This window comes from Actinia tenebrosa, unplaced genomic scaffold (assembly GCF_029948245.1).
Source record: "Actinia tenebrosa isolate PJP-AT-01 unplaced genomic scaffold, QUT_ActTen_1.0 PGA_scaffold17__23_contigs__length_9995812, whole genome shotgun sequence".
NCBI lineage: Eukaryota > Metazoa > Cnidaria > Anthozoa > Actiniaria > Actiniidae > Actinia > Actinia tenebrosa.
The window spans coordinates 1,900,778-2,044,956 of NW_028292577.1; the positions used below are offsets into that span (position 1 = coordinate 1,900,778).

Sequence of the window (144,179 nt, forward strand, 5' to 3'; positions counted from 1 at the left end):
TCTCCATGCGTCGATGGTGAAAACCATCGTAATTTATCACTCTATTTACAATAATCTATGACCTCTAATTCTCCTTGAACCGAACTAATGAATCAATACTGATTGCATTGGCTATCCTATTTTGCATCAACAGCCAAGCACAGCTTTTGTTGTATCATCATTTCTTGCTATCTCACTGGATATTGGACCGCGGTCAGAGATTACATACAGATGCTTTAATTTGTTGTTTGAAAACTTATTTAAGAAGAATTTTGTATATCCTTGAGTATATGTATATTAGTTGTTCAATTCAAGATCTTTCAAAATCAGTTAACTCTCCAGGCTTAGATACCATGTAGACCTTGCTCACCAATATGAGTCCCTGTAGCTCAGTTGGTTAGAGCGTCTGAGTGCAAACAGAGAGTTTTAATCCAGTCCGAAAAAAACTGATTCGCTTGACGAACAAAATTCTCATCTTTAATTATTTAATTCTCATGGCTGATGTCTGACTCGTCCCCAAGTATCTCTCAAGTATTTTTCAGCGCACCGCGATTAGTATGAGATTTAAAGTTTCTAATCATGATGAGAGAGACGACCGGATGTTGGCAACAAGGTATGTTCCCATGCACAGCAAACCGGGAACCCTGTGGCGTATACACAGACGGACGGACGCTGTATTGCTAAAAGTCTATTGCCGGGATTCATGTCCAGTGAAAGGACTGGGGAGACCGGACAACTGTTGACCAGGTTGCATAAAATGATCACTTTTATTGAATGTAGTTGTAGATTACCATTGAGTTCCACAAATTTTGACACGATTTTGACCGGATGAACTGAAAAATCACGGGTAAATGGAGATTAGCAGGGCATCGTTCTCACGATTGTGCAGTTTCACCCAGTCCTCCCACGATATGAATCTCGACAATGGTTACGTGGCAAGAGGCTCAAATGGATTTTTTAAAAATGCAGAAAGTTGACAAATTGGTTTAAATGGTTGACACAACAGATTTATTGCTTGCAAGGATCTGCAAATCTGGTTTCCACGGTTTCGATAGTACGTTAGTTCTAGTTCTTTAAATTAAAAATTAATAAATTATATTTTGTGCAGTGTGGTTTTCTATACAAGAACACGGTTTCGGGCTCTTCATTAGTTCAAGTTTCATGGCATGCAAATCTTCTCAAGCACTCAGTACTGTTGATAAAGTAAAGTCACTTGGTTTGAAATAACCAAACGTTAGCAGTGGGTCATTTCGCTGTATCTCTACGAATTTCGAGAGCTAAATCTTGATTCTGTGATCTACCTTCGCTCACCTGATAGATATCAGTTATCTGACGTCTGTGACATGCAGAGCAAATAAAACAACTTGAAACAATTGCCGAAAAGTTTTTACGATAAATATCATTGAAAATGAGATAAACAAAAAAGTTGTACGCAAAACTTAAGCTTAATATATAAAATGTAGCAAAGTTAATATCAAACCTAACGGAGAGAGATAGGGAATTGAGTTGTCCTGAAACCTCTAGAAAATAATAAATATCAAAAAACAAGCGACTAAAAAACAAAAAGCTTACTACAGTAATAGACATCATTAAAACATTTTTGTTTTGTACTCTCTCTCACTTTCCTGAAGAAGTCTGTTGCTGCTGTCCTAGAAGTGTTTGCTTGCGAAGCCTATAAAAATAAAGTGAGTAAAGGATTATAATAATTGGGATGGTTAAACCGTTTGCTAGCACTGTTACAGAGATGGAATGGATTAGATGTCCGCTGGGTATGCCATCCTGAGACCAGTCAAGTTCACAGGAATACGAATCATTGTATTTTTTAAGGCGGGAAATTCGTAAATATGGTGAGGTTACAAGACCTGAAAAGATCCAGATCCCTGGGATTATGTACTTAAGTCTTGACCTGCTAAAGCCGCCCTTGAATGGATGAGCCACAGCGTAATACCGATCAAGAGCGATGAAAATACAGCTATAGATCGAGATCAAAAATGAGATCTCTCCTAGAAAATGCACAAGTTTGCAAATTGCAACTCCAAAGTCACCGCCAATCAACCACTTCCGGTTAAAATTCAAAGCAACAACGATTGTTGGGACTGACACTAATGGAAAAATTAGGTCACTGACCGCCATGTTTGCTATCAAGATGTTTGTATTGGTTCTTAATCGTTTGCCTTCGTAGATTGCCCATAGGATGAGAGTGTTACCAGTCAGAGACACCATTAATAGAAGAACCAAAGCAGAATTTTTCAGTGACAAAGAAATATTTTCAGGCAGAGAAGAAAACGTAGTAGTTGTCGCTGTTGAAGCAGAAATGGTGTAATTTGTTGACATTTTGTTCACTGCTTTGATTTTACGTTTAGATAACCCTAGTAACGCCCTTTTCGTCTTTGCTGCTAAGTTTTGTAATTATTCTTCTCCTTCTTTCAATCAGAGCTCCTTCCGATTCTTCCTCCGCTCCTTTAACGTTTTTGTGCTCTTCTCGTTCACCTTCTTTTCATTCCTTGTTTCTTCTTCTTTGTTTTCGGTCCTCTCCTCTTTTTTACCTTTATTCTTTTCCTGTTACGTTTTCAAAAGTTTGAAAAGAACTAGGATTTTAATATTCTTCTCTTTTTCCCCTTGGAATTCCTATTTTAAATGTAATTCGACTCTCCGTTCTTAATGCTCCTACTCTTAATAAAAGCACAACGTAACCCAATGTCTGGCGTGCTATTCGATATGCTCAGTTTTCGGGTTACGAGAAAGAAGCTGGCCTCGAATGGATGTCAAACTGTTCAACCTGCTGTGCACAGTACTTGGAAAATGTTTGTCTCATACACCGGCGTGTTAATGAAATGCTTTAAAAGGACCTAAGTGGATCCTGTCTTTTTTATACAAATAAAACGTGATTGCGTGGTATTGATTATAATGACATTAAATTACCAACCGATATAAGAAACTCCAAGTTCCTCAGCTAGTTTTAAATATAGTTATCGTAAATTTATAGCCTCTAGTTTATATAATAATCCTTTTGTATTAGATACCTAGTATTAGATTTACCCCTATGTATTCTTTTTTCCAGTTTTATTATTTTAGATTTATTATTATTTAGATGAAATATTTAACAATTATTCGCCAAATGCGAAGTGATTATCGGGGAATATTTACGACGCGAGTCGTTGAGCGGCGAGGTAAATATTCCCCAATAATCACTAAGCTTGAGGCAAATAATCGTTTTAGTATTAATACACAGGTGATTCTTTCAAAAAAAAGAAGAAAAAAAAGAAGATAAAAGGCATTTTATTCCGGTAACAGCAACAAAGCGGCTGTCTGCCATTTTGGATTTTCGCTCGAGGTGATTATCGTGTGATAGTGTGAGTTTCTATAATCACCTGCGTATTTTTATTAAATTTTGTTATTTATATTAATTATCTAATTTAGCTTGTATACTTAGTAATTAGTTTTTATAATTAGAAGGCCAATTGAAAATTATCTACGATAAATTGTATACCTTCGTTAAATAAAGTTATTATTATTATTATTAATATTATTATTTTTTATTTTATTAAATTATTATTATCATTATTATCATCATCATCATCATCATCATCATCATTATTATTATTATTATTATTATTATAAAGTCACATTTACTACCAGGGTTTTCAGCATATTTTGATAGATCCTGGAAGTTTTTAAAAATACAGAGTCTTAACCCCAATCTGGCAGAAAATACAAACTCAGATGTAAAGATCATGGACGGAAGCTAAAACACGACACGTCTGCGCGCAGTTGCCATGGTCACAGAATATCCCACAAGATCACGCGACATTCCTTCGAGTATCATTTACTTTTTCACTGTTAAAATTTATTAAGTTCATTGAAAAGTAAATTGTCTTGGATGAAGCTCGTTTAAATAGGGGCTTATTTTTCGCAGCCCAAAACAAAGTTTTTAAATTATTTTGGCCAATGAAAGTTAATATATTCACAAAGACTATTTTTATGGTGGTGCGCCAACCAGGCTGCAGTGAACATTTCCGGTCGTTAATACCCCAGGCATTTTTTGGACTCGAACATTAAGCATAATTTACGACTGCGCCGGGTACATCAAAGCAGTCCAACCATAGAGTGATTTGAAAGAAAGACGAAAATGACAGTGCTCTGAAAAGGGAAAATTAATGTTATGCCCAAATGGATTGGATCTATGAAACTTGTGGCTAGACACAGAGGGCTTGGGACCATGAGTCTTTTTCAGTTGAATGCAAGATGGCCAGTGAGACTGTTGAAGTTCAATCAAGCTTTCAATTGAAGGAATATTATAGAATAAATAATGTAAATCTCGCTATAAATCAACCCCTAAGTGCTTTTTTATTGCACACAGCACTCGCGCGTGTTTTCCATATGTCTTTATGAAAGTCTCTGTGAATGAAAAAAGTCTTTAAACCCTCCCTTATAAAGGTAGCAGAAGTCCCAGTGAAATTTGGCCGATAATAATTTTTTGTTAATTTGCTCAGTGTTTGTATAATTCAATTTTATATATTTCAATTTTGCATGGAACAATGGCTCCGTGCATTGTTTATATTGCAGCTGTGCATCTTAACTTTACCGTCAGGTAGCTGAGCAAACTTATAGCTTAAGGCCATGGCTAAACGAGAAACAAGTTTCCAGAAACATGTTTCCCGCGCGCTTGTTCCCCTATGATTTCAAGTTTAGCCACATGCGAAACATTGCTACGTGCAACAAATTTTGCTTCCAAGACGCAAAAATGTTTCTGCTGTGCGACAGAAACATTTCATGCTTCCAAGACGCATGGAAACAATGCTTCCCAATGTTCCCTCGTTTAGCCACGAAAGTCAACATTCTAAAAGTTCTTTACTTAGCAACGCTAGCTCTATCTTGAAAGTGTGCATACGCTAACCGATATTGAGCAAACATGTTTCCCGATGTTTCCTTACAGTTTTACCACCCTTGGAAACATTTTAAGAAAACATGTTTCTTCGTTTAGCCAGGGCCTAAGTTATGACTTCTGAACACAGCGGTACTTATTGAAGTGAAAACTTGATTGTTACTTAACTGATTTGCGTGAGACGTGCCGCGCAGCTGGATCCTCACACCATTTGTGGTTAAGTTAATCGATTCGCTTGAATAAGAAGGAGAAATATCATTTCCCTCAAACTTCCGCATATTTCGCATTTTCGTTTATTACACCATGCACGTTTTCAATATGCAATAAAAAGGGTGGTTCAGCATTATCCTCTTCGTGTTACATGACCTCAAAATATTACAAATTACGGAAGTCGAATAAAAACTGATAAGGCCATTCCTTGCGAAATGTACATGTTTTAGGCAAGCACAAGCTCAAAAGGTAATTTTAATTAAACTAGCTAGCATTTAATCATGTTTAAGAAATTTTGTACAAAATGCCTGTAGCCTTTTTGTTCAAATATGTAACTACTTGTGCTGTTGAGAGTCGTCCTGAAATCGAACCAGCTATTTTTCAGTGTAATCACGGAAGGCTAGTTTTCGATTAGCAAAAAATTTTCCGCTCCGGTAGTAAGCATGATGTGCCGTATTCTGTTGACCCCCCTCCCCGAGTGGTGAAATTTTGGAAGGTTTCCAGATTTTGGCCGTGAAAGTTGGGCGAGCAGCCGTCATCACGGATTTCCTGGCTTTCGTTGGAGCAACTTTTTAAAGTTTAAGGGAGGACTGCTAGTTCGTAGCTACAGCTAGATCCAATTGAATCACACAGATTTATTGGTAAACTATTCCTTCGTGCTCTTGTGAAGCAAATTCCTCCTCGGATTCGTATTTACTGAGGAAAACGGTTCAAAGTGGACACCATGCAGTGACAGGGAATTCGGCTTGGCAGCTTCCTACCTTGTCATTATTTCTTAGTGTTGGAATTTTTTCTTAAATACCATTCAAATAAGTCGACAAACTTTTATTCAGGTTTTTCCAAATAGAATACGGCATATTCTAAATCCCAAGACATTCTCTTATAAATGTAGTGAGCTTGGGCATTCTCGTTCCCAGATCCTCCTCGGTTGTCGTTCCTCCCCGTCAGAGGCTCTGGGAAACCCAGGAGTTTGGGTTGCCTGTGGACAAACTAGTCTTAAAATACGTCGCCCGCGCGCGTTTCTCCATGTTTTTTTTTTTTCGGTCAGAGAAATTTGCGACACTTTTGTAAATTTGCGACACTTTTGAAAGCCAATAATTTTGGTTTTTTTAATGCAGTCGTGTACAATTTTGCCACACTTACTAATCTTGAGATGATTTCTTAAATGACAAAAAAAGGTTTTCTAATAAGACTAAGATTCAAAACTCGCCCCAGTCTCTTGCTCGTTTCTAGAGCGGCCAATTCAGATACTCATGAAAGCTTTTAATTTAATAGGGCAGTATTCTTTGTTCGAACGATCGAAGGTTAGTAGGGTGCAACAGACACGCAACAGTTTTATAGTTCTTGCTTTATTACATAACCACTTTTTGTCTTCAACACGGCTGTAAGATTTACCTCCAAAATTGAATGCTTATCCTCGATGAGTTGTAAACGTTTTTTGCAATGTGTTTTCTTACAAGTTTCCTTTTTGCTTTTATGTAAAGAACGTGTAAGTCGCCTCACTGGTAAAAAAAAGTATCGAAAATAGATTTGTAATGCAGTATTAAGACTGTCCGCGCCAGTATGTACATATGGGGTCACCTTGTCTGCTGGGTCTCTTAGTAACAGTTGTCTTTACGTGTGATGCAAGATCCATTTACAAGACTTTTATTATTTGAAACATTTTATTACCTTTACTCCTTTCTTTCATTTCCCTTCATTTTCATTCTTTTCGATTCATAAACTTTGATTAGTAGAACAACAGTTTTTTAATGTGTCAATAGCCAACTTTTGATATTCTGGTTGAGTGGGTCAAACATAAATGATTTCGAGTCGAAGCTCTGGTTAACCATAATGCAATCGTAATTATTTTTTTCTTCGCATGTTTTTTATCTTACCACTGTCGTTCTACTCTAACCGTGAACACTCGAGTTTGTCAACCAATCAGATTACGAATCGAAAATAATTCGAAGTCTATAAAAGCAGAAATTATGGGAAGCATGGGTGGCGTAGCGGTTAGAGCGCTCACCTCTCACCATTGCGACCCGGGTTCGAGTTGTATGTGCCATGTGAGTAGAGTTGTTTGTTGGTTCTCTCCTGTGCTTCGAGGGTTTTCCGGGCTCTCCGGCTTTCTTCCCTCCGCAAAAATCAACTTCTAAATTCCAACTGGAATCCAGTGGAAGAAGAGCCACTCTGTGGAATCCACTGTTAATCCCATTATTACTGAGTATTTATTATTTATTATTATTCAAGGAGATAAAATGATGAAAGAGAAAGAAAAATAAAAGTATATTTACACAAATAGAAAATAAAATAAACTCGAGTGTTTACGATTAGGGTAGAACTATACAATAATGCTTAGTTTGATGAGCAAATATCATTCATCCTCACATCTTAAAAATAGTAGAGTTCTGAATTATTCAAGGAGATAAAATGATGAAAGAGAAAGAAAAATAAAAGTATATTTACACAAATAGAAAATAAAATAAACTCGAGTGTTTACGATTAGGGTAGACCTATACAGTAATGCTTAGTTTGATGAGCAAATATCATTCATCCTCACATTTTAAAAATAGTAGACTTCTGAGCTATGTTAATATCAATATACCGCCTTCCTTGGAAAAGATTGAATTGCTTCTTTAATGTTACATCATAAATTTTGAAGGTTCGGAGTCTACCTTTAGACAATTTCTTTTAGTGTCATATTAATTTCAGTTTGAAATGAGATAACGATCGGAAAAGAAATATCTTATGTAAATGAAAAAAATCCAGTTTCTTGAGGATCATATGCAGTGTCATATGTTTTCCACAGAAATTTAAATTTGTCTGCAGTGAGTTGTCAGCAAGTCACAAGATATCTTGTGGAATTATTTTGAATATTTACATTTTTCCCTTTTTCATTCACTATACTGAAACGCTAAAATATGAAAACCAATTCGTGAGTTTATGTTCAACCGAAAAACTGAAACCGAATTGACACTTTTTATTATTTACCGAATTAATTACTTTCAGAAAAATATCTCAAGCATTTATTAGAAATTGAATACGGATACAACAGAGTTTATTTAGGATCAATGTTAGCACTTAACGAATCAGGAGCCTCGGTTGTTAAGTAAAGTAATACGAGTTGGCACTCGTGTCAGTGCTTAAACAAACCGATTAGTATATCGGCTGTATTGATGGCATTAAAAAGTCACATTGCCAGGAGATCAGTGAGACTGAAAATTTCGAAATTGCTAATTTACTATTTTCGTTTGTTCGTTGAAGAAGATCAATTAAGGAAAGCAAGTAACAATTGAAGGCTCTTTTAACCTTCTTAAGTTTTTTTTTGTTTTTTTCAAAGCTTACGATTTGCTTGCTGGATACTTAAAAAAGGGTATTCCTTTTCTTTAAACTAAAATCCTGAATTCGTGAAAATATTGAAGATCTAATGCCCTGAAAATATGGCTTATTTGTCTAAAAGTGAAACGACCGAGAATTCCCTCACCAAGAACTCAAACAGGGGCCGAACATTTCATCATGGCAGAAGTGTTCTTGTTCTTGTTGATTTTTGGCAAGCTGCACCAACAGTTTTCATCGCCATCACCTGCCTTTATATTCTTCTCATCATCACTGGTATCGTCCTCAATACTCTGGTCTGTTATGTGATGATCAAGAGCAAGCGATACCTTAAGAACATCAGCTGTTTCTTTATCACTCACATGGCCGCTGTGGATTTGTTTTGTCGTGTGGTTCTCATTCCTGTTGTGGTTTACATGTCTCTCCCGACTAAAGCTGTACAGAGTCCCATCCCATGCAAGATCAGTACATTCGTGTCAAATTCATGTGCAGGGGCCATCTTTGGTAGCCTTGTCGTCATTGCTATCGACAGATATCGCAACATTGTTCATCCTCTTCGTAGTCTCAAAAAGGAAAAGCGGCCCTTATTTGTCGTTTCATTGGTCTGGTTCTATGCAATCGCGTCGTCAGTCATGTTCCTTCACACTGCTCAAAACGTAACGTTAGAGAAGCTACCAGAGGGAAGGAACATGAAATTAGTTGGAAACCCAACAAGTTGTAACATTTCTCCCGACGATTACATTGGCAGCATCTCCGTCACCATCTCTGCCATCATGACATTTTTCGTCCCTCTCACGATCCTCATCATCACTTACACAGCGATATTTGTCAGCCTGCGACGTCGATGCCAAAGACAATTAATTCATAATGCTGTGGCAAAGGCCAAAGGAAAGGCAGCTCGAATGCTTGTTCTTGTTGTGGTCGGGTTTGTTTTGTGTTTTGGCCCTTCAGTTGTGGTTCAACTGCTTCGATCGTACGAAGTCTTTGCAGGCGAGAACAACCAAAGACCTACTATGGTCATCGTAGTGTTAGTAACAGACACGCTTGAGTTTTGCAGCTCTTTATTCAACCCATTGATATATACCTTTTTCAGCGAAGACTTCCGAAAAGACTTGCTCAATATTTGCAATGCTGCTAAAATTCGAAGAAAGATGCATTTCTGTAATCGAAAAGTTTGTGATCCAAGGGCATCGCCACGAGCAACAGGTTCCACTCCTGTGACATCATGATATGTTCAACTCTGCTTCGGTTATCGATGGATGAGCTAGTCATGACAGAGTTCCAGGTGATTCCGTACTTTTTTTTGTTGCGTCCATCCAATTATTGTTTACTGAGAGAGAGAGAGAGGGAACAACTTGACGGACAAGACAAATGAAAGGACAACTTGTCATTTAGCCGAGGATATTAGGCTTAAAAATGTTTTGACTTAAATAGAAGTTGAAATGAGACCACGGATTTTTCTTCTTTAAGTCAGGATATTGTTTATCGTTTGTTATAGATTGAATGGGCACTTGGATGAAAACGCCCCAATTTTTCAAAGTCCGAATAATTGAAGTATTTGAGGATAATTTCACTCAATTATGATTATGTAAACCAGATTAGTGAAAAGTTTTGCCTGGGAGCCACTTGCAGTTGAGAAATTTTGGGTTAAAAGAGAAAATAACAATAGAGTTGAGTAAATGACGTCATTTACTCACAATTTATATGCTAAATAAAATTGATAATTTTTATCTGGGACATTTTACTGTGAAGAAAATATGTTGCTTGGCTACGATTGGGGCCCTATAGACACGTTTGATTAAGTTTAAAGTCATTTCCAATTTTTATCCATTCTCATCCAAGTGCCCCTTTAAGTTGGCTGCCTACTATAAAAAAATTAAGGCACTGCGCACGCTCCTACGATAGCTGACGATGTGCGAGTGCACTAAAAACTGCTCAAACCCGCGAATGACCTTTAAAACTGATTTTATTGAGGAACCGATACGCGTTTTAAACTTCAACAGGGCAAACCTCTCAAACTTTGCAAAGGAGTTTCCGAAAGGGGACATAATAAAGAAACGTCTGACAAAGTTTGAGAAAAATTGGTTTTACTCATACAAAAAGAGCTAAAAGAACTTTTTAATTGCGTTTTTTTCTTCAAAAGTTATCTATACGCTTATGTTTAATCGTGGATATCTCGAAAACGAGCTCGGGATACCCTTTTTTTCTTCCAGATTTGAAACAAGCATTAAATTTTGTTTAATTTTGTTTTTTTTGAAAGAAATCGTGATTCGAAACTTTTTCGTATATTTTTTTCTACAGCAGGCGTATTGTCAGCACACCATAATTTAGCCTGCGTCTCATCCGGAATTTTCTTCGCATTTACGAAGAAAATTCCGGATGTGACGCAGGATAACCATAATTGCTCTCGAAGAAGCTGCTGGAACCTGCTCGATAAGATTTAACTACAGGTGGTCGCATATTTAGCTGCTCTTGGGTTCTTGGTAATTAATCTCCAGGATACTTTAAACTTAATTAGGAAAAGCTTCAAATCTGTTAAGAAGAGTATCTTGAAAACCTTATAGGCGATAGAAGTCGCACACAAGATGGACGCTACGAAACTCAAATGCATTGAGCGTTGAAAAAGGTTAAAAAAAACAACAAAAAAACAAAAGCAAACAAACAAACAGACAAACAAACAAACATTTAAAAAAATAATAGAAAAGGACCAGAAAATTAAACTTTTTTGGAATACCAATATTTTCAAGCCAAGAATTCACTTATTTTCGTCGGATCGTTTTTCCTTCAATGTTTTATTTCTACTCAAAGATAACCTCACATGGTAAACGTCGGATCAAGGCCTTCACTTTCAGTGCTTTTTTAACTTAATTCTTTAGTAATTCTTTATTTTTGAAATTCTTGTCTGGCAGAATGCTGAGGACACGTGTTGGCAATCACTTTTCTGATTAGAAGTACATAAACGTTGGTGTCCCTCAGGGAACAAAACTTGGCCCCCTCTTATTCTTGATAATGGTAAATAATCTGAGGAATTCTTGGAATATGGTAAAGTACGTTGAAGATACTGTTACAATATTACCTTTTACGTAATTGTAATTAGATACTTAGGACATGTCATTAGTTCAATAAACAGCATAACTCTTCCCCCATGAACACGAACGCGTCTTGAAACAGAAACGACAGTATGGGAAGTACTGTCGAAGAACAATGATTATAATTTCCCTAATATCGTTGACAAGTCTGTTCGTTGCGCGTCTTCTAACAACTTGAAACTAAACGGCTTTAAGACTAAAGAATTGCGCGTATGTTTCTCTTCTCAACCTGTGACTCACGAAACCATTTCTATTGACGATGTGTCTGTTGACATCGTAAAGCATGCTAAAATTTTGGAGTCACTATATCTGACGACCTGACGATCAACTTGCATGTTGATCGATGACATCTGTAGGAAAGCGTCCAAAAAGCTTTACGCTCTGAGGTTGCTCCGTGAAGAGGAGTACTCTCCCCAGTGCCACCTTGGTGACAATTTATCTCACCTGTATTAGACCCACACTTGAATATGCATGTGGGGTGTGGCACAGGGCGTATTTACATGATCAGTCGGAGGCTATTCATAAAAGAGTCTTGCGTAGCATTTTTCCTCAACATAGCTATTCTGATGCCATGAACGCTGCTAAGATCTCCACTTTTGAAGCAAGACGTAATGTTCTCTGTTCTCGAATCTTCTGTAACATGAAAGACCCCAGCCACAACATCCAAAGTTTAGTACCACAGCGGACCATCGGCTACAGCCTACGTAGATCACGCACATTTTGGGTCACCACAGTGCCGTACCGAAAGATATCGGAGAAGTTTCATTCCTACTAGTTGTGTCATTTTTGATGTATAATCCGTAAAATCCATTTTTTACATTTAAATTTCCACCTTTATCTCTATCGTATGTTATATATATATATATATATATAGTTGAATAGCCAAACAACTAGTATATAAAGGGCATAAGAACGAAAGGATGATGTAACCAGTAAATTCAGACGAAGAGCATGGACCACGGGCTACATCAGTCTTTTGTAAGATAAAGAAATATAAAGGAACAAAAGTGAAAGGTGCAACCACCATGGGGAATAGAATAACAAGGAAGGTTGCAGCAATATATATAATATATAGGTACTTTTTCATCTTTATTTCCATCGTATTATAGTTTTAAATATATACATTATATTCGTTTTCTTTGTTTCAACCCATTGTTCAGTTTTAATTTCCGCTGCAAGAATGGTTATTATATAAAGATTATTATTAATAACTAGACATTTCGTTTTTAAGTTTTTAGATATAAAATTTGTGGCGACAAGTTTGCTCAATTTTCTCGACGTTTCGACGCCATAAGCAATCATTATCAAGAGTGATTTATTCCCTGACAATGTTATGTAGTGTTTAAAAAACGAGTAGGAGTGTTTTATCAGGTATAAAAGCACAAGGCGTAGCCGAGTACTTTTATACCTGATAAAACACGATCTACGAGTTTTTTGAACTGCTTAAAACACTCATGAACAATTTATAAGATTTTGGTTCAACTGGAGTCACCATACACGTCACGAACATGGATTTTTATACTTCGATAGAGATTTGACGTCACGGGCATGCGCAACTAGATTCAATAGAAGCTCCCACACGTTGGGTATTGCGTGCCAAGGCAAAGACAGGCACGTTAGTCAAAGATCATTAGGGTTGACTATGACCTTGATGAAGCTCTATATCTTCATCTAAACTTGGATATAAAGCATACTTCATCCCTGATGAAGTCATCCTCATAGTATTCGAGTGGTCTTTATATAAAGATCACTTGAATACTAATGAAGAGGACTTTATCGGGTATAAAGGTTCATTCACGTGACGTGTATGGTGGCTCCAATTGGACCATAAGCTCATGAATTATTAATGAGTGTTTTAAGAGTACTTGCAATTCAGTTCACCTCTTTACTCTTGAGACTAATAATGCCCGACGGCGTCGAAACGTCAAGAAAAGGAAAAAACAATCTTTTTGCTGATTTAACCTTATTGAATAATTATCATATAGTTGGTTCTTTTTTCTTCTCCTTTTTTATTTATTAATTTTTTTTCAGGTTGCTTATAGTTACGGTCCAACAACCCCGATATGTGCCATGTCGCGCTTAATGCCTTTTTAGCCTAACAACATATGACATTTTAATCTAAAACTACATCTGGATAATACTTTCTTTTACGTTATTAAATTTTACTTATCAAACAGCAAAGTTTGATTTCAAGGTGTATTTCCATATACAGACATTATAGGAAAATTATACTGGGTCAGGAAAATAATTCAAACGAAAACGTTTTCTGCTTTAAAATTGAGTTTAAATTTATGCGGGCCGCATAAACGAAGAAACCTTCCTTTCCATCTGTCCACTTGAAAGTTTTATTAAAGTGATCTGCATTCGTATCATGCTTCCTTAATTCGCTTACAGTTTTTATAGGTTTGATTGGAGAAATGCTGTATTAATTTAAACTGACAACTAACGAACAACTTGAAATTTAACTCACGACTGAGCAATAATCGAATTTTGACTGAAGGCTGAGGAATAAGTAAACTTTTAACAGACGACTGACATTTGGACCCCCATTCTTGGTTTGCAATCAATCCCAAGAGAGCACAATAACAAAAGGGATGTCCGCCATGTTGGAAGATATAACAAAAGAATTCATTTAAAAATCTTTTTTCAAATTCTTCCAACATGCCCGCTATGACGTCTATTGCAAACGAAGAATAGAGACCTTCTTGTATCGCGTTCTCCTCTTTATATCGTTGAAAATAAAGATAAAAATAAATCCCTAGCACAAAGCATGATGGAAAACTGATTACTTACGGTTTTTCAGCTCCTCTAAAAATCCCCGTCTGCAAGTTTTTTCCTTCCACATTTTCACCTATTGATTTCCTTGTTCTGATTTGTGTAGTACTCGCATCATGCTTTGTTCTAGAGAATCGTGTTCGTTCACATTGCCTATTGTCCAATGGCACCATTTACTCGCGCGAGTAAAGGGCTTTCCAATCTTGAAACCATTAGAAATAGGATTTTTGCGTAAGGAATGTTGATTTATACTCTTCGAAATATTTCTTCCGCTACCATTATAAGGAAGAAAAAATAGTATCACGAGAATTGTTCAAATCAAGTGAGACTTTTAAATCGTTTTACGTGACGATTGCTCAGAAGCTGGTTGTCATCACACTTGGTGCTGTTGGTCTGGAATTACCTGTGTCAGCAATCTTTTGACCGCGAAAAGGTGTACACTTTACATAAATCCCAAAACAACATTTGATCATGTCTTTCTTGAAGTCATCACTGTAAAACGAGTAAATTAGTGGGTTGCACAAGGAGCTAAAGAACTGAAGGATGTCTGCAATGACCAGAACGATGACAAGACTCTCGCTATTGGCATCTTCAAAAGCCTTAAATGAGCGGAGCGTTTGAACCACAACAGAAGGCCCAGATGTAATTACAAACCCGATTACCACAAGGATCAGCATTCGGGCCGCTTTTGCTTTGGACTTTGCGGCAACGTTATGGACCAAACCATTCTGACATCGACGTCTCAAGCTGACAAATATTGCTGTGTAAGTTATGATAAGGGTTACAAGAGGTATCACAAATATCATGACAGCAGAAATGGTGACAGAGAGACCGCCAATCAAACCAGGGATGATGTCGCATGAAGTCGGGTTACCAACTCGTTCGATGTCTTTAGCTTCTGGCAGGTCACTAAGTGGAACGTTGTGGACAGTGTGAAGAAACAGAACTGACGATGCGACAGCATAGATCCAAACCAACACCCCGAGAAAGAACGGCCGCTTTTTTCGCTTCAGGCTGCTAAGAGGATGAACAATGCTGAAATATCTGTCGATGGCAATAACGACAAGGCTACCAAATATTGCCCCTGCACAAGAATTTGACAAGAATGTACTGATCTTGCATGGGATGGGACTCTGTACAGCTTTAGTCGGGAGAGACATGTAAACCACAACAGGAATGAGAACCACACGACAGAACAAATCCACGGCGGCCATATGAGTAATAAAGAAACAGCTGATGTTCTTAAGGTATCGCTTGCTCTTGATCATCACATAACAGACCAGAGTATTGAGGATGATACCAGTGATGATGAGAAGAATATAAAGACAGACGACAGCGATGAACAATGCGGGAGCATTTTGCCATACATAGACTAGGGCAAGAACACTTCCTCCTTGATCGCCTGATTTTTGTATGTCATTAATCATATCGGCTGAGCTGGAGATACGAGACATTATGATCCCGATACACCGAGCGGGTGAAGTCTAAAACTGTAACGCAGATTGTATGTATTTATTTCGCTAATCATAGTGGAGGGAAATAGTAGTCATTCGATCGATGAAAAACATTCGTCCCGTTGAATTGAATTTAAAAGTCAAATGTTTTAAAAACAAGAGCCCTAAATGAGTGATTTTAATTTTAATTTACTCTCACTAAATGTGCGAGGCCTAAGGGAATAGAGAAAGAATAGAAAACTAATGAATTGGTTTACAAAGCACGGGGGTGACAAAGGAATGACATTTATACAAGAAACACACAGTTCTCCTGAAATAGAAAACGAATGGAGAAGGAGAACAAGAGGAAATCTAGTCAGTCTCACAGATCGTCCAAAAATAAAGGCACGACAATTCTTTTTGGAAACAAACTTACTCATTCAATCAAAGAACAAATTTTGGACGATGAAGGAAGATACGTTATAATGTACTATCAGAAATACAAGGACAAAATTTTTTGTTTATTAATTACTTAATTTATTAAAAGGAAGAGTTTAATCTATCTGAAAAAATGGTAGAAATATTATTAATTAGGATAGATTGTCCGTTGGATACATAAAATATTTGAGGAGGTGATTTTGATATAATCTTTGACACTGATCTGGAGAGTCAACAGGAGGAAACGCATACTCAAATTAAACTCGATATCAATTGTGGAAACTATTTTGCTAGAACAAGATCTTTGTGGCATTTGGAGACTGAGAAATCTTAGTATAAGATTCAGTCCAGTATGGGGTAACTTTGGAAAAGGTTTGTCTGACTCTCTGCAAATCCTACAGAACAGAGCGGCAAGAGTTGTCACCTTTTCAAATTACGACAAAAGATCCAGCGAGCTACTAAATTTCCCACTGTCAAATGTCCCCTCTTGAAATAGAGTTGTTTATTATTATTATTATTATTATTATTATTATTATTATTATTATTATCATTATTATGAGCTTAAGTGGGATAGACTAGATGTTCGAAGGCAGAAACAATCTGCCATATTAATGTTCAAAGCATTGAACAATAGCTCTCCACATTACTTAACAGATATGTTTAAGAATACAAGAAACATTCATTCCCATAATCTAAGAGGATCTTATCACGGCTTATTTGTACCCAGACAAAATGGTGAATCAGGGAAACGCAGTTTTAACTACAGAGGGGCTGTTCTTTGGAATAGCCTCCCTGATAATATAAAAAGTATGTCAACATATTAAGTAACTTCCGTAAGTCACTGGATGATTTTCTTCAATAAGTAGAATTCGTAATATACTCTGCCAGCGGAGGTACTCTCCCCCTTTACCAATTTTACTAAGGTGAGGTCGTGTTGTGCCGCAGCTGACAGAATATTGAATATTTTTGACTTTTCCAATTATTCATATCTTATAAGTTATACATATACATTTATATAATTTTATTTTTATTTCTAGTTATACAATTTATATTTATTATTCTATTGTAAGTTTAACACGGCTCTTAGGAAGAGCATTTTGTATGATAAGACATCCGTGTTTAAATAAAGATTATGTATGTATGTATGTATGAAGATTTACTTGGAGGGGAGTGGGACAGGGCAGGAACAGGAATTTAAATCAATATATTCACCGTAGATTATAGACTTCTTTTTCGTGTCGGATAAGAAGAATGTGATATTATTCCAGCCCCATCAACAGATCACTCTGCTTTCTCATTACATTTAAAGTGTATATGACACGAAAACATTTCATCGTTTAAAGTGTATAGTTTGTTAGTAATAATAAATATATCGTAATGAAAATCGTTTGAAAAGCTTATTTCTTGAGATATGTCAGAAAATTAAGCCTAATGTGTGACCTCATTTTGTTGACTGCACGTACTCTAAATTCAGTAGTAATGCACTAAATATAAATTGTAATTCGTATAAAATAACAGCAAAAGGCATATTCTATTCAGCTTCAGTTGAAAGCTTACGTAGTACTCTTCAAATGTTGGGAAACTGAAAACTGTACTACCTGAAATTAAGATTCTACATTCAAACATATTTCGTGTATTTACAACTACATCTGGAGACTTGCAAACGAAATGACGCCACGACTTGTACTGAATTTTCTTGAATTTCTAGAGAAATACGTTTTTGAAACAAATTTAACTGTAATATTCTTATTAATGCCAATAAAATACACATTTTTAACATTAAAATTTTTTCGTGTCATGTGCACTTTAAAATCTATCCAAGAACAACAGAGGGGAAAGTCGATTTGGAAGTTAAATGTTTCATTACTTTAAAAAAATCTAATTGAAAACTTTAAAAGATCTCTAGATAAGGAAGGTATATTTCGAACCTCCAGCTGAGATGGGAACTTATTAAATATGAAATGCGTAAATTTTCTATGTATAGTTTCAAAAAAATTAGCGCGAAGCAGGAGATCGGAATACGAAGAGTTAGACAAGTCAAATCAATAAGATAGAAAACATAGAAAGGGGGGAAGAATGTGAAGTCTTTGTTACAAAACATGATGGACTGAAGAATTAAAACGTTAGAAGAAAAGAGCAATTTCATAACTGACAGAAGGCATCATAATATGATCTAAAGCGACATGGTATGAGTATGGTGAAAAAAGTAATAAGTATTTTCTTACCTTAGAGAACCGAAATAAAGCGAAAACACATATGAAGAAACTAGTAGACAAAGATAATAACGTAATAATTAATAGAACCAAGAGAAATACTGAAAAAGGTCGAAAAGCATTTTAGTAGCTTCTTCAAAAAAAAAGTCACCCAAAATGGATGAAGACTGTATAATTTTTTTTATCAAGTTATAAAGTTCCTAAGGTCAGACGAGGATAAAGAAATCTGTAAAAGAAAAATACCAATTCAAGAATGTTATAGTGCTTTGAATCAAAGTTGTGGGGGCTTGTAAGACGCCCGGAAATAACGGAATTCCTAAAGAATTTTATGCGTGTATGTGGTCAGAAATAAAGCATGATCTAGTCAACTGTATAAACAAGAACGTTGAATTAACTCGATGCTATGTTACTTAGTTTTATCCATTATAAAACTTTTGCACTATAGCAAATAAAATTTGTTTTGCAAATTTAACAATGTCAGCAACTTTAGGCAGCTGCCTTATCATCCAATGAGATCCAAGAATTTTAATCTGCATTTTTTCGTCTATAAACGATTCACAAACCGATCCCGCATTCATTATTCTACCAGCTCCTTCCTAGTTACTGTTTCTACGTCCAAGTGGAAAGCTAAAATGTGATTTTTTGATATACAGCATGGAACAGACAACAATTGTTTCCCATCATGCTTTGTGCTAGAGATTCGTGCTCGTGCACATTGCCTATTGGCCAATGGGCTCATTTACTCGCGCGAGTAAAGGGCTTTCCAATCTTAAACCCTTGGAAATTGGATTTTTGCGCGTAAGGAATGTTGATTTAAATACGAAATATTTCTTCCGCTACCATTACTAAAAAAGAAAAAAAAACAGTATCACGAGAATCGATCAAATCAATGCCTATTGTCCAATGGGACCATTTACTGGCGCGAAAAAAAAAAAAGAACTTTCCAATCTTAAACCCTTGGAAATAGGATTTTTGCGTAAGGAATATTGATTTATACTCTACGAAATATTTCTTCCGCTACCATTATTAAGAAAGAAAAAATAGTATCACGAGAATTTCTCAAATCAGGATCAAATGAGAATTTCAAATCGTTTTACGTGACGATGGCTCAGAAGCTGGTTGTCATCACACTTGGTGCTGTTGGTCTGGAATTACCTGTGTCAGCAATCTTTTGACCGCGAAAAGGTGTACACTTTACATAAATCCCAAAACAACATTTGATCATGTCTTTCTTGAAGTCATCACTGTAAAACGAGTAAATTAGTGGGTTGCACAAGGAGCTAAAGAACTGAAGGATGTCTGCAATGACCAGAACGATGACAAGACTCTCGCTATTGGCATCTTCAAAAGCCTTAAATGAGCGGAGCGTTTGAACCACAACAGAAGGCCCAGATGTAATTACAAACCCGATTACCACAAGGATCAGCATTCGGGCCGCTTTTGCTTTGGACTTTGCGGCAACGTTATGGACCAAACCATTCTGACATCGACGTCTCAAGCTTACAAATATTGCTGTGTAAGTTATGATCAGGGTTACAAGAGGTATTACAAATATCATAACAGCAGAAATGGTGACAGAGAGACCGCCAATCAAACCAGGGATGATGTCGCATGAAGTCGGGTTACCAACTCGTTCGATGTCTTTAGCTTCTGGCAGGTCACTAAGTGGAACGTTGTGGACAGTGTGAAGAAACAGAACTGACGATGCGACAGCATAGATCCAAACCAACACCCCGAGAAAGAACGGCCGCTTTTTTCGCTTCAGGCTGCTAAGAGGATGAACAATGTTGAAATATCTGTCGATGGCAATAACGACAAGGCTACCAAATATGGCCCCTGCACAAGAATTTGACACGAATGTACTGATCTTGCATGGGATGGGACTCTGTACAGCTTTAGTCGGGAGAGACATGTAAACCACAACAGGAATGAGAACCACACGACAGAACAAATCCACGGCGGCCATATGAGTAATAAAGAAACAGCTGATGTTCTTAAGGTATCGCTTGCTCTTGATCATCACATAACAGACCAGAGTATTGAGGATGATACCAGTGATGATGAGAAGAAAATAAAGACAGACGACGGCGATGAACAATGCGGGAGCATTTTGCCATACATAGACTAGGGCAAGAACACTTCCTCCTTGATCGCCTAATTTTTGTGTGATGTTAATCATATCGGCTGAGCTGGAGATACGAGACATCATGATCCCGATGCTATTTTACTTATTTTATCCATTATTAAACGTTTACTCTATAGCAGAATTTGCTTTGCAATTTAACGATGTCATCAACTGTAGGCACCTGCCCTATCAACCAATGAGATCCAAAAATTTTAATCTGCATTATTTCGTCTATTGGGTGACAGTAATTTTTGCGTGAACTTTGATTCAGAAACCGATCGCGCATTCATCGTTCTACCGGCTCTTTCCTAGTTACCGTTTTTACGTCCGAGTGGAAAGCTAAAATTTCTCAAAAAAGGAATTAAAAAAAAAAAAAAAAAAAAAATCCTTTCAAAATATTTGATCTCTGCATGAATTAGTCCTTTCCTGACTTTGATCAGCCCAGAGATTGTTTCATGGTCCAAAAAGATGTGAAGGATGGGAATATTGCTAAATGATAATCAGATCAGTCATGATAACGAAAAATTAATCTACTTTCTGGGTAAATATTTACTTTAAATGAATGAATAATTAAATAAGGAAAAACGTTTTGATCGGGTTAATAAAGTTTGGGGTTTCCATCATAGGTTGTTCTTGTCCTTGTTGTTGTTCTTAGAATTTTGCACAAAACCGCCCTGCACTCTTCGTTGTATTTTTATTCCGTTTTTTCCTTTTCCTTAGCCACGTTTATCATTTTTTTTCGCTATCATTTTTTCGGTACATTCTAAATGCTTATAACTCTTCAGGGATTAATATATGACAACAGAACTTTCCGCAAATTAATAATTTAGACATGTTTCTATTTGTAATGAAGATATTAATAAAAATATAATATTAAGAATAAATTGATGAAATTGTAAAGAAGAAATTATCGAAATGAATTAGGCATGAGAAAAACCATTCGTGGCTCAGTGAACGCCAGAGAGTCTTTGAAAAAACATCTGGGTTAGATGGCCGAAAAGAGAGCATAGGAAAAACATGACAAGATAGGAATAAGTAAACAATAAGAAGAGGTTTTTAATTAAATTAAAGTCATGTTTGGGAAGCCGCAATGTCAACGTTAGATAGATAGAAAGAAACAGCGAAAGGATTTGCGATAATATTTCTAAGATTATTTTTAGCTATTTTTAAGTAACGATTGGGAGATGTTTGTCCCAATCTTGCTGAATATATTAAGTGACTGAGCGCTGTTAGTAATCGACTGATAGCCCCACTTTGGAGTATAGAAATCTCCGTTAATTTCGATTAACGGTTAAGTATTATTTTAGTACCTGTTAGGAAACTATGTAGTCTAGTGACTGTTAAGTTGCTAAACAAATTCATATAGTATGAATAATATAATTTTAGGATAGTTCAAATTCCTCCTTGGGAATTGGGAACTAGCTAATTATTATTATGCTTACTTTTAGCTAGCCAATAGGAATGATTGTAAGAGATCTCATTAGTTGTATACAGAATAGGGGTTCTACGCCGGGCGGATCAGGGCGGATCGCGGATCAGCCCTAGAGATGACGTCATCGCACTACTACTACTGACGTCAGAGCCTAAAGCGTGACGTCATAGGATTTAAGAACCAATCAGAAGCCATTCCGGTGAAGATAGCAACTCCGGAGCGATCTTCCAGACCCCCTCTTCGGGCATCTGGACAGGTCATCTCTAGGGCTGATCCGCGATCCGCACTGATCCACCCGGCGTAGAGCCCCTATTCTGTATACTACTCTCATTAATTTTACCAATACAATTTAAGTGCATGTAGCACAGAATTTAGTAGTTGGAATCAAAGTTAACGTTGGAGTTGGAGTTGGAGTCGAAGTTGAAGTTGGAGTTGGAGTTGCAGTTGCAGTTAGCTCAGTTGTACTCGCAATAAAAAGAACAGAAGACCCACAAAAAGCAACAAGAATCTATGTGTCCGATAGGGAAGTAGTACTTCCTCACCTCCCCTCGTGACAAAATCATGACAGAGAATAATAATTCTATTAACTCTATAATGGACAGCTCATGTAAACAGGAACCACCTGTTATCTAATTTGCTGCAGTATAATTGGAAGCTGAAATGATAATCGGAAGATCTCTCAAGCTTGGGTTTAATTTTACCCATTTCCATTTCAGACCACGTGTCAGCCAGAAATCATTGTAATTATATCAAAACAATAGCCGCAAGAACAATGTGTCAGATAAGCTAAATTATTTTCGAAGGTGACTCCATTATGATTCGAGTGAACTTAGCGAATTTTTCACTCCCTCGTCTCACGTTAAAAACATTCGGATATTTCTGAATATAGCACATGTAGTAGCTCAAACACTTAAGCTTTTAATGGTGAATTTGAAATATTGTTTTCGAGTCGCGTTTGCCGTTGCGGGCCGATTTTCTAACAGTGGTTTTTCATAGTACCTACCTCCTGTTCGCTCAAAAATCGATCGCATTTCTATGAAACTTCGTATTCTGAGATTCTTCGTAAATAGACTTGCGCATGCCATAATTTTGTCTGCCGAATTCGCAAAATCTATCGAGCCAAGTTGCATTAACATTCACGAAATAAAGACCATATGAAAAAGGGCGTGTCATTTGAGATACCTTAGTTCATCAGTTATAGAAGACAACAATGCTTTCATTAGAAAGAGTATATCGAAATTATTGATCTTCTAAAATTTCAGTGTAGTAACATTAAATGGTAAAAAGCTACAAGTGTTTGAAATTAGAAAGGTTTGTCAGTATGGAAACAACAACCAAGGGTCTATCAGCATCGCTATCATGTTTTCGGTACATTATAAATGCTTATAACTCTTCAGGGATTTAATATATGACAACAGACATTTCCGAAATTACTAATTTAGACATGGCTTTAATTGCAATGAAAAAATATTTTTGAAATCATCAATTGTTCGTGGTGCTCGTTCCCACTCTTACACTCGTTTTTCATATGGTCTATAGTAACTGTCAGTAACATTTGACGGAAGGAAAAGACACGTACACATCAAGTTTTTAAAAATTGCAGAATTTTTGGATGAGTATATGGCGAAGTGATTATCGGTAAATGAGTCGAGAGTCTAAATATTCACCATAATTACTGAGCCTGAGGGGAATAATTTCGCTTCGTTTCGTTTCGTTTTTCTTTCTTTTCTTTTCACTCCGATTTCTCAGTCTAATCTAATGGTGATTGTTGACCTTATCAGTGATTGCTGGTATAAAGCTACAGCTAGGGGTCTTGTCACCTCTCAATACTTTGGCTGTAAGGCAAGCAGCTGTTTTCTCGAAAGAATTTCGTCATTAAACATGAAATATTTCGTCAATTAAAGTTTTATGGACAACGTGTGAGCTGGCTATATATAGCCAATCGGCATAGGCGGCTACATTATTCGATTCGATTCGATTCGGTTAAGATTGTTTTGTAAAGAACTCCGAGAATGGAAAACTTTCAAAAGCATGAAGCGATAATTCTTCTTTTATCTCAACTTTATATAATTTGTTCTGCCGACTTGTCATTCCTTTTTTCAAAGAAAGGCGATTTTATGTACGGGAACTTTTTTGAACCACTCCACGGCTCAGTCTTGCAAAAGAACGAATCCCTTGTTTTGAGTGTCGAAGTGGCTAACGACAATGAATGTAAGAGTCAATGTGTAGTCAATCCACTGTGTTTATGTTTATGGAGTCGAGCCGAACGAGAAGGGTAAAGTTCAATGTGAATTGTTGAAGTGTGGAGCAACAGTCTTATCCAAAAGCTATATAGTGATTGACCATAGTTAGAAAGACTACAAAATTCTTTGTATAACAAAGATGTCCATCAAAATGTAATGATCCCTCGAAGTTTTGTAGTAAATTTCTTAGCGAATTATCCGAAGCTCGACCCGATAGTCTCGCTTTGATGCTACATTCATCACGATACCGCTGGTTTGTTGGGGTGGCGTGCTCATCTACGATAAGAGCTATTAGTTTTTTTTTCCATTCGAGACTCTCGGGAAAACAAAACTATTACCCACGCGAACAGACATGATAATGGTTAACTAATGAGAAATCTTTTGATGAATGGCGCCAACATGGCCGCGATGATGTAACGTGCAATCGAAGAATAGCCAGCTCGGCTAGGAGGCCTCGTTGGCTATGAGCTCATGTACGACTCAAGTTCGTGGAATAACTGTTAAGTAGAGCCCTTTATAATAGTGCTGCATGGTTATATAATATTTCGTATTTTCAAAGAGGCTTAAAAAGTGTTTCTCACCGTCAATGCTGCTGACGAAGGAACACAATCAATTGCTGTTGTCTCCGGGCTATACCGTGTACGGTTATAACCCCCCCCCCCCCCGATTATAGCCCCACAAGTCTAGTCAGAGGCATAGGGATCATAGGGATGTATTCCGACGAACCAAAGAAAAGACGAACATACTTACTTATCAGTATCTTGCGATACTCTTGTTATTATTTATTCTTTTACAACTTTTATACCAGCAACTGTTTACAAAAATATTACTACAACTTGACAAAAAACTTACAAAATATTCTTGTTTCTTCTTTAAATAGCTTTTATTTTTATTCTAAACTAGAGCAGTCAGTTGGCTTTAATTTTCGTAAAGTTTCCAAAGTTAATCTTTTACTTCTGTTAGTGTTTGCGAGAATGCAGATTCAATTTCTTTGAACAAATTCAAACATTCTCCAAAACTAAAGAAACTATCGATGACAAAATTAATGAATTATAATATTATTCCTAGTCTTCTCTCATGGAATAACTCGTTTGGCGACTACAATCATTTCCTCAAAATTTACGCCAAAAATATTTGTCTTTCGTATCAAAATATTTTGTTGCTGTTGTATTTCAAGTCTTCTGTTATTCTTTTTATTAAAAAAAATTCTTCTAAGCTGTGGGAATTTTAAAAGGTACGAAACGGATGAAACAAAGCTGTTGGGTACATTTGTCAGTGTTTTTAATTGCAATTCAGTAGCTTTGAATTCTTGTTGGCTGTAGACAAATGCTCTTCAACAGCATCTTTTAAAATTGGCAGCAGTGTTTCAGGTCGCACCCCATGTAGCACATCTCTTCAATTAAAATAAAGTAATGTGACTTCTTTATTCCGTAAGAAGACTGAACATCAGCCTTTTTCATTGTTAATCTTGTGTCTTTGAACATCCTCTTACAATCTATTCTAATGGCCTGATCCTTTTTCTACAAAAAACACCTAAGCATATCACGCCTGTTTTCCTATAAGATCTTTAAGGCCCTTTTTTTATCTTGGCCACTGTGTCTATCTTTATCCATTCAAACCACCATGTAAAGTGTTTAAAGCCAGATCTAGGGTAGATCTGATACAGCCATGTACCTCATCTTCAACCTAGCCAGGCATCCTCATTTTACTATGCATCACGTGATCTGATCACATGTTCTTTTTATTTCACACAAATGATTGATAGGCAGATATTTGTATGTCATCATTAGGATCCGGTTGGACGAATCCGTTTTCTAAATACATCATAGGTTGTTTTCGCGGCATAGCATGTTGGGGTCCCTGTGCTTGTTGGCTGCTATTGTAGCTGGGTAGCCTAGACCGGTTAGGTAGTGTTCTATATTGGATATCTGAAGCATCATAAGGATCATACGAGCTATGATACGAGGGTGCAGGGGACAAAGGCGAGGTCGGGGTACCCGAGGAAGTGCTGTGACTGTAGTGTGGGTCTCTTCGATTGTTCCTATCCCCTATCAGTAGATTTGGCGGCCTGTTTCGTCTTCTACCAACAGGCTCCTCACCATAACCCGCTCGGGGATATTTGGAGCTGCTTGGACTTTTACCGCGGAGTAATTTACGAGTGTCGCGGTAGTCGTTGCTTGAGGATGACCTTTCTGAGCCCTCTGAATCTGGTGCGTTTTCCCGAGGTCTCCTATACGCGTTTCGGAAACTTGGATATCTTGGTTGACTAAGTGAATTTGGAAGAGTCCCATATCCTACGAAACCATCCCGTATAGGATCTTTATAATTTTGGTGGTCCAGACGGTCCCGGCTGCTTCGTGGAACAGTCCTCAAATCATCTGTACTTCTATGATCTCGGTATCCTTCAATACGGCTCTTGCTACCGTCTAACGGTGGTTTAGTATCAAGTTCTTCACGGCTGCTGTATGGCGGCTGTCTCAACATCGCGCTCCTTGGACGAGTAAGCGACCTAGCCTTTTCAGCTTCGTATTCGGGTGACATAAATGACGTCACTGCTTCTGTTGGAAGATTGTCAATATCTTCGTCGTTATTGTCTTCGGGTTGACTTTCGTATGGAGGGGGAGGGGGAATAATCATATCTTTGTCTTCCAAAGAAGAAAATGACTTAAATCTTGGCCTTGGAGCATTGTCAACAATACTAACAAGTTGATCGTCGTCATATTGAGCTCGCGAACTTCCTGGATGATGTAGCGAGTTTCTCCATGACTGGTGACTTGGATCATTGGCGTAGTGATCCACGAACGAGATCTTGTCTTTCTCGTTGTAATTTTCATCTCCTGCGGATGGCTCGCTTCCTTCTTCACATGACAAACCTTCCTTGCTGCCAATACTGCTGACTTCAACCTCCTCGTCGTTCGGGTCACGGTACGAACTAGAATCACAACAAAATGTAAACGGTAAAAGTTTAGCTAACGAATTCTATCGAAGAATAAACTTAAAGTGCCTATCACCCTTCTGACAATATTCTCAGTATTGATTCTACATGGGGTAAGATGTTGAATAACCCGAAAAAATTACATAGTTTGAGTGCGGCTTCTTGAAGTTATGAAGGTTTTTTCATGTCATATGCTAATGCTGTGACGTATGGTTATTATCATAGTCAGAAGGATGATAGGCATTTTAAGTTACCCTGGGCTCCAGAGGTTCTTTTCCGCTTCCTGCGATTGTAACGAGCGAGCATCAATACGGCAAAAGCAAGAGTGAGAATAAATAACCTCAGGGCCTCAGGGGGGACTTCAGTGAAATTAAAAAAACAAAATCAGTGACAGGTCACGTTACTCACATGTGAAGTGCTGGTATGGAACCACTCCTAACATCGTTCATTTCCAGTGTGTTACGAGTCGTGCTGCTTCCTACATTACTCAGACGGTCAGCCTTGCGCTCTGTTGATCAATGACGAGAAATGTAGTCAACTAAACATGACCTTAAAGTTTCAGCCAAGAACACCACTAACTTAGCAGCACGTCGTCCTTGTTTGTGAAAGAGGACGCTTAAATACAAATCTGCTTGGTTACGAATGTCTTCCAATCCCAAATTACGTGTCATTCGCTGAATTGTTTGTTCACTAGTAACGACCAATACAACATAACGATGAGTTGTAGCTTATCACTAAATTCGTTAGCATGAAGCGATTAGGAACATCAATATAACCAATACAGGAAAAGACGTTTATTGCGTTCATTTTTAAAAAGCATGGAGGGGAAGCGTTTGATAAAATGCTTTGGGACCTACGATGTTGTTCAAATCTCTGCATGGGATCGAGGGGATCTTTAGATAATTACGTGGGTGGAGATTTCGAGGTTTGTTTACCAAATTGTTGCCATATGTAAAAGAGCAGTGACATCAAGTAGCACTGAATGATTTTTAACCACTAGCGCGGCCTCCTCTTTAGCTGAGAAATGTCCCTAACTGACCTCCAAAAAGGAGGAACAGTCCCCAATCCTGCCTTTTTACTGACCTTTTCGTCGTCGTATACAAATGAATATGATGCCGATGATCACAAGTAGAAGAATAACTCCAAGAACAGCAGTCACTGAGATAAACCAGGTTTTTTTGTGCATCGGTAAAGGACTTCGTATGATACCTTCACCTGCAAGGATATCAAGCATAAACAATATCAACAGTAAGTCGCGCTATTTTATAACTAGGACAGATAGTATGACTGTGAAAGGCATAAGATCTGTCCTTCATCTGTACCGTCTGTATCACATGACAATAGATCTAGAGGCTTTCAGACATCAAATGATGGCAGGACAGAAAAAATGGATTCTGGTCTTATCTAATTTACAAGGAAACTGTATTCTCTTCCTGTCATGGCTGCCATCATGCGATGTGGTGCAAAGCCTTTTATTGCAATGCAGCTAGTTGTAATTACCAGTCCCAATCTACCATATGAAGGTTGATGTTCTTCATGAATATGACTATGTCAATGCTAGACTCATGTGCAATGAAAAGAGAAGCTGAATAAGGCCTTTTCTTAAAAAAGAAATGACACTAAGAAAAATGGTGGTGTGGTAAATTTAATCTAAAATAAGAAAACATATGCCCAAACTGAAAAAGATCTCTAAATGCACACTGCCATTTTGTAAAACAGCGTCTGAAGAAGCATACGCGATTTGATTAGCTCTACATGAGGAGAGTTTAATTCTTGATGTCCGTACATATAGTATGACTTCATGACCTAAGAATGCAACACAACACTGATGGACCGCATCAGGATAAGGTGGGAACTGTATATGAACATTTTGCCAAGTATATTAAAGACACAGACTTTCTAAGGCTACTCACTTGTCGGGGATATATCCGAAGGTGGTGAAGGTGGTGACTTCCCTACTTCATTCCAGGCAATGATACGAAATTGATACGATGTCTTTGGCTTAAGGTTCCCAACGATACACGACACGAATGTCTTGTTCTTCTGCAGCTCTTCTGGTTTGATAGTCCACTTGGTTTTAAAATCCCCTTGGCCTATTTATTCAATCATAAAATGTTGAACTAAGTTTCCTTTTCTTTAAGAGAAGGGATCTGGGGGTTTTAGCAGGTCTTTTTGACAAAATCTCAGGTCGTTGGCATGGGATCAATCGATCGATAACTCATTTCTTCCATCTTCCTCCCTTGTTTTTACGAAGGTAGAACTTAATAGCCAGTGGCTAACACATCTGTGGCCCTCTTTCCGTGATCGAATTGGAATTTAGGAGTTGATTTTTGTGGAGGGAGGAAAACCGGAGAATCCGGAGAAAACCCTCGAAGCACAGGAGAGAAATACGACACCGAGCGCGCGGCGGGACTCGAAACCCGATCGCAATGGTGACAGGCGAGCGCTTTCACTGCTCCCCTTCTCTCGTACCAAGTGCTCCTTGGTTTTGTTCCTCCAAAAACAAAAAATCGCGCATGCGCAATGATAAGCTTGACCCCTGACGCTGTTTTTAGGTTCTCAGAAATTTGGCCACTTACCTGGTATTCTGTACTGAATCTCAAACTTGATGAAGGGCACGTTACCACTGTGACCATTTTGCCATGAGATCACTGCACTGTCACTCGATGCCCTGACGAAGGGCTTACCAGGGGTTCCTGGTAGGACTTTAAATAAGAGAAAAAAACATAGTTTTGGATCGATTTTTTTATAAGATGATCTGAGTATCTAAGACACGTACAAATCAATCGTATTTCCAGAAGATATTTCCAAAATGGTACCAATTGCAAATAGTGCCCTATATGTGCTAATGAGGGGAAAATTAAAGTATGGTGTCGCATAACTTATCCAAAACTTATTTGTGTGGCGCATTCTGGTCTTGCTTCGGTAAAAATGTATTTTATTTATCATACGTAGCTTGTGTGGTTTTCTTTGAACCTAAGCTAGACCAAAATGCATCCCGTTTACCGAACAGAGAAAAGACCTAATTTTACAGTCTCATAACTTACCAGCTGGCCCCTTGGTCCTCGCCACGAATGTCGAGTAAGGTCCAAAGTCGATGTGGTTTTGCAGTCTGATCTGGAATGTATATTCTGCAAGCATTGTTAGACCCGTAATAGTATAGGACCTCTTTTCAGAGCTCAGTTTTATGGTTGACGTGTCCGATTTAGCCGAGCTTGTGAAGTAAGTTATTTCGAATGAGATTATTCGACCGTTTGGCTCACAGGGATCGTGCCAGGATAGATCTACTCTGCTGTTGTAGACAGCATCCGGTTCAAAGCCAGTTATTGGTCCAGGGACTAATGAAAGAAGCACCACATTAGCAACGATAATTGGTCTGAGTGCAGCCAGTGAATGGTTTCGATAGGACGTAGACAGCGCACTCTGACTACCTTGCATTCTACTGATTCCCCATCCCATTTTCATTTTTACGAAACTGACAACCAATCGCTATCGATCATTTTTATAAAAACATTGCTTGCAACTCTTAAATCTAAGACGACCACTACTCACAGGCTAGAATAAGATACAACGAGCCTATTCTGAAGGTATTAAAAAAACTAAGAGAACTACGGGTGGCTTAGCAAGGAGAGTGCTCCCCTCTCACCATTGCGACCCGGGTTCGATTCCCGGACTCGGCGTTTGATGAGAGTAGAATTTCTGATTGGTTCTCTTCTGTGCTTCGAAGATTTTTCTTCGGTTTTCCCCCCTCCACAAAAATCAACATCTACATTCCCATTCAGTCATGGAACGAGGACCACAGACTTATTAGCCACTGGCTATTAAGAGCTACCTTGTAAAACAAGGACGGTTCTAAGCTTACCATCAGGAAGAGTTGTCGCAATAGTCACTTCACTTTTTGGGCTTTCACCCTTAGAGTTGTATGCTCGTACCCATATAGAATATGCTACAAACTTCCGCAGATTGGTAATAGTAGTTTCAGTCTTATCATGATCTACGTCTTTGTATTTTGGCAAATTGTTTGATTGACAGCTATCAATCGAACGGCGGCGGCGCCGGCTAGGAGTACGGCCCTCATAGTATACCTGGAATTTGGATAAAACAATGGTGAAGTCCAAGGTAAGGGTTTCATTTCTGTCACGACAACTAAAGAACTCAATTAGTGTTAGGAGTTACAAATCCACAGATAGAGTTGGCTAGACGTATATAGTGCAGTGTATCTAAGACCTCGTTGAAAACCAAGGATGAGAACAAACTTACTCAATTGTCCACTTTACACTTCCATGCGCCATCTTGAAAAGTAACCGTGCCTGTGCGTCGAAGCGAGAACTGTGGTGACCTTGCAATGATAGAGACACGTGAGTAATTGTCCAAGGTGTTAAAAAAGGTCTCTATCATTGCAAGCAGTCACCGAACTTCCTCGCTTTGATGCACAGACATGGTTACCTTTCAAGATGGCGCAGGGAAGTGCGAAGGGGACTTTTCCCATTTACTGAATTCCCATAATGAGAATCAGAGCCATAAGAACCCGGGAAATTAAAGTGAGAGGCAGGGGTGAGGTTGTAAATTATGGACCGACATATTTCTTACCTTGTATCCTTGTAGGTAACCATTCATTGTTGACATTGGAGGAGCTTTCCATTTAATATGAATCGAAGTCTTCGTAACAGTGCCATGGCTAACCTCAGATGGTCCTTTAGTTGGTGCTAAAAAAGAAGGTTTGTGTTATTTTTACTAATTAATATTCTGAAAAAGTCAGGATATTGTGCTATGGGCGTATACAGCATGTGCATGTTACGATAAGTCTTGTGTCCGTGTTTCTTTTATCCAGGTAAATTGATAACATAAGGTATGGTAAAAGAGTGTGTGCAACCATGTGACTCAAAATCCCTTGAGGTATGAACAACAATGAAACAGTCGCCATATTGGTTGATCTAACAAAAGAAGCTAATGAGGAATGCTTTGTTATTATCAACCTAGATGGCGGCAATGACGTAACTCGCATCTGTTCTATACCCCGTTTTTCGTTTCTTACCTAATTCTCCTGTAGTTCCAGGTAGTTCGGGTGTAAATACTCCAGTTCCTTTTTGATTGACAGCAGATATAACAATGTAATATGTAGTGAAGACTTTCAGGCCAGTAATGGTGTACTTGCGTACATCGGCTGCAAGTTTTGATACTGTTAAGAAGGACAGTGAACCGTCCTCTTTGTATTTGAGTGTAAAGCCCTGGAGTGTACCGCCCAGTTCTTCTGGGATAGGAGCCTATAACAATGAATATTCAGCATTAACGGACTAAATTTAATGGGTTCATGCAAATGTAAAAAAGCAACTGAATCGCTTTGAATCCTTACCGCCCATTCAACGAGGAGAGAATTTGAAGAGACTGCTTTGATTCGGACGTCTCGTGGAGCACCCGTTGGAGCTGTTAATAATAAGCAAATAAGCACACAAAAATGAGGAAGACATGTCAAAAAGGCCTGCAGTCTATCAGCGCCATTGCTTCCAGGGTCTTAAAATGCAAGGCTGCATTAAGGGTACTAAGCCTTTCCTTAGCCTTCAACAAGTACATCATAAATGCCTATTTTGTACCAATCCTAATTTTTACTGTTTTATTCCTGTTCTGTGCAACTAGCTACTGTAAAGGGTTCTTTTTTTCAATCCAGAGCAATACTGACACAACGTATGCCTATTTATCCGCTCACGAATCCGTGTCTACCTATATAAATAATTCTAAATTATATCACTCTCGCTATTTTCATCACTGTTGTTTTCTTTCACCTGTTGGGTTCGTTGTAACTTCTTCTGATGGTGAGCTATACTCACTGTCTGCCACATCATTGGTTGCCTTGATACGGAACCTGTAACGCGTCCCTGGCAACAAACCTTCTACTTTAAGTTTTCTTAGCTTGGCGTCCAGATCGGCGGAGTAGAACAACCAGCCCCCACTGTTTGCTTCAAACTGAAGCGTGAAATGCCTGTAAGGATTCTTGGGATGCTCGTTGATTCGCCATTCGATGGTGATTGCACGCTCAAAAATACACTCGGTAGGAATTGGAAATATGAATGGAGTGTCTGGAGCAACTATTAGAAGAATAAGAAGAAAAAAATAAATAAAAGATACTCAATATCCAACGTTTCAGTGACACCCATTTTATACGATGGCATATTGCCGTTCAATTAAAAATTGCTATTGTAATAAGATGGAAATATGGAAAACATCTTTTGTCCAGAAATAATAGACTACGACGATACGACTCGACGACACGGCGGCCATCTTGGATCGCAGGGCATTATGGGGTGCCAGGGGAAAAAATAATAAATTAATAAATAATTTTCAGCTGCCATAACACCATGCGATCCAAGATGGCCGCTGTATTGTCGAAGTAGTCAATTGTATATTTTCCCCTCTGAATCTGACAAAGCAACGTCTCGGTCGAGGCATGTCAAATCAATATTGCACCTTTTTTTACAGCCATACAAGTTGCTCTTTCATCGTATAGGACACGCACTAGAGGTACATATTAACTTTTAGCCTGAGTTCAACGAATTGACGTTTTGATAAAGAGTCATTGAACTTTAAAGGTAAGAACATCTGTTTATTTCAGATTATTGGACATACCTCTTTTGTCAGTCGTATAGACAACTTCTTGTGACGCAGGTCCCCATCCTTTTGTGGTTTTGGCCCAAACGAAGAATCGATAAAATGTTTCCGGTGTCAACACAGTGTACAGGAGTAACCGCCTCGATGGTGCCACATTGGAATCTTCACGTTCATATGAACTCGAACTGTCGTTACGTCGGTATGCAACCCGATACCCGGTAATGTTACCATGGGGATAAACCGGGGGGTCCCAGGCTATCTTTAGCCAATTTCTGTTGACCTCAGGAAAGCGGACTCGGGCAGGTGGATCGGGTGCTAAAACGAAAGAAAGTCGATATAATTTTAGCCTGTAAATGAACTACCTATGACACAAAGAAATATATTGGAAAGTCAAGTTTTATAGACAAAAACGTACTTTTAAAATAAAAGTAATGTAACAGCATTAATATTATACTAAAATATAGCAAGCTTAAAGTCATACACTTGTTGCATTTTAACACCAGTTTTGTAAAGTTTTAAAAGCGTATCGCAATAATATCAAAGATTATCATGGTCATCAGTTTTATCGAATCCTCAACCAGCTGGTCTCAGAAAAAAGTTAGCCACACAAAATCACAATAGAGAAAATTTACAAGACTAAGGTGTAACTTTTCCTTTAAAAATTGTAGATTTCCAGGTCACCAAATCATATGGAAAAAAGAAAAACGTTAATAAGTGTTTGATAACAGTGACACGATTAATGAGTTTTATATTTTTATTGTAATTGCGGGGAAGATTTTTCGCTGGTCAATTTTCGCAGGTTTCATGACACTTTAGGTTGCAGTGGTGTCATTTCTACGTCTCTATTTAGATCAGCTGGAAAGGACCACATGGACTACATGGCATGGACTACACAGGCGTGAAACACTTACTAGACTCCAGGGTCTTTGCTCTCACGACTCTGCTTCTAGGCCCAGGCCCATACCGTGTGTATGCAAGTATTTCAAACTCGTACACAACAAAGCTTTCCAGGCCTGAGATCTTGATGGAGTAAGTTTCGGAGCTTTTGATTTCAGTGATTTTCTCGATAGTTTTATCTGCCACTCTGTAGAAAATCTTTAGGTAAAGAGAATTTTAGTTAGATCTATAGAAAGTTTTAAAAATAAGAAAGACGTTGTCCAAAATACCTGTCAGAAAAGAGACTCATACCTGGTAACCAAGAATCTTTCCATTTCGTCCAACTTCAGGTACTGGTCCCCAACTCACTTCAATCTCCGTTGAGGTAATAACTTTGGTTCGTACATTTGACGGGGATACTGTTGGAGCTGGATTATTCAAGAGATATCAATCATTGTGACATTAGTTTATAACAGATCAAATATCACGTGCGTGTACAGCTAAGCGTCTCACTAAATACTGATCATGAAGGGCACAAATTCTAATAGCAGACAAATTTAAGAAAAGTAATCTGCATTAAGGCCTTATGGGACTTATGGCGCTAGGAAAACGGATGATGATGAATCTGCATTTAGATAATAAAAGGTATTTGCTATATGCAAAATATCGCGCTGGGTTTAGCTTCTAAACTTCGCAATCGACCTCAGCAGTTTGAGCTGCAATTCAGATTTGTGGCGGTAAAGGTGGTAAGGATGATGGCCGGTGATGGGATGGAGCGAGGGTGCGAGGAAGAAGGCAAATTTCTAAGAAATCGGGCATGACGACTGGTTCAGTACAACTTACTACCAGACTCGCATCAAGAGTTGGTTAATCCCTTTCCATCGTTTTATAGCATTTCAACGTTTAGCTAAACACTTATATATTTGCCAAAGTCCTGTGACAAAATAATTGAACATTTATAATTACTACTCACCTCCTTCAGCTGTTGTATAAAATATATCAGTAGTTTTATTACTTGTGCCTTTACCATTGAGGTTATACGACATGATTGAGATCTTGTACCTAGTGTATCTCAGTAGACCTCCTACGATGTATCTAGTCGAGTGCGAATTAGGGACCTGAATCTTTAGGATGTGTTGTGATGAACTTGATGGCTCGAAAGTGATGATATAGCCAATGAATGCACTGTTCCAGGAAACTCTTGGTGGGATCTGTTTCATACGTTTCATATGTTTAATAAGATTTCGAACTGTCGACCACAATCTCATCAATATTTTTTTCGATATTCATTTATAGAACTTTTAGTTTAACAGCTCTCTTACTCTTCAATAACATAGGGTCTTTTCAACGTACGTTGTTTTCCTCAATCTACTCACCTTCCAACTTATCTCTAATTCATCTGTACGGTCACGTTGATGAACCATCAACTCACTCGGAGGCAAAGATGGTGCTGCGAATATTATGAAAAGAAAAGGTTAATAATATGGATAATTTTTTTTATTTACTTAACTTTATCCATAACAATTATCTAAGTTCCTAAGCTATCATGGAAGGGGTAAGCACAACAGAGCTTGGCTCCAGATTAAGTGCACCCTAACAAAAAATTAAATTATAATAACAACAACAAAATACGAATAGTGATAAACTCTAAAAGAAAAAATCGAGTGAAGATTTACCAATTATACTTAGATGATAGTAGCTAATTTAAAGGCTAAGAGTATGGCAAGTAGTCCGATCTATTCATTAATTATATCTTAAGTAATTCTAAATTAAGTGACAGTTTAAGATAAAAATATCAGTAGTAGATCTAGGATTTCGTAATCATAATTATTAGTAGTTCATTGCAGAGGATGAGTTTACCCTGGCATAACGACAGCTTTATAATGGGAATAAATGGTAGATAGAGGACTATTGCATACGAGTATATCATGACGACAGCTTTATAATGGGAGTTAATGGTTCGTAGTTAGAGGTCTATTGTATACGAGTATATCACGTAAAACCTACCGGCTTCAAGTGTTGTCACACTCTGCGAGACATTACTTGGAGGACTAGGGCCAACTCTATTTACGGCAATCACTCGAAAGCGGTACTCCGTATGAGGTCTTAGATGTGGAACCACAAGAGGAAAAAGCTGATAGACTTTATGGGCGTCCTGGACGGTGAGTCCTGTATTCCACTTGGCTGTTATAGGTTCGTAAAAGGAATCGTTGTTGTATTCGATTTTGTACATCGTGATTGGCGCTCGACCAGAAAATCCTTGGGTCCATCTCAGGAGGACCTCCCAAGGTCGTGTTTCGACGACTTCAAGATTGGATGGGGGATCGGGACGAACTAAAAAAATAAACCAATCAATTGTGTGGTAAGTTCTGAAATTTATAGAAATGTTTATTAGAAAAGTACACGTGTAGGAAGGTAGGTATGTAGGTCGGTAGATAAGAAGGTAGGCAGGTGGGTGGGTGCGGGGTAGGTAGGTAGGTAGGTAGGTAGGTAGGTAGGTAGGTAGGTAGGTAGGTAGGTAGGTAGGTAGGTAGGTAGGTAGGTAGGTAGGGGTAGGAGGGTAAGCAACTTGCAACTTACTTGGTGAATCCACGGTTCTGACATTCAACCATCTAAAACTTCCCAGACCAGCTGCAGTTTCCGCGGCAACATTTACCGTATATAACGTTCTCGGGATTAATCCCGTAGACACATACGCCATGGTATCGTTTTTAATGCGCTCCTTTCTGAAAGTCAGTGATTTGGAGTCATTGCGCCAATACTGCACTTCGTACGCCACAAGTAAGCCATTCACTTGAGTAGGACGACCCCAGTTTACTCGAAATCCATCAGAATAGACTTCAGAGATGCTAAGAAATGACACGGCGTCAGGTACTGGGGGACAAAAAAAAAAAAAAAAAATAAAAAAATAAATATGTAATCAAGGGGAAAATTACTCCCACTTGACAAAGTAACGGCTGAGGAATAACTGAAACAATCCATGTATGTATGTACTGTTGAATGAACTGTGTTATGGCTGTTCGATAAAAATGATATTTCAATGAACTCACATCCTTGTTGCGTTTTTACCAACAGCTTAGTACTTTTAGGACTATTACCAGCACCATTCACAGCTATAACAACAATCTCGTAGTAAGTGTACTCTTTTAAGTTTGATAAAGTACCGCGCTGAACCGATTGGCTACTGTCATGATTGATTGTTTGTGTAGTGATCACTCTTGGAGTACTTGGTTCCCAGGCCTGGAGCTAGAGAATGAAAAGAATAAAATTAACACGCATTTCTTCAAAAAAGGTGGCGAAAAAAAAACACATGAGGGTTGAGACTAAACGATCATCGTATACGTGAAAAATGCAAGTTAAAGCTGAAATACGAGTGAGTGGATTCCAAAGAAACTCATACCTTATAATATTTTAGGTTTCCGTTCCATTGTTTCTGTGGCGGAGGATTCCATTGTAGTTCGACCGAGCTTGGGTTGATCCTAACGATCTTAAGATTCTGAACAGGAGCTCCAGGAGCTGTGTGGGTACAATAAAACTCAATCATTCTACCACAATAACAATAGCAGCAAATATAGTATAAAATAGGGCAAGTTCACTCTTTGAGTAACACTGACTACAGCGTTGCAGTACTGAATTGATAACCTTTGGTGTTCCTCAAGGATCAATACTTGACCCTCTTATTTCATTAAGTGCTTACCTCCTTCCCCAGTCATACGAAGAATGGGTCGACTGAAAGGACCAGATCCAGCACTATTATAGGCCTGTACTTTTATTTCATATTCAGTCCATCTCAGCAATCCAGTTATTGTGCCTTTGGCAGCAAGACCGTCGGTAATATCCACGATGGTAAAAGAGCTGCCTTGCACACCGGACTGTCGGTAGGCGATTCGATACCCTTGCAATTGGCCATTATGGGAGTCATCTGGTGGCGCCTATGAGCAAAAAAAAAAAAAAGAAAGAAACTTGCTTGCTGCCTGAGCAGTTTTAACCTGCTGATAAATGTCTTTGAGCCTTATTTGATTCAAATGGCATGGTGACAACTACTGACCAACATGTGCTGTCAGCCAGAAAGAACTCTAATGAAAACTTGAACATTCCAAGCGAAAAAGGAAATAATAACAAGTGAAGCCAAACAACATACCTTCCACTGAACAAGAATGGACTCAGTGCTTGCTGACGTAGCATATACATTATTTGGAGGTTGAGAAGGAGCTGAAAATGGCAGAAAACGTTTTTAAATAATTATTTTCAGAATTCAGCTTAATAGCTTAACATTTGCACTTGAAAAAAAAAAAGTATAGGATAAAATATATATACAGAACGAGAGGTGGTTAGGCACTGAGTGTGGTCACTTAACATTCGCACTTGAAAAAAAAAATATATAGGATAAAATATATATACAGAACGAGAGGTGGTCACTGCCAGGGTTTCTTTTTACGTCCTAAATGGTTCTTTTACGTCCCTTCGATATTGGTTAGTAATGATGAAGTGTGGAGAGACGGGACAGCCATTTAAAGTGGTCATCCGAGCCACTTGAAGGTCTAATCATTTGCAAAGGCAGCTCCTTCTCCTCAGTTATTTTGAGACCCTGAGTGTTGGTCCGGCCGAGGCTTGAATTACGACCTCCCGCACAACAGACCGACGCTCTTACCAACTGAGCTAACCGGATGGCGGTTGGACACTTGGACAAGCATCGGATACTTGCTCGCCATTCTTTGATAGCTCCGTGAAATGTTGCAATAAGTTTTTCCTAATGAGCTGGGGTGCACGTATAATAGGTCAATCGGCTAGCAAATGGTTTTGATCGAGTCGCAAACGCGTTTTAGTTGCCGAGTATATTACTGTAAGGATTTTTAATATCGTGGAGAATAACCGACTCTCGTTAAAACGTTATAAAAATTACTATCAAGGTACTTACGTGCAGAGTATGTAGTTACATAAGCAGTAGCATCACTGGGAAGACCAACCCCTACACTATTGACAGCTCGTACACGGAAGGTATATCGAGTGTTAGGAGACAGACCTGTCGTGATAAGATTAGAATTGATTAGATAAAGATGGGCGCAGTGATTGCAAATATCGGATGTATTGTGCACACTGTCTGATGCGCCAAACAAAACTCACAATGATTTTGGAATATTGCTTCATGTGAAAAGCCTGATAATATTGGCTCAAATCTATGAAATTATGGATCAAGGTGCCTATCAGCTATCTAACTGACTACTAACCTGTCACGACTGCAGTCACATACGAGGACGGATTTATGTTTTCCAAGGCAACCTTCCACACGTCACCCTCTTTCATATTTTCAACTTTATACGATATAATGGCACTGTTTCCGTCGTACCCAGGCGGTCGCCAGGAAAGTCGAACCGAGGTTGTCTGGATCTGGACCACGACAGGTCTTGTTGGACTCAATGGTGCTTCTGAGAAACAAAATTATCGTGGCTGAGTAAGAATTTGTTATAAACCTTTGTTTGCCTAAAGAGCAATATACTGCAGTTTTTTTCCGCAGGTGGATTGTATGCAAACGCTATGGTTAACCGTGAGTTGGGAACACTGCTCTTTTGCTCCAGTGCTCCTTAGTAGAAACCTAAACAGTCTCTGAAACGTAGCGTAGGCGCCAGCATATGGTCGATAAAAACCAAAGAATGGTGTCGCTTTTGATTCGGAGATCAAAGTACAAATAATTCTACAAAAAAAAAAAAAAAAAAAAAAAAAAGATAGACCAACCTTGGACAACCATTCTTCCACTTGTAGATGCATTGCCAAGAGGTGAAGTTACAACACATTTGTAGGTGCCAACGTCTGAGTCTTGCACACGAGAAATATAAAGCGACCCATTAGCCAAGATTTGGAATCTAGAGTCCATGATCGACGAACCATCTTTGGTCCACGAGAAGGACACGGCAACGCCTTGATCTTGCGTAACTTGGAACGCCAGAACCTTTGGCTGACCTTTTACAGCATAAATGGTACTGGGTAAAGGAATTGAGATGCTTGTTTTACCTGGAATAACAGGACAAGTAAATATTGTTTTCTTGATCATTAGCCGTTTTTTGCATGTCATTCAGTTTCTAACGGTCATTGGTAACAGAGACAACAATCGGGACGTCTTGGCGCTTTACACAGATAGAAGGTCAACCTTTGTAAGTATACGCTACTCATAGCGAATGCACTTAAAATCCCGTGAATATTGAAAAAAAAGATGGACTCCATTTAATTTCTGCATTGATTTCTGCATTACATTGCTGCAAATGATTTGCTAGTAAACGAGGTCAAACGTCAGTTACAAGTAATAAATCTATGTTTAAAGAATTCAGCGGCGACGCATCGAATAAACGTACGCTCACACGCACACAAGAATGTTAACGAAAACGACATGACTCTCTGAGGATATATTATTATTATTATTTTAATATTTTTTAAACAAATAAATATATTTTTTATCCGTTAGTACTCAGACAGTGTTTGGTCTTTTAGCCCACAAACTACCGAACTCATGATCAACCCTAGCTGGTTGACGGTACTTACTTAATATTGTCAGAACAGCACTAGCATTCTTGGAGCCTTCAGATGTTGATGCAACACAAGTGTATTTTCCTGAGTCAGACTTTTGAGTATTCGTTATCTGAATGGAGCCTGAAGACTTGACATGAAAGCGAGAACCAGGAGCATCGAGCTGGATAAAGGTGCCATCTTTTTTCCATGTAATGGTTGGTGTGGTGGTTCCTCTTGCCTGGCAAATCAATTCAATAGTCTCTCCTAACGTTGCTGTACGATCTTTAGGCGGTGCATCGATCCAAACAGGAACACCTTAAGATAAGACACATTAAAACTATTATTACATTTTCAAAAAGTGTAATGATATATAAGATATACACTCGATTGCAGAAACGTTGTATTATACATTTATATATATATCTAATTTATTCAGTATATTTAATGATATGCAAAACAGAAAAATCGCTTTATTCATTGTTTGTTTCATTCAGTGACTGTCAAAAAATATTTTTCTTGTCTATTAGATTGTACAGATTATAAATCAGTGGGTTTTAGGCGTTGAAAATGGTTATTTTGCATTATGCATCTCATTAGATATTTGTATAAATATATAAATGTACACTACAACGTTTCTGCAATCGAGTGTATAATAATATATAATATAAATATTATCTGGCTATTATAGTCGAAAAAAAAAAAAACAAAAAAAACAAAAAAAAAACCACCACACACACACACACACACACACACACACACAAAAACAAAATAATAAGAGTGCATTAGTAGCGTTGAATAAGTTTAAGTTTACTTGATTTCACAGGTTTATGAAAACCACTCTATAAGGAATAGCTGGCCCGACCCGAAAAGTTTGACAGTTACCTTTGATAGTAAGCTGTGCTGATGCTACCACGTGACCAGCCCTGTTCCACGCCACACACTGAACCACCCCACGGTCGTTATCGATAAGAGAGCTTATAGTCAACTCGTTGTTACTGATAGTTTTACGAGCACTACTTCCTGCTGTCACAAGTTCACCATTGTGGTACCAATCAATCTGAGGTAGTGGGCTCCCTGTGGCAGAGCAGCTAAACTTTATAGAATTTAGAACTCTTTGTGATGCATCGCTCGCTTTTTTAGTAAATGTTGGTGGGACTGTAAATAAGATGAATAATTAACTTCGTTAAAATTTTTTTTCCACGAAAAAAATCACATTTAGTGAATTTCGCGCCATTTTTCAAAATATTTGCATACATAATTAGTAAGAAAACGCGAGTGCAACGGAGTGCAACTTGTTCTTCGCTGAATCTTATTTTTCATGACTTTTAGAAAAGAAATTCAATATTTTCTAACGTTTGTTGCGAGATTTTTTAGAGGCAAACGCACTAACAGATACAATTTTCTCTTTTTCTGAAGAACAAACACTAAAGCGTCAAAAGGACTGGACAGTAAGGTAAAAAAGGTTGAAAAAATTCAAAATAATTGAAAAAACAAGACCCTACAAAGAAACAAATTTGAACATAATATTATAATATAACTTACTTTTGATTCTTCTAAACATTAAGTAAGCTTACATAGTTCTAATTTAAGCTTAAAAAGCAACATGAAAGTAAAATAAAACACAACAAAATAAACACACAAAGTAAACAAACAGACGAAAAAGCTTTTAGAATCTCCTATAGTAAGGTTTCCAAAGACAAATTTTGACGAACGTTTCGCTCTCCAAGTTGTAGTTTTTGAATGAACGCGTGCTTACTAGATATTACGCTCTGTATATGCAAATTATAAATTTTCAGAGTCGTGTTAAAAGAAAAACTACAGAACTGAAGATAAAAAATGAAAAATTAATTTTAAGTCATAAGAAAATATATAAGATAAACTTTGACATCCTAGCTCGGGAACGCAGTGGTAAATTCTGTCGTCGCGCTCCTTTCTCGTTTCATTAAAAAAGACGTACCTCTGAGCAAAAAAGTCTTGCATTCTCGCGAACCAAGCGACAGAATGTTACGCCTTGGTTCTCGAGGATGCAACATTGAACTGAGCTTGTTATCTCAAGCAAGCTAAAACAATTGACTGACCATAGACAGTAAGACTTCCACTTCTAGTGCCAGCTCCAGCACTTTTAGGGTTGCTGACATGACACGAATAAGCGCCCTGGTCACTAGACACAACATCTTTGATCGTCAATCTTTTGTTGTAGTCTCGTATGCTGTATTTATCACTAGATGAGATCACTTGGCCGTCTTTCTTCCATGTTATGGTGGGCAGAGGTCTAAAATGATGATAGTCATATATTATGCTACAAGATTACAAGTCACGTGGTTTATGGTGAAAAGAAGGGGAGAGGTAGGTAAGTGCTAGTTTTATTTGCCGGCCAGGAGAGCAAGATAGGAGGCCGCGGGCACAGTTTTAAACCTATCAGGAACGACTTTAAGATGGCAAATAACTTTATTGTCTCATTTACATTTCAACTACGTGTTTTAACATGTTTTGCATTTTGTTGTGGCTGTTGCATATTGTCGTTCAGCCATCCGTCACCCCAGATGATACTGGAAAATAATTACCGGTCTGGAAAATAATTATGCTCATAATGCACAAAAACTCTTTTCAGAAGATATAATAATTTATCAAATCCTTCTCGCCATTATCATTTTAGGTGCAAATGCTCTAACATATACATTACTTACTTGCCATGCGCGAAGCATTCAAACAACACACTCTCTTTCTTGCCATGTACAGCAACTTTAGCGGAAGGACCCAGCATAATAATGGATTTTAAGGATGATGGTTCATTAGCATCTGTATAAAATAGCAAAAACAAAATGAACACAAACCCAAAGGATGTTTATAAAAGGATAAGTGTTTGGTAAAGTTATAGTTGAAACATTGCAGCTGTTATGCTCCAATTACAAGAACGTTTTACCTTTCCTTTATCATCTAAAACACACACACACACACACATACGACATATAATTCATTATATTCCTATGTCATACATTGATTTACTGGAAGCAGAATTTCTCATGGCCGGGTGAGAATGTAATTCTCAATAACTTTAACAAATCATCCTACCCTCGATCCCCTCCCCAAACCTTTTCCACATAGCAATACAACGACTCCTGAATAATCTACTGCATAAGCGTAATTGTTAAAACACACTTTACTTATCTAGACAATGAACTTACGATTCAAGTTCAGTTCAATATTTGGCCTGCTGTACTTTGTTGATGTCACCGTATTTTTAACATCAGAAGTATAAATTGCGGGATCACTTAACTGAAGGTATGCAATGTACAAATTGCCAGCCTGTGAAATGCTGATGCGATTATCCTCTGAAATGATGGTACCACCTTTTTTCCAAGTGTAGGTTGTGTTTGGGTAGTCTGGGAAGGTGTCTGTCAAGGAGTGGGTAAACTTGAAGCTGTCATACATGTTAACTGTTCTAGTTATAAGGTTTGCAGAATTACTTGGAATGGTGAGATCTTAATGTCAATACAAAAAAAACAACGTTAAAATGTTAGTGGAAAACATATTGTTGAGGAGTAAAGAAGCCACGCGAAGGACCTGTACATTTTAGGGAACAGTCATTATTTATGGGGGAAGGGAGGCTGCTCGATAATTTGGATATGATGGTTATAAATGCCAGCTTATTTGTACTGGTGAGCTTTTATACTTACAAGCAATGCGAAGCTTAGCTTTTCTTGATACAGCAGCTCCATAATTATTCCTTGCCACACAGTGATAGTACCCATCATCCTTTGCATGACTGGCATTAGTAATCACCAGCCGGCCATCTTGATGTATTGAATATCTTGAATCAAGGTTAAGGTTTCTTGGGCTTCCATTTAAATTAGTAGCAATATAAGAATATGTATATTGACCATTGCCATCTGCTTTGCATGAAAATGTTACTGTATTTCCCTCTGCTATTACTCCAATACTATCTGCTGGTAAGCTATTACTTAAATGAAATGATGGAGGTTTATCTGTAGAAAACAATTACCATCAAAATTATTAACATTAATGTAAAAGAGTGGATTTTTTACTTCTCAATATCAAGCAGTTTTGGGCAGGGCAACAGAAAATTATACATTTGAGGGAAAGGGTTTAGTGGACTGAAAAGATGTTAATGAATAAAAGTGAACGCTATAATTAATTATGAGCAAGTTCCATAAATTGGATACACACTGGTAGTATATAATTACATAACATCTGCATTGAGTGTGTGATGCATATATAATAAAATGAAGTTAAGTACTAACGAGTCGTAAACAATTAAAGCTAATTAAATAGAAAATATTGAAAAGGCTTTCAAATGAAATTATATTTAAAAAGAATTGTGTAATGATTACAAAACCCCAGAATTGTTCTCATTCCATTAGATTACAAATTAAAGGATTATAGACAAATGTCTCAAATAATTATAATCGATGACTTTGAAAGTCATATCAAGCTTTACTCTATATGTTAGTGTTGAAGTTGGAGTAGAGAAAGCTCACTCCATATATGGTATGATCAATTCCATATTTGGATTGTGCAAAAAAGCGGCAAACAAAAAGGCCATCATTTTATAACGAATTCGACATGAACATTTTTGAAGAAGAAAAAAAGAAGGATACAGGGATGATGCTGACTTGTGGGTCTGCCTCGCAGATGACAGACACAGGGAAATACGACACTCAATGTTTGATATGCAAAAATAATTCACACCCTTATGTTGGCTGCATATCCAATTATGCACATTTTTAATTAGATTTTTCAAAAAAGTTCCCACAAATAGCCAACACATTAGGATAATACCTACAATTGATTACTAATAGAGCTACAAATCTTTTCTATGGAAGTCAAAATTGCTATACGTGGATACAGTGTAAAGAGGCATATGTTTCCCAGCATGGGAAGATAGTGAGTATTATATTATTACACCTTGGGGCCTTCCACGTGAGGAAACAATGACATAATACTACGTGTATATGCATCCATAATCTCAAATACACATAATTTTTAATGCATAGATAATAACTAAAAATATTATATGTAAGTATCGTGACACTCATCAAGAAGTTTCCAGGATTATTTTTTTCTATAAATATAATTTAATGAGAGCATAAAAGTGAGTAGGCAATGTTAAGTGCTATGATCCCTTCAAAGTTACCACGTGTTCAGAGCTGGTTGATAATTATCCAAGAACAATAAACCACTAGCCACAATATCAAATCACACAACAAACCATTGATGAAACTGTTTTAATTGATCACTAGTAATAATAAACTGTTGCTCACTTGAAGCACATGTTACTAACTGTTTCTCAGGCTAGACTGAAGAGCGACCAGAGAGCTAGATCGTTTTATGTTTCCAGACATATATCATATTTCAGATGATATCAAAAGATAGAGTAAATTTTACGTTTTTAATTTCTAGCTGCTGATATGAAAAGTATATATATTGATGGTTATCTACATGTGCAATTATACACAATCAATTTTTCCTTGCCAATCCATGTGCATAAAAACACGATAATAGGGAAATGCAATTATTTTTTTAATAAATGGATTATGTTTATTTCTGTTCACGAGATGAAAGAGACAACACCCTACTTTACATTATGCGTTCAAAATCAATATTAAGAAGTGACTCATAGTGTTTGTGACTATAGCTACATGTGGCTGGTTGTTCCGGACCATGACTTACTCATCAATAAACTATTTATCCCGCGTTAATTCTGGCACGAACTTTGTAAAAAAAATGGAATGAAATAAAAAGCGGAGAAAAAAGATAAATTATTTTTGTAAGAACACAAAGATTATTGTAATTTTCATTCATGAAACTTGATTCCGCCACAAGGGTCGAGATGAGTGAAAATCAAAGGCTCGAATAACATTTGTTTTATAGCATATCTTTACAAGAAATGAGGCTCTGATTTTTTCAAGCCACGCCACATTAGAACATTCCTCTTTACCAGGGACCTTTGCGTACGTATTTGTGTACTCCATTCAAATAAAATAGATATAAAATATTTCAAAGAAACCGTCAGTGTTCGAGAACTGACAGTGAACATGGACATTGAGGAAAGGTGTCAATTTGTCTTTGTTTATAGAGAAATATGAATTAACACGATTACGATAATACAAAAGAAGAATCTATGAGATGTACATGTCCTCATCTAAATCCTAGTTTCTCTAGACTGTGATAACAGTTTTATAGGAAAGCCGTTACACCGTGGGACAGCAGTTGCTCTCATCATATATCCGGCCAACCAACCGCGCGTACGCACTGAAATGGCTTTCTTGTCCCAATTTTTCGGCGCCAAAACATATCTATGTTCTTCATTGAGCACAAACTTTTATACATTATAAAAGGAATATTCATACATTTAGGAAGGTCTGGATTAAGGTTTAAATATTTTGATTCATGCTGACGATAAATACATTAGGTTACGACGTCTAGACTGTGAACATAGGCTATTTTCAAACTGAAGTAAACAAAACAAACTCTTCCGTCGAGGAAATAATCAATCACAACTTTAATAACTTCTTAAAATCTGCCTATCATATCATTGACAAAATCCACCGTTTTTTTCGGGATAAGAAAGTTATAAAATCTAAATGGGGTCAAATCGATGCGTCAGTCAAATGAATTATTTTTCGTTTTGTAGTAAGCGAGTCACGCTAAGTTAGATTCCTAACTAGGCTACTAACAACATAAAATTTACCAAATTTATAGACGAAAACATACCTGCATTGGTGGCTATCCGCGTAAGAAAGACGACATGAAGAATTCCTAACCCCAACCTCATCATACTATTCAGAGTTTTAAATCCTGGTTTGTTGACAACGATCCTTAATGACTCGGATTGTAAGTCGTAGACACACTTTCTCCTCTTGATTCTTGCTTATATCCTAACTTTTGCTCTCTCTCCGTTAGATCCATGTGCATTTAAAAATTCCTAGATTTAACGGTGGATCATAGAGGTATTCGATCGGTAGTTCTGACAGTCCAAACGTATACAGTACTGTTCCTTTTCAAGTTGTTGACTAGTATCCACAATAGGCTAATGGACCATTTATGACTTGAATTTCGAACCAATTTGTATATAATAAACAAGGACCAAAACTCGTAGATCTTTCAAATGTTTGAAGTCAAGACATAAAAATTTATACTTCGAGGAACTACGTGTGGTCCAAATGTCACACTCCTTGCTTTTCTTGCAAACTTTTTCAAACGATTTACAATTTTTGTCCAAGTGTTTGCATAAGAATTACTGTCAATGTCGAAGAGTCACGTGATACAAAACACTACGTTTGATTGGTTAATACTTCTGCACAACTGTGAGGGAAAATCACTCAGCCGAAGAACAGTGGACGAAGTTTTGCATAAAGAATCAAAGAATATAAAAATCTCTGCTGGAAGAATAAAAACCTGTGTTCTAACTGCGATGGAATCTCAAACAAAGATAGTTATTTTTAATTGCCTGAAAAAATATTTTCTATCAGTTGTTTCAAATAGTCCTTCGATCCAGTGTAAGAAGAAGTTGGACAAAAAAAATGGCGAAATTGAGAGTTCATTTACATGTATTATTTCAGCTCGCGTGGAAGTAAAGTTTTCTTGCTCGCTTTGACGCGCGCACAGTTACCGCTGTCAAAAATGAGCTTAAATCAAATGAACTTGACATTGAATAAGATCTTAAGGTTTTTTTAACTTTTGAGCTATTAAACTCAACAACGCAAACTGAACAATGCAAACAAAACAAAGATTTGTCAAAGCAACTTTACGAAAATAGAGCCGGATAGAATAACGGTACTTAACGGTAAAGTAATGGTACTTTGGAGAGAATATATGAAAATTAAAATTTATATTGATTAAGAAAAAGTATTTTTCAATGGAATTTGAAAATTTAAGAGATTTAAAATTCGTCTGAACGGTCCGGAACAAATGCAAATAAAACAGTCTTATCAAAGCAAATTCACAAAAATAAAGATACAACAATGAAAAATGATTAAAATAAAATTAGAAACTAAAATCTTGGTACTTTCGAGAAAAATAAAAGTATTTTTCAATGGAATTTGAAAATTTAGGTCATTACTTTCGAGAAGATTTGAAACTGTTTTTAAGATATTCAAATAAACTGAGTATCTTGGTACTGTGGACATTTATTTGCTTTTGCCCTAGGATATTAAGAATTAATCTTATTGTTCTCTATTTATTGACTTTGAATTAAATTGTTGTGCGTCTAAACACTTTTCTATTGTCTTCGGTTTCAAGCAAAACTCTTGGTATTAAACGCTCTACTGAATTAATAAAGATATGCAAAGTTTGCCATAGGAAAACAAGCCAAGTTGTACAGTTGTACATCAAGTGAAAACTGTTGTGCGAGCCCATAAAGTCATAACTTGAAACGTTTCTTCGAGTCAGTTAAAATTTTATTTCTTTAACTTGTTTGCTTTCATCGCGCTTCTTGGTAACTGACCAACTTGCATAAATTAACTTGTCCTTAAATACTTCAGTAATAAATTATTTGAATCTCTCGGGACATTTAACGACTTGTCCTCGCTTTGTCCTTATAATAATTCACTTTGAAATCTTTTAATCCCTTGTTCACGGGCTTGTACAACTGTTATACACCAGCAAAATTACGACTTCCATCGAATTTCTCGCTCAGAATTCAGAAAATGATGCTGCCGCTTTTTCATCGAACTAGCCAGTTACTTTGTTCCGAGTGATACTACACGGACTGCAGGAATCTAAAGAGTACAGGAACGCAATATATTTGATGGACAGTGTTAATCATGCAAATTCTAAGATATTGAGGATAATTATAGTTTGATAGTTTTATTTTGCTAGTTTGGAATTTGACACAGTAACTATTCAACTAACCAATTGATCATGACATGATCACTGAATCAAAGCAATATATATAAGCAATTCACTTGAGCAAAATATAGTGATTCGGTTAGTGGCAAGCGAGCAATTATTTGCCGAAGTCATTTCATGAAATCATTTTTTTACCGTTTTCTTTTTGTGCTTTGGTTGTTTTCTTAAACATACCAAGTCACAGGAAAGCGAGCCATGTTGACAAATGCAGCGCTACTGCGCATGAGTAGACTATTATTTGAACCAAAACGGCTTTGCATCATTATGCGCATGACTGAGCAGAATATTATTCAGGTAGTGAGTTATTTGCAGTTATTTCGGCCAGTCAAAACGACGGAGAAAATCAGTAACTTGAACGATAAATGATTATGCCTGCAGTTAAGGACCAATATTATGTATACATGTACAACCTTGGCTTCTTCTGTCAAATCCGATTGCCGTAACATTGGGCCGACTTCGACGATACGGCGGCCATCTCGCCAGGGGCAAAACAAAACAAAGATGAAGGAAAATATATAGAGTTTGTATATATTTCAAGGTCTTACTTTTTCTTACCTTGCGCTGAGCTGTTAATATCAATCGACGTCATTACTGTAACAAAGCTTTATTTGCCCCTGTGCGCCCCAATAATAATAATAATAATAATAATAATAATAATAATAATAATGATAATAATACAAATTGCAATAACTGTTATTTTCGATGCGAATGAAAAAGTGCGCGCGCGCGCTTTGTGCTCTCATCAAGCACACGCTCCCAACCAACCAGAATACGAGATTCGTAATAGTTATTTTATAAAACAATTTACTTGAGCGAGTGAGGGAGAATGTCTTGATATCTCGCTAGTTTGGCAATATTTTGCACGCAATAGCTGCCTGGATGGAAAGAGTTGCATTCGATGTCGTGCGTTTCTTCAGCGCATCGTTAGCTTATGCGTTTTTGCCTTATTCATTCAGAAATGCATATCGACAAGTTCAGTTTGGAACTCACAGTTTACTCAAGTAATTTGTTTTTCACAGGTATTCAACACACACAAATATTGAGCATGGTAGTTACGGATGTGGTTTACCAGGTGTGCAGACAGGTGTGTGCTATTTTTGGTAGTTCTTGTCTTAGATCAATCGACGATACTTAAAATGGTCCATTTGGACTTCATTGTCTCTAAGATAAATTCCCAAAAGATCTAGAATGAAATGAAAGAAAGTTCTAGACGAGCATTGCATTGTCCATGGTAAAAATTGAATAGTGTTAATCAATTTTTTGAAACCTTGAAACAGCGTCTGGGCTGAAATATGACTCACGGTACGGCTAACTCACTTTGTAATTGGAATATAGTTCACTAGGCTTTGTGGAGGGTCGGGACGACAGTAGAAGAAAGATTGAAACGATAAGAACGATATCTTGTGTCGAGTCCAAGAGTTGGATCTGAGACCAAAGACCGAGGTAATTGACGAGAGCACGCAGGGCTGTCGCTACATCACACTTGATATTTCCAATTCCATGCGCGCGGTCGTTCGGATTGCCTATTTTTATCCATAGATTTGTGTGTCGTGCATGAGTTAAAAATATTGTTTGATTTTAATTAAGACTCACGTCATTTTATCCCCCAGTTTAATAAGTTGGTTCTTGACCAACCTTTGATTAAAAGGTATAAGGTAAAGGTAATTGATTTTACTTCCATAATGCGGGGAGTGGTTGCCCAATTCTCGCGAGCCCCCATATACAGTCAATTCAAAAAGTGTTGTCGTCAACCAACTCAAGTCTACGCGACTGGACCGAAAGGAACTCTGGGTAGCAATCATTGAAGCCGAGTTGACTCCATAATTTTATCTGTCTAGTTAGGCCTTGTTTACAGCACGAACCTTCGTAGGCGAGCGGGAAGTGTTGAAGGAGACGTTTTTTAAATGCCTTCATACTTTCGAAATTGTGAACTGAATCATAACTACTTTGTTTTTCTTTCCCTAAACCGAAGACAAGCGTTTGATGGATTGTTTCTCGCCATTATTATCTTATTTCTAGCGGGAACAATTAATTCAGAACAAATATTTAACCGCTTCAGTGATTTTTACCCATATTCCTTTCGGTCCAGTCGCGTAGGCTTGAGCCCTCATATATAGCCCTCGTATATAACATGCAATATACACATCGCATGTAATAGTGACGTCATTTGTTGAATTGTAGCTAGACAGACGCATACGGATTAATGTTATTCTGAATTTCATCGGTTGTCATCGGTAGTCCGCCACTGATTATGGACGCTTGCGCGGTCCGCCGGTTACTGAACACGTTGGCCATGACTGTATTCAGTACAAAGTAAACTATTAAGCAAAATAATGACTAGTTCGAGCAGATTGCGTCGGTGGATGAAGTCAATTATAAGGAATAAGTAAATTGTATACTGTGAAAAATTATGGTAGATATTTTTAGATATAAGGTTCGGGCCACACAAGGCAGCAGTCGATCAAACACATGATTGACAGTCATTTTCTAAAGAATAGACCTATCCCGAATTCACTTAACTGACCACGAGACAATGGTTTGAAGTCGAGATTGAACTTGATGAATAAAAGAATCAAGTTCAATCTCGACTTCAAACCATTGTTTCGTGGTCAGTCAAGCGAATTCGGGATAGGTCTATTAGAAGAGTTTAATCAGCTTTGTCTTTCACGGCAATAATATAATGATTATCTTCTTTATATCCTCCTCAATAGTTTAATACATGAAATCACGTACAAATCTTTTTTCTGTTTTGCCTTAAGCAGAGAAAGTGACTCAGTCTTCGGCGTCAATACTCATTCCAATAAAAATAACCTGAGCCTTACATTATGTAAGGTGCTTCCAGATAATGAAATAACATACTCCATGCTAGCATATTGTAAATCGCTGTAATTGATGTCTATACTTAAACTGCCCACTAATCTTTGCATCCCGAGAAACAGATAATCATATCAGTGGTATATACAGATCACATGATACCAAATAGACAGGAACTTGAAGTGCGTGTGGTCAGATGGTGTCCATGGAATCGAAACTTCAACTTGCTTTGGTTAAAAAAACCTAACGTTCGATGTGAGGTTTTTACTTGCGGTTATGTTTTGCTCGCTTATAAATAAATGATCTTATCATTGTTATCATGACAAATCATTCCGTACCGACTTCACAAAAGTCGAAAGTTGACATATATATCATAAAGAAGGTAAGGCATAATAAATGTTATTAGACTACTGCTGTTTTTGATGAGATTTGATGATATTGGACGACATCATGTCTAGATCTTGTTGTTATTACACTAGTGTTTTGTAGTTTTTTTCTGAAATGAAAATTATGTTAATAAGTTCCGAGTGCGTTTATATTTGTATAATTTGCTTCTTTTTCTAATATGTTTTGCCATTCTCATCTTTCAATCTTTTCCTGGTTGGGCGTACCATTCTTCCTTCGATAAAAAAAACTTGTCAGTACTTGGCAGCCTATATTGCAAAAAACTTGAAGCACAGATTTAGAAGAAAACTAACCTTGCCTTTTGGCTTTTTGTGCTTTCAGCTTTATTGTCTGTTGGGCGTACTTGCAGAAATTAAAATGCGCGCCAAAGGATCTAGTTTCAGTTTATCCTTCTTGAATGTCTTTCTGTCTGTCTGTCTGTCTGTCTGTCTGTCTGTCTGTCCATCTGTCCGTCCGTCGGTCTGTCTGTCTGTTTGTCTGTTAATTAAAACGAAGGGATCTTGTTAGTTAACATGTCAGTGGCTTTACCAACTCGTAGCCAATAAGTTTCTTTTTGAATAAATATAAGAATATATAATGTTCTACAAATAAAATACTTTCCGTTTGCCATGATATATTTTACACCATGGTAAAGCCACAATAATAGCAAACGCTGTTCTATACACGTGTTTTTTTGGTTGTGCTAAATGACCTTGAGCACCATATGTTAGACTACATACGCCTATTTCAAAAAATGAACAAAAACGATAGAGACCTTCTTGCCTATCGGCGCCTTTGTTTCGAGAACCTCTTGAAACAGGTTTTAGCAGACGTTCCGACATCCTGTTTACGCGTAACAAGGACCTATGAGGTGAAACAGAAAATAAATGGTTTCCGAAGTGTTTGAAAACAGGGATGGAATACAGAAAGACCGACGACACATTCAATAACTGATCATGAAATTCTCATCCATTTCTCTTCTCTCCGGTGCTTTTAGGAGTATAGCTTGACTTGGAGTAACTTGATTAGAATTGAAGACCGAGTAAGTCGACATGTACAACTTCCCCGTACTCAAAACTAATATTAGTGACTACTAATTCATATACTTTATTAATTCAAGAATATTTCAATTTTATCAGATTATTGCATTCAAACCTATGCCTGTTTTCAAACTGCTTCAAACTATGTTTATAAAGATAATTAGTTTGTGGCAAAAGTTTGCAGATAATGCAGAAATGAGAAAGTAAGATAAAATAAAAACAAAATGACACTGCAAATGACGTTGCTTATTCTTATGTGATTTGGAATTGGATTTGGATGATTCGCCTCAAGGAAGAGGAAGAGTTCAAACAAGATTGACAACGGCCTCTGCGCAGTTGTAACGAATAATTTTGGGTCTGAAATTGTAACGAAATCCAAAGCTCCTCGCATCACTTCGCCCCCTGAAATCGGCTGCCCCACAATCCTGTGCCTCACGAGCCGTTACCAGTCTTTCTCGAGAAATGCATGAGAATGATCATGCGAATCCCTTTAACCCGTATAACTTTCAAGAATAGTTTCTCAGTAAAAGATGCAACAAATCCACTAGGAACATACGTCTTTGGAGACACATTCAAGATTCAATGATCCAATCTACTGAACTGATAGCCCATTAATAGAGTAGCCAATCAAAGCTCGCGATTGCTCATATGCAGTCGTTGTCTATATATTGAAATCCGGCTAGTGGTCTATCATCAATGCTGCATTCTGATTGGATGAGCTACTACTAAAGCTTACTAAGCTACAAAGTCATAGCTTACTAGTAGCGAAAAGTGTCGGCTTTGAAAACCAAAACATTTAATTTAACTTTAATTCAAAACTTGTTTGGATCTAAATGTTTGACTGACTAGTTGCATTTGAATAAAACAATTAGCTATCTCGCCCTCACGGCCTATGAGTCAATAGCGGGCTAGAGGAATAATCGCTAAATAATAATAATAATTAAAAAAATCTATATATGTCTAAAAATTTGATGAATTAAAATATATAAATAATATTTGATCAAGCGATTATTTAAAATATAGTTCAAAAGTTCAATATCTAAGAACCGAATCAATATATATATGATAAGCTAATTAAAAAAAAAAAGAAAAAAGAAATGTCTCAAGATTACGTTTGGAAATAGAAAAATTAGTCATGGCTTCTCTTAATGATAATGGAATCAGTCCATAATCTAGGTTTGCAGTAAAAAATGATCTAAATCAATTCTTATATATTTATATTTTGGCTGCTCTAATAAAAGCTTATCGCATGAACGTAAATTGCGCCTTGGAATTTATGGTCGCTGTAGCTCCTTAAGATAAAAGGGCACAGAGCCGTTGATTACCTTATACGTTGCTCATCAGGGAGCTAGTGTAAATCGGCACATAACATATAGGCATTATATAATCTATATTCCTTATGGTCCCCAAGCCTTTTTTTCGCTGGTTGCTCATTAATAGTTTTGGTTACCTCGGGGATATTTGCGCTGCTCACAAGTTTTTTGCGCGGACTACTCACATGAATATTCACAACTGAAAACTCATTTTGAAGAAGACGACCGAAGGTCCGTCGAAACGTCGCACAAAACGGAATTACCGCTACGGATATCCCTGAGGTTACCAGAACAACTCCTTATTTCTATTTCATAAAATAAATGCTCTATATTCATCGTCTTCTACATCCTGTGCCTCATATAAGCGTTACTATCACTAGCCTAGCTGCTCCCGAATACAGGACATACAGCAGACGCTTGATTAAATAACTAGGAAGTCAATGCAAAACTGCGTTACGTCTATCTATACGAGAAGTTACGAACGCACGAACCATAAAATCTTAGTAAAAATGTAATTAAAAGCACTTGAGAAATGTTCCTAATATAATATAAAAGATGTTTTAGAGATCTTATTAACATGCTTTTCAAGGTTCATGGTGCTATTAATGATAACATCACTGTTCCTTTTCGTCTTGAGTGAAAATTAACAGAGACATCTGCTGCGGTGACCAGCAAAGACTGGAGCGAAGTTTGTAATGAAAAAAACAAGAGTTCGGTTTTGTCGTTTTTAAACTTCAAATTAATTGCTAAACAACATTCAAGATTGAACGTCGCGAAGACAGGCAGCAATCGTCGATTGTCAGTTCTCCAAATTTTGAATATTGTCGAAAAAGACCTGCTAATGCGGCAGCTTGTCTAGAGTGCCCACACATATCTTGCTTCATTTTCACACCAATTTACACAAATAAACGGACAAAAAGTAATCTTTAATATCGTTTCAGCCATAATTTAGGGGAATCTCTGGCTAAAGAAGAATTAGTAACTTCGGGCCATCTGAAAAAATCGACGAACTCTGAGCTGACCAATCACAAAGCAGGGATTAAAATACACTAAATGCTCAGCCAATCGTCTTCATCGTCGAGCATTAAAGCTACGCGTTTGTTTTAATCATATTATCGCAGCCAAAATTCAATGATGGCCTGAAGTCTTATTTACCAAAGAACAATATTGGAAACCAAGTGTTGCAAGTAAAGATAATTTTGTCGGGTCTTAATTCATATGATAAGACCTTTTTTTGATCGCTTGACACTCGCTTTACACAAGAAGTGTCGCTCATAGCTTTTGGTCTAATCAGACCGCAAAATATACATTTCTTTGGCAATACCCCATTTTATTAAAGTTTAATTATCGGCTTCGCTAATTTGATCTTCCATTGAAAGGTAAGTTTGAATATAGAGTATATTTTCGTTGTCATCGAGTCTAAATAGAATATAGGAAATGGAGATGATTTGCAACATGGTGGAAGCGCTCTGGGGGCGTTCATTCTCACGTTGATCTATCTTGCAGCTTTCTTTTATTTTTTCTTCTATGATTTCAACTAGGTCTGCAGGAAGTGGCATTGAAAAAAGAAACTTTACGAAGACTCGATGCGAAGAAAAATTAAATAATTATATAAACAAAACCGCCGAAACGACAGGATTCAACAGGAGAGCGAGAACTGTGCAACATACTGTGTCCTCGTCGAATGGAGGCTGGTAAATGGAAATTAAGCATTTTCTGACATCCCTGAACTGGAAAACAAAATGATTTGCTCAAGTGTATTCTTTGGATTGTTTCTCTGGCGATGGATAGTTTTTTCAGGTAAGAAACAGATATATATGCTATAAACCTTTTCAGTTTTATTATGAATCCGACTTGAACTCTCCACTCACCTTTATTTCAAATCTCATTGAAAAAACACATTTATGATGCATTCTATTTCACCAAACCTTAATATATCAATTGCTACTGTGTGTCGGGATCTTATATATGCATATTTATCTTGGCGCAATTCATTAGTTAATAATAAATAGGCATTGTTACCCTCGACAAAGAATGAACGTTGAGCATTTCCTTATTCAACTGTTCATTCAACCACAGCCTTGTGTCAAATACCTCTTTATGCCAATAGCAAATGCATTAAAAACACTTCAAGTCCATTTACTCGTTTGAAAGTCATAAAGAAACGGGTAAATAAATTGGATAATGTCATAAAAAACTATATATCATTCTATTTATAGCCAGGGTAGTAGTATCTTGTATCCAAATCGCGGCTGTTTCCAGTGGCGGTATATACTAGATGAGAGGTCGTTACTAAGATGCAATTATCGCAAAAATCATGAAATTGATAGTGCCGACAATGAAAAAATTTGCACAAACGCAAAACAGGAACTTTTTACTTTACACATCAAATCTGATAAGAATATCAAGAAAAAACTTCGATTAAACCGGTTCAAACAGGTATTTTATTAGGAGAAAATGAAGAAAGAAGAAAATCTTTCGACGAGAGTCTTAAGACAACTATTCGATCTATAACCGGTTGGAACAGGTATTTCATTTAGAAAAAAGAAATAATGAAAAGAGTCGTGTATTTCGGTTAAGTAGATAATATAAATGATTAACAATCTATTTTTAACTTATCATTAGATGACGACCAAAAAGCCATCTTCTTTTTTCTCTCAAAGTTTTGTCTGTATGGCGGCGTTGTCTGATATCAATCTTCTAAAGGTTAAAGGTCCGACAGAGCAGAAAAAGGACAAGGCTGCTACTTTCGCAATCTTTTTCTTTATCTCTCATTCATGTTAAAAAAAAAAACGTTTAGTGTTTCATTCGTGTCTGTTGTACTTCGAACTTTTCACAAAATACTGCTAACCTCGAGCAATTCTACTTCGAGGTAAATTTTAGTCTTTTTGCTGATCAAAATGTCATCTCTCCCAACGTTTAGGGCGTTATATCTCAAATACGCACTTCTTAAATTTCCCCAAATTTTAGTATTTTGTTAATCAGCCCCAAAAGAGCCTGTTTATGAAATGTAAAGCTTATTAACGAACAAACGTTGAAAGTGGAACCCGTTTTCTGCCCTGTCTAAAAGTCCACTATAAAAATTATCTCAAAAGACTGGAAAAGTATTCAAAGGTTTTTACATTACATGTCATGTATCCATATTTAGTAAGTTGGGGGGGGGGGGGGGGGGGGGGGGGAGGGAGGGAAGTGGTCAGGAGGGGTGGACAGGAAGAGGAAGGGCATGCAGTGGCGGATCCAGAGGAGGGGTGCAGGGGTGCGCACCCCTCCCTGGTTCGACTTTGTGCCCCTACTTCAAAGATTTAACCAATGCATAATTATGTTTATATTATAACTCTATTCCATCCAGTAAATGTAAAAAAAAGAGAGAGAGAGAGAGAGAGAAAGAGGGAAGGAGGGAGGGAGGGAGGGAGGGAGATAAAATGGTTACACGCGATAGACTTCGTTTTTTAGGCTATAATGATAGCCATAGACACTTTAAAACTTTTCTTTTTGGTCTTCCTTCCCCTCACCCCCTCTACCCACCCTCCCCACCCTTCTCCATGTAATATTTGTAATCTTTAGCTTGAGCTGACTGTGCCAGCTTTACCTCTAAAATAAGTTGTCACAGACCATTTTACTTAAAATGTTATACAATCTTTTCGCCCGAAAGTTTTGAACGTTACCTAAGTCAAGAGTATTGTTCATATTGATGGTTTTCACAGCAGCCATGTTGGATGAATTCAATAAAGGATTCATCATTAGTCTCCTCTGTTATATCATCCAAAATGGCCGCCGTCTTTCGTTATCATTCTCTTGGGAATGATTACAAATCAGCAATATTTTGTATTGTTGAAGAGAGCGAGACTCCATCTGAAGTAGTGGGTCTGTTGAAATAAAGGGTGCTGAATGAAATGGGCTAAAAATGCTAAGTGTTATATTCCTATGACTAAGAACGAGACTCGGCAAGTATGGCGCCAACATTCTATATAGCATCATCATACTCTCGAAACAAGAAATGCTGAAATGAGACAAAGACACTCAGCCAATCATTTATCCGATTTTCTTATGTCAATTATAGATGTTTCAAGTCTAATTGAGCTTTGGTTTTAAAGCTTATCGTTTTAAGAGATTTAAAGAGACGGATGTTCTTATGTCGGACAATGATGTTCGGCCCTTGAAATCAGCACTTATAGTTATAAATAGTGTTGTTTTGTCTACTTCCATTTTTGATTTTGATTTAAAGTAAATTTTAATAAAATAATTATTATAAATGCCTACTCTGATCAGCTTATCTTGACTTCCATTGATAACACTCTAGAGAGTGCTAAGCGGCTTCAATAGACCATTGGAAAAAATTCCTAGTTGATCACGTTATGTTTTCCCGACCATGTTGTATTAATATTTTAGCAACACAGCAAGACCAAAAGTAATATTAATAAATAATGTATAATTGATTAGGTAACTAACTTTAACTTGTTGTGTGATAGAATCTAGTGCATGGTTAATGATATCAAAGAAATCAAAAAACATAAGTAGCTTTCGTTACTGGTTGACTTTAAATTTCTCATCTGTCACTTGCTCTACGCAGTCGGTTTCATTGACTAAATAAATAAATAAATAAATATATATATATATATATACATAAGTTCCGTAGGTCGTGACACGGTCACGCGACCTGGTTGTGCCTTTCTCCTTTACACTGCTTTTTATATTATAGATGCAAGCATTCCAAGTGCTGAACAATCCCTCGTTGAAGGTCTGCTAAGTCACAATGTTAACGTAAGGCCCGTGCGTAGCCAAAACACGACTACCAGGGTGATTTTCGGCCTAGAAATTGTTCAGATCATTTCCGTGGTAAGTATGTCTTTTTATGCATAGATTTTTTTGTTGACTTAGTATCTCAGCATAACTCAGATATATCTCTCGTTAAGGACGTTTATACAGGTAAAAGACTCCCTCCTAGATAATTTGAGCTTATTTTCAGACAATTGTCGCGCTTGGATGTTGTAAAGAATTAGCGCGACTGGACACATGCAGTGAGAAATTTCATTCTAGTTGATAATCTTATCCGCACATCTCATAGAATATGCTTAAATGCATTTTCGAGTAAAAAAATTGCAGTAAGTCGCCGCGAAGAAGCAGCAATTTTCGATAGATCGTTGTAACTAAAAGAAAGCTCGATATATTCTGTTACATGGACATGTTTGGAATAGGATTCGCGATTCAAGCACTTCCGCATGCAGCTGGATATTAATCGATTTGAATAGAGTTTAAATTAAAAACGTTCAATATAATTTAAAACCAGAATCGAGTGTCAACTGTTAACCGTTCCTCTTCTTCATGTACCGTTTGCATTAAAGACAATACTTGATATTTATGCGGGCTTTTTGACGTGATTAGATTCAACCAGAGTTAATATTCAACACATGACCATAATAGATCAGTTTCGAATTCCAAATTACCGCTGTGTTCCTTGATTGCAGACTCATTTGCACAGGGTTAGCCTCGTATCAGTGTTTAAATATTCACAAATACCAACGGTAAAGTAAAGAATGCACAACTTCAACAATACAAACACTTTGAAACTCGACGGACCTTGACTGGAACAGGTGAATATTCTACACAAAGTCGAGGCTAACCCTGTGCAAATGAGTCTGTAATCAAGAAACACAGCGGTAATTTGGAATTCGAAAAGGGTCTATTGTTAACCATTTCTATCGTTACTGTTGATTGTGTTATTATCCTGGCAGGACAACCGTAATCAGGTGCTCAAAACTAATGTATGGATACGACAGGTCAGTATAAAATAGGAAGCCTTTTAATCATCATAATAGTCCGTTTCGGCTTGGACGTATGGCTAAATCGCTAGATTGAGGCATTTTCTCCATTGCTCTAATCAAATTAGTTATTTTTAAACTAGAACCAGTCCCTTGCTCGTTTAAAAAATTGGCCAATAAGATTCTACTTTGGGAAAACTGAACTTTTTCAACTTTGACAATGATTTTTGGCTTTATTTTGTTTTTTTCCAGCGTTGGAAGAATGAACTTATGGTTTGGAATTCAATTCAATATGAAGGCGTAAATGAAACCAGACTGGATCCTCAAACAGTATGGACCCCTGATATAGTACTTTATAATAGGTAAGAAAATAATTAAGAAAAAAGACATACTACTAGTTTCACAGTGTGGGCCCTCAAACTGGGACCAGTTTATTGATGGTTTTCAACCATTCCCAAGAGAATTAAATAACAAAAGACACGGCGGCCATGTTGGATGATATAACAAAAGAATTCATTGACAATTCCTTTGTTAAGTTCCTCCAACATGGCCGACGTGAAAACCTTCAATAGCATGCAGTTTCATGCAGCACGCTGAAATTTGGTCAATACTTCCAGTCAATGCTTTTTATATTTTTCACTGACGGAAGAAAAAAACAAATTCCAACGGTTCCAGAGACTATATCGCTTCAGTGCATGCCTCACGGTCGCACGGTCGTGGGATATCAAAGAGCACTGTAGCGGTGAGTTTCTGGAACCCGGGGTAAAGTCAATATGGTTTTACTCAACACCGTGATTGCTTAGATATGTAAAAGTGGTCTTATTTAGTGTCCACTCTGTAAGTTTGACTCGTCAAAGGAATAAGCGGCGGAGCTGTGGTTGCCCGGGGTGCGCTTGTAGCATACTTAAGGAGAATAACCAATGAAAGGTCTATCTTGGGTCCTTATTTTGACTGGAAATTTAAGGGAATAACTAACATGTCTATTTTGGGTCTTTTGACTGGACATCATACACTGTTCACAGAGGATAAGGTGGAACCCAGCACATCCTGATCAGCCAACCCTAAGTACTTTTCAAACCGCTCCGCTGCTATGTTGTGTGAAGAAAAATGAAAAAAAATAAAAAACGGCATAAAGATTGAAAGAGGGAAATTAAATTAAAGCTGATGAAAGTGATAAGAAAGAGAAATAAAGACGTGTAAGATGTGTATTACTAGTGATTTCTGTGTTTCTCAAACTAGTATTTTGTGTGTTTTCAGTGCCGACAGCGAATCAAACAGTGGAGTAGAAAAGTTCAAAACACGTGTCATTGTAGGCAGTGATGGTTCATCAGCTTGGTACAGTCCTGCCATCTACATCACTACTTGCGAACTAGATATCACCTACTTCCCTTTCGATCAGCAGAATTGCTCAATGCAGTTTGGTTCGTCCACGTTCACGGCTACCGAGGTCGATTTGATCACCGCTAATTCTCCGATGTTTACCGACAAGTTCACGAAGAGTTCCGAGTGGGAACTTATTGCTGCTTGGAAAATCAGGCGAACACAAACACACGCGTGCTGCAAGGAGCCTTTGGCTTACATTAACATTGAAATGATTATCCGACGCAAGCCTTTATTCTACGCATTCAACTTGATTACGCCGTGTATGATCATATTGAGCGTGATTCTGTACGGGTTTTGTCTTCCACCAGAATCTAAAGAACGTATCACGTTGAACATCACTGTTCTTCTTGCGATGTGTGTATTCATTCAGCTCATGGCCGAGGCTTTGCCACGAAGTGCAAGGAACACGCCCCTACTGGGAAGATTCTATCTCATGATTATGAGTGAGGTTGCGGTCTCGTTATTTGCTACTTGCTGTGTCCTCAATACACATCATAGGAATCTAGGGACAGTTGCGAGTGTGCGCATGCCGGCATGGATCGAGGTAGTGGTTCTCCATTGGCTAGCAGCTGTCTTATGTGTACGGAGGCTTCCGCCTTATTTGGAATCTCAGAACGATATGATAGACGTTGAAAACTCGAACCATACCTTAACGCATGATATTATGGACAAAGTGAGTCCAGTCATGAACGGGCACGCCCATCGGGTGACGAACGGGCATGCGCATAAAGAAAAGCCCGCTGTCCTTAGATGCGCCACTCATAGTGCGGAGAGTGAAAGCTTACCTCTCGCGTCTTTTATGAAAAACAGATGTACAAACAGCCGGACGCATGATAGATATTTGAGAGACGCTAGTATTATGGCAAGAAGGAGATCTACGAAGAGAGCAATAGAAAAAGGGGATCAGAAATGGAAGCACGTTGCCTTGGTGATGGACCGTTTGTTTTTCTGGTTGTTTGTCATTACAATCATTATGTCAACTTTGATTGTTTTCAAGGAGAAATTCCGTCAAATATTTGGTGAAGATTACGCTGATCAGTAGGATGCCGTGATATGATATATTTATACTAGAAAGTATCAATCACAATACACCTTTTTCTCTTTCAGTAAATACCGTTTTATGACTAAAGACCTGATTTGCACAGGTTCAGCCTCGTTTAATAACAAATTCTTTGCAAAAGGTAACTGTATTGTAAAGGAAGTGCAAATTGAATAATAACAAAGTTTCGGAATCCCACGGACTTTTAATGGTATCTTTGAATAGCTGACTTATAAACCAAATCGAAAATGGCAACCGAAATTGAATAACTATTGTTCTGGACCGACTAGCCTTTCATACATGTGAAAACGTTTTCATGTTTCCACGTCGGCATGAGGCCAGTCAGTTAAAAACAATAGTTATTCAATATTTCGATTCCGTGTATAAAAGAGACTAAATATGTACAAATGAGTCTGTGGTCTTTAAAATCAGCGGTATGCACCAAATACGAAACTAGTTTATTGTTGATGTTTCTGTGTTTCTTAAATAGTCCAGTGTCCGCTCATTGCCCACAATCATCATTAGACGACCCTGATAATGGCACAGAGGAGTGTTACTGGTGGTCTTAGATAGGAAGATCCATTCGAGGCGCTATGTGTCTGTGTTTCTTAAATAGTCCAGTGTCCGCTCATTGCCCACAATCATCATTAGACGACCCTGATAATGGCACAGAGGAGTGTTACTGGTGGTCTTAGATAGGAAGATCCATTCGAGGCGCTATGTGTCTGTGTTTCTTAATCAGTATAGTGTCCGTTCATGGCCCACAATCATCATTAGACGACCCTGATAATGGCACAGAGGAGTGTTACTGGTGGTCTTAGATAGGGAGATCCATTCGAGGCGCTATGTGTCTGTGTTTCTTAATCAGTACAGTGTCCGTTCATGGCCCACAATCATCATTAGACGACCTTGATAATGACACAGATGAGTGTTACTGGTGGTTTTAGGTAGGGAGATCCATTCGAGGCGCCGTGGGACCCGAGGAACCTCCCGTATTAAACAGCTCTTTCAATAATGGATGCTTTCCGCCTGTAATAGTGTGGTGCCCGTATAAAAAAAAAGGGTTTAAAATATGTCATTTATTCCAATCCGAAACCAAAACAAGTGCCAGTCATAGATGAATTGATTAGAGTGCAGATTATTAGATATTACATAACTTTAGAGAATTTACGCAAACGTGTTTACTAGTTCTAATTTATAGAATATGAAAGCATACTAGCGCGGTTTGATAAATGCTGAATATTATATATTTATATATGAATAAAGATGTCTGAAAAATATAAAACAAGAAATAATTTAAACAGTGATGGGCATTTTGTGACTCATGTAAACTAGAACCTGCTTTCTACGTCATATATCACGGTCATCTCTCTGCAAGGTCTTGGTGTCTTGACCTATGACCTGTATTCTACGTCATATATCAAACTCATCTATTTGCATGATCTTGGTGTCATGACCTATGTTTTCTACGTCATATATCAAGGTCATCTTTCTGCATGATCTTGGTGTCATGACCTATGTTTTCTACGTCATATATCAAGGTCATCTCTCTGCATGATCTTGGTGTCATGACCTATGTTTTCTACGTCATATATCAAGGTCATCTCTCTGCATGATCTTGGTGTCACGACCTATGACCTGTTTCGTACGTCATATCTCAGGGTCATCTTTCTCTATGGTCTTGGTTTTATGCCCTATGACTTCTTTCCTACGTAATTTCCTAGACATTTGATAAACGATAAACAATCTTCGCGTGCAATCTGTTTGGGCTATCGTAAATACCCATACAGATCAGCAACCGATATCGTACAGCGGATTACTTAACGATTTAAAGACGTAATTGATTCTCCATCGGCTTGAAACTACTCAAAACCTCTCCATTGGTCACCCTACTGTCTTAGTGGACATGCAAGCACACTGCTAAAAGCGTCTGGGTTATTTAGAAGACGTGAATATTACGCCGATTGGGATCTTGATCGAGTCAAATTTATATAGGCTTAGTTAACCAAAACCCACTAGACAGCTTGACAGCGACAGCAAGATCTTATCAATGTTCATAAGGACGGATATGAATAAAGTATACGTTGTCATAGTAACGGGGCCGAACTGCCACCTCTTGCTCCGTAACAAAAACACGGCATACTTTTGCTTCATTTTGAATAAGGCAAACTTCAATGAACACCAACATTCGAGGTTTAGTGCTAAATGTAAGCGGTCAATTGTGAGATGCAATTTGATTGGTCAAATTTGAGGTAATGGATTTTAATCTCGTGTCTGTTTTGCTGTGAGAGTTTTGATTGGCTGGCGTGCTGTATGATTAGTATCCTATATTTGTTGCAAACAGCAGGCTTCCCCGCATAAAGACTCTTAAAATGAATGTGTCAATTTTTTCTAAAAAGCTCTTTTCTCGTTTCCAACCTGGAACTAACCAATACAAATCCTCATAATCGACAATGGAAATGATTTAATAGCAGGGACTAGTGTTTGGGAAGCGATTCTAGGAACTCTACCACGATAACTGCGGAGAGCTACACTGAGTAAAAGTAAGTCTTTATAATAATAATACATGACTGCCGTAATAGAATATTCTACATAACTATTCGTGAATAACAAACTATATAATTAGGTCAAGTGAATCCCAAAGTAATGCCTCAATAGGAGGTAACATAATTTTACTTTTGAACTATTTTCATGTCTCTTAAAAAATACGTTTTACGCAGTGACCTCATGGAGGCTCTGCAGGAAATTCATAAGCAATTTTACAAGAATGCTATTTAATATTGTAAGCACACTTGATCTTCCTGTCTGAAAAACCAATCGTCAGACATGTGAAGAAAATAATCATAACTATGTTATTAATTGGCTAGAATATAGGGGCTAAAAAATTTTTTTTTGTGTAAGCTCCAAATAATCGAAGATATCTGATGGATTTGTCAAAATTTATTAAAGATGACATGACATAATTTTTCACTGGGGCTTTAGCCTTGAAGATAGAGGAAAGGTTAATTCAAAAGAGTGATGGAAATAGAGATGGAAATCTTAAAAGGAAATACTACGTATTATTTATAAATTCATATCTTGAATAGTTATCAATGCCATTGTGGAAATGATAGCACACAAAAAGCTATTTGTTACTCGGTAATATTTATGTATCAAGACTTCCAAAAATGTTGCATATTCTTAACCTGCTTGACGTTTTTCATACGAAGTCAAACTGTTGTTTAGTTGGAGAGTACCGCGTTTGGTCAGCCATTTTTTGTCGATTTGATCTGTACTATACTGAAGTAAGTTGATATCGATCGATCCATTCTATGTTCAGTGGGATGCTCAATCTGTAGGTCGATTTTTTAGTCCTTACGTCAATTTGTTCGGAATTTGTAGTAAGGAAGTGAAATTGGTTTATCGGTTGATCACAGGTTCGTCGATAATGCTTCGGCCAGTATATAATTTGGTTCGGATATTCTTCATTCAGTTTGTGGTTGGTTTGGAGAAGAATGCGTTGACTACTTTCGCACGGTTTGTCGGCCATTCTTCGCAAATCGGTCGTTTCTCGGATTTCTTAATTAGATGATCGTTAAATTGAGAATGACATATTTCTTTTTGAATTACTGTTTGGGTAACAACTTTTCTATGCCTAAAAGAGAGGGTAAGAAATGCGGTCGTCATGTTGGATGTCAAAGAAAGGCTTTTCCTCATACAGCGTAGCTGGTGTGACGTCGCATGCTAAGCACAGAAAAAGGTAAGGGCCGGGGTAAGGGCACGGAGGGAATGAAAATTTCTTCTCAAAAAAATTGGAAAAATGAAAAAATTGGAGCTCCACTCTGAAATAAAGCAAACAAAAGAAACCTGTGGGCTGATCAAAGTCACAGATTGAGTTGATCATGAAATTTAGCATGTTTTGTTTGGAGCAAGGAAGACCTGAGAAGCAGGACAATACTCTGAATATCTATACTTTACTGACCTGCATTGAATGCATTTAATAAGTGTGAGGTTGAAAAAATATTAATTAAGAATTACATGTAAGAAACTTATTACACTGATTGCAAAATCACTCAATTATCCCTCGCGGTGAAATTTCCTCGTAAATATTGGGTGATGAAGGCTTTTCATTAAAGCTTTAAAACCGACAAAGGCCAAGGAGGAAAATTAATGTCTTCGCGTATCAATATAATGATTAAAAATATCTATGACTATCTAAAGTTAAAGCCCATACATCGTAGACAAGCGTGGGACGTAGTTACAAAATAATATTATAGACATCTCGTCGTTCAATCATCCCTAGAGAAAGACTTCTACTTTCATTGTCTTATACAAGGTTTTTCGAATCATGTTATAAAACACGGTAATGTACTGAATGCGTTAAAGTGCAAATGAACCCTTCGACAATACTTTCAGTACTGATTCTACATAAAGTAAATAGTTGAATGGTAAAATATTTCTTGATCTAAGTGATGCGTCTCTAAGTTATGAAGGTTTATTCTTCCAATATGCTAATAAGTGTGACGTCTATGAAGGCTTAAGCAAATATACAAAATTGAACTGGTTCATAGAAACAGTATTTAAAAAGCATCATTATTTTACTCATGGTTTACATGAAAGCTATTTTCAATTCGTATTTTCAAAATGGCCAGCATTTAGTATTACTAGTTACAACAAAAACACTCAAACACCTTACCTGACGTCACCATCATTAACATATTGGAAGTATAAACCTTCATAACTTAGAGACGCATCAGTCAAATCAAGAAATATTTTTCCAATCAACTATTTACTTTATGCAGAACTAGTACTGAGAGTATTGTCAAAGGGTTAATTTGCACTTAAATAATAAAGCCATATTTAAAGGCTAGTTTTCACGTCGTAACATTTCAGTGCCGTCTTCTTCAAGAACTGATTTTTTTGTTGCTTTTCTTGTTATCGCTTTTTACATGGTTTATATTAACCCTTTTCATATTCTAATTATACATTATTGTGAGTTTTTGGGGGAGGGGGGAGGGGGCTACCGGATGATAAGGAGATGCTACAAATGCATCCTTATGGTTGGTATGTAAAGATGTATAAGAAACCACCAGATTGTTTTTGTTTTTGTCGTTTTTTATGTTATATCCACATTCTCTTTTTCCTCAGTATTTTCTGCCTACCTTAGTTAGTGATTTTATCGTGACAATTCCATTTCCGTGAAAATGTTTTGTCAATTTAAGTGAAAATCATAATCGACACCTTTCAAAAATGAGGATCTTTATACATTCAATTGAAAAATCGTTGTCGGGTTCAGAAACATTGAACATAAAAGCTGAGACTGAAATGGCACATGGGAAGTACGTTAATTAGATGTATGCTGCGACCGGCGACCCGTGGCATCATCCACTGTTTTTAATACGCGTTTGGCATTCTAAACCGACTGCATTGATGGCGCAAATGAATAAATTATAATATAATTATGTCATTTTCCATGTGCCATTTCGGTCTCAGCTTTTACGTTCTATATTTCTGAACCCGACAAAGATTCTTCAATTGAGTGTATACAAAACAACCCCTGTAAGTTATGACCACGACATATTGAAAGATTAAATCTTAGCTTTTCTAGCGATCTGTCTTAATCATATATCATCGTCTTAGCGAATGATCATTTTTCTTATCATTTTATTTTCTCATTGTGCAATGAATTACTTCATAACCCAGGTCTGTTTACAAATCGTTATCCAAATCAAATCATACTACGACTACAACTGAAGAAACTGACATACTGGCTGTCATAGTGCGCGCTAATTGGTCCGGCAGTGACCAGTACGGATTTATTAAAATGAGTAGTTCTGGCACAAGCTCCCAAGCAAAGGATTTTCTTATGATACGATCCATACGCAAAACCGGCTTAACTGTAAGAGAAAGAAAGAAAAAAAGAAAGAAAGAAAAAAAGGTTATCTTAATGTGGTTTACTTTCTAATTGGAAGTTGTTGACGTCGAATCATGTGTGTATAGGAGATGATGTAAACGAATTTGAGTTGGTCTATGTTGGCATAAGATATCAATAAGACAAACACACTGAAACGTTGGTGTCAGAAATAACGATCAGTTTCAAAAAGATAGTGATGTTCTAACGAGGTACGGATGTAAGTTATTGAGTGAAATAGATGAATGTAAATAACGAGGTACAGATTTGAGATAAATAAGAAAGAAAGTAGACGTGCAAGCTGGATAGCCCGATCCAAGCTTCCAATACCAAAAACTTCAACTGTTCAATAACTTGCAAATTTGCGGTGAGTATTTAACAAACCACACGCAAATCGTTTTCTCATAAGCATATAATCAAATATTATATATAATCATGATTTTGCATTATTGTGATAATCTTTTTTGATGATACAAAGTCACGATTATACACAATATTTGTTGATACGCTTGTGCGAATGAAGATCACGTATGGTTATAATAAACACGTTTCAAAATTATCTTGGATGTAACAAGTTTGGACAAAAAGAGTTGAAAAGGTTTTGGTCATTTCATTAAAAAATATAATTTTTACCCTAGAATTATTATCTAAATAAGCTTGCCCCCTCTGTACAGCCCTCCCCCCTCCCTCGACCCCAGCACAAGGCTGGTTCCAGCACGGCTTTCTCTAGACAGAACAAACATTGTCGCTGTGAGGGTTTCGTCGTAAGGCGACTTAAATGTGTTTGACATCAAGATATCCGTAGGAACGCCAAACTTCTCAACAGTTTTTTTCTAAGATTGAAGGCTAACGCTATTTTCAGTAAGTGATATATTTTTGTACCATATTATAAATCGATTGGTTGAGTCACGTGACTACATGTTAGTACTGCTAAAATGCAAATGAATACCAAACAAATAGACAATAATCTTTTTTTGGTGGAATTTGTGCCTATATGGAAAGGTATATACTAGCGCAACGCCCTTGAAGGACTTTGTTGTAAAACAACAACTAAAATGCATGGTTTGCACATATTATACGCTCCTCGAACCGCAGATATCAAGAAGCTAACTTTTATAGATACAAGCAACAAAAGAAAAGGCCGTCCAATAAAAACATTAATAAGAACAATCTACCAAAGATTTCAGGAATATCAACCATCACAGATTCTCAAAGAATGCTTTAGACGCAACCATAATAGCTTGGCTTCAAAGTAGTTGAACTTACTCGAGTAAAGTGAGAGCTGAATGTTTCTCTAAGAGAAATGAGCAATACATTGATTGATTGATTGAGTGTAATGCATGTAGTTTCAAAATATGATATAAACATGCACTGTGCATATAAACCAGTGGTGGCGTAACGAGAGGGTGGCAAAGTTTTACTAAACTTGTGGATATGGCGGTTAACCCTAAACATGAAACGCGTACGCGTGTGAATAGCGGGAAAATATGGTACACTGCCTTCCTGTGACTGAGACCTAACTACACAATAAAAACTAATGTCAGGTAACCAGATTGACACAGAGTAATTTTCATGTAGACCCTTTCTAGATCAAATTAGAAATATCTACGCCCCCGGTGCATGGTGACCGCGATAGGCCGCCATTGTCCTCTCGCAGTCATCAAAGTAGCCTGGGAAACGTCGCGTGACTGGACCCTAAGAACGGCTGCAAAGGAGGCTACTATCCAAGCTAATCACGATAATTTTACACAGAGAGATGAGACTCACGCACGATCAATCTAATGAAAACTATCGATAAGGATTAGCGCTCTCTGGATATAATGATCCAAACAATGATCTCTCATAAAAACACTGCACGCAAAACACGGTTAAAGTTACATTTTGGCCGCGCGCATGCTTCCTTCATGTTTCCCATAGTTTATTTATTTGCAAAACATTGCCACGCACGACAAACTTTGCTTCCGAGAAACAAGACATATTTCTGCAGTACGACAGAAACCTTTTTGTGTTTCCGCGCCGAACGGAAACGATTTTTACCTTCGTTTCCCAATGTTTCCTAACAGACACCTTTGAAGACAATTAAGAACATGTTCTCGTTTCGCCAGAGGCTTAAGATGACAGCTTGGCGCCCACTTTTTTCCGTAATACTTAGAACCTGAACTTCAACTTGAAAATTTTCTTTAATCACCAGATCTGTGATGATTTTACCAATCAATCTAGTGAATTCATTAAGCAGCTGTTTTCATAAGACGTAAAACAAACTTAGAAACTATAAGTAATCTTCAATAATAATTTCTCTATCTAGTCAATGATCGTTCGATTCAATGAGGTTTCTGTACTTGAAGATTATGCTTTGACCTATTTCTATTGGATGGTTTTCAACCATTCCCAAGAGAATTAAATAACAAGACACGGTGGCCATGTTGGAGGATATAACAAAAGGAGGATATAAACAATTCTTTTGTTAAAATCCTCCAAAATCAATAGACAAAACAGAGACAAACTCTAGACGGAATCCATTCACAAAATACAGATTCACCTAAAAAGAGTCTAGGGCCTGGGGATTCTATACACTTTTGACTGTTTGGACTCTCTAAAATCAACCATCTTCTGCTGAAAAATGTTGAAAGGTGGAAAATAGACCATTAAGATTACGAAGAGTTTTGTTGTCTTTCTCCGTCTTTATTCTGGCATTTCATAAAAATGAAGAAACAGGTCTAAGTTATCATCAAAATTATCGTTTACCGGCGATGAGGACTGAAAGAAACCGTGAAGGCCTAAATGTGATTGGTTGATAAGAACGTAGTCATGGAAACGGTGATATCTTCACATGTAACGGATATGATATCTTCACTGAGTAGAATGTACGAGATTTTAGACACCTGATAAACATGGTAACGATATTTTCACATGTGAAAATATCAGTTTTTCGAAAAGGAGAAATATAAGTACTTTATAGATAATTATATGATAAAAACAGAATATTACATGAGCGCTTGGAGATACGAAATTTATCTTCTCGTGCTGAAAATCTCTCACTCGTTCGCTGCGCTCACTTGTGAGAGATCTTTTCAACACTCGAAGATAAATTTCGTATCTCCGCGCGCCCATGTAATATCCTCTATATATATAAAACCGAAAACTTCTTGAAATTGGATAACGAAAAAATAGTGTACTATGATTTGATTGGTCGAACGGGACTTGACCAATCAAACCATGATTACCTCACTACAAGTATGTAAAGTCCAAAATATCTCCATCAACCACTACGCATGTCTCTAACTGAGATAAAAGCTTTCTAATCAAGTAGAACCATCTATTGACTGATTACTGATGTATACGAACACTTAGTACCATACATAGTATCCATCATGTTCACCGCAAATACTCACGTGAAATATATTTCTGTACCTCAATGCTGTAGTCTCTCCTCGGCTTTCCCCCTGACAATGATCATATATGAAGACCTGTGGGCTTAAAAGAAGATGAACAAACATTTATTATTTCTAAATGTTGTAGTGAGTGATTATCTTAATATTTAGTTGACTCAACTAGACTGCTCAATTGCTTACACTTTTATGCAATCTTATGCGTCCACTGTTTTTTAAAGTCGAAAAGGACACTTTGCTTCGATAGATAAATTGGATTGTATGAAATTATGTGACGCCATGACCGCCTTGTTTGTCAAGTAACAAACTGTGTAACCTTGTTTTTTTATTTTACATCATCCAACTTAGCAATAATGCTTTTTTGGCCTTTTTTCTATCCTCGTGGAAAGAGCTTTAAGCCGCAAGTAGGTCATTGATCATGGAGTTTTGTCATTAGCGATGACACGCTGATGCATCCATAAAGAGCCTCGTCAAACGTCATTCTTATGATGCTATTTTGCATTAGTTTGCAGCATTAGTTTGCTGCCAAGACTGATGAACATCTTTCCCCCGTTTTATATCAAGTTATACATTAAATAGCTCTAAACATCTATTTCTTTTGTTTTCAATTGTTTCATTGGTGCTTTTTTCTACTAATTAGCTTAGTACTATTTCACGGATGTATGATTTGCAAAAATATTGTGACAAGATTTTTGCGCAAATTAAAGCCGGCCTGATAGCTTCACAAAGGAGAAGTAATAATAATAATAAAAAAACAATTTAGTGGACTCTCTCGAGGGTAATGCTGTACAATTTCAAACCTTGTAACTTTGCTTGAGCAATGTTTGAGAAGTTGAGAAGTTGAGAAGGATAATGAATGGAAATCAAATAAAGAATCTTCAATATTCCGAAGCGCGTAAAAAAGGAAAACCTTTTATTCTGCGAGCAAGGATGCCCCATAAACAAAGGAATTATTCTCAAGGGAATAACGCGTGGTCTAAAAACGGAATGCTCTAAGCAAATCAGTTAAAAACTCCATGACTGATTCGATTTCTACACATTTTGATGTCTGGTTTACGCGTTTTGGTTAAAAATGAGAGTTTTATTCGAATTTAATTTTAATAAAAAGGTTCGGTATTTTTTAGGGCGTAGGCTGTATTTGTTTTATTTTCTGAGTTAGTCATATTCATCTATTTGATACTATTTATGTATTTAGCCACAAAACATTGTTTATACACGACTTTCAAAAATGGCCGCCAAATTCGGTTGGGACAAGGGACAATTGAATGGAAGCGGGGTAAGCAAGGCCTCATTAGTAAACAGAGTCTACCCAATACGATATTTTGTGTCAAAGACATTCACCCTTACTTCAATAGACTCTTAAAAGAACTCGAATTGGTGAAATGAATGACTTTGACACAAAATATTGTACTAAGTAGACTTTGTTTACTAATGAGGCCTTTCTGACCTTGCTTTCATTCAACTGTCCCTAGTCCCAACCGAGTTTGGCGGCCATTTTTGAAAGTCGTGTATAATGCGTTTATACTTGGGGCACTTTTTTGTGTGAGTGACGAATGCGTATTTTTAGCAACAGATCAGGTGATTTTTTGATAAGATAATAAGAAATTGATTGAGAAGAGATATATTTTTGTAAGATTAAAGATATGCGTAGGACGCAAAAAAAAAACAACAACATTAAATGAAAGTTTTGAAAATAATCGGTACATTTCCTCAGCTTTTTCTACATTTAATCATTAAACGACCATGATGAACCGAAATGGCACTCAAACGATGATAACGAACTGACACATACAACAATTTTCCTATAAGTTCTAATAACTACGTTGACGTTTTTCGTCAAACATTGGCAAAAGATTAATTTATCTCAGCTATAATTTAGCTTATTTATGTGTTAAAGCCGATTAAATTCACACTAATTGTATTTTTTGCATTTTTTAAATGAAACGGTGACATCATGAGTCACGCAAGATGATGACCTCATCGCAATATTATAAAAAAGAAAGAAAGAAAGAAAGAAAGAAAGAACATAACAAACAAAGAAATATAAAGACACGTAAACAAACAAACAAAAGCACTAAGGTACTCTTCAAAAGTCCACTAGAAACAAACAAACAAACAAACAAACAAACAAACAAACAAACAAAGAAAAAGACAGCAAAGTAAGAATAAAGTAGAAAAAGAGAGGAAGTAAGGAAAGAAAGGGGTAGGGAGACATCTAGAATAAACAAAAGAACGAACTAGAACATTTGTCAGAATAAATTAAGTGAGGAAGAATTCAATCTACAGAAATAAAGTAAAAGATATAAGAATGCTACATAGAATGGGCAACACTGGTGGGGGAAAAGAGCTGTAGAAGCGATTTGAACTGAGAAGCTAAACAAAGAAACCGAACGACAGAAAAAAAACAGGGGACATTCTCCCTAAATCAAGCTCTTTAATCGAAGTATCTATTAATTATTCATATTCACATGTGTAATTATTATTATTATTATTATTATTATTATTATTATTATTATTATTATTATTAGATAATCATTAATTTTTGATGTGCTGAGATTTGTGAGGGATGCGTCTTGCCAAGCAATGCGACAAACTCATTCATATGCAATGACTCTTTCTTCCATAAATTAGACTTTGTGCTGAATTTATTACTCTGTAATTCACTTAATACACCCACCTGTAAATAGCAAGAGGGAAGTGGCAAGAGGATTAATGTTGTGGGGAAAATCGTGTTCGTAAACTGAAAAGTGTACGCTTTCGGGGACCAAAAAATGGTCAAACCGCCGACTCCAAACGCCATTTATATTTGATGGGTTTTGAGTTAATTGCAAGGACTTTAGCATAGAATGTAGTGATATAATCTATTAGATTGACCACATAATAGAAGTACTGACATCGATTTGCCACTGCAGTTGTAATTGGTTCCTATGCCACTAGATCTTTCTCTAAGGCAAAATACAATCAACCTTGTTGATAATGACTCTGGGGACGCATGCGATTCGTCAGCCATCTTTCTTAAATCCAACATCACTCTACGTTTAAGAAAGGTAAGATTTGTAATAGCTTCAAATAAGTTACATTTATTATTCCATATCTCCCACGTATAGCAACTAACCGAGCGAATTCAGCGCTTAAATTGCCGGAAAACCAACTTCGCAAATCAAATCTCGGATATTTGAATGTGGTTGAAAGCAAGAATCGGAGGAATCGAATGCTTGATGGTCGAAATCATTAGCACCGTCCTCAGCTCCATAGCGCTGAAAAGAATAAATTATTCAACGTACAAACCTTGAATGGTTAAAAACAAACCGTTGATTTCTGCAAGGTTGGATTTTGCTTCTGGTATATAAAACATTTGTTGGACTCAAAAGTTGAAAAATTTGAACTTACAAATTACAACAGCTTTTCATTCATAAACTTTTAATTTTTGACTCTGCTTTTGAACTGATAACAGAAATATTTTAAGCAATGATTTCATTGAATATTTCAGTCGTTATATATGCTGGAAGTAGACTATTTTCTTTGTATCCCTCTGCGGTAGAGCTTTCAAAAAATGTTAATATCCCTTTCTGTTCGCTTGGCTGTTTGTAATCGATAGCGATCAACATGGCAAGCGACGACGGCTTACCATTCTTGATAACAATCTTTTTCTTGTACTAAGCCGATATAGCTGATTAAATAACGAACTGAGTGAGTCCCAAATGTATTCATGCTTTGAGTCAAGTATTTAATTTAAAGAACCACGACCTGCAGACTGAAGACAACGAAGTAGGAAGGTATTTTTTGTCTAATTCAATAACACCACGACACTTTTGAGTGCACAAGTAATGTCTCCTTGAGTGAAAAACAATGTTAGAACAACTTCACAAAAATTGCTATAATTTTCCAACGGGATCATCAAGAAACTATGCCTTAAAACGAGAATGGAAATTATTTTAACAATTCTATAAATTATTTTGAATTAATGTCTGTTATACTTTTCTCATTAAATTTTCAACTGAGATGGCATATGCACTACAGAGCGAAAACGAAATCGTAACTTTTTTTTATGTAATTCACTCATTCTTGAGGACTTTCTTTATTTATCTTTCGCTGTCTCTTCTTAATTTCTTCTTTTAAGCATGTTTAGCTTATTCAAGAGCATGTTACTTAATTTCTTCACTTTTTAAAAATAGCCATTAATGCCGGACTTTGCGTCTTTGCTTGTGTTTAGCTATATTTTAGAGGGGAGGGGAGGGGCGGTATTTTTAGTCATGTTGTTGGTGACCATAGGTATATTAGTTCTAATCGTGCCCAAGCTTAACTGCAATACTTGACCTTGTATTTCAATACCATACTTTTTGCTCATACAGGGTGCGAAAATAGTAATATATTATTGGTATAATATAAGTCCTGACAGAACCAACGTTTTCTAGGCCTTCATTGAACAAATAACTTAGAGAGAAACCCTGCGGGGTACATAGTAAATAAGTGTGAGTCTTTTCGCCTTGTCACTATATTGCAAATATTTCATATAAACATGACTAAATCATTGGTTGAATTTCCTTTTAACAGGAATAGACCTATCCCGAATTCGCTTGACTGGCCACGAAACAATGGTTTGAAGTCGAGACTGGACTTGATTCTTTTATTGATCAAGTTCAACCTCGACTTCAGACCATTGTTTCGTGGCCAGTCAAGCGAATTCGGGATAGGTCTATTGAAGTAAAAAAAAAAGGGTGCAAAAAGGCTTTAGACAAGGTTCATAGATCATTTTAGAATCCGAAAGATAAAGTTTTAATCAAAAAATACTCATGATGCATGCATACATATTAAGTCTAACTCGGCTTGGTTACCGTTTCTCTGGTACATTTGACGCGGTACGGCTGGCTTTCGTGTTGATATTCAAAACTGACATCGTGGTTAAGACATTCTCACCTCCTGCACGTAGCACAATGACAAGAAAGAAACCATAGAAAAAAAAAAAAAAAAAAAAAAAAAAAAAAAAAAAAAAAAAAAAAAAAAAAAACGAACTACGGCACGCATGTATAGGGATCACGTAGAAAAAATTATATAAATACATAAAAATCAAATTGTCAAATTGTAATGTTGCTCAAAATTTTTTTAACTTCTTCGGTCAAAAAAGGAAAAAAATCTAATCAAAAACAAGCTAGCAAGGGTATCTTATAAATTTTAATATTTTTTTGACATATTATTTAATATATGATCAAGAGCTAGAATTTTTGTCTAATATATGTTTAGCTATATACAAAAAACATGTCTCTTTCACCGAACATGAATATACGTATATCAAGATAAATATATTAAAAATCGATGCAGAATTTTCCGCTGACTTTTTTGACTTATTATTAAAAGAAAAAAGAAAAAAAAAAAAAGAAGAGTCAGAATCTTTGCATTTTATTTATTTATTTTTTTGCAAAATTATGTCTTTTATTAAAAATCTATGCAGATTATGTGATAGCTTCGCGGATATTTTCCTTTTTGATTTTCAGATAATCTTGTTAGTATATAAAAAAGAGAAGAGAAGAGAAGAGAAGAGAAGAGAAGAGAAAAGAAAAACATAGTAACGAAGTAAAAATTGGTTGAAGTTTTTGCAAATATATATATGGCTATATATATATATAATATAAACCACATTTGTGTTAGGTGATCTCTTGGCGGTACGAACGTCTATTCACGTGCTCAAGAGGAAGGTCGATGAAATATTTATCAGCGTTGATCGACCGATGCATAGATTGACAGCCGAAAAGACCTAAAATATTAATACGTCGTCTTCTAAAATAAATGCCAAGAATACAAATTGGCCTGATTTTTTTTTAATTACCCATACCTATTTTTGCATGTCAAAGAGATAACTAGATAAAATTTACTGTGAGCTTCGTCGGTGATTCTGATGAAACAGTAATGATAAAAAGGTAAATTATACACCGTGAAAAGATGAAAAAACTTACTGACGTTTCGGACGCTAGTCCTTCCTCGGAGTAAAAGATTTTTGTATGCATTATTTTTGAATGTACTTTATCGGCCGTTCACGTTTATTGCGTGCCGTTACTTTTATTTCAGCAATTGAAAATCCGTATTTCCCCCCCAAACTTTGAACTTGTTTACAAAACACAGTTCTCTTAGGGCGTTTTAAATTTCCTTTTGTCTCTTTTCCAATTCAAATTACTCCGCTTCATTCTTGTGATGTATACTTTCCACATTTATGAAAAATTTACGGTTAGCTAAAGAGTATTTTTACAGTTGGGATAAAATGATTGCATTGAAATCTTAATTGGTCCATAGATCAGTCCGTAAAACTGAAATTCAAGCATCAAAACAATATTTCTAATTTCTCATAGAACTTGACTTCATGTAGTTGAATAAACACATCAAAGTACGTGAAAAGTAAGCAGCAAATCGATCATTGAGTACTAGATAGCTAATCTTATTCTATAGAAAAAAGATAATAATCCCTTCTATATCATTTAGAAGTGTTTCTTAATCATTTCATTTAGTTCATCTTGAAATGCAAAACCCTTTAAATTTGTTTTATTTGTGTTTGGAGCCAGTGGGGGTACAAGAATATGCGTCATCCCTAGATAAGCCTGAAAATGGATTTTTCTTGATTTGATCATGAGTGATTTGTATTTATCATGATCATTCCCAGGTTTTGTCAAGATGTCTAGGATCCTTTATTCTGGTTGTTATCTGGCTTTTATTGCCGTCGGTACGTTTCTCTCCATTCAAGGTGAGTAGTTATTTCATTATATTTTGGTTATTCTGGCTTTTAAGGTTGTATAGAATATGTCTGTGTTATGAGAAGTTGTCATGAGAAAAACGTTTCTTTTTGCCCCCTTCTCCTATTTCGCCTTCTAGTTTTCCTTTTCATTTCATGCTTAATTATGACCAAATATGCAAAGTTATCAATTGCATAATTTGGAACCGTATAAACGAATAAGCAATTCGTCTCCTTAAAAAAGAGAGAAAGAAAGGGAAAAAATACAAAAATTGAATGATAAAAAGAAAGCTGCAGCGTGTGTCATCACTGTTCTCCAAACACGACCATAAGAAGCAAACTAGTTAGAGTGGGTTTTTATCGGTTTCATTATCATAAGGTAAACCAAGATCCTTTTTGCTCGGCATTTGGAGAAAAAGATTTGGAATTGTATAATATTTTGTGGCTAGACAAAGTGCGATGGAAATCTTAGTGCATTAGAGGTACAATGAAAAAATAAACACTCGTTAAAGGTCTTTCATCCTACATAAAGCGACCTTTTAAACGAAAATTAAACTTCAAAACGTTTGATGATAAATGGCATTATCGTACAAAAGTGGTTTATTCTTAAATAATATGACGCTGTTGAAGTTGCGCGTTTTACTTAGCATTCATTTAATGGCGACTTTTTTAGCAGACCTTTTGTTTTTAGTGCAATTATTCCAATTTCTTTATCTACGTTGATAAGATAAACCTAAATTTAGTCGATTTTATGTTTGGTGGAAAGGATCCTATCGCGTAAAGCGGTAAACATAATAACGTCTACGGGCTTGGCTTGCGTCACACCGGCACAGGCGTAAATTATAATAGTAATAATAAAACAGTTGAAGGAAATTGATTGATAGCTTTATAATTGTCTATAAGGAAAGTTCGTTTGGAGGCGTACGTCAACAGCATGCATAATTGTAATGTAGGAGCCAGATTTGATCTAGAGTAGTAAGTACAACTCTAGAAAATCAGCCCAAAAATATCATTGTGATTATTCTCATCTTTATCAAACTAGAAGGATCATTTCGTGTACGTATGTGTGGCAGTTTTGGAGGGGACTTCGTCATAGCCAATACGAACAACATCATGGACATCAAAATCAACGTAGGAATTGGCGCTGTTTGTTAAATTAACACAGAAAATATAGTCGTAATCAATATCTTTTGACCCGTGATATATCTAGCCTTCTTGAGATCCGGCGCCATTTTGAAAATCAGCACTTGTCTTGATGATGCACCCTATCTCCTGGCATTATAAATGAAATGGTGGTCAACATGGTCATCAATCATGAGCATCACATAGTCTTGACATTATCTAACTATCTATACGATTTAAATTTAATTTTAATCTTTCATTCTAAACACAGCAGGGTATCGAGTACCAGACTTGAATTACGGCTATATAGTAATTATCCACAATTATTGATATGAAAATTGACAAGCTCACTTTGATAAATCAAGACAGAAAATCTTTCAAATTTTATAATCAAAATGTTAAACTTTTAACGAACAGCAATAATCTTGTTAGATTCAGTGTAGCAGCTCTCTCATATATCAAATTGAGCTTATCCTCGCAGTATATCAAGTAACTTATGCAGCTGCGAATTTGAAGACTCTGAGTCTTGAGCAGGATTTGAAATCGTGCCCTTATATAAGCATCATCAACAACAACAACAACAACGACAGCGACGACAACAACGACAACAACGACAACAACGACAACAACGACAACAACGACAACAACGACAACAACGACAACAACGACAACAACGACAACAACGACAACAACGACAACAACGACAACAACGACAACAACGACAACAACGACAACAACGACAACAACGACAACAACGACAACAACGACAACAACGACAACAACGACAACAACGACAACAACGACAACAACGACAACAACGACAACAACGACAACAACGACAACAACGACAACAACGACAACAACGACAACAACGACAACAACGACAACAACGACAACAACGACAACAACGACAACAACGACAACAACGACAACAACGACAACAACGACAACAACGACAACAACGACAACAACGACAACAACGACAACAACGACAACAACGACAACAACGACAACAACGACAACAACGACAACAACGACAACAACGACAACAACGACAACAACGACAACAACGACAACAACGACAACAACGACAACAACGACAACAACGACAACAACGACAACAACGACAACAACGACAACAACGACAACAACGACAACAACGACAACAACGACAACAACGACAACAACGACAACAACGACAACAACGACAACAACGACAACAACGACAACAACGACAACAACGACAACAACGACAACAACGACAACAACGACAACAACGACAACAACGACAACAACGACAACAACGACAACAACGACAACAACGACAACAACGACAACAACGACAACAACGACAACAACGACAACAACGACAACAACGACAACAACGACAACAACGACAACAACGACAACAACGACAACAACGACAACAACGACAACACGACAACAACGACAACAACGACAACAACGACAACAACGACAACAACGACAACAACGACAACAACGACAACAACGACAACAACGACAACAACGACAACAACGACAACAACGACAACAACGACAACGACAACAACGTCAACAACAACAACGACAACAACGACAACAACAACAACGACAACAACGACAACACAAAAAAACTTCAATCAATCAATCATTTTAATCATTATTCCATCCAAGAGATTACATACTGAGAAGAATTTGCATAAAGAGGAATATGAAAAATAATTACGATACATTTACAATACATTTATATGAATTTAGTATAAAATATCTTTCTCAAGGACGGATCCAGCCAAAATTTTAGGGGTGGCTAATTGAGTTTAAAGGGGGGGGGGCTAATTGAGTTTCTTCCGTCAACACAACGGAAAACAATATAAAATAGCATCATTTTTTTTCTGCTGAAGGGGGGATTTCAGCCCCCCTTTGCCCCCCTGGATCCGCCCTTGTTTTGGGCTGCCTATGTATAGCTAAATTATATGGGTTATGAGGCCGCGTAGCTAAATTTTCACGAATTTCGAATTCCCTGTGTACAGGATTAGCATCGATTTCATATGGAATTACTTTGAATATTCCGATGTCTTCAAGCTCCAGTGAAGGTCCATGGTAACGTTGTTTGTAGAAGTTGTGCATCCTATATCATAATTTTGTTGGTATTTGTGGATAGTGCAGTTTTCGTATGACTGTGAAAAGCTCAGTGTCGTAAGCGTGAGGCCGGCCGTGACCGTGATGCTTTCTAGAATCTTAATTGGCTGATTTTTTTCACGCGTAATGTGATTGGTCTGGCATTGCCGTGACCTTGGCGTGACCGTGTCCGCGCCGTGTTTATGCCGTGTTACGGGTATTTGATTGGATAGAGAGTAAATTCTCGTGCAATGTGATTTGTCTGGCGTATCCCTAGCCGTGTTATGGCCGTGTTCGTGCCGTATTATCGTGTACTATTTGTACACTGAAATGCATGAGGCTAACGCCTGTATTAATGAATCTGTGATCAAGGACCACAGCAGTATTTGACTAATTTGAAAACGGTCTATTATATATCACTAAACATTTGAAAGATTTTCGTGTGTTTATGTTCCCCACAGGTTTTTCATTTAAGCATTTCCTTTGATATCCCGCCATGTTGAATTGAATCAGTGGTTGTTAATGCGCACGTTCATAAATGTGTTTCTGCATTGCGCATGCTCAAACGGTCCTTTTCGTCTATTTATTTGCACTTGGGACAACCAATCAAAATTTAAGATGAATGGATAGATCTTGGTCATTGACAATTATAAACTCAATTAATTCTTATTTTTTCGTTTCTAATTCCGCAAAGTTTATTTGTATGGTTTGACATTGAAAACATGGCAAAGCAATTATATAAATTTATCTGTAGTGGTAAATATTATGAGAAACAATGATGAAGATTTGAGTTAATTTGAAAGTCGAAAGCTCAATACAATCAACTCTCGCCTTGCGGACACCCCGATATTACGGACACCTTGATATTGCGGACGGGAGAAAAATCCCCGACAAAAATACTGACAAAGAAATGGCCGTAATAATTTTCGCTATTACGGACGCTCGCTATTACGGACATCAAGTGACGGTCCCGAAGGTGTCCGCTGTAACGAGAGTTGACTGTAAATGGCTTTCAAAATCAGTGTACTGTGTCTCAAAATTTCACTGCCTCTTTTTCTTTTTGAATCGCCAAAAATGTACATTTTATTAAATTTCCCCTCGTACATATTTTCCCTAAACTTAAAGACAAATGAATAAATAAGATTGGGAAAATTCCAGAAAATTCAAAAGTAAACTAGAACGGCATCAGGTAAAAACTGTTTTCCACTTTTATGATTAGTAATAGAATTGCTTTGTCCTACAGCATTTGCTATGTCGCACTTTGAATGAAATATTAAAACTGTCACACAGCCGTCCCAATTTGAAATAACCGCACTCTGATCGCACTTTGAAAAAGCGTCTTGGATGCTCTGAATATTGTATTAAAGACGAACGTACAACAGTCAATAAATGGTCAGTGTGGCATCTCAATCACACATACTAACGTGATAGTTATTAGATTTGGAGCAAATATTTGGCTATTATTTCTCTCTGTGACCAAAGCATTCACATATTAATAGAAAAGTGTTCATATTGTGTCTTTCCTTTCCGTATGTTTCTCTTTTATATTTGATATTTGAATTCTGTAATTCGAGTTGAAACGATCCGGAAAGAACTCTGGGGTGCTTATCTTTTACCATGAAAAACCGGCAATATTCTGGTTGGAAAACAAATGGTGTTTGTCATTGCGATCGGAAAGTTCCAGAAAACTCGGTCTTCTGATGATGAAGGTAATCTACTTTTCTCGCTCTTTTTGGTTCTTCCGGTAGACGCGTGACCATTTCTAGTAAGTCAAATTTTCCTGCTCTTTTCTTACAATTAGCCAGTGAATTTCAAAACGGACGCGGATGGATTGGCTTAAATGGTAAGCACCCCTGGTTTTCCTTCCTATTGAAAATCGAACCCACAACCTTCCGCAGTCTTGGGAAGGCACGGGTGACATGCCCTGCTAATGAGACGCCTCTCACCAATGCGACCCGGTTTTTGATTCCTGTATATCGTGCTTGGCAGTGTGTATGTGAGTAGAGTTATTGGTTTTCTTCCTTGATTCGAGAGTTTTTTTCCGGGCTTTCCGGTTTTCATCCCTTCAAAAAATGCCAATTTAGTCTTCGAAGATAGGGTTAATCTCTCATATCTTCTTTCGCTCTATAATCGATTGAATTATTTATTTATTTATTCTAGCTAGCGAAAATCGTGGATCAGATTTCCATCCATCATCTCCACCTCTTTCTATGACGTTTGAACTCCATTTATACTGATTCTTACATTTATACATTACAGCAAAAGAATGTGAAGTACTTGGACAGAGTTATCTTCATTATAATTATGCGTTTTGTTCTTTTCGAAGCAACTCCTAGTCCAGAGGAAAAACTTATCAACGAACTGTTACAGAAATACAGACAAGAAGCCAGACCCGCAGTCAACCCAAATATCACGACTAATGTTACGTTTGGGATGGAACTCGTGCAGTTGGTCAATGTGGTGAGTTTCGTTGATCAAATTTTAAATATTCAACTCTACATGTCAGAGTCCGAGTGAAGGGTTTAGTGTGGCTATAGGGATGGGGAAGGGGGGGGGGGGGGGGGGGAGAATTGATCAACCAATAAACTTTATTTAAAGTAATAATATAAAATAATTGAGCTAACATTTGCCCCTATTAAGGTAGAGGGCTGCGGTCCATCGAAGAAGGGTGGGGTGGGGGATACACAATTTTTTCTTGCCCGGCAGTAACAAACGTTGTACTCATGTTCTTCTAGAACGACAGGCATCAAATGCTAACAACAAACGTCTGGGTTCGTCAGGTAAGTGTCGAACCATTATAGAGCAATTTTCGTATAACTGTAAAAAGCTCAGTGCCGTGCCGTGTGTGTGCATTGCCGGGACCGCAGCCATATTGAATGATGTTTGCTGTGGGGCTACTTGCAGTCTTTTTCGCACGAGTTCGTACAATAACTGACACCCCGTAGTAAATATGTTTGGCCTAACCTTCCCTTATATTTACATATTTCTAAGTTAGAAAACCAATTAGAAATCGGCCATAAGGAACGTAACTCGGAAAAAGCCTTTTTTTTCTAGTTGATTTCTTGATAGACCTAACTCGTCGCGTCTTGGTGCAGTGTTTACCCGTTTCAGACCAAGTTTCGTTCCCTAGAAAATACGTTTTCTTCTTTGAGTTGTAGTACACATATTTATGTGTCTTCTCTTGCACAACTGTTAAACAAAGAAAGGATACTTGGTAATGACTAGTGCTCTGTATTGTTAAGACATTGCAAGGAGACGAACAACCGTTAAACAAAGAAAGGACACTCTTGGTAATGACTACTGCTCTGTATTGGGAAGACATTGCAACGAGACGAACGTCCGTTAAACAAAGAAAGGACACTCTTAGTAATGACTACTGCTCTTTATTGGGAAGACATTGCAATGAGACGAACAGCCGTTAAATAAAGAAAGGACACTCTTAGTAATGACTACTCCTCTGTATTGGGGAAGACATTGCAACGAGACGAACTAGGTCTATTTATTTTTAAGATGTAATTGCATTCATGGGGTGATTGTATGATTGTAAGGCACTTCAGCCATTACGAGTTTAACTCTATACTTTTGTTAACCCACTGCGTGTAAAACCAAGACTTTCAATGACTTCTAGGTGTGGAATAATCAGCTCCTTACGTGGGATCCAAACCAGTACGAAGGAATTATGCAGATAAGACTGGACCCAAGTAAAGTATGGATTCCTGATATAGTGCTTTATAACAGGTGTGTATGTCTAAATCAAAAGGCGGTACGGACACTCTGTTTTCTAATTGGTGGCGGGTTATATGAATGTATTGCAAAACGAATATATTCAAATATCAGGGGGTAACATACTCAGAGGTTAAATTATAATTTAGCGTGTTAGCGTATCGAACCCGAGACCTTAGAGGTCAGTGAGAGTTCATTGAACTTCTGTTACGGCACCCAGTCATTCCCGATTTAGATCGGAATTTCTCTTCGCAAAACCTGAATAGACTGAATACTCCCCTGATTACAGCCCTACTTCAATCTGTCTTCATTCTGTTTTCATATAGTGCTAGCAGTGAGTTCAGCGGCGGTACAGAGAAATACAAGACGCCCGTCATTGTGAATTACGATGGTATTAACAGATGGTACAGCCCTGCTTCCTTCACTAGCACATGTAAAATTGATGTCACATATTTTCCATTTGATGAACAAACTTGCTCCATGAAATTTGGTTCGTGGACGTATGAGGTGAGCTGAGTTAAAATCATATGGCTTGCTTTCATCTTGAATGTCCAGCCTCGACCTTGCAAATCATATGCAAACAAAAACTATGCATTTTTGGGCGTTTTTTCCACTTTTGAGAATTTAGAAAAGCATATCTTATTTTATATTATTTAGAGTGAATCAATAAACATATATTTCCAGTTACAGTCAAAACGACTCAAGCTTTTCCCCCTATAGGTTTCATTAACGATTTCATTATTCGAGTATTGAAATTTATTATTCTTTCCAAAAATTTGAAGACACAACATTCGAAATAATAAACGATTCAAAACTCGAATTCTAATTGGATTATTCCATAATAAGGAACACCATAATCCAATCAGAATTCCAGTTTTTAATTGGTTATTATTTCAAATCCAGAGTATTCGTATTCTCAGAAAGAATAATGAATTTCAATATTCAAATAATGAAAGCGTTAATGGAACCTAGGGAGATTAGCTTGAGCCGTTTTGACTGTAAAGATGAAAAGGAAAAAGAAGAATCAAAACAGGATTAACTCTAGTTCGAAATGAGAAAACAAAATTATGCCAATAAATGATGACACACTAACTGTCACACTTCCTGCTTCTACAGTTGCCTTGGAGGGGAGGGGAGAGGGAAGGATGATTGAAACCCTATTTGAGTTGTGGCTTCAATTCTTTTTTACAGATTATCCATCTAAACATGCTCCCAGAAAATGCCTCAATGAGGTCTATGTACATTGAAAGTGCAGAATGGGACTTGATATCAGCTTACAAGACACGTGCGGCAAAGTTATACCCCTGCTGCGCCAACGAACTAGTTGACATCACTATGCATGTCCAGATTAAACGAAAACCACTCTTTTACCTTTTCAACTTGGTTGTACCCTGCATGATTATTCTCTCCATGATACTCCTCGGCTTTTTTCTGCCTCCCGAGTCAGGCGAACGAATAACCTTGAGCATAACTATCCTTTTGGCAATGGCTGTGTTCTTACAGCTTGTTGGAGAGAGCCTGCCTCGAAATTCAGAAACTATACCCTTATTAGGCACCTTCTACATAGCAATTATGGCAGAGATCTCTATCTCGCTGATGCTGACTTGCTTTGTTCTAAACATCCACTACCGAGGCACCGGTAACTCAGCTCAAGAGGTACCAGTTTGGGCCAAAATCCTCATCCTTGATTGGCTCGGATATGTTTTGTGTGTTCGAAGGTCGTTCAGAAATGAAAGCAATCAGCAATCAAATGTCCCGGAGAAACGCTTCGTTGATGGTCGTAATAAGAAAGGTTACTCCGTATCTCTGGCTTACGAGTATGCAGACATGAACTTTGCTCCATCCACTAACTGCCATTGTAGCCGCTGCATGCACGCACGCGGGCTCGTGTACAATAACCCCGATCGCAATCATATACATAGTCCAGACATGCCCAAGTTTATTGACAACCGATTCCCTGGTGAAGCGTCTCCGACGGGATCTACGGGCTGGAAACGGCGGCAAAACGAGCCCAATTTAGCTGAAGAAATTAGCGTTCTTTCCAACAGCATTCGCGAACGAGAGAAAGTCGAAAAGCATCAAGAAGACTGGAAATATTTTGCTATGGTGATGGATCGGATGTTTTTCTGGCTGTACTTTACTACTATTATTATATCTTCACTGACGATTATTCTACGCAGACCGTAACATCACAAGCGTGCCTCTGGTTAGGGGTTCTTAGAGAAGTTAGCCGTCGATGCTCTAGCTTCCCGATTCTTGGCATTTGACACCTGGTCCTCTTCTTTACGGAAAAGAAAACCATGCTGCCACTCATTGGTAATGGAAGAAGAATATTCTTATGAAGGTATTCCAAGAGTAGAAACCTGCTTTGCCGATTGAATCGACAGCTGGCGACATCATGATGCTGTTGTTGCCGTTGCAATGCAGCAATTTACATCACTTGTTATCTATAGCAACCGTGACGTAACTAGAGCAAAACTGACGTAACTATGACAACGATCCTGTGAAATACACTATGTGAATGGAAATATAAATTGTTGATATTTTATAATAAGATTTAATTAATTATGATTTAAATTATTGACTAAAGTGCTAATTAGAACACACGGACATCGTAATGTTTGTACATTTAGAATTGTTTATTGTCTATTGGTACGGGCATAATTAGTATTTCATCAGTAAAAGACCCCTTCTTACTCTAATTATTTACATAAAATAGATGCTTTGCAGGATAGGGCTCTTAAGTTTGTTTACATTACGAATATGGATCCCGTGAAAGACATGATTGAAAAATCAGATTTAAGATTATGGGATAAAATAACTGAGCCTAAACACCCTTTATTCCATCTGCTCCCACCCAATACGTTGTCCGGCGTTGAGCGGCCCGACAAGTCTATGCGACTGGTCCGAAAGGAGCTATGGGTGGAAATAACATTTTGCCTTTTTTTTGTTGTTGTTGCTTACTATAAATCACGTGACTTTTTGGAGTTGACTGGGAGCAATTAATATGCAACTAGCAACTGAAAAGCCAAAACATGTCAAAATAAGTCCTCAAAGTATTCTCACCATTTCTATCGCCTGAAACCTCAAGATCAAAATAAGCATACAACCTCCATGGCTGGTCATCATGGTTTTCACGCAAACTACTCGAATTTGAGTTACTTTGGCGCTATGCTACTAAAATATAACAAAATAAACGGCTTTTGAAAATTTTCATACTTTGAAGCAATATTTTGTCATTAAACACAGACTGAGTGGTATAACGAGCTGATCTATATGGTATCTTACCTCGTCGAAAATGGCATGCCGCTAATCTGTACTTTAAAATAGTCAATAAAACGGCGTCTACCATGAGTGAGAGCAATGGACAGTGATTGAAACGTCAGTGCCTAATTTACATATTAGTCATTTACATATTGCCCTTTCATATGGGCATGCACAGACATTTTTCTGCCGGTAGTAAATTTTGGTGATTAGTTGTTTATATTTTGATATATGTGTTTCTGTTTTACTGTATGTGTTTGTAGACGTTTTCATCTATTATCTTTATTGTAGTTTTACACTTTAAAAGTGATAGTCACAGATAATTTATTGATGGGTTGCACATTAAAGTGAAACGGATTTGAATTAGAAAACGTTGTGAGATTGAACCAACCCCTCCGCCGCCAAGGCCTGATACTCAGGTTAGGAAATTCCTTTTTCGACGCCGCTAGCCTCTGGCAAACCAATACATGGACACGTAACGGATGCCTAAAAAAATCAAATAAAAAAAGCCGAGTTGAATGCAAACGCACATTTTTGATCAGTTAGCAGAATCACAAGCTGTCGCAGCTACTCCTCTCCTCAAAAGAGGAAAACTAAAAACGTTCAGCTCTTGGTTGCCAAAAGAATCCACAGTCCAGGATACACAGTACACACATGCGAATATATGAAAAGTAGAACGATGATATACATAATAAACCAGACCTTGAGGGCAGGGTATAGTGGGAAATAACTGGGTGTCCTGGATTGGACAGCTTACCTGAGTCTTTAAGAATCTCAAGGTACGGTGAACGCCTATTTGGGTAAAAAGGTTACCTATTTCGTGCGTGGCAAAGTGCAAGGGATTAGCTGTAGATATGGTAGTAATTCGTACACCCAAGGGCAGAAGGCCTCGATTGCCGTCAGGTCAGAAGTCCATATGACGCCTCAGCTCCTCAGATATGACACATTGTATTCAAAATTTTGTCATTGTATTCAAAACAAAAAACAAAACGAAACTGAATTTTTTTTATTGTGAAGGTTTTTATATATCAAAGTATTGGGTTAAAATAAAACATTTTCGCAAAAAGTCAGTACTGCTGTCTGTACTGCTACCTGTACTGCTGTCTGTACTGCTGCTTGTACTGCTGTCTATACTGCTGCCTGTCTGCTGCCTGTACTGCTGTCTGTACTTTGCCTGTACTGCTGTCTGTACTGCTGTCTGTACTGCTGTCTGTACTGCTGTCTGTACTGCTGTCTGTACTGCTGTCTGTACTGCTGCCTGCCTGCTGCCTGTCTGCTGCCTGTACTGCTGTCTGTGCTGCTGCCTGCCTGCTGCCTGCCTGCTGCCTGTCTGCTGCCTGTAATGCTGTCTGTACTTTGTCTGTGCTTCTGCCTGCCTGCTGCCTGTCTGCTGCCTGTCTGCTGCCTGTCTGCTGCCTGTCTGCTACCTGTACTGCTGTCAGTACTTTGCCTGTACTGCTGTCTGTACTGCTGTCTGTACTGCTGTCTGTACTGCTGTCTGTACTGCTACCTGTACTGCTGTCTGTACTGCTGCTTGTACTGCTGTCTATACTGCTGCCTGTCTGCTGCCTGTACTGCTGTCTGTACTTTGCCTGTACTGCTGTCTGTACTGCTGTCTGTACTGCTGCCTGCCTGCTGCCTGTCTGCTTCCTGTATTGCTGCCTGTACTGCTGTCTGTACTGCTGCCTGTACTGCTGCCTGTACTGCTGTCTGTACTGCTGTCTGTACTGCTACCTGTACTGCTGCCTGTACTGCTGCTTAGTACTGCTGCTTAGTACTGCTGTCTATACTGCTGCCTGTCTGCTGCTTGTACTGCTGTCTGTACTGCTGCCTATCTGCTACCTGTATTGCTGCCAGGAAATCAAAAATACTGACAAGAGAATCTTATTCCACTTGGTTTCTCACTACTTTGCCTATATATTACTATGCTTTCTGTTCGTGTTATTGGTGCTACTTGTATTATACATTCTCCCCATAAGTGTTGTTGACAAATAAGTGCCGAAACCCTAAACCAATTAAATCATCCTATAGAACCTCATTGCGTCCGTGTATATGTAGACCGTTTTCTCAAGCTTGCGTGCGCATTCAACTTGACGGGCCACAAAACTGAAAAACGCAAATTCAGTAAAATTGAGAAGACAGTTTTATACTTAAAGATGGAGAATAATCGATTTTATGAATTGTTATCGAAAAAAAAATCATAGCAATGCATGATACTACTCGTGTTATGGTATCATGGCTCGTCAAGTTCCTTAAATTTGGATGTGCACGCAACCTTGAGAAAACCGTTATTACTTTTTTTAAACGAGAAGAATGATAAGTAAACGAGTAAATGTTTCGACAATTTATCAACAAAAATAATTTCTAATCGATGTTACGTTTGTGGAGAAATTTCAAGCGATTCTCCTCTACCAAGAGAGCAATAAATAAGATAGGAAAACTTCATAATATCACGCGCGCACCATGTGATTTCTCGGTTTGGTTACTTTTAGTAACCGGATGCGGTTTAAATTTCACCTTACCCTACTCCCCTGCGCCATCAACTTCCGCGCTTTATAGATTGAGATTTAGTAAATCTGCTCTGAAAGTCAGGAAATTCAGCGAGAAGTTTGATAGTGTGAGGGAAGCGGCCATTTTGAAACCAAGCTCTTAATTAATATTTGTATAAAAAGTCCTAATTTGCATTATTAGAGTTTTCCAGATCATGCTTTTAGTTTCAACTCCATTATAAGTTTTTGACATAGCTAAAATCAGCTTAATTGTTAATCTTTAACGAGAGTCACCACCCGATATTGGCGTCACACCACGGTATACGTTTGCGCATGCGTTAATGCGTCAAGGCTGTAATAATGAAGGTTTATCCTATTTTGGAAAGACCTGAGCTTTCAGGGATGCTAAATAACGGATGGATTGTCCAAAGGCCCGCAATTCAATTCATGAACAATTGCTGCATAATGAAAAATTTCTAATGGAACGTAATTTAGAACGAGTTTTTTGGAAAAGGTAGTTTAAGCACAGACTTTTTAAGTTTTTGGGACCTCCACAATTTTGGCTTGCATCTTTCAAAAGCGAAGCATAAACTCAGACACCGCTGTAAGTCTGATATGGACGGCAGCCAGAAAATTGTAAACGTTCCGCGGCGTCTGGAGTCATTTGGGCTGCAAAACACGAAATACGCTGTAAACCAAATATATGTTCTGCATTTATACTTCAAGAAGAGTGCAAAACTCTGTGCTTTTAATTTCCAGGAAGAAAAGTTAAATCTCCCATAGAACTGTTTAGAACATAGATTGCAGTTTTATACATCTTGTATATTTTTATATGAAAATTAAATGTTAAGACTATCAACATTTTTTAGAAATACGAATTGGGATGCATGTGGTTTATCCATTACAGAACAATCTCACTTTCAAGTGGATCCTAATTTAGTTAATGGCAGGGCTTGCTTGTTATATTGTCAATGTTAAAAGATTTAATTATTCAACCGCTAATCCTTTAAGAGATACAAATTACTTATTTGATTTTCACATTGAAGAAGTGATTGTCGCAGCGGGGGTTACAGGTGCTTTACTTCCACTCTAAACTCGGGCTTAAATTTTCCCAAATTCAGATATTAGCTGTAGCTTTCGCTTGAAAGATTGCATTGTTTTAAAAAATAACGATTTATCTAGTTCCATTGATAAATAATTGCAATCAAAATTGGATTAGAGTTTTAATATGGATCACTCAATTACAAACCCCAACTGGGACGTCCTACGATTTCAAATCCATCAAATATTTATATTCTTTCTGTAAATATTGAAAACAAATTCTCATGACTCTGCAGTAAGCAGCTTGTTTTCTTTAAACTATTCTGTATTCCGTGGTTCTAGCACTATTACATACGGTATAGGAGTCTTGCTCAGTTAACGAGGTTTTCAGTGTCAGATACGGTTGTCATTCGTTATTCTTCATCTACATATTCAAGAATTGGAGGTAAGCTATTTGAAGTATTCTTTTTAATAAGCTGTAATAAAAATAAGAAGCAAGGTTTATTTTCTCAGCTTATTCTTCTTAACTTTGTAGAGATTCTGTTATGATGTTTTAATATTTTAAAAGCATAATGAGTTGAAGAAATTTTTTATTCTTTTACTCAACAAAGTCGATATTTTTTCTGAGACAAGTGAATATGTGAATATTTCTGGTAACAATTTCGACAAAGCAAGATTACTTTCTTGTAAGCTACCACTTCGTTTGCGAAAAGTCAGTGAACTGACCTAAAAAAGGAATGACTTTCACATTTACATTTTTTTCTTTGAATTTAAAGCTAGTTTTCCATCTTCGACAAGTAAATAAATAAATATATGAAAATAATAGAAAACGCATGAAGTACTAAATTAACCTAAACATCTTTATCACAAGATTCTACAGCAACTCATCACTCTTATCTATACTGATTCGTTTTTTTTTTTTTGGTTTTTTTTTTATTTTTGAATTTACGAAGGACTTGGTTTACAATAAGGTCTTAAAAGTGGGGTTTGTGAGAGGACTGCAGTTAGCACCGGCTGATTTAATAGTTTTTTTTATATATTTGTGGATTGTTGTGGGTAGTTGACAAACCCTCAGTTTTCAACGTTGAGCATGTCGTATGTCGTAGAAAAGGGAAACAATTAATTTTTTTTTGTATATTTTCCTATATAAGATATTTCTATAATGTTCTAGAATGGAAACAAAATATACACATTAAGAAAAAAAATTTAGTTAAACTCCGGACGGAATTAGACGATAACTTTTTGTTTTTATTCTGAAAATTATATTTTTGAAGTTTTAGCTTTCGAAATATGCAGAATTGTTTCAAAAAAAAAGAGGAAAAATTTCAATAATATTTGTTTTTGTTGGGTCGTTCAACTGGAGATGGAAAATATATTAGGATACATAAATAATAAATAATACTATGGTAGCCAACCTATGTATTTAAACTATGTAATATTTGTATACTTTGTTTTGAGTCACTCAATGTTCACGTCTAATAGACGAAGCTAAAGTAATATAGACGACGTCAGTCAACAGCGACATTAAAAATAAAAAGTTTAAAAAAATTTATGAAAACTAAGAAATGCATTAAATCTCGCCATCTCACCCAGACTGTTTTTTCTATTCCGTAAAAAAAGTGTCAATCACAAGTTTATGTATGAAAACGTTTCTTTTCATGTAGTTGTGGATTGTCACAGCAAGTCAGAACACAGATAATTACCACCCCTTTTTAATCCACTACATTTTCTCCAAGGTGGAAGGCTATCACTAGTTCTGAATCCAACCATAGCAGGATGAAGTGTAATTGAGTTCACACTACTACTAACTAATTGGTAAGTTAATTCAATTAAGCGCGAAAATTCTGTTCCTTGAATTGGGTTTCGAATCCGCTATGTATACTAAAAAAATTGCTTTCCTAATTTATTTAAATAAACTCTCATTTTATGAAAAATCCGTTGCAAATAAAGAAGTTTCAAAAAGAGAAGGTAACGTATTGGCATCGGAAACTCAAAAAGAAGCCAATCAACAAGCGGGTAAAAAACACGAGCCATTCATTAAAAACTCAACTGATCTTCATTTAGAGATTATTTCTTAAACTGAATTAAGGTTAGAATTCGAAGGTGCTGTATCATTGTAATCAGACTTCACTAAGTCCACAAAATGCCCGAATCATTTTAACACGCAAAGTTCCCAATTAACACTCGTCATTATTAGACTCTGAACCGAACGACCAAAGCTGACATCATAATCACTCACCGACTGAATTTATCGCCTTTGCTTTTACGTTTAATTACTTTACCCACTAATCAACATTCTGGGATTTTCTCTCCCCTTTTTTAAGTCATTACCAGAAAGAACTGATTAGAACAACTTGTTTTTCCCCCCAAGTTAGAACCTCGACATTTTGCAATTAACACAAGGAATGTTGACTTTGCTGCCAAAAGGCGGTTTCACAATTTAACTTGATTCTCATTCAAGAAGCGGTGATAAATAAAGAGCCAAAGACCAGATAAAATCATTATCTCTAATGCCAATTACCAATGTTGGTGTACCGAGGTTTTTAATTCAGCCATTAGTACTGGCAACTGTTTCGCTGTTTTTGGGAAAGGTTTTGGTCATCAACTCCAAAGATTGGACGAAGGCTTGAAAATTAGGACCAAAAATTGCATGGTAAATATTTTACTTTTGTCCTTGCGAATGTCCTTGTAAATGACTTAGAAGCTTTTTAGAGAATCCTACAGTTTAGTGGCTGATCTATAGCCGAGTTAATGGTCTCCATGCTCTCAACAGCATGAAAACATAACTCCCCCAAACTCCTTCAGCCATGATTTTCTAGGCTTGTGCCATGTTTCTTTGAATATTCATATATGTTTAATTCTTGTTTCATTTTCATAGTCATTGAACGAAACACATCCACACAGTCATGCATTCAGTTTTGTATAAATTTAGTTATCATTTAACCATTCACTACAACAGCAATTTTTTTGGTATTTAGTAATTCATGTGAGTGGTTTTATCGAAGACCAAGACTGTTAGCTTCTGTTAGTCTCTAATGAGCATCAAGTGCATTGTTAAATGAAACTTTCGAACTAAGATGTAAAATTACAAGACCTTCAGTTTTTGACCCAAGTAAAGAAATATTATTAAGGTTTAAAAAAAAAAAATTTATTTTGTGTGTGTGTGTGTGTGTCTGCTTGGTAAATTTTCAAAATGTGAATTTTGATTATCCAACCAAGCTCCTCCAGTATGGATGATTATGTTAAGGTAGTCTTTGCATTGCATTCGAACAGATAAAAGAACATAAATAAAATAAACCCTTCAGAGTAAAAATTATATAACACACTTTATTTACCTCTCATAAAGTCGAGTCCAATACCTTCAACTGTAGCAAGAAACAGAAACACGAACAGGTGACAGAATGCAAAATATATATCTGAAAAAGATTTCTCCAAGCTTGAATAGGTATAATCTAATTTTGCTTTCCATTGTAAACAGTGTAGTTTCATTGTAACTCTTTGAATATGGGAAATAACATTTAAAAAAATATAATAATAAAAACTAATAAAACTATTTTAATATAAACTAGAAAATTGGTATAGGAAATCGCACGATCTCGAGTACGATTCAGAATTTATAGATACAATTATGAGTTCTAAAAGTTTTCAAAATTTGAGAAGACTCTCCAATTTGAGAACTGTCAAAACATCACGAGTATTTATAAATTCAGAATTGTAGGAGAAGAGTGTGCGATTTTTTTGTTTATAATATATTCAAAAAAATTGAACAACTTAATTGGGACTCTACAGAGTACAATTTGGGATTTAGAATTGAGTAATTTTGTGAGAGTGTATTATAACATATATGACATACATAAACATATATAATCAAACTGAATACATGCAATATTTTAGATAAATTTTGTCACATGGACAGTTATGATCGATTTTCAGTTCAAATATCATGCAAGTTATAAAGGATTCGAAAAAAGCACTTTCCATAAAATAAGGTCGTAAGGTCGTTAGTATGGTTTTGTAAACGGAAAGTGCTTAATATCTTTAGTAGCAAGCGAGAGAGAGAGAGAGAGAGAGAGAGAGAGAGAAATCAGTTCACTTTTCGATTTTTATGACCCGATTTATTCAACACACAGATACGCTGCCTATTGTGACGTAGAGCTTAATTATTTATAGCTGATAGTATGATTATTTTTAAAAATTTTATTTTCAAAAGGTTTGTTTTGACAAATGAATCAATAAGAGCTTTTCAACCTTTATTTAGTTATATATTTGCAGAAGCTGCGACACCCCTGTCGAGGAACGATACGCAGTATGTTCTGCAACATCTTTTCTTTATCATTTGTATATTTTCTCGAACACCAAACAATAAACACTGTTCAATATGACATCAAAGATATTGAATATTATTGAGAATGTATGCTTTCATTCACGTAATTATAATATCGTAAAAATAATTTCTGATTTGTTTTGATGTTTGAATTTTAGCAAAAGATTTCAAAAGAAAAACGCTATGATGACGAAGGTTCTAAGGTTTTTCGTCTACTGCTCGTTTTTCGCAATAGTACGAGGTAAGTAAGAAATACATCTATTTGTCGGTTCGAGATCTGAAATCTGAGACCGAGTGGCAAACTCCAAAATATAATCAGTATACTCCTTTTAGATTGGAATGTTAAGCCTATATATTAACTTACGAATGTGCTTTTTCTTATTTCAGCCAGATATCATAAAAGCACAAAAATTCTGTTTAGTCTCAGATCGGCCATCTCAGATCTCCGGCCGACAACGTTATTTTTAAATAGATAAATAGATAAATACATTATAGCATGTTTATTGGTGGATGAACACGCGATGTATAACATAGTTCTCGTCTGTAATGAATCATTGCTCGTTATTCATGGTAGTATACGAAGTAAGTGAGGAATACGTATACACACTATGCAGTCATTTCATAAAAGTCAGTGATGGAAAAATCAAGGCTCAGTCATTATTTTCGAATAAATTCAAATTCCACGGGCCATAATTAATGAAATGACTTGGATCCGTTGTAATCTTGAAGAAAACGTATGTGACGATTATGTCTGTTGTGGGTTATGATCAGTATCTATGAGTGCATGGAATCCGTAGTATCCATCATCCAATCCAACCAGATCCATCACTTATATATGTTGATAGATTGTACTTAGCTAGGTTCAGTCCAAAATTATTGGAATTAATTTACACCGATTTCTACACCTCCTTGGAACTCGGCTTGCAATTTCAAACAAGCAACCAACAATATACACTTATTTCAAGTCAAGGAAAATCGCAAAATGACTTAGGCGCGCCAATTACACGGAACAATTTTCTCTGCAACCTATTGTCTTGCAACGACGTTGCCGACACAAGTTGAAAGAGTGTGTACACGCTGCAACAAAGACGCAATCGTTGCCAAAAGTAGAAATGAATGCATGTCTCGCAACATTTTTCGCGTAGACTCGTGTTCAAGTGTTAGACAATAGATTAAACATGTATACATGACTGCTGCATAAGTAAAGCCCCATAAAAATCTTATTCTCCCACAAAATCTTTTCCAGTGTGTGCCAGTTTTGTGTTCTTTGTACAGGTTTAGCCACGTTTATGAGTAAGCAATTCACAGATAAGTTTGTGGTGGGAATTGCACATTCTGTTGACTTTTAAAATTAGCAAATGACTTCCTCTTCTTAAAATAGGCCCTGTGCAGATCAGTCTAGCTTTAGGTTATAAAGCGCAGCGGTGTTATAGAACACTGTACTATTTACCAAACGAAAAAAGGGAATATACTGAAAACATGATTTTCAAACAGACAAAAATAAGGCACTGTTTTTACGTTCTTTTAAAAGGAGCTGCTCAATCTAATGAACAAAAGTTACTGAATGATCTTATGAATGGATACAATAAAGATGCATATCCAGTACCTGATGCCAACAAGAATTTTAGTCGAGTACGGTTTGGACTAGAGCTTGTACAGCTTGTTAATGTGGTAAGCGAGAAGACTAACAACTGACTAGTATACTTGACATGGGAATGGAATAAACCTACTTACCTTGGGCATAATGTTTTCCCACTGATTTCAGAGCACATGTCATCCCATAGGATAATATTAGACAATTATTGGACGATTGAGTAAAATATATTCATTTGCCCAATCGGCAAACGATTGCTTGCTCGCCATTAGCAAAAAGCGTTATTTTATGATAACCACGAGTTCAATAACTGTATTTTGTCATTCAAATTATTTTTTCCCTTTTTTATTTTTTTTTATTAATTGCGTTTTTGCTGTTTTTGCTTTCCATCAAACATGGACACCATATCACAGACAACCTAGCCATATTGACAAATGCGTCGTCACTGCGCATGAGCAGAGTATTATTTGCAGAAAAACGGCTTTGCATCATAACGCGCATGAGCAGAAATACTATTTGTAGGTAGTAACTTGCAGGTGTCTTGGCCTTTCAAAACCACGGAAAAAACCATTTGAATGATAACATTTACTTGTTTAATGGTTACACATGAATATGGATACAACTAAAAGAAGAATCTTATTCTCGAGTGACAAGAGGTCATGAGAAATTTTATGTCTAAGATAAAAAGTATATGATCCTGAGCTCTATGTACTGTGCAGCCTTTGGAGGTCTAATTGTTATTTCTATTAACAGGATGACAAAAACCAAATTATTACGACGAACGTCTGGGTCAGACAGGTGAGATTAGATTAATTAATCATGTGACTTCAAATTGTATCGATACTATGAAAGAACCTCATTAAGCTGATCAAAGTCCGGGCCGGCAAGGCTAACTCACAGATTGAATGGGAATTTAGCGTGCTAGGTTTGACGGAGGGATGGAAATCGGAGAAAAATCCTCGTATGAAAATAGAGACGTAACTCAGTAACTCATATTTAGAGTGACCACAGTAAATCCATGAAACACTAATTACTAAATAGTACAAAATAGTGCTAGTTAAACAATAGAAAACAATGGAATTTGCATAAAATTGTGCTATTTAGTATTACTAAAGTTTCACGGATTTACTGTGGTCACTCCAGTCCAGGAATCGAGAAAGACGTGAAAGGTTACGCTATCATTAATTCCAAACTAGTACTGTTTGGCAGGAAACGGAAATGATAGCCATAACTAATAGACTAAACATATACTTCTTTTCCGCAGCACTGGAGTAATCTTCTGTTAAGCTGGGATCCCGCCAAATATGGGGGAGTTAAGAAAATACGAATCGATCCGTCGAAAGTCTGGATTCCTGATATTGTGCTCTATAACAGGTATTATAAATGAGTTCGTGAGTCCATAATCAATTATAAACGTTATGCTAGGTCATGTAAAATGTTTTGCGAAGCGTTTCTATTCATGGGTTCACTGGTCAAGTATAGAGCATTTAATTGAAGCTGAAGGCTATATAGCGATGTACTGGAATGTAAACTTTACGGTGAGGGGCGGGGATGGCCAAACTGAAAATTAGGTTACAACAATCGAACTGCAATTTGCTTTTACTTTTTATATTTTTATTTATTTATTACATTTTTTATTTATGTTATTTATATATATATATATACAGTTTATACATCTCAAAGCAGCAATGTTGTTGGGAATTAGAACAATAAAGATATTTTATTTTCTCAAGGAGAAATTTTTTTAATGTTTCAACCAACAAAATTGCTGCCGTAATGACACTCGATTGTCCTTGACAAAACGAATGGAAAGCTGGGTGCTAATCTGGCTCGTAGCGTACAGGGAAAAGCAAATCACCCCCGCTTCTCTTGATTTCTTTTAACGGGAGCACCATACTTAAGAAAAGTTGGTAACCCATCGCGTCCTATTGGGTCCTATAGGCAAATCAAATTATTCTTTCTTTCAATAGTTTTACTTTCAACCCGGGACTTTCAACCTAAAAGAAAAGCTTTTTTTACATACCATTCGCTTAATGGAATCAGTTCTTATACAAAGGGAATACTTACTAAAAGAATATTAAAACCGTCAGAAACAAAACGAAAAATGAGAGTGTCTTAGAAGCCCAAGTTTTTTCCTCTGGGCCACGCGTATTTCAGGAAATTAGCTAAACAATAGCCATGAAAACAATGCACCAGATAGACTAGGTTATTTTCTACTTCAAATCAACGTGCCAGTGCGTGGCAGTGCAAGGGATTAGCTGTAGACATGGTCTGGGGGGCCGGCTAGTCTCTCCCCTGATGCTTCGGCTAGAACACAATCCTGCGTAATCCGTACACCCAAGGGCAGAGGGACTTAATCGCCGTCATGTCCGAAGTCCATACGACGACCCAGCGGATGTCTCGGGGTATGGTCTGAAGGCACTATTTTTTATGAGGATTCTTATTTTTTTCTTTAGAAAGGATGTCAATTTTTTTTGCTAACATTCAGCATTGTTTAAAACAGTTAAGCAATCTTCATCTGGAAAATGCTTTAAAACTGTCTGGGATTAGTTGACTGACAAGCAATTTTACTGGACCAGATTCTCAGTCATATTCTGTATAATTCCGTCGTCGTTACATGTTATACCGGAAAACCATACTTAAGTAAAAACGGTAATCCATCGAGTTGATTTTTTATGGCTTGAATAGGTTACTTCCGTCCTTCCATCCGTAAGTACGTCCTTGTACACACCACAGAACTCCCGTTCCCGGTCGATTTCGAAGCAAAACTACTTGCAAATGCACAAAAAGTATTTTTCACATCCGGTTGAAGAGACCTAATCGAAAAGTTATATGTTTTTGGTCATCGCAAAACAAAAACAAACATGTGAATATGTTTCTTTGGGCCAAAAGTTTATATACAAAAAGAATGACTAGAAGTTTTTTGAGTAAGATATTTCGGACGATATCCATCGTCCATCATCAGGCTTTAAAGTATTTCACTGTAATACACTAATAGTGAGTCATTACTGATGATGGACGATGGATATCGTCCGAAATATCTTACTCAAAAAACTTCTAGTCATTCTTTTCGTATAAAAACAAAAATAAAAAAACTAAAAATATCAAATACATAAAAAGAAACTGAATTGACCAATATGGTTTAAAAATTGATTCGGAGCTTCAATTTAAGGTCCTTTTACTGGATGTGAACTTCATGAGACCGCGCGAGAGAACGACTCATTTTCACTTCTATTGAAATCGGACCTTTTTCATAATCAAAACTGTCATAGCAATTACAACACAAATTGATCAAAAATGTAATGGACGAATGTGGTGAAAGAGTTTAATTGGAGCCTGTAAAGGTCCTCTACTGGATTTGACCTTGATGAGATCATGAGGGAGCGACTTTTTCACATCTATTTAAAGAATCTTTTTCATAATCGTGATGTATAAAACTCTTTACATGGATACCCAAACATCGTTATGTAAAAGAAGTAGAAGTAGGCTTAAATTTTGCACAGTAATTTTTACCAGTTCAAGTCTGTTTAGTGTTGTTTCGCCCTGAAAAAAATTGGAAATTACCAAAACTTGGATTTGAATGAGAGGCTTTCTAGGTAAATTTCACCAAACCTGATATTGTATTACATTATGCTATCTTTCGGCGTTTTTCGAGTGAAAATTAACCATCAATTCAAAGCTTGAAAATGTCTCCCGAAGAATTTAAAATTCATGAACAAATCTAGTCCTCTGGCGTGGTTGGTCAGTGGTGGGTTGTTTACGCTACTTGTCAAAATTTCTACAAAGTGGGAGAGTAGTAAGGTGGAAAACAAAGGATCGCGAAAAAAAGGATGTAGTGCATTTTTACTGGATTGTTTTACTGGTCTTCATTACCGGGACATTATCTTTATCTGGAATAATAAAAATAGTTAAATAATTTTTCCCCGATCGATCTTATATATTTTTGCTTTTAAGTTTTATTTTAATTGTGTCTAAAACAATGGGAGCTCCGCTGTTAGTCAAGGTCTAAATTTATTTTATTTTTTAATTTTTTGACAGTGCAGACAGTGAGTTCAGCGGTGGACTCGAGAAATACAAAACACGCGTGATACTGCAGTATGATGGTGTGAACGCCTGGTACAGTCCAGCCTCGTTCCGAAGCACCTGCCAAATAGACGTGACGTTTTTCCCCTTTGACCAACAAACCTGCTTCATGAAGTTCGGATCTTGGACGTTTGAGACGGTTGACTTGGATATCTTTGTTGATAACGCTCCTTTGCATTCAAAACAATATGTGAAGAGTGCTGAATGGGATCTCATAGCAGCAAGTAAAACAAGGAATGTCGAATCTTACGCTTGTTGTCCACACCCATTTTCGGATGTTACTGTGGAATTCAAATTTAAACGCAAGCCACTGTTCTACATGTTCAATTTGATAGTACCATGTATGATCATCACGGGTATGGTTCTCCTGGGTTTTTTCCTGCCTCCGGAGTCAGGAGAGAGAATCACACTAAGTATTACAGTTCTTCTTGCCATGGCTGTATTTCTGCAACTTGCTGCTCAAAACTTACCGAGGAATTCGGAGAACGTTCCTGTCTTGGGTATCTTCTACATCACCGTGATGGTTGAAGTAGCTCTATCTCTCATTGCTACATGTTACGTTCTACAAATACACCATATGAATTCTGGGATAGCTTTGGTACCAGTTCCTCAGTGGGTGCAATATTACATCCTAGGCTGGCTGGGTAGAATCTTGGGAGTTAAGAAGCCAATATCTGAAGACAACTACGATGTTTCGTCCAAGAAACAGTTCAAGAGACTTTCGGTGCTGAGGAAGGACATAGAGCGTCGGAACGGTGATGGCTCGAGACGTCTAATCAGTAATGGCCTCGATGCTTGTGAGCAAGAGACAGAGTTTACAGAACAAAGAGATACATCATATGCATGTAGGTGCGAGAATAGGGGGATAAATTCAACTATTGCGAGTATAAATGCCAACACGACGCAGGGAATTATGGTTTTAGCAGAGGACGTGAGACATCGAAGACTGGTCGAAAAGAATAGAAACGAATGGAGATACCTGGCTATGGTACTTGACAGACTCTTCTTTTGGTTATTTGTCATCATGATCATCTTGTCCACTTCTGTTGTTTTGGGGACTCCAGGACGTCCTTATTAATGGTTTTGATTTTGGAAAATGAAATATATACGAAGTAGTTCGAATTCTACCGGTAGTACCGATAGTGCCACGATAAAAAACAAACAAGCAATTGAACAAAAAATGACTCTGGAAAAAAAAAGAAGAAGTGAAAAGGATTCGTAATATAATGTCAGCACACCGCGCATACCAAGGCCTCCAACGTGGGAGACTATCTAGCATATATAAGATCCGGCTGCAGAGATATCGATATTTGTTTTTGTATTTCCTCAGTCCCATTATATTGCGACGCTATGTAACTCTATACAGGGTCTGGAACTGGGGGGTCCGGATCCCAAATCACGCGCTATTTTTTCCTGAAATCACGCGTTCCGCGACATTTTGCCATTGACGACCACATTCAACGTGGGCATATTCAGTCGTTTGAATTTTTTATTTGTTTACTAATGATTTCACGTTTTAAATTTCCTCGCTAGTTCATGATCGGCTTGTTTTACTACTTTGCATGCTACCAAAATATATCGTAGGCTTTTGGCCAAAAAAATTAGGAAACGATAAAGAAAACTAGATAGAACCTGACAGAATTTGCCAGCTCTCTAGCTGTTATTTAGACTATTTTTTTTTCCTGTTTGGGTCCAAAATCTCAAAACTAAATAGACAACATTCATGCCTCGCAGGTCGGGGTCGGCTGGTTCCAATCCCGTTTTTGGAAAGGGTCAAACGAACCTGTTGTGACACTGACATCCAGTCTGCTGTTCAAGTGAGTCTTACTGAAATGGATAGACATTATTTATCTCTTCTGCACTACAGAGCGACTATGTTGCTTTGGTGTTTTATGCAGCTTACTAAGAGAAAAAAATTCGAGAGTATATTTTTAATATGTGGAAAAGTCGGAAAAGCACTCATCCTTGTGTTTAAAAGCAGTCTGATGACTACAGAGTTCCTTGTCCATGGTGCATGGGATTGTGAGGCTGGATTTTAGGATGACGTAGGATGGCGCGCGGGTTTCTCATTGTGAGCGTTACGTGGCAAAAGAACAAGAGGCCTATTTTAGGCCAGTGAGTTGAACAAGATTCGTTTGGGTATTAAATGGGTAAAGGCCATTAGGGATAAAAGTAAATAAATTAAACATATCATCCGAAAACAATGTGAATTAGTATTTTTAAACAAGTGAATATAATATATCCTGCGTGCTCATTGCTCACAACTTACGTCTTATGTTGTTATATTTACCTAGAGGTGAATATAACGAGCGCACGCGCACGATCGTTTGTTGATGTGCCGTGACGTCATCAACGTTGCTCTATCGGTCTGTAGATGTTTTGTTGTATATGATTCTTGGGAAAATTTTCGATGACGTAGGTAAAAGCCAAGGATTGGTGGAGTAATTGGTAATATGAATGCAGGCGCATTTGAGATCACAATAAGATATGTCAATATGGGTGTGACTCAGCTAAAGAAACTCCCAAGATGTTTAAAATCGGAAAAAGTCCCATCTTCGTAGAGTAAAAAAAATTTAAGTCATTTACATACATATAAAAAAATCTTGCATGACGCCCACGTTCGTGATGAATGGCGGCAAAGGCACTTTAAATCAGTCTCTGCCTTGGAGTTCTGATGGTTGCAGTCGGTCTATAGTTGTCTGGAAATGCACTAGTACGGATATGTAATGATCAGTATGTACATTCCATGGGATTAGTCTAAGCCTTTCAACAAGCAGTGCTAAATAATGCCAGTGCTTTATTGACACTCTCAACTACTTAACTAAATGCCGAGAAATAGAAATCAGGATTTCATAACGTCAGGTTCGATGTGGATTAGTAATACTATCATCGATAGCCGCTACGACTGCCCAGATTAGGAAGGCTCATTAAAAAACCCTGCAAAAGGACAGGTTTGTTTTCTTGATTTTGACAGGTTTTTGTTTTACTGTTTACTGTTTGGTTGAGCTGTTTAGACACAAGAACAAGACACCGCATGTCGCCGCGTATAACTGAAAAATGTATATATTCATTAACGTCATCATAAATAATAAATTCCCCGACGTCAATTGTTATAAATTATCATTCATTGATCTTTACTGACTGCAACATTCTTTCGTCAATCCGGCCTGAGTCATAAATTTTGATCTTCCCATATATAGTCATCATGTTATAGGACCTGCGCAGAGAAAAGTGATGCGTTGACGTCATATTCATTATTTACTGACGTCATTGACCTCTGCGTAAATTCAATTGTCAGGCTTTTTTCTGTTGTTGTCTGATAGGGTCTTGGTACGTGAGGTTCGTAAAGTATTCTTGCTTTCCTGAAGTACAAATCAGTCATGATATATGTCAATTTACTGCTATTAATCTGTTAATCTTCTCTAGGCCTACTTCACAAGTATTATAACAAGTGGGCCAACAAAGTCCTATTTGAAACAAGGCTTTCTTGAGCCGGTAGTACTTTAGGTTTGGAGGTTGGCTACTAATGTGTTATCGCATTTGGAAAGAACATTTGTGGGCTGAGAGTCAATACCTTTCTCATCAAAGCTATCTTATCGTCGCGTTTTTGGATTAAACTGCGTACGCGTAGCTGCCCACAAGAGATGAGATGCTCTTGAGCCCCTAAGCCGGCATGCTATAGTGCAGATTTAGGATTTTATCCCGAAAAATACACCATACACCGAGAAACCACATTGGCACCACTGCCTTTTACAAAATATCATTCATCGGGGTTGTTTGAAATTTTTTCCCTCTTTAACCCGCCATTATTGTAAAATAGTTTATATTCGGGACAGATTTCCGGTAACCCTGTGTGGTCACGTGGCAACCCACGAGGTTCACTACTGAAAAGGATTGTAAACATGGAGTTGTTTTGTTGCATTTGTTGTTATTATTATCACATGCAGGCACGAACGTAAGTAAATCTTCATACAAATGAGTTTTAAATAATCTATCTTTTTTGTGAATTTGATTTGTAACTTTTAGCATAAAATTGATTTATTTGTAGTTTTACCGATGACAATAAATGTACGAGTCAAAGCAATGTCTGTAATGTTTTAATTGAACCTCCACAGTTTTAATCATGTAATACACTGCGAATCCTTTTATCAGTACATAGCCTGTCGGTTACATAAATATCTTACACGCAGCTGAACTTAAAAAATATACATCAAAGAAGGAAAAGCTAAGGCCTCAATAATGGTACGGCCACTGAAAACGCGTTAAGAATTAGGTCACGTTAGCGCATGGAAATAATCAATATGTCATCAATCGTTTATATCTCAGAATATCACTCACCGATCACTAGCCGGCCATTCACCGTTTTGTTCTCTACACCCGAAAAAAACTGTTTCCCACCCCGCCTAGTCCGCAGATAAACAAGTGCGTGTTTTATTCACACGAAATCTCAGTTTTTCACACAAAACATGTTTTTGTTCCGCGTGTCGTAATCTTCATATCTTGATCAAATAATTTTAGAAAAAGGCATTTTCAGAATGAGCTACCGCTACTTTAAATATCTTGTCCGTAATGTAAATCAATAATGTTTTTCAAAATCTAACTTTACTGATGTCACACACCGGCATCAATTACAAACTTTTATATCGGGCGGATCGTATCTCCGCTATGCGTGGTCCCTTTTAAAGGTTTTTCAACACTCTTGCACTAATAGATCTTAAGTTGATGACCTTGTATGTCAAACTCGAGCACTGTTTCTAATAAATCTCACATATAGAGTTCTTAGGAACTGTAATGATGAGGTTAAACTGCGGTAAACCATTCAAGGCTCATGCTTGGATTCGGCTTGTTAAGTATTCCGTACAGTATTTCATCTTGTGTTAGCGTTAAATCCGACACACTAAAGATATTAAGCAAGTACTTCGCATCCATAGGAATGCACCGACTATTCAATGTAGCTGAATTGGAGCTTCGCACAATCGTGACCATATATATTCCCTTCTAGACCTTGATGCACATTACAGACTGATAGGTCATCATGCATGGGTCGTTTACTGACCATTTCTCCCTGGAACTAAATCCAGTAACTGTGCTCGAAAAAAACCTTACTCTGTCCATTATCTTAGTGGAAATTGCACCTGCCTTAAATTTTAATGCCACGCCCAAAAGCTAACCAGCGGCTAATATAAACCAAAAAACTATATTTTCCTTACTTAGCCAGTTTGCTGTCGCCTTACAGTTGGGTGCAAAGGGCATTTACATGTGGTCTCAAACTGCGGCAACGTATAACTTCATATAAACTCGCAGTTTAGGATTACATGACTTTCTCGTCGATCTTGTTCCGTTGACTTATTCCGTGAACTGCTACAGAGCTGAATACCGACCGAACCGCAACTCATTGCCCTAATGTTACTCCTTGCTGTTTTTTAATCCGGAGTACTGGATTATCGATCTTCAGTAATTATAGGTGATGTAATTACCATGGCCTAGCACTGATGAGTTTGTTATCTTTTTGGAGTGAAAAAAAAAAAGAAAAAAAAAAAGCTAGAGTATTTTTTTTCGGTGAGGATATGAATATACGAAGTTTTATTGGCTAATAGTTCCTCCTTGAGATCTTCGATGTTGAGTTCATCCTATTGGAAAATGAATTAAATACTAACAGGAATATCTGCTAGCTTCCTAGGCAGAAGAAACCTTTAGGAGCGGCTTTCGTTTTTCTACAAGTGCAACACTTTCAGTAATCCATTAAAACTAATCACAGGTTAATAGAACTGATAGTGTCGTTGAATGTCTATATTTGTCGCAAGTGCTCATCATTTTAATTTTACATAAATCGTGTGAACAGGTTTTTCTTTAGAAAAAAAGATGTATGACTGATAAAGTCAGAACTTTTCTCCCTTTTTTTAGCTCACTCCATTTATGGTCAAAGTGCTATGACAAATTTTGCTCCAAGAAACTATGTGAGAATATTTTAATTTTCCCGTTTAAAACAAATATTTTCGCTTTGTATTTACACAATCAGATCTCAAACAAACCTCATGAAACAGCATGATATTAGGAAAAGGTCAACTGAGAGTAAGAGTGTACCTGCACTAATTTTCCTGTTGCCTTAACATATATCTTACTTACAGGTGTCCGTGTGCCAACACTAAGAGTTTGGTAAGATGGTGTCAAGTTTAAAAACATGTACTTCAAATGCTGACTTTGCTATGCAGCTTAAATTGGGCCGATGCCAAATATCTCATAATTACTTACATTTAGAAACATCTTCAGATTATTAATGCTCAAAGTCTATGGAACTTCCCACTATAGACCAATCTTTTGGAACAGGCAATATTGGTTCGAGGAAATTGCTAATTCTTTTGCGTGTGATGAACTGTGACTATGTACGTTGCGTGACACGCTAGAAAACTGTCCCTGTGAATCGATAAAACTCAGAAATTTTGGTAATTGTTAAGCACTGCATAAACCAAATAAGCTATGCTGAAATTGCTTCTTTGGTAGCACAGTTTCTAGTGTTAACGAAACGTGAGATATAAGACACAGTGTAGACTTGTTTTGCTCTCTTTTCCGGTGTCTAAGTTGACCCCTAACACGGCGTCATCACGAAGCTGTCGGTATGACTAAATTGTATTTTGACTTCATGGTTCATTGATCAGCGTATTGCACAAGTCTTTCTTTTGATTTCTGTTACTAATAACTGTCTTCAGATGGAAAATGTGCCAAACAGGCCAACTAAAAACGGATCATTGACAAGTTAGCAAACATTGACTTTTGAAGGCATCCCTTGCTTTCCCCGAAAGTTTAAGCAATAAGAAACACATGAGAATTTGAGCAGAAATATGCGACCAAACCGGGGACCAAACACATGAAGGTCGGGTATTGTCTTCTAATTTCCTTCAATAGTTTGATTGCAAGAAATTATACTAAGAATTATGATAATTGACGGACGTTATTTAAAAAATAACTGATGTATGTATTTCATCCTTTAAAACATTCCGCAAAGCTATAATAAATTTGATAGTCGTATATGGGATGTGTTTTTTGGGGATAAAGAGGGATAGTCCCCTCAAGTAAACTCGCGAGAAAGTGGCTTACACACGCGTGACATGAAAGATCTAAATCTCATCAGTACTTGGACGCTTGATTGGTCGCCTAGCCACAAGGTGTGGTATAAGAGTGACTGTTTGGTATTTCATTATGAAAAGGTGAACAACACTAGTTGATGTACCGTGACAAAACAAACCCATGGATTGAAAGAACAAAGGCCTAAGTGATCCTCTTGACCAATCAGCGATGACTTTACGTTACCATAACATACTTTATCGCCGCGTCTGTCATGTCAGGGCTCAATGGGAGTGGCTAGTGAGAATTTATAGAGCAGTAGCAGAAGTGATTTACTTAGCACAGAGTGGCAAGCACTTCTGCAAGACACACTGCGGCTGACTAGTCTGTGCCTAACTCGGTGTACATTTCGGTTTTTTTCCCTCAAGTCTTAGTGCTTCTAGTGTAATTATAATCATCATGGACCACGATCCTAACGATCCCGTAGCAATGCTACGAATTGATAAAAAGGCTATGATGTCTGCTAACAAGGAGTTCGAAACCAAGAAGTGGGTTTGGGTGACTGATGAGAAGGAGGGTTACAAGGCTGCTGAAATCAAAGGTACCAAGGGAGATACGCTGATGGTTGAAACCAACGATGGAAAGGTAGATGCAGCAAATATATTCTTTTTCTTTGATCGCAGTTCGACTTTTATACCAACAGCTGTGGCTCCACTAGATCTCTAGTTATAGTAACTAGTGTAGTATTGTGCCGGTATCTGGAGGTCCGATCCCGCAGATGCTTTCCCGATATTGGCTGCTCTTTTACCAGTTGGTAAACCATCCATATCTTGAAAATCACAAATTTTTCTGTATTTCTAACTTAGGAAATGCAAGTCAAAAAGGATGATACCGAACAGATGAACCCGCCGAAATTCGAGAAGACCGAGGACATGGCGAACTTGACATACCTAAACGAAGCTAGCGTTATTCATAACTTGAAGCAGAGATACTACGCCGGTCTTATTTACGTAAGTAAAATAGCATCGCTTGAATTATTTGGAAATCCCAAGCTACGATGAATCTAGATCAAAGTGCAATAAAATTCGCTAGTGTTTTGCAGCAGATCGAAGTCTTTGTAGTTCCATAACAAAACAGACCGTGGGACCTTATGAATGTTTGTACAGATTACCTCGTATATGTAATTGTATTCATGCATGCCTTCACTTTAAAGGATTCTGTTTAGTGTTTGTGTTTCAGACATCATCATTAGACATCTAATTTTCTAAACTCATAGCCCTTTGCTAGTCACCAATATTCCTGCTCTTGTTTTTTTTCCATACTAGAAAGTTTAGTTTACGGAATGCCCTTCTAGTGTCAATAAAATAGTTAATCTACTTTAGGCGTTTCGGTACACTGGGCAGTTCTACGACGCCGTAATGGGATTTAAATTCGCTATTTTTACGCTTAAATGGCCTTATTAATTGGTGATCATTGCATTGGAACGATGTCGTTAGACATCATAACAGACCCAAATCTTCGATTTTCCTGCAATAATCTTTTAGGACAGCATCATCTCTGTCAATTTCTGACTTTGCTAATTTCCTCAAAAGTGTGAAATTGATGACATTGGTTAATATATTAACAAACCGCCTGTCGGGGCTTTTGTTCAGTTCAAGTGAAACAATGCAGCCGCATAGCTCAGCAAGCCGGTCCCATTATGCAGATATGGTTTTAGATTTGGCTTATCTGCCAAGATATATCTGCAGTACGATAGCCGTTTGGGATTAGGGTTTCTATATCTCGCTTAAAACATGCCCACTGATCGGTGTGATTCCGGGCGAGTGGCTGGGGTGATAATGACATTAGGTGGTTAAAGTTATGTTGCCTGAGTTTATATTACGAAGTGCATTCAAACATAAGGAAGAAGTTTGTTCGAGTTTCTTGACATTCAATATATTCACAACTTTATTCGTTAGGTGGGGTCAAAATATAGATGTTTTGTGCTTATTTGTGCGAGTTTTCGTGAACATCCCTATGATTTTATCCCCCTGCTCAATCGACAGCTGTTTTATTGAGCTGTGCTTGCAGTTGATAAAAATTGCTATTAATCCGCATTTAGACCTAAAATAACGTAAAACATTACTTTTGTCCTTGTTTATGGGCTTAAAAACAAATTTTTCAATGAATGAACTCATTTTTACAGAAAACTCGTGGCTTTTAAATATTTGAATTCAAAAATTGACCCACTCAACCTCCCCAGTCATCCCATGGCCAGATCGGTACTAGAAATATTTTCACCATATATGGTTAATGTACTCATCTCAATCAAAGGCGTAGGTTTTCCATCGGGTTTGGTCACTTATGTTTTTACGTACATCCTTATAAAACACTGTTGAATGGACTTTGTGTTTGAACTTCCATCATTTGCCTTGAGTGTACGCAAATTTTTATGGATGGTTGTTTTTCTGTCTTATATATTTTCAAAACAGGCCAGATTGAGCCCTAAAATCCCACATTCCAGACTCCAATACTATTTAATATGCAATAAAATTTTTCATTTGCCCAAACTGTTGTTATTGATTTCTCCAGATTGTACAAAATCAAAAAAGGAATTTGTATTGCTTTTATAAAGATGAATGTTTGCTTTTTTAATGTAGCTTTTTGAAAGCAGCTGCTTTGGAAGATTATATTTTTTACAAAGGATTGGACTAAGTGTCTTTAATTGCCCTTTGTTTCGTTGTTTTTAGGACAGGTCAAAGTGTGTGACCAAAAATCAATCTGATTAATAAAAATATAAATTTTTCTGTAACAATTGAATTATGTTACATTTTTAAGAAATTAAAACCCAATAATGGTTAGTGCTTTGTTTCTGTGCAGCTAACCATAGACCTATACTATGAAGAACAGGACTTAGTTGAGTGTGACAGAATGTATAATGTTAATAAACACTCATTGGATTAATGAAAATACCTTTGAGTGTCTAATAAAGTATTAACAGTTCAACAAAAAGTTGACATTGAATTCAGAAATTTTTATATTTACTTTCCTTTTTTTTAAAAAAATTAAGTTTTTGATTTTTAGTTATTTAAGTAGGTAGCATTAAATCCAAAATTTATATTTCAACACACATTAATTTTTTGTAAAAAATATGAGAAATTCATGTGTCTCTTTCTAGGTTTTTTATGTTGTTTATAAGAATTAGTTCTGTGCAGCTAACCATAGACCTATCCTATGAAGAACAGGACTTAGATGAGTGTGACAGAATGCATAATGTTAACAAACACTCATTGGACGAATGAAAATACCTTTGAGTGTCTAACAAAAAGTTGACATTGAACTCAAAAATTTTGATACTTACTTTCCCATTTTTAAAAAACTTAAGTTTTTGATTTTTAGTTATTTAAGTAGGTACTAGCATTGAATCCAGAAATTAAATTTCAACACACATTAATTTTTTGTAAAAAAATATGAGAAATTCATGTGTCTCTTTCTAGACTTTTTATGTTGTTTATAAAAATTAGTTTTCTGATGATTTTTTTCTCATTCATTTGTTTGCATGGATTGTACTTTCTTATTTATTTGTCTTATAATGTGTTTTAAAAAACATTTCTTCCATGGTGTAATTTACTCATGAATTTTTAGTTTCTTAAAACTGATAAAATAAAATATACAGTAATAATCATTTTGAAAAACGTTCTCTAGAAATGCTTTTATTGATAACCTAGCTGAAAACTATATTAATGGGGTATATACTTATTGTCTTATCACTCTCAATTATTTTCAGACTTACTCTGGACTTTTCTGTGTGGCTATCAATCCCTACCGCCGCCTTCCAATCTACACTGATGCCGTTGTGTTTGCCTACAGAGGAAAAAGGAGAAATGAAATGCCTCCACATATCTTCTCTATCTGTGACAATGCTTACCAAAACATGTTGCAAGATCGTGAGAACCAGTCCATGTTGATCACGTGAGTAGTGCTGAACATACCATATTCAATATAAATTCCATATGATAATTTATAATAAGAAAAAAAACCACACAATTTGAAATGAAAAATGGATTAACATTATTAGCTCTTGTTTCCTATTATTTGAAGATGTATTGTTTATGAGTAATGGATTTCCTGCAATAACAATATAACTGCATTTTCTTTATTCAGCTCAAAAGATTTTTAAGATTCCTATTATTGACAATTCGTCTTTGAAAACAATACTTTTGGAATGCATTTGCATGACATTATGACATTAAGAGCATTGTTGTAAAATAAATTACTCTGACTATAAGTAGCTGTCTAATATGTCTAGTTATGTCAATGTAAATTATATTTATAGATCTACACAGCTATGCATTTTTTGAATTTTGCTCCTTTTGCAACTAGTCTCCATATTATGCTTGTGTTTTCAATACTAACTTTATTTGGCAGTATATACCATAAATCATCTATTATCTGGGCTTAAGATGTGAGGGTTAATTACTAAGTTCTGTTTATATTTAAGCAAGAATAATCCTTGCAAATAAGTACTTTGACTAACTCTCTATTTGAATTTAACATATCTTTTGTTATGCCACAATTCTATTATGATGTAGATTGGTAAAGTGGTTGTTTCTGGTGCAAATTGTAAATTGTACAATTCTTTCCAATGTATGTGTTACTATAAACTTTAGCTTTTATGTGACCAAATGAATTTCCCATGTGTGGATATAAACATCACAATGGAACTTATATTACAGTAGACATTATGAGGCATACTGAATTGACACATTGGGAAACAAAAGCATCAATGAGGCATGATTATAATTAATGTTAAGCATGGTGACATAGCCGTAAGAACGCTCGCCTTTCACTAATTCTGGGTTTGATTCATATGTGATTTGTGTTTGTTGTTCTCTTTTATTTTTCAAGTTTTTTTTTCTGCCCAAGGGGTTTTCTACCCAATACAAAAATTGACATAAATTCCTAAATTTAATATTAGGATATATTCTCAATAGTGTTCACTTCTTACACATATAAATTGGTTATATTATGAATTAGATATTTACATTAATGAATGGAGATATTCACTTCAAATTTTACTTGTTGTTTCCTCAATACTTGGATACAAAATAAATCAATTCATATAGTTAATGATTTATAATGGCTGTGATTATTTTGTACTTATTGTATTTTGTACCTTTTTTGACTGGCAGTGGTGAATCTGGAGCAGGAAAGACTGAAAACACCAAGAAAGTAATCCAGTATCTTGCCCATGTATCAGGAGGGCTGTCCAAGGCTGACAAAGAACACAAAGAGAAGACTGTAAGCTTCCTCATTCATCTAATTATATCTTTAAGCACTTGCTATTACAAATTAATCCCTCCCCACTACCAAACAACCACACAGTTACACACATAACACCCATACCGCACAGCCCCAGTTCACCACAACACATTGCTAAATTTTCTACTTGGGGGCAAAAACATTGTCATTATTTTTTTTGAAAATTGCATCAAATGGTCATCGCATGATAGAAAAAATATATATATTTGCCCTCCCCCCAGATATTGTGAATTAGCCCAAAAGGTCCCCTTATTTGAACCAGCTAGTACCACCTACTAAAATCATATATGGTTTTCAATTATTACTAAAATAAAAGGGATTCTTTGAATATGAAAAGACTAAAATGGGATGTTTTGTACGTGTTATAGGGAGGTACCCTTGAAGATCAAGTTATTCAAACTAACCCTATCCTTGAAGCTTATGGTAATGCAAAGACTATCAGGAACAACAATTCCTCGAGATTTGTAAGTAATTTAGAGGAAGCCAATTATGTTTACATGGATTGATAAGCTTGCTAGTACCTAAATAGGCTTTAGTAATTTTTGAAATTACGAGAAATAGAATAAAAAACTCAGCCTCAATCACTTTTTGGAGTACTGGATTTTTAACTTTTTTTCCCATTCCTTTACTAGGGAAAGTTCATTCGCTGCCATTTTGGACCCCAAGGAAAACTGGCCGGAGCTGATATTGAATCCTGTAAGTTATAGAACAGTTTTCTTGCATTTTAAAGTTAGTTAAACAAATTAATAAAGCTTATTAATTCTTGTTTTTTGTTCTGCCTGGCAGACTTGCTTGAGAAGTCCCGTGTCGTCTACCAACAAGAAGGAGAGAGAAACTATCACATCTTTTACCAGATTCTCAAAGGAGCACCCAAAGAACTTAAAGGTAACATTTAGAATGCCTTTCCTGAAGAGAAAAACAGAAAACCAGAGTGATTTTTGAAGGCAAAATGAAAGAAAAAATCTTTTTTTAGACAGCATTTTTGTTTCATCTACCCATATGGCAATGCGCGCATGCTTTGATGACATCATAGCTACGTATGGGACGTGGTCACTGCTAAAAATGACCACTTTATTAGAGTACAATAACTTTTTTTATAATCGAGGGTCCATGCGCTTATTTGACAACGCCAACTCCAAAAAATGTGCCGACAATTCACAAAGCAAAACACAAACTAAAGCTTGCTCTGGCCTTTTCTGTGATTACAAAATTATAAAGAGCAGAGGGTTTGAAAAATGAGGAGAGTGTGATTTCTCACTAGATCACCCATGCTCAACGTGGATTGTAATGAAATCACGCTATGCCGTGCATTATGGCCGTGTTCTTTGATATTATACTATGACTACATAGCTATTGTTATTCATCTATTATTTCAACTCTACTTCATTAACAGATGAACTTCTCATTGAAAGCGGTAGAAAGGATGACTATGCCTTCCTCGAGAGGGGCAGTGAAATAGCTGAGGGAATTGATGACGTAGATGAGTTCCATACTACTGAGGTATTCTTTGTTTGCACCTGACGTCATAGCTGCCATCTGTGTTGAATTGAACAAAAGAATGAGCTATTTTGTTATATGAACCAACATGGCCTCCTGTCTTTTGTTGTTTCCCCTCCTTGGGATTTAATAAAAACAAACAAGCAATCTATTTCCTTCATATTCCCCTTCATTTTCAATCTTATCTTATTATCATTATTAGAGGTATGACCGAAAAAGCCACTAAAGCATGGTCACCCAATATGGTTACCCAATGTCATCCACCATGGTTACCCAACTAAACACCCAATGATATATGTGTATTATTGACCGCGTCTGATTTCTTCTTAAAGCTTGCGGCTGACACTCTAGGATTCACAATAGAAGAAAAGCATAGTATGTATAAGATTTGTGCTGCTTGTCTTCACTGGGGAAACGCCAAGTTCAAGCAAAGGCCACGAGAGGAGCAAGCAGAAGTTTCTGACCCCAAAGGTAAGTGGTGAGGGGTAGCTCCAAAGCGTCTTTGAATTTGTATTTTCAAATTCATGATAAAAATTTCTACACACTTACAGATCTTGATAAGGTGTCATTCTTGATGAAACTTCCCGGAGCTGACTTTATTAAGAACATCATCAAACCTAGAATCAAAGTTGGTCGTGAATATGTGAACCAAGGACGTAACATTCAACAGGTAAAGAGGATTTAAAGAAATGCAGTTGCATGCTAATAATGTACATACTAAAGGTGTATTGAATATTTTGAAAATGAAACAAATATTTCTTTTCCAGGTTGCCTACTCTATTAGTGCTTTGAGTAAGAGTTTGTACGAGCGCATGTTCTTGTGGCTTGTGGAAAAGGCAAACCAGACCCTAATGACCAGAGACAGACGTGCTTTCTTCATTGGTGTACTCGATATTGCAGGATTTGAGATCTTCAAGTTCAATTCCTTTGAACAGCTTTGCATCAACGTCACCAATGAGAAGCTGCAGCAGTTCTTTAACCATCACATGTTCGTCCTTGAACAGGAGGAATACAAAAGAGAAGGAATTCATTGGGAGTTTATTGATTTTGGTCTTGACTTGCTCCCAACGATTGATCTCATCTTCGCTAAGGTAAATGAATAATAACACATTCACTACTCACTATTACAGTGCAAGACCTCTAAACTTCGACAATATATTACCCTTAGGGCACTGGTATTTTTGCCATTCTTGAGGAAGAATGCATTGTGCCTAAAGCCTCTGACCAGACATTTTTGGCCAAGCTGAACTCTACCCATGACGGCAAATCTGTAAAGTTTGGAAAACCAAAGATCAGTGGAAAGAAAACTCTTAACTATCACTTCGAAGTCCACCATTACGCTGGCACTGTTGGCTACAACGTTGACAACTGGCTTGATAAGAACAAGGACCCCATTAATGAGGCTGTTGCTTCTATCTTCGCCAAGTCCGGCGATCCATTTATTGCACATTTGTGGAAGGAATATGCCACTGAAGGTTAGTTAACGTTTTGTGCTTGCAGCGACGAGTTGTTCCACTATCAACGATATGCACTCTCGGAGTTTCTCAAAACTTGCTCATCTTTATTGGTCTTTGAAATTATTTTAGGTCACAGAGGAAAAGGTGGATCTTTCCAGACTGTCAGTTCCAAACACAAGGTAAGATTTTCTTACTAAGGGAATATCAATGTTATGATGTGTTGTCTTAGTATTTATTATTTTTTCTATAACAGGAACAACTGACCAAGTTGATGGACACCCTCTATTCGACCTCGCCTCACTTTGTGCGCTGTATCATCCCCAACGAAGTAAAGAAGGCTGGTATCATTGACACTAATCTAGTCCTTCATCAGCTCAGATGTAATGGTGTACTCGAGGGCATCCGTATTTGCCGTAAAGGATTCCCCAACAGAATTCCTTTCCAGGAGTTCAAGCAGAGGTAAGTATTTTGGTACTCTGCGTAGTCGATAACTTACTCAGCCACGGAATCAGATTAGAACAAGAGCGTATAATAATTAGTAATCTTTTGGGTTCCCTCTTACTGAGCTGCTTATATTTTCTTGTAGATACCAGATTCTTGCTCCTACCGCCGTGTCTGGACAGTTTATGGATGGAAAGAAAGCTTGCGAGAAGTTGTTAGGTGCCTTGCAATTGGAAGAGAATGAGTACAGGATTGGTGCAACCAAGGTGTTCTTCCGTGCTGGTGTTCTAGGTCAGCTTGAGGACTTGCGTGACGAAAGGCTTGCCAAAATTATTTCCATGTTCCAGGCTTATTGTAAGGGTTTCCTGATGCGTAAAGAGTACCGCAAGATGTGTGACCAGAGGTATGTCGTTCAAAAATATGCAGTGCATTGCTATCATGAAATTTTCAATCTGTCCACAAGCAAGTGAACCTCTTTTGTTCCAGGGGCGGATCCAGGTTTTTGCACAAATTTCTAAGTATAAATTTGGTAACAGTTGCCCCACTTTTCCTCGAATTCATGGTAAAACCTTTATAATATTAACCCCCCTTCTAAAAATCCTGAATCTGCCCCTGTGTTCGTAACCCAAAGTTTTACACAACTTTTTAGGATTGGAATCTCAGTTATACAGAGGAACGTCCGAAAGTATCTGTACCTGAGAAACTGGAACTGGTGGAAACTTTATACCAAAGTAAAGCCTCTATTGCAAGTCGCACGTGCTGATGAAGAAATGAGACAGAAGATTGAACAGATGAAAGAAACTGAAGAAAAGCTGGCCAAGGAGGAAGCACTGAGAAAAGAACTTGAAGAGAAATACACCAAACTTGTTGAAGAGAAGAATCTACTCTTCCAAGATTTTCAGAGAGAACAAGATTCCGCCGCTGATGCCGAAGAGCGCAATTCTGCTCTGGAAAACAAGAAGAACGACTTAGAAGCTCAGTTGAAAGAAATGCTGGAACAACTCGAAGACGAAGAGGAGGCTAGCTCGGAATTATCAGCAGCAAAACAGAAACTGGAGTCTGAAATCAAAGAAATGAAACAAGACATCGAAGAACTCGACTCCGCTCTCAAAAAGGTGCGTATTTGTTGTTACCTCTCACCTAACTTCTCATTGCTGCGTTTAGATGCAACTTATTTGTTGCAATCAGGATTTGTTTAAATTTGACATCGTGTTCAGAAAATAAAATAAAAAGGGGGTCACCTAATTCGTTTTTTTCTTGCTAAATGCTGAGCAAATATAGTCAGCGAGGAAAAGAAGCACGCTATAGCATAATCCAAGGTATCAAAAAAAAAAAAAAAAAAAAATTGAAATCACCGAAGAAAAGGAGAAAAAAATTCATGGGCATTTAATCAATATGATTTTCTTTAACTTTTCGGAATTAAAAACTTGTGTGTAAGAGAAAGGCTGCACGCAAACAATGCCCGCGAACATCGTTTATGACGTTTAAAACTAAAGCTTAATCGACCCAGAGAAGAATCGGAGTGTGGAAAGCATATGCTATACAAAAAAATTTTATCATACCATTTTTTCTTCATGCCATGTACTCCCTCTTTCCTTGGACTCTTATCTTGCTGTTTCTGTTGCACTTGTTGCTCCCCTTCGTGATCATCTGAGATTAGTGATACCTTGATAAATTGTTTCGTTTCAGGCTGAGGAAGAAAGCAAACAAAAGGATAAAAATATCGAACAGCTTAACGAAGAATTACAACAGCAAGATGAAGCCATTGCCAAACTTTCAAAAGCAAAGAAAGGCGTGGAAGAGCAATGTCAGGTAAGAATGATTCAAGGAATAACTCAGACCCGAATGTTTCATTGATTTTAGTACTGATTGTTACTGGTATTTTCCAACAGGAACTGGAAGACTCCTTACAAGAAGAACAAAACAAAGTCAACCATCTTAACAAAGTTAAAGCCAAACTTGAACTACAGCTTGACGAGGTATTAGAAACAATAAGAGAACCCCATGCTAGTCCTGTTTCATGTCGCGCCTACACTCCTCTAGCTTCTTTGCTATGTTATTAGGCTAGCTTGTGTGCATCAATCGTTGCCGCATGCAGTTATTGGCGGTACTATTGCATTCTTTCTGATGATAGTATTTTTCTATTTGTGAAAGACACAAGCCTCATGGGATAGGGAAAAGAAACTACGAGCTGACGTCGAGAAAGTAAAACGAAAAGTTGAAGGCGACCTTAAGGTAAAATTTAAAACTCACAGACAGCCCTTGATTTGCGAGGGCAACGCGTAATGACGACACTGCAAGTCTCTTAATTTGAAAGGAAGTAAATAGTAAAAACTTTGGGTGCCTTTTTGACTGTTTAGATGACCCAAGACACATTAGAAGAAGTCAGGACTGAAAAACAAAAGACAGAGGATGAGCTGAAAAAGTAAGTATCGGGATGATAGTGTTGTTTCTTTTCTCTGATCCTCACCTTTTAAAAAGATGCATGGGTTGTCTTGATTGTTTCAGTTGGATGTAGTTGCATTTCTCTCATTCTTTTACTTTTTTCTTGTATTCCTTTAGGCGCGAACAGCACATTTCGTCTTTGAATGTCAAAATCGACGATCAGTCTAGTCTTATCGAATCCCTCAAAAAGAAAATCAAACAACTCGAGGTGAGCATGACAGGCAGACGGACAGATAGACCTATCGAATGAAAAAAAAACATACCTTTTTTCTTCAGGCGCTCTCTATAAAATAGTTTCTTTTGTTTAAGCGAACAGAAATCAGTTTCATTTGTTCGTTAGACTGACAGGGTATTACACCTTAATCGCGTGTTGCTTCGGTGGGTGGGAGTCACTTTATTTAGTCCAACACAACGATTTTTCGCGATTCGTTATTTAATTTTTTATGATCTTATTATAAGATAAGGCGGAAACGTTTTCGTACAGCCAATGGTCATTCTATCCAAAATTTATTGGTTGCTTTAATTTAGTCGATATTATTAAATCTTTTACTGCATAGTTATATTATTTGTCCATTGGTCACTCATGGCACTTGTAGCGTGAAGTTTGTTTGGATAAAAAAAAGGGAAAGAAAAAAGAAAGAAAACCTCTGGTGGATGTAGTGGATATTGTGAATTTGGAAATACAGGAACTATGACAATGAATTCATTTTACAGCAATCATTTGTTAATTGCTAAGCAAACAAGTGTACTTCTTATGGTCTGATCACGCCACACCTTGTCATCATTCATGCTCTACCGTGTCAATGACTTCGTGGGCGATCTGTCGTTGTAATTATTACTTCAGCTATATAGAAATTTGGTTTCAAATTTGACTTGCGAAAGAGTTTTTGAAACCTCAATATGTGGCGAAACGACCATTCATCGTCATATTTAGAAGTATGTAGGCTGGTATTCGGAAACAAAGGTCATGCTCGACATAAAATAATGAGGGAATTTTAGCACTTAACTGTGCTTAATAACGTTTGGTTACGTACAACTTGATACACACTACGGTGTTTAAAGCAAAAGCGTGTCAAAATGCTTTGCCAGTTTTCAAAACTTCTTACTCTCTAAGTTTCGAAGATTGGGTGAATCTTTGTTAGTTTATTTCGAGTTTACATTGTTTAGCTTCCATCTATGTACAAGTCAAGAACAGCTGTATAACTAGTAGAATGTAGTAATCTTTCTAAGGATGTGCCGATTTCTGAAGCTTTTTTATCATATTAAGTTAGGTAGTTTTCATAAGATAAGTTTTAACTCCAATCCAATTAAGGTACGGTCCCCTAAATTCTGTCTTGTGCAACTGAATGATGTATTTTTGTCTCATGTTTTACAGGCTCGTATCGAGGAACTGGAGCAAGAACTCGAACAAGAAAGAAGTAATCGCAGCAAGGTAAGGATAGAAGTCCTATTTCTGCATGCAGTATCTTATCGGAAACCTAGCTCTTAAATAGATCATTATTATTATCTTCAACATATCTTCCTTGCAGTAGTGTTTATTTGGACGGGGCCGAGTCCCACAGTTGACAAGCAAAGGTCATTCCATATCTTTATATCTGAATAACAAAACTTTATCTAAAAACAAACATTGCTTCCATAGCGAAAAACTAACATAGTTTTCATTCCTTAGAGGATTTACGATAATCAATGATAACATGTGGAATTTTATTGGCAATCCTTTTATTTGTAAGAGTAATTGTTCTTGGCGTCATAAAATTTTCCGGACGAAAGATATATTCTTTGAGCCTCAAATTATGCGATGAACATTTCTTTTCCGATAAGTCCCGAGGTTATCCGATTGACATCCGACAAACAAACTTCATTTACAGGAAAATATTCTCTTAAAAAGGGCATCACACAGTTACCTTGATGCGTAGTATATTATCTATGATTTTTCCTATTCTATGTAACTACTGGTTTTAACAGTAGACAGGTCATGAACCATGTAATGGAAATCTAAACAACGGTTTGCAATATGAATGGAATGTGTTGTGTGACAGATCATTGGATTGACCCCGGCCACAAATTCCACACAGTTTTCTATAGTCTCTGTTGATCCTTTAAAGGAATATTTTGCTCATTGAATAATGATAACAGGATTAATACTCTTTTTGGTAAACATGTATTTTTTCTCAATCATTTTTGCCTTTGCATGTTACAGTCTGAACGTGCAAGACAAGAACTCGAGCAAGAGTTAGATGACCTGAATGACAGACTAGATGAAGCAGGCGGTGCCACCGCAGCTCAGGTATAGTATAAAAACCCTCCGTTTATCTGAGCGCAGAATGACATCTATCTACGCAATGCAACAAATGCATCCATTGGCACTCCCTTTTTATCAGATATCTTGAATCTTCCAAATCTCACGCGTTGCGCATCGGGAGTAAATACAAACCAGCATCCCTTGCAGCATTACGTGTAGTGTTATCTGTCAAACAGTGCGAGGGACAAGCTTTTCGTAGCTTAATAAAATTTTTGAAAATGAGTTACAGCATGGATTATACGTCGCCTACAAAACTGGTAAGAATCGGTGAAGGAGTGAAGTTTAGTACGGCATTTGGTTCTGTAGGAATAAGCGTAGTATGGGATTCAGGGCGGATTCACGAGTACATAACGATGAGAGCTGTTTTATAATTTAAGCAAACTAATTAATGTACGGACGTCATGCAGCAATATTACGAATCTAGGGTGTTAATAAATTGCACAAAACACAAAAGAACGATAACTTTTTAATTTTTTTAAAATTTTAATCTCCATTGAATGGATCAATACTATCCTCTTTAGAATAGCTGATCTGTATTTTAGATTATTTTAGATCACACGAGAGGCATCGGTGCTATTAAGGTTTTCTAATCCTTACACCGAATGTATCCCTCTCCGAAAACGCCCTTCGCTGTTTGTTAACTCTATGAATTTATAATTTCTTTGCAGTTGGAACTCAACAAAAAACGAGAGCAAGACATTGTCAAGCTTCGTAAGGACTTGGAAGAGCAATCACTCGCCAATGAAGAGACCATCAACAGCATGCGCTCAAAACAGAACCAAGCGTTACAAGAGCTACAAGACGAGCTTGATAGTGTCAAGAAATCCAAGTCAAAGTAAGTTTTCCCAACTTGGTCAATCGCGCTTGACCTTGTCTAGACCGCACATCGCATTGTTTTCATATAGTATGTAATGACCTCATTATATGGACAAATTTTATGAACTCCAAATTTTAGCGTACTACAATGCTCTTCCCAACCAAAGGTCCTCTCTGACTGATCGGATTAATAAGATCGGATTAATAAGTTATAACTAAAGATCTTAATTCTTTGTGCCAGAACATCAATACCATCCGGCAATCCAGTAGAAATCATTCTATCTTGCGGGATTGAAAAAAAATGTTAACTCCTTGCCAACGAGATAATATTGTTGATAGCGAATATCACATGCCAGTAGTTTTCCCAGTTAATTTCCCGAGTCTTGATAATGGTTAAATTACCTACATGATAGGCTAACAGCTGTGAACCCAAACGCACTATTAATAGACGTTAAAATTCACGTTGATCGAAATACTTAATACTCATAAGTAGTTTTAATCCCCTGGATAGCTTTTTCCATACCTATTCAGCTTCTTTCCCCATGACATATATATATATATAATTTGTACATTCTTCGCCATTTGCGCTCAGCTCTTTAGGGCCGTTTGTTTTTGGCGCTCATTTAACCCTGGGTCACTTTTTCCTCGGTTGTCACGCGATACTTTGAAACCCTATACCATGCCAAATTTTCCAGAATTGCCATAATGTTGGCTGGTTTTTTTAATTTTTAATTTGCGACCTAATATCCCAATGAATTAAAAAAGTTCTTTAAATTAATCCTTTGCGTGACAGCGGTTAGCGGTGTGCCGCTAGTCGAATTTAACTCTGTCCTAAGTTAGATATTTCGAGATGATGTTTTCAGAGCATCATTCGTGGATGGAAATATTTTTTATTTGAATTTTAAATTGAGAGAATTCTTCTCGTATTCAAGCGGCGAGCGCCAAAAACTATTTTCTTGGAGAAAGGCTGTTATACAAGGCTAAAATCATTTTCTAACTGTTAAAAAGAGGTTTTGAGTGTTAACCCAAAACTAAAATTGGGATCAAAACTCATACGAAGGACTAGTTTTTGGCGCTTTTTGCCATTATCTCTCATTATTGAAAAAAAATTTTTCTTTATATAAATATTATTTTAAGTTGTTACCGTCGTTGTTATTCTATTTTGCCAAAGTATATTTGCTATGAATATTTGATGGTAATATTTTATGGACATAATATGAATTTCTGTATTTGTCTCTAAAGACTCGAAAAAGAAAAAGCATCCTTACAGAACGAGGGAGACGAGCTTGCAGTGGCCGTCGAAAATTTCCAAAAACAAAAGGTATCAAAACAAATAACCAAAAGTTTTCTCACAGGCTGCCCAGGCTTTGAAATTTTACAAATTTCTCTGAAAGTTAAAAGAAGAAGTTTGTAAAATTTGTCAAAATATCACTGTCTTTTAAGCCACAGAATAATAGCCTGGGCGGCCTGTGGTTTTCTTACTGCCTGCTAAGGCCCATTGATCGATCATCAGTGACCTCAAACACTTGTCTTGAGTTGCAACCTGTTAAAGATTAATTAAATGTAGATTGATTTTGCATGAATTTCTTTATTCTCTTTAGTTGCAACTTGAAAAGAACAACCGCGCCCTTAACGATCAGCTCAACGAAGCAAAAGCACAGGTATGTGGTAGGAAAGGAAAATTACCTTTGAGTGTGCTTGGTTTTGTCATTTAACACCATTTTTTGTGACTGGGCTATTTCTGGCAGAATCCAAACTAAGTTATTACTTTTTTCTCCCAGAATGACGAACTAAAGAAAACTTGCAGCGACCTCGAAATTATCAAAGGACGCATCACCCAGGAGAACGTAGAAGTCACCCGACATCTCGAGGAACAAGAGTCCAAGAACTCACAGTTGATGAAAGCTAAGAAAAATCTCGAACAACAGATGGAAGAACTCAAGAAACAGCTGGAAGATGAAATGCGGGTAAGATGAATAATATGGCCTTTCCAAAAGTTGACCCTTTAGAAAGACACTTCTTAAAATGGGTACTCATCTCGATGTAGTAGTTGTTTGATGGTACTTCCTTTCTTCGTTGCAGGGTAAATCCGAAGCCATCAACAGACTGAAGAACCTCGAGGCTGACTATGACACTCTACAAGAAAATTTTGAAGAAGTCGAAGATGGCAAGGCTGATATCCAGAAACAACTTTCTCGAGCAAATGCAGAACTGCAGTCATGGAAGAACAAATATGAACAAGAAGGAATTGCTAAACTTGAAGAATTAGAGGATTCTAAGTAAGAGTCTATTTAGTTTGGTAAAATTAAAGCGCGTCTCTTAGAGGGAGGAAACAGCATCTTAGTATCCGTATCTTAGTATCCGTGCTTACAATTAGTCGTTTGTCTCATTTTTACGAAAATCGGTCTCATAATAATTTTGCAATTTCTTTTCTAAGACGAAGGATGGCTGCAAAACTGCAAGAGACTGAAGAAGCCTTGAATGCTGCTCTTGTTAAGGCTCAAAGTTCTGAGAAGGCAAAGAACAGGCTTAATGGCGAGCTTGAGGATGCCCTTATTGATTTGGAGAAGGTACTTAGAATCCTTTAATTGCCATTCAATAAATGGACACTGACAGTTAACGTCTTTCGCCTTTTCCTTTTAACAGGCTCAAACCCACAATTCTGCCCTTGAGAAGAAGCAAAAGAAAATCGATCAAGAAATCAATGAATGGAGGTCCAGGCTTGATGATCTCCAAATAGAACTGGACAATGCCCAGAAAGAAGCCAGAAGCTACTCTACCGAGGTATGGCTCAAATATCACCATCTTGTTTTTTTTTTCGGAAATGCGTTGATAAAATATCTTGATGTTTTGTCCGTGCAGATGTACAGATACAAGAACACTCTTGAGGAACAAAATGAACTTCTTGAAGCTTTGAAACGCGAAAACAAAAGCCTCCAAGGTTTGTCATTTCATTTTTATCCAAATTCTAGACCACTTACTTGGTGTGTGACATCTCTTTCGTTTTTCCCTTAAGGTGACGTCCATGATCTGCAAGAACAACTTGGTGAGGGTGGTAGGAATACTGTTGAGCTCGGAAAACTAAGGAAACGTTTGGAGATGGAGAAGGAAGAGCTCCAGACCGCCTTAGAGGTAAGTGTGCGAGAAAAGGGACAATACAAAGAGCATCGAGGGAAATTTGTACAGATTTTTTAATAATGTATTAAGTTTCATGCTTTCATTATATAAAATGAATAGGAAGCCGAAGGTGCCTTGGAAGCCGAAGAAGGCAAGGTTCTTAAGGTACAACTTGAGCTGACCCAAGTCAGGCAAGACTTTGACCGCAAACTGGCTGACAGGGATGAGGAGATTGACAACCTAAGAAAGAACCAACAACGTCAACTTGATGCTCTTCAAGGATCCCTTGATGCTGAAGTCAAAGCCAAAAACGAGCAGGTAGGATTCTAATTACTGGGATACCTGTGGTATCACAGTCATAAAACGGCTGTACATGTACTGACCCAGAATGCGCTTGCATTTTTTCTAGGCTCGTCTCAGGAAGAAGTTCGAGAGCGACTGCATTGAACTTGAGAACAACGTTGAGAACTTGATGAAGGTAAGTCGAAAACATTATTTATTCTGGGTGCATGGCCAAGATTACTGTAAAAAAGGGACTAAGTATTTGTTCTGATTTCAGGCCAACCAAGAATACCAGAAGAACATCAAGAAACAACAACAGCAAGTGAAAGACTTGCAAGTCATGGTTGAGGAAGAACAACGTGGTCGTGATGATGCCCGAGATGCTGCTTCTCGTGCTGAACGCAAGGCTGCAGAACTTAATTCTGAGTTGGAGGACTTGAGAAATCAACTTGAGCAGGTATAGATCATTGGCATTTATAAGATCATGCAATTATGAGATAATGGTTATTGATTTCTGAAATTCTAATATTGCTATCGCATCTTATTGCAGGCTGACCGTGCACGCCGCGCTGCTGACCAAGAGAGAACTGAGGCAACAGACCGTCTCTCTGAACTCACTAACCAAGTCAACGGCCTTCAACAAGCCAAGCGCAAACTTGATGGACAAGTCAACACCATGCAGGAAGAGCTGGATGAGGCAGAAAACGAGGCTAAAGCAGCTGATGACCGTGCTAAAAAGGCGGCTGCAGAGGTACTTCTTCCACTGTAATATATATACACTTGATTGCAAAAAGGTTGTAGTATACATTTATACATATATGTAATGAGATGCAAGATATCAAATGAGATGCAAAACGTAAAAAGTAACTTATTTGGTCTTCCTTATCTTCTCTTGTATCAGAGACATAAGTATTACACAAAGTAAAGTTAAAAGAGTATTTTCTACAAAATGTAGTGGCTAAGCAATCGTATTTAAGCATGTTTTACGTTCTGCATATCATTTGATGTCTTGCATCTCATTAGGTATCTGTATAAATGTGTACTACAACCTTTCTGCAATCAAGTGTGTGTGTATACATATATATATATATAATAATATTTTATCTAAAATTGATTTTTTTTTTGCGCTTCTCAGCTTCTCCGCGTCCAAGCCGAGCTTCTTGCTGCTCAAGACGCCGCTGGAGCAGCTGAGCGTTCTCGCTTATCTGCAGAACGCATGCAGAAAGATCTGCAACTTAAGATTGAAGAGCTCGAAGCTGCTGGTGGAAAGGCGCTAAAGAACCAGATCAAGAAACTCGAACAGAGGGTAGGCGTCTTTATCAAAATTCACCCACCCAAGCACGCTCTCCTTCAAGTACTTATTTGTCTTCTCTTTCCCAATTAGGTCAAAGAATTAGAACGCGATCTGGAAGGAGAGGCCAAGCGCAGCAACGAAGCTCAGAAGTTGGCAAAGAAGAACGAACGCCGCATGAAAGAGGTTCAATTCCAAGCCGACGAGGACCAGAAGAACTTGAGTCGTGCACAGGAGAATGCCGACAGACTCAACAACAAAATCAAGAAAATGCGCGTTGCTGTGGAAGAAGCGGTAAGCTACTTCCTTCTTTTCTTCTGCCCTTCGTCCTTCTCTTTCAGTGCTTTCCTTCTTTTGTCTTGCGATATCGTTGTAAAAACAATCTTAACAAACATTTCGATTTCTAAGATTCCATCTTTACTCTCTTTTGCAGGAAGCCCTTGCTGCATCAAATCTTGCACGCTACCGCAAGAGCCAGGCCGAACTGGAGGAAGCCGAAGAAAGGGTTGAAACTTTGGAGAGTTCATTACAGAAGGCCCGTGGTCGTGGTGGCGGACGTTCCAGTGGGGTGATGAGGACATCATCACGAGAGGTCTCTATTAGGACTTCCAATTTTAAATTCAATCGCTATTCTAATATATTCTAATTCTGATTCTTCTTTCTTTTCATTCTTTCTAAATCTAAGATTCTCCTAAATTACTTTGAACTGCATGATTTAAGGAATTTCTAGATTAGATATTTTTCTGTATTTACTCTATATTTTTGAAGCACTAGATCAGTTGTGGAAATATTATGGCGTGTATTTACAAGGAACGCACAAAAATAATATATCTATCTCACCATCATCTCCCATTGGAAAATAAAATGATTTCTTCCCTGGAATGAATTCGTTTAGGTTAAGAACGTTTCGTGGTAGCGATAATCAAATATTTATTCAATAGGTTCAGATTTGGCTGGCGCCCATCTGAAAGTTGACAAACATGTCACTGCTGTCGATAACCTCGAGTAGTAAAACAAAATCCTTCAGCACCAAGGGTAGCATTCTGTGAATTACGCAGAAAAGTCCTTAAACTCTTTGTTTCTATTCATACTGCTCTTTCAGTCAAATTGTCAGAATGGAATCGATTTTGTTATGGTTCATTTCGTCCTTTCCATAATCTCTTTTAATTGGTCTATTTGTAAAGCGATTTAAGAAGGATTAAAATCGAAAGGCTTTATTGACCAAAAAGCTTTCAACAGGCTTACAGGAATAGTTTGGGACTAATTTGGAGTGTTTTGAAGCTTGATCTTATAAAGCGTTTTGAGATTTCTTCGTCGTGCTTAAGTTGAAAAACGTAGATGTGAGCTAATGTGAGCCTGCAGCAGTTGGCCAATCAAAATTAAGCCACAAAATCTCACTTTTCTTCATAAGTGTAAATACAGACCACTTCAATTTACTGAAGTTTCATAAAAGTTTACTATCTCTCCAAATTCCGGCTGTCAAATTCTTTTCTTTGGAGCAATTAGCATAGTTTTAATGACGCCTCTTAGAGTACTTGGGTTCTTAGGAGGCTCTTTTGTAGTCATGCTTTAATTTCAATAACTTTGTCTTCTAATTCTTTAAATGTAAATCTTCATCTTTCTAACTAACATTTCCTATAAATACCTACTTTTTTTACTGTTGTTACTCTTTTTTAATATTATCTTTCCTTATATCCATGAATTAAGTACTAATGACATGTTTGTTTTGCACATTTTTGATATTAGATGATGAGTGAACTGTTATGAAAACTGCGGTCGGGATCATTTCTAATCCATGTTCCTTAATTAACACCCTTGAATTGGCAACAATGCGCCATTGTCCCTCGAGGAAAAGTTTTCGTGTTTTTGGCAAAGAAATTTCACTTGAGTGTTGAAATTCTTTATTCTATTTATAAAATGACTTATATATTTTGATATGAATTATACTGCAGACTTCAAGGCGTGAATAGACAGTGGCACCGTGTACCATTTCCCTTGCAATAGTAGGTACCGCTGATGCAAATGCTGATCCAATCGGACCAATTACAACGGTGCACACTGTCGAGCATGTCTTTCGTTAAAGCTTTCACATTTTATCCATAACAAAAACGTTCCTTAGGCTTTTTAAAATCATATATAACATTTGTCAATTAAACCATAACGAAGTCAACTCGCTGGTCTTCGTTTGTCAATCGATTCTCTTTCTCCAAACTTCGTCCACATAATTAATAACGAAGCCATCTCGATGACCTTCGTTCATTTATCGCTTTTCAATCGATATTCTTTCGTCAAACCTCGTCCACTTAATTGATAAGTAAGCCATCTCGATGGATTCATTTGTTGCATAAGCTATTTCTCGAGAAGTTTACTTTTAATTTCTCTGATTTGCATGAAAATTCATAAACGATACATCTAACTCGAGCTACAGAAAACTGATTGTGCTGCGTAGTGTCTGTCTTATTATCTAGACAACGGTTTCTTCACTCTTCAAGTCTCCTACTTCAATTCATTCTTATTCTTACTAAACATTATTCTATACTAAGTCATGACGTCATATTTATTTTTATGCATATTTTTATATATCTATCTCAATTATTGTTAATTATTATTGATTTTTTTTTTTGTAAAAGTCTTTCTTCATGGGTTGAAATGTTGTATCGTGTGAGGTCCTGGTGGTGGTGGTGGTGAGATTGACGAAGAATGAAAACAAGATTATGATGAAAAAGATGATTATGAGCAGGGCAATGACGATGAATATGAAAAACAGCGGTGGAAATTGTGGCTATGATGGACAAAAAATATTTGACGATGTTAATGGGGATGCGAATTGTGGCTACATATGACATGAAAGATTTTGGTGATAATGATATTGGTGGTGATGTTGATGTTGGTTGACAGAATCTCTAATTCTCAGCCACTTTGAGTGTCACTTCGAGCAAGTCCAATTCTTAGTATCCTTGACATTTCTTTTCTTTTTTTCCAGACATCTCGTAGGGGATATTCAGGAATCAGAAGTGCCTCTTCAACTTCTTTAGATGACGATTAGAAAATAAATATTTGATAAGAATTCACATGGACTTTGACGTCTTGATCAATGTAATCAAATATGAAGCTTAGCACAATTTTATATCTATAACGATTTTCTCTTAGTCTAACCAATTAAATTGCATTTATAGTCCAATCCAATATATTTTTGTATTTCCAATAAAGTTCATAAAGTAATGAGATGGAGTTTGATACTTCATTGTCATTTTGAAAGAATGGCCAATTCTGTGCTGATCAGATATGGGTCATATGTAAGGCCTTTTGTTCGTCTTGATGATTATATAGGTAGTATTAATAGTTTCGAAGATATTTTCTTATTCTTAGATTTGGACATTTTTTCTTGTTATTTCCCCCACCCCAACTAGTTGAAGAAAAAGCATAACCGAGTTTACATCGCACTAGTGCCCTGTTGCTATGACAGTGTCAGTCAGTAGTGTTGTATTAGAAGTGCACTTATAAAAACATTTTCTAGTAATGTATCTGTTGTTTTTCATTATTTAGTTTAAGATTTACCCCGCAGGCTGGTGCTGCACAATGAGACACAGCCAGCTGGTTCCCCTTTGACTGGGTACATTGCACCAATTTCCAACCCCCTTAAAACAACCACTTACTGAGGATGTAATGAAACCCTCGCAGTGACCACCCCCTAGTATCTGGCCTTTACTAATGATTTCTTAATGGTATGATTGTGGGATGGTGATCCAGGGTGTGCAGTGGCGGATCCAGGAATTTTAGCAAGGGGGTGACTATTACAAAGGTTTTACTAGGAATGCGAGGAAAAGGGGTGGCTTACTAAGGATAATGCTGAGAAATTTAAGTCTAAAGGGGATGGCTAACGTGGCCACGTGAAGGTCTAACCATCTGTAGATGTTCAGTTAAAGGGGGACTATACGAAAATCGAAATCCAAATTTAATTGTTCCCCCCCCCCCCCCCCCCCCCCCCACGAAATATTCAGTTATGGAGAATGGATGTCAACGATGACAATTATCCAGGAGCTCGAGATATTGGGCACTACTCGGGATATGACGTCCAAAATGTTGAGACTCGTGGATAATCTGGTAGAGTGTCGGGAAGTCCCAACTGAAATCCCAGAATCTAAGTAAAAGGTGTTTTTCACCATCTTATTGACCACTCTTAAAACTCCAGTATATGCGCTGGTACTTAGCAGTTCAGAGTTGTTAGACCTTGAGCTAACACCGAATCATGTCGCGAAGTAAATAGCAGCATGAACCTGATCACTCCATCCGGACCGTGGCCTCGGGAAGATCACTAAAGAGTACCCACATCCTGATGTTAAGCCGACCATGAAATCATCTTATCAAGCTGTTCATATAGGGTAAAACATTATTAGTCGGCTTCCCTCGCAGAGGCAAATTCTGTCCTGAAAATGAGCAGAGGACTGAAGGTGAAACAGATTTTTGGTTCAGTAATTCTACATCCAAGGAAAAACTCATGCCAAATATAGAATCATCCTTCTATATTTCTATATATTTATGGGCACAAAATGGTGACCGAGTTTTGTTTATTTATACCCTGCGAGCAGAGGATTTTTTTAAACCCTCAACCCTCTCCCCGACCGTTGGGAGATGGGAGAGAGTTTTAAAAAAATCCTCTGCTCGCAGGGTAGTTTTTTTACGGCGTTTCAACAACATTTTGCTTTTTATAGTCCAACAAGCTTGGTCCGAGCTCTAGTTCAGGTTTAGGTAGTTGGGAAAGCGTCAGAAACGGTTGATTAAAATAATTTTTTTGGTCCATTCGATTGATGAAAAATAAATAAATAAAAAAACAAGAAGGGTTTCCTCTGAGGTCTGCCGGAAAAGAAGCCGCTGACATTGTCACGTAGCGGTGAATTTAATATGTCTCACCTGACAGTTCTTTTATCATTTAAATGTACCGAACTGAATATATTTATTTTTCCAGCAGTGACCTTTGTATCCAAACAACTCGTTATCTTCTCATTGCTCGGGAGTTATCTGTTATTTTGATGAAATTAAAGAAAGCTTGGTCCGGGTGGTTGACTGAAGCTTGAATTTCTCTATTGTTCATTTGGCTTCAACTTCTGCCCTTAATCCACTCTTCTCAGTATCAATGCAGTCCGCTGAGTCAGTGTATTTCTAGTGCGACCAGCTATGCATTTCAACGCTACCTTAACAGTAATCCATGCCTTGGACGACAGGAAAGAGAAAAGACTTTATTTGAGGTATTCTAAAGAAGACAAGAAGAAGAAAACTAAAGTGGTGAGTGTTGTTTGCCATACAACATCTTGGGTTTCAAATTGAGCTCAAAATAGATTTCTTCGTTGCTTCATTTGCATTTTTGACTTTACAGCTATTGTTCAATATGTTTGATTGAATAATTCAAAATCATAGCGTGAATAATATCATGCAACGTTGAAAGCTTTATTAAAATAGTTCAGTACAGTAAATTAACCAAGAAAAACTTCTTATGCTACTTAGATTGCACAATGACCTTGACCGTATAAAAATCCATTGACTCTTACCTTGCAAGACTGGACACTCTAGTCTTTCATTGTCTGTTCTATTCTAGTTGAGTCCGGCGTTTAGTTGAAGAGTCTACATCTTTCAGCTATTTTCATTTTTGATTATTATTCTTATTCTTAAATTGTAATTTAATTTTTAATCTTTTAACGGTTTATCACCAGTTTCAAATGACAATATGTCCTGTAATCGTTTCTTTAACCGGCATGCATCTTTTATTTATTATATTAGCATATGTTATCATTGAGCATATTTTCATGAAATTTCTTTCTTTTTTTTACGCGTACAAATAGCTTTCCTTTGATGACAAAAAACTGAAGGTCCTGTACTCTAGCACGTGTGACTTCAAGGGGCTTCAAGGGAGGTCTGACAAGTTTTATAAAAACATATCTAGAAGACCTTCTTCTTCTGAGTTCATCGAGATTTTTTAAAAGTAAATTGTGCATAGATTTTTATGCATTGTAGGAATTTTGGTTGCATATTTATTTTTTTGGCTCAACCCTTGTACGTTATTTTTTTGCGTATTGTTAGATATTTTCTTCTAGCAGAAGAGGTAGCCTCCTTCGCAGCCGTTCTTAGGGTCGTCACGCAACGTTTCCGTGACGACCCTAAGAACGGCTGCGAAGGAGGCTACAGAAGAGGTTGCACGATATTTTTTTTAAGGTTTAAGTGCTTGCTAGATATTTTTGGGGGGTTTTACGCAACCCTCCCACCAACTATCTAATGGTCAGTCCCTTAGCTCGATTTAGAGCGATGTTTCCCTACGATGAAATTTATAGCAGGAATCCCACTGACTTGGCTAGTTGTAATTGCCATTCACACTGATATATTTCCCAGTGATATCAAATCTACTTTTTAGCCTCAAAAATATATAAACTGAATCTAGTCTTTTACCCACCCTTTCAGGATCCCTTTTCTATTTTTTTTTTCAGATCGAGTTTTTAACGAAAAAAAAAAAAAAGAAAAAAAAGAAAAAAAAGAAAAAAAAAAACCCGAATACGACAATGCATTTATACTAACAGTGAATGAACCGAATGTCCTGGCTTACACGTTCATTCTCTTCCACTTCATAGGGTCTGGATATTATGCATTGAATGAGTGTAAATTTTTCATTTACTCTGCTCTACCAAAACGCGCAACCAAAACCTACGCGCAACCAAAACCTTTCAGTTAGCAGATTTTGGATGAATGAAAAGTCATTTCCTGTACAGATATGCCGTCACGTCACCGTGACCTTGAAGTATCCGCGCATTTTAATTGGATGACCATCAATCACGTGCTCCGTGATCGTTTCGACACAGGAAATCCATTCAGTCATTGAGAAATAAATGTTATTTAACTAAAATAGGGAGTTGACTGAATAATTTTTTTTTTTTACTTACGGAAAGTGTGGTTAGCGTATATGTCGTTCTTGATCTTAAGTAGCGATTTCCGAACAATGCTTTCTGTTAGTAAGGAATTTTGACTTTATTTTAATATATAGTAACCAGTTCCCTTACAGTTACCCATGAAATGTGCAGCGAGATATGTGTTGCAGTCATATTTGCAAGTCTGCTCCAAGAATACAAAGGTTGTGTCATCCATGAAGTACCTGCATTTAGATAGCCAGCAGGATGCCACTACTTGCACCTCAAGTAAACGTGTTATTTGTTTAACCATCTACAGAAAGAGGAAATCCATGAAAGATATAATGAGAAAAATCCAGTTAAACAAGTCAAACCAGAAAAAGATGGACATAGGTCTAAGGTAATATTATGTATATTACGAGTATATTATGAGTGTCTGTCCTTTTAGTACCATGTCTTTGCTTGCATGGCGTGAAAAGCCATTAATCTATCCAGAAAGCGCAGTAACCCGCTTTTTACCAAGGTCTAGCAGGTGACTAAATCTAAATATTCTATCTCTAAACTGATGTGTTTGGTTGCCAATGTTCTTTTAAATGGGATACCTGGAAGGAGGGGGATGTACGCGACAGGTCACCAGGCCCAGAAGAGTTGTCCGAGAGACACTGGGTACTATTGCGATAGAACTAAGATAGTTAACACAGCACGTGAACTTTAGTTATGAAATTTAGTTATTAAGAGGAATATGGGAGATTGTTATTGAGTTTTTCTTTTGGATTCGATAGGGACACATTCGGTAAGTCTATTATAGTTTGTATTAGATCACACAGATTGATTCTAAGAATATCTTTGATTGTATTTATAGTGAACCGCACATCGATACACGACACATCGACGCATCAACACAGCATACTTTCGAAAATTTCTATCTTATGGAATAATAACGACATGAGAGATAATGAATCTTCGTTTAATCTGATTAAAAAATAGATGTATGTATTGAATGCGAGTTGCATGAAGGACCCAATAAATATAGATCAATGAAAGCATAGTTAATTTCGATGAAAGGCAAGAATATTTTCTACAGGGGAAGGCCTAAAAACCTGAAATGCAAGTTGCCAAGTGACTTTCTTTTTCTTCTTCAGAAAGAACACTCTTTTTACCAGATATTTCGGCTTGGGTTGTTCGTTGGGATGTGCATCGTCTTATTTACAGTTATGATTGTAGCAGGTATCTTTATCAACGTTATATGATGCAGATTGTGCGCTGCTATGAAAGTACATGATGAATAGGCCCTTTGCAGCTCAGTAATCACGTGCTGATTAATTCATTGAGAGCAAATGAAAAAACATCTTGATTCCCATGGGTGAAATATACTGGTGAGCAAACAGAATTTCTGCAACCTGTTTCGAAAGATCGCTAAGAAAACTTCATTTCGTAACACACTGGATACACATCGTTTTATTCAGTGCTTTACAAGTAGCTAAAAAGAATCACCAATTTAAAATAAAATAAAAAATTTTGCTCACCACTACAGACACGTGACCGTTAACTGCAAAGGGCCTATTAGGGAAATCTACCCAGACATTGCAGAGTTCTTGGGTTGTATCATGTTACGTCATAGCGGCCACGTTTGTAACGACAACAAAGCATCCCCAATTAGCTTGTCCTGTTAAATCAACCAACATTGCGGATGCTCAATTAATTGGTTGCACCTCAAGAATACGGGTCAGCGCGGTAAACAGAAAATTCGCAAAAAACATTACTTTATTGCCGGTAATGTTGCGGGGGGGGGGAGAAGGAGGGAAAAATAACGCTACGGCCCATTTTTCGTTTTCTGTAGCGAATGCCAGCCTGAATGCATAAACTTCATGACATTATTAATAGTTTCCTTTCCATTTCTAATGACGATCATTTTACCCTCTGTATTCATTTTCTAGCTATCACGTCAGAGCGAGACATCCAGTGGGAGCCAGCATTTCGAATGTACCGGGGCTTATTTATGTTTATTCTGTCGTTCTTCCTCTTTGGTATGAACATCTGTGGATGGAAAGCTGCAGGGATTAACCATGCTAAGATTATTGAACTCGACCATGGACACCTTAGTGCTATACAAATTTTAGAGGTAAAAATGCGATTAACTGTTTCATATAAAAATCTGAAAGTGAAGGCCAGCTAGGTGGCTCGCGCTCCAATTAGGTGAATTGAATTTGTTCGAATATCGCGTACTTCATGCTCTGTTTTGCTGACTGAGTTAGTCTCGAATTTTTTGTGCAGAATTTGTTTCTTCCAGTGAAAGTGTCCGTATACGTAGTTACAGCTACGGTACTATACAATAAGGCTACACGGCTGTGAATTTGAATTATCCTATCCCACGCATACGAAATCTGCCAACACTGCACCAAAAATTACATTTACGTGGATGAAACGTAAATAATCAGAGATAACTAGCTAAAAACTAGTGTGAGCTGCGTCTGTGTTTCTAATGAAACAGTAATGATAAAAAGGTAAATTTTACACCGTGAAAAGATGAAAAAACTTACTGACGTTTCGGACGCTAGTCCTTTGTCGGAGTAAAAGAGAGAGAGGTGGTAGAAAGGAGTGTTTATATAATGAGAATAAGACAAAAGAAACCAATTAGAACAAGGTGGGCAAGAAAACGAAAGAAACAATCAAAAGACAAAAGAGTGGGTTAGTTAAAAGCAAAGATTTACTCTTTTATCATTACGTAAATAATCATATTCTCAATTATAATTTTTATGATTTTATTTATTTATTATCCAGAAAGCCACATTCTTTGCAGTTGTCTGGGGTATTAGTGTAGTGTTATTTATCTTCTCTCATCAATTCGGCGTATCAAGATATTTCCATCCTTTGGCATTGACGTGTTTTCTGATTATTTTCTTCGCGAATACCCTGAAAGTCTCTCATCGCAGCGCAAGGTTTTGGTTGATACGAACACTGGTAAGTCACAACCTATTTTATCTCTTTATTCTATGAATTTTCACGGCAGCCATACTTTAGACAAGATGATAGAAATCGGCGTTCTACTTGTGAAATGGACTCTACTAATTCGACGATACGGCGGTCTTGCCAGGGGCAAAACAAAACAAAAAAGATGACGAAAGATATATAGAGTTTCATATGCTTTTCTTTTTTATGGATGAAAGTGATCGATGTGTCGTCTTCATTCATCTTTTGTTGTATTCTCTTGTGGTGAGCTGTTAGTATCAATCGACATTATTGCTGTAACAAGGCTTTGTTTGCCCCTGAAAGACCCATGATGCCTTGCGTTCCAAGATGGCCGCTGTATCTTCGAAGTAGTCCATTGAATCAAAATCTGTTTTCTTACGACAACATAGCATAACATTAATACAGATTCTGTATCAATGGAAAAACACCAGATACGGGGGTGCCGTGCATGGTCATCATGGTAGCATGTCCAGGCATTATGATTGGGCAAGAAATTTTCCCCACCTTAGCTTTTGATTCCAATGTTCAGGCGAAACCCTCCAGTGCTACGCAAGAACGTTTCCCTCATAGAGCAGTTTTCGTATGACTGTGAAAAGCTCACGGCACGAACACGGTCATGACACAGCAAGGGATACGCCAGACCAATCACATTGCACGAGAATTTACTCTTGAGAATTTACAAATGTCCGAAACACGGCTCGGAACATGGCGCGGACTGGTCACGCCAATGTCAGACCAATCACATTGCGCTAGATAAAAACCCCCAATCAAAATTCTAGGAAACAACACGGTCGCGGCAAGGCACGCATACGGCACCGACTTTTTCACAGTCATAAAACTTCTCTAGAGGAAATCAGTCTTGTTCAAAAACATTACAAACTAACAGCCCATGTTGTGTTTCTGTTCTAGTGGCGCGTGCTGACAACACCATTCCATCCGGTTGGTTTTGCGGATTTCTGGTTGGCAGATCAGTTAAATAGTTTGGTTGTAGCAATTCTTGACATGGAATACATCGCGTGTTACTACGCCTTGGATTTCTATTCTGTTCAAGGTATACCTTATGTATATTGACATGTTATACACTTATTTCCAAACGGTCCGGTGCCCAGCAACATGAGGCAATACTCCCAATTCGAGTTCGCCTTTGCTCAGTCTTAGCCTCGATTGTGTACAGATGTGTTCTTTTCATCTATTTAGGTCCATTGTATAGTAAGGAATGTACGCACTACGGAACAATACGAGTTGATTAAAATGTCACGGGTTTTGGTTGAATAGCTGAATATTATAACGCACAACCGAGACTAAGGCTGAGCAAAGAGAGAGAACTCGAAGCTGGAGTGGAATGCAACCCATAAGACGTAGAAGGCGAGAATGAGTGAGAGGGACAAAATCAATCGTCTTTTTATTCACGAGGGTAGCACTTAATAGCCAGTGGCTAACAAGCCTGTGGCCCTCATTCCGTGTTCGTCCGGAATTCCGTGTTGAATTTAGGAGTTGATTTTTGCGGAGGGAGGAAAACCAGAGAACCCGGAAAACCCTTGTATCACAGGAGAGAACCAACAAACAACTCTACTCATATACGACACAGATCCCGGCGGGATTCGAACTCGGGTCGCATTGATGAGAGGCGAGCGCTCGCACCACTACGGCACTACGCTGCGATTTTATGGGATTGATAGCCATTAAACGCTTTGGCCAGTATTGATGGTTTTCCAGTATTCCCAGGGGAGTGAAAGAACAAAAGTCATGGCGGCCATGTTGGATGATATAATGAAAGAGTTCATTGGCAAGGATTTTATTAAATTGATGCAAGATGGCGGCTATGACGTCATGTGCAAACGAAGAATAAGAAAAGTTCACAAGAAAAAAACAAAAACAAAAAAAAAAAAAAACCAAAAAAAAAAAAATACAAACCGGTATACACTCTTTTCGTTGCGTCAATGCGGCTGTGATCCTTGACTACAGACTACAGACTTCTTACATTTTTAGCCTAGTTTACAAGAGCAAATGATTCACAAGCGTTAACTGCAATGTAAAAAATGTACAACTTGAACAATATCAATGATTTGAAATCCCACGGACGACTTTTAATGGTATATGTGGATTAACCCTTGCATGCAGCACATGCAGGACATAACGATAGGTTTCCAATTCTTAGGAGATTGAAATTTTCTTTTCTTTTGTCCTACAAATTGAGCTGCTTTGACGTTACATGCAAGGGGTCTATAGCTAACTTATGAATAAACTAAAATGTATAAATGAGTCTGCGATCATCGAAAATGGCATCTATATAACTGAATCAGAAAGACGACTATATAGTAGAAGTGTTGTCGTATAGTGTTGCTGCTATAATCATGTCTGACTATTCTTTACAGATAGAGCACGGTGCGGCAGTAAGTTGTACGGTATTCGACCTCTTGTAGCCTGCTTACCGGCCTGGTGGCGGTTTTCACAGAGTTTACGGCGATACAACGATACCAAACAAAAGTTTCCACACTTAGCAAACGCTGGCAAATATTCAACTACGTTTTTTGTTGTGTTTTTCTCCACGATTGTCACCACTCGAAAAGGTTAGTACAAAACAGCAACAACATCCAAAAAAAGAATATACCTGAAGTGAGTGCAGTCAAGGAAAACGTGAAAGGGGTGACTTAGAAACTTTCTTGGCTGACGTGACCTGATTGGTCCCGTGAAGGCCCGTTTGCAGGCAGCTGCGACTTGTCGGACCTCATTCTTCGTCCGACTGCATCGGGAAGCAAATCGTGTGTGTAGCTAGCTTAGTACCCGATTTCATTGCTTTGTGAAAAATTGGGCAGATATTAAAATATCTATGACAGTGCTAAACATTTTGTGAATCGGGCAGATTCAATTTCCTCGGATTGGGCTTGTATCGGGGCTCTAAACTACAAGCACGATTTGCGATTTGTTTCCCTATTGTGTCAGGCCGATGACTTGGCCCGACAAATCGCCTTGAGCGCGTATTTCCCGCTAGTCTACCTCGAAGACGTTTTATTGTCTCTTACGGTCCACGGGGGGAGGGAGGGAGGGAGAGAGGGAGGGAGCGATGGGAGACTAATTTCCCGCTTAACATATTAAAATTGTTAAAGAATGTATTTATAATTTTTTTTCAGAGGAGACTGGATCAACACAATTAGACTTTTATTTCTTCGGCTGGGTGGTGTCTGCATTTGTTAGCACTTGTTATACGTTTACTTGGGACATTAAGATGGACTGGGGATTACTTCAAAGGGAAGACAATTTACTTCGGACCAGACGAATGTTTAAACATAAGGTATGTGAAACGTCTTGCAATGCTTGTATTGACTCTTATATTAACCATCCGAGATTGAGGAAAAAACTGGTTCGGGTTGACATTGTAGTGTTTTTCCGTTGGGACTGTTTTAGAGGCCAAAATAGACGCCATCTTGGAAAATATCTCTCAGAGCGCCGCAACGTCAACTCTACCCAGTTTTTTCTCAACCTCTAGCTAGATAGATGGCTTGCATTAGGTGCTGATGGAACAAAACTCGCTCGTCTTGTAAAACTTAAACTAACTGCAGTGCTTGACAGTAACTTTCTTAGACACTATGCAATAAGCTTGTGAGTCTATAACTGATCCACTAGCCCAGCATAGTAATGTACTACCTTAGATTATTTATAATCCAAAAAACCCACTAGGTCTATCAACTACTGAGTACTGATTTTCACTAGCCCGGAGCAAAGATTTACCAGTCCCAGATTAGAGGACCAGCCTTAGCGTCGAGCACGTTCACTGCAACTTGAAGCTAACTTTAACTGTAAAAGGAGGGCATATAGAGAGACCAAAGAGTTGGAGTATTCTTCAAACCACCATCAAAGTTGAATAGATTTTTTTTAAATTTAAAAATTGTTAATTTTTTATTATTTTTGCCATTATAGGGAGCATTCATTTTTAGGAGGGGGTTGGGCCGCAGGAATCCCTAACTTTGGGCCCCCTGGATTCCTTCGGTCCACCCTCCTCCTAAAAAATGAATGCTCCCCGCTTATACTTTTGCTTAAAATCAAAAGATGATGACGAATGTTCCTTCAGAGCAAAGTTGTTTATTTTATTTCCGCAGAGTTTCTACTATTTTGGTATGGTCAGCGATCTCGTGCTTAGGTTTTCATGGATTCTAACCCTATCAGTTGGTGAGGCAGGATTGTTTAATTCAGAGGTCTTAGTGGGGTTTTTAGCTGTCGTTGAATTGTTTAGGTAAGTGGAAGATCTTGCTTGCTTGCTTGCTTTCTTGCTTGCTTTCTTGCTTGCTTGCTTGCTGGCTGGCTTGCTGGCTTGCTTGCTTGTTTGTCACACACTTTTAGTTCTATTACGAACCTTTTCGAAAACGAAAAGAACAATTATTTTGATAAATCAAAAAATTTTTAATTGGAATTTAAATTTTTACTTCTTATTGCAGGAGGTTTATTTGGAACTTCTTTCGTGTCGAAAATGAACACATTCATCGGACAAAATGCGTTGTTATTGACCATAACATTGAAGAATTACAAGAATATGAAGAAGAAGAAGAAGAAACCGGGTCTCAAAATTGAAATAGCTATGACTTTCATGAAAACAGAATTATTAGTGAATTGCAGAAAAGAACAAAAAGGAAGGAGGAGAAAAAGATGGAAAAATTGTTAATAAAATATTTAATTAATTTGTCATCATGATTAGCGTGCTTGCATCGAGTTTTGGTTGCACGCGGCAGATTGTTTAGCCCCGGCTAAACGACGAAACATGTTTTCTTAGATGTCAGGAATAATCGCAATTTCGTACACAGACCCTGCGTTTCTTCTGGCCTGCGGCGAAGAACAAGGGTTCTGGCATAATCCATTTTTTAAGACCAGGATTTCTTGGACTTGCGGTATAATAGTTCATG

General features: G+C 37.2%; 9 protein-coding genes across 16 annotated transcripts; 6 read left to right on the top strand and 3 right to left on the bottom strand.

Moving 5' to 3' along the window:
• The first annotated feature begins 8,364 nt into the window (after positions 1 to 8,364).
• Positions 8,365 to 10,094, top strand: LOC116299496 (neuropeptide FF receptor 2-like). Its single transcript, XM_031708158.2, has one exon. The coding sequence runs from the start codon at positions 8,497 to 8,499 to the stop codon at positions 9,619 to 9,621; it is 1,125 nt and encodes a 374-aa protein (XP_031564018.1). The 5' UTR covers positions 8,365 to 8,496; the 3' UTR covers positions 9,622 to 10,094.
• A 4,518-nt stretch (positions 10,095 to 14,612) lies between these two features.
• Positions 14,613 to 15,710, bottom strand: LOC116299500 (QRFP-like peptide receptor). The gene has a single exon (XM_031708162.2). The coding sequence runs from the start codon at positions 15,708 to 15,710 to the stop codon at positions 14,613 to 14,615; it is 1,098 nt and encodes a 365-aa protein (XP_031564022.2).
• Positions 15,711 to 19,448: 3,738 nt separating this feature from the next.
• On the bottom strand, positions 19,449 to 20,546 carry LOC116299532 (QRFP-like peptide receptor). The gene has a single exon (XM_031708205.2). The coding sequence runs from the start codon at positions 20,544 to 20,546 to the stop codon at positions 19,449 to 19,451; it is 1,098 nt and encodes a 365-aa protein (XP_031564065.2).
• A 4,340-nt stretch (positions 20,547 to 24,886) lies between these two features.
• On the bottom strand, positions 24,887 to 48,276 carry LOC116299497 (protein sidekick-2). The gene is made up of 32 exons (XM_089031727.1): positions 47,791 to 48,276; positions 44,733 to 45,041; positions 44,241 to 44,537; positions 43,743 to 43,854; positions 43,134 to 43,327; positions 41,938 to 42,210; positions 41,089 to 41,370; positions 40,288 to 40,563; positions 39,783 to 39,980; positions 39,473 to 39,577; positions 38,696 to 38,766; positions 38,252 to 38,486; positions 37,955 to 38,070; positions 37,605 to 37,800; positions 37,135 to 37,428; positions 36,562 to 36,888; positions 35,931 to 36,004; positions 35,528 to 35,765; positions 34,867 to 34,982; positions 34,590 to 34,773; positions 33,697 to 33,993; positions 32,856 to 33,158; positions 32,429 to 32,499; positions 32,111 to 32,339; positions 31,666 to 31,781; positions 30,938 to 31,160; positions 30,123 to 30,413; positions 29,655 to 29,780; positions 28,989 to 29,168; positions 28,159 to 28,290; positions 27,484 to 27,583; positions 24,887 to 27,072 (listed from the first exon to the last, which is right to left on the bottom strand). The coding sequence occupies exons 1-32, from the start codon at positions 47,852 to 47,854 to the stop codon at positions 25,887 to 25,889; spliced, it is 7,215 nt and encodes a 2,404-aa protein (XP_088887853.1). The 5' UTR covers positions 47,855 to 48,276; the 3' UTR covers positions 24,887 to 25,886.
• An 8,331-nt stretch (positions 48,277 to 56,607) lies between these two features.
• Positions 56,608 to 64,918, top strand: LOC116299528 (neuronal acetylcholine receptor subunit beta-4). 2 transcript variants are annotated; one of them, XM_031708198.2, is made up of 6 exons: positions 56,608 to 56,856; positions 57,019 to 57,277; positions 60,177 to 60,313; positions 61,210 to 61,254; positions 61,489 to 61,598; positions 62,494 to 64,918. In XM_031708198.2, the coding sequence occupies exons 2-6, from the start codon at positions 57,220 to 57,222 to the stop codon at positions 63,659 to 63,661; spliced, it is 1,518 nt and encodes a 505-aa protein (XP_031564058.1). In that variant the 5' UTR covers positions 56,608 to 56,856; positions 57,019 to 57,219; the 3' UTR covers positions 63,662 to 64,918. The 2 variants fall into 2 exon arrangements, with proteins under 2 accessions (XP_031564058.1, XP_031564059.1); XM_031708199.2 differs by lacking the exon at positions 56,608 to 56,856 and having other exon boundaries at positions 56,979 to 57,277.
• A 1,126-nt stretch (positions 64,919 to 66,044) lies between these two features.
• Positions 66,045 to 89,972, top strand: LOC116299522 (neuronal acetylcholine receptor subunit alpha-10). 6 transcript variants are annotated; one of them, XM_031708184.1, is made up of 7 exons: positions 66,045 to 66,201; positions 79,587 to 79,667; positions 85,222 to 85,355; positions 85,631 to 85,675; positions 86,524 to 86,633; positions 86,945 to 87,125; positions 87,810 to 89,972. In XM_031708184.1, the coding sequence occupies exons 2-7, from the start codon at positions 79,598 to 79,600 to the stop codon at positions 88,803 to 88,805; spliced, it is 1,536 nt and encodes a 511-aa protein (XP_031564044.1). In that variant the 5' UTR covers positions 66,045 to 66,201; positions 79,587 to 79,597; the 3' UTR covers positions 88,806 to 89,972. The 6 variants fall into 6 exon arrangements, with proteins under 6 accessions (XP_031564044.1, XP_031564043.1, XP_031564051.1 ...); XM_031708183.2 differs by lacking the exon at positions 66,045 to 66,201 and adding an exon at positions 67,041 to 67,397; XM_031708191.1 differs by lacking the exon at positions 66,045 to 66,201 and adding an exon at positions 69,710 to 69,915.
• Positions 89,973 to 93,724: 3,752 nt separating this feature from the next.
• Positions 93,725 to 106,530, top strand: LOC116299527 (neuronal acetylcholine receptor subunit alpha-10). Its single transcript, XM_031708196.2, has 7 exons — positions 93,725 to 93,857; positions 95,149 to 95,227; positions 97,895 to 97,977; positions 99,268 to 99,407; positions 100,084 to 100,128; positions 100,595 to 100,704; positions 103,369 to 106,530. The coding sequence occupies exons 3-7, from the start codon at positions 97,920 to 97,922 to the stop codon at positions 104,489 to 104,491; spliced, it is 1,476 nt and encodes a 491-aa protein (XP_031564056.2). The 5' UTR covers positions 93,725 to 93,857; positions 95,149 to 95,227; positions 97,895 to 97,919; the 3' UTR covers positions 104,492 to 106,530.
• Positions 106,531 to 110,802: 4,272 nt separating this feature from the next.
• On the top strand, positions 110,803 to 132,944 carry LOC116299520 (uncharacterized). Of its 2 annotated transcripts, XM_031708181.2 has the most exons (41): positions 110,803 to 111,120; positions 111,342 to 111,485; positions 114,242 to 114,426; positions 115,647 to 115,755; positions 116,145 to 116,240; positions 116,409 to 116,472; positions 116,563 to 116,661; positions 117,170 to 117,276; positions 117,606 to 117,744; positions 117,825 to 117,943; positions 118,041 to 118,364; positions 118,442 to 118,748; positions 118,860 to 118,909; positions 118,984 to 119,189; positions 119,317 to 119,574; positions 119,821 to 120,286; positions 120,861 to 120,983; positions 121,064 to 121,150; positions 121,326 to 121,406; positions 121,532 to 121,596; positions 121,734 to 121,824; positions 122,992 to 123,048; positions 123,817 to 123,903; positions 124,587 to 124,753; positions 125,977 to 126,055; positions 126,336 to 126,395; positions 126,516 to 126,701; positions 126,817 to 127,013; positions 127,172 to 127,304; positions 127,381 to 127,518; positions 127,597 to 127,675; positions 127,751 to 127,866; positions 127,972 to 128,169; positions 128,261 to 128,329; positions 128,411 to 128,590; positions 128,684 to 128,884; positions 129,269 to 129,439; positions 129,518 to 129,718; positions 129,858 to 130,016; positions 131,377 to 131,427; positions 132,408 to 132,944. In XM_031708181.2, the coding sequence occupies exons 1-40, from the start codon at positions 110,935 to 110,937 to the stop codon at positions 131,392 to 131,394; spliced, it is 5,802 nt and encodes a 1,933-aa protein (XP_031564041.1). In that variant the 5' UTR covers positions 110,803 to 110,934; the 3' UTR covers positions 131,395 to 131,427; positions 132,408 to 132,944. The 2 variants fall into 2 exon arrangements, with proteins under 2 accessions (XP_031564041.1, XP_031564040.1); XM_031708180.2 differs by lacking the exon at positions 131,377 to 131,427.
• A 1,460-nt stretch (positions 132,945 to 134,404) lies between these two features.
• LOC116299524 (solute carrier family 53 member 1) lies at positions 134,405 to 143,964 on the top strand. The gene is made up of 10 exons (XM_031708193.2): positions 134,405 to 134,707; positions 136,634 to 136,714; positions 137,457 to 137,541; positions 138,252 to 138,436; positions 139,096 to 139,275; positions 140,194 to 140,335; positions 141,660 to 141,854; positions 142,416 to 142,576; positions 143,382 to 143,515; positions 143,718 to 143,964. The coding sequence occupies exons 1-10, from the start codon at positions 134,600 to 134,602 to the stop codon at positions 143,848 to 143,850; spliced, it is 1,404 nt and encodes a 467-aa protein (XP_031564053.1). The 5' UTR covers positions 134,405 to 134,599; the 3' UTR covers positions 143,851 to 143,964.
• Positions 143,965 to 144,179: the final 215 nt, after the last annotated feature.

What these genes read in the sequence shown, in the direction of transcription:
- LOC116299522 (XM_031708183.2), top strand. An exon ending in TCGTGCAGTTGGTCAATGTG is followed by an intron (nt 85,356 to 85,630) that starts GTGAGTTTCGTT and finishes ATGTTCTTCTAG; the next exon opens with AACGACAGGCATCAAATGCT. An exon ending in TTGGTTCGTGGACGTATGAG is followed by an intron (nt 87,126 to 87,809) that starts GTGAGCTGAGTT and finishes TCTTTTTTACAG; the next exon opens with ATTATCCATCTAAACATGCT.
- LOC116299527 (XM_031708196.2), top strand. Translation starts at nt 97,920, where the DNA reads ATGATGACGAAGGTTCTAAGGTTTTTCGTCTACTGCTCGTTTTTCGCA. An exon ending in CGAACGTCTGGGTCAGACAG is followed by an intron (nt 100,129 to 100,594) that starts GTGAGATTAGAT and finishes TCTTTTCCGCAG; the next exon opens with CACTGGAGTAATCTTCTGTT. An exon ending in GATATTGTGCTCTATAACAG is followed by an intron (nt 100,705 to 103,368) that starts GTATTATAAATG and finishes ATTTTTTGACAG; the next exon opens with TGCAGACAGTGAGTTCAGCG.
- LOC116299497 (XM_089031727.1), bottom strand. Translation starts at nt 47,854, where the DNA reads ATGATGAGGTTGGGGTTAGGAATTCTTCATGTCGTCTTTCTTACGCGG. An exon ending in TGGAAGTCTTACTGTCTATG is followed by an intron (nt 42,211 to 43,133) that starts GTCAGTCAATTG and finishes TCTTATTTACAG; the next exon opens with TCCCACCAACATTTACTAAA. An exon ending in AGCAAAGACCCTGGAGTCTA is followed by an intron (nt 33,994 to 34,589) that starts GTAAGTGTTTCA and finishes CTTTCGTTTTAG; the next exon opens with CACCCGATCCACCTGCCCGA.
- LOC116299524 (XM_031708193.2), top strand. Translation starts at nt 134,600, where the DNA reads ATGCATTTCAACGCTACCTTAACAGTAATCCATGCCTTGGACGACAGG. An exon ending in TTTGGTTGATACGAACACTG is followed by an intron (nt 139,276 to 140,193) that starts GTAAGTCACAAC and finishes TTTCTGTTCTAG; the next exon opens with TGGCGCGTGCTGACAACACC. An exon ending in GACGAATGTTTAAACATAAG is followed by an intron (nt 142,577 to 143,381) that starts GTATGTGAAACG and finishes TTATTTCCGCAG; the next exon opens with AGTTTCTACTATTTTGGTAT.
- LOC116299528 (XM_031708198.2), top strand. Translation starts at nt 57,220, where the DNA reads ATGATTTGCTCAAGTGTATTCTTTGGATTGTTTCTCTGGCGATGGATA. An exon ending in GCGATGGATAGTTTTTTCAG is followed by an intron (nt 57,278 to 60,176) that starts GTAAGAAACAGA and finishes TTTATATTATAG; the next exon opens with ATGCAAGCATTCCAAGTGCT. An exon ending in TTGTTCAGATCATTTCCGTG is followed by an intron (nt 60,314 to 61,209) that starts GTAAGTATGTCT and finishes TTATCCTGGCAG; the next exon opens with GACAACCGTAATCAGGTGCT.
- LOC116299500 (XM_031708162.2), bottom strand. Translation starts at nt 15,710, where the DNA reads ATGTCTCGTATCTCCAGCTCAGCCGATATGATTAATGACATACAAAAA.
- LOC116299520 (XM_031708180.2), top strand. Translation starts at nt 110,935, where the DNA reads ATGGACCACGATCCTAACGATCCCGTAGCAATGCTACGAATTGATAAA. An exon ending in AAGTTGAAGGCGACCTTAAG is followed by an intron (nt 121,407 to 121,531) that starts GTAAAATTTAAA and finishes TTGACTGTTTAG; the next exon opens with ATGACCCAAGACACATTAGA. An exon ending in TCAAAGCCAAAAACGAGCAG is followed by an intron (nt 128,170 to 128,260) that starts GTAGGATTCTAA and finishes CATTTTTTCTAG; the next exon opens with GCTCGTCTCAGGAAGAAGTT.
- LOC116299532 (XM_031708205.2), bottom strand. Translation starts at nt 20,546, where the DNA reads ATGTCTCGTATCTCCAGCTCAGCCGATATGATTAACATCACACAAAAA.
- LOC116299496 (XM_031708158.2), top strand. Translation starts at nt 8,497, where the DNA reads ATGGCTTATTTGTCTAAAAGTGAAACGACCGAGAATTCCCTCACCAAG.